The sequence below is a fragment of the Esox lucius genome, chromosome 22 (genome assembly GCF_011004845.1).
Source record: "Esox lucius isolate fEsoLuc1 chromosome 22, fEsoLuc1.pri, whole genome shotgun sequence".
NCBI classification, from domain to species: Eukaryota; Metazoa; Chordata; class Actinopteri; order Esociformes; family Esocidae; genus Esox; species Esox lucius.
The window spans coordinates 11,612,201-11,752,114 of NC_047590.1; the positions used below are offsets into that span (position 1 = coordinate 11,612,201).

Genomic DNA, 139,914 nt, shown 5'->3' on the forward strand with positions numbered 1-139,914 from the left:
GAGAGGGGAGGAGACAGAACAGGAAGACCATTGTGTTATTTTATTGAATCACTCCTCAAAAGAAGGCCACATCAAGTCCTTCAGACAGCCCTACCCAGAAACTCACACACCACACGGCTACTGGACAGACATCTCAGACAGCCCTAACCAGACACACACACATACACACGGCTACTGGACTGACTTCTCAGCATGCTGCTGGGGAGTGTGTGTGTAGAGGCCATATGGTGAGGGCCTTAAGGATAGTCAGCTAGGATCTGACTCAGCTCTCAAAGGGGGGATGGGAACAACTCTCTTCTCTCTGGCCTTTAATTTCTCTTTCTTTCCCTCCCCTCTCCTTTAACCCCTCACTTCCTTTTGTTTCTCTGCTCTCTCTCTCCTCTATTCCTTTAGCCCTCTCTTCTCCCCAAACTAACCCCTTTCCTTCTCTCTATATATAGGGCTATAGACTTTACAAGGAACTAACCAATAGCAGTATTCATTAAAGTTATCTGATACCAACACACATGTATTTGTGTGTGTATGTGTGTTTGTGTGTAAATCAATAAAGTATCTTTTACATGAACTGTATACTTCAACAACTAAAGACTTCTCAACCTAATGGCCTAATGAAAAACATGTAAATAAAATGTTTGCCAAAATTACATTTTCTTTTATTTATTAAAAACAGTAACTCCTGTCTTTATTCTTCTAACACGTCATGACTCTAGAATCAAGAACATGTAATTCAAATAGTTTAGAAATTAAGTTTAGAAATTGTATGTGCGTCAATGGTAATACATTTCAGTCATCAAGTTTCTTTTTTGCAGGTTTTTATCTGACAGCACCAGTATGCTTAGGTTCAGTGGGCTAATACAGTCATGGGGCGCATTAACCCCCTGGGTTTAACACCTGGTGAGTCAAACAAACATCCATGAATTTATAAAGGATCAATGTATCCTTGGTCAATGTGGAGTTTATAACTGTTACACAGGAACACCTTTAAACTATAAAAAAAAGACTGTAATTTAACACTAGTATTTACAATGGTCATTTAAAAAAACACTGTCAACTAAGGACATCTCTGGAAAATGCAGCATTTCTTTTTTTTTAAAGGTCAAAATGCAAGCTCATAGAAACACAAAGACAGACACAATATCTCTCACACATTCATACACACTTTTGCAGACCAACAGGCAGTTCTCAACCTTGATATTTTCAAAAGAGGTTACCCACTACATTTCAAACAGTAACTCCGCTACTAGGCAACCGAAGCACGCACACGCACAATCCACCCACAGACAGTGGCCTGTACAAGTCTACAGTATTTTTCTACCAACATTTATCTTAGTGTATTGTCAGTGGCCATTTCAGTAGTAAAAAAGAGAGCTTAAAAAACACGAGTATTATTTAAGTCATTTTAATGCAACTAGAGGTGATCGGTTGTACACTGAACAAAATTATAAACGCAACACTTTTGTTTTTGCCCCCATTCATCATGAGCTGAACTCAAAGATCTAAGACTTTCTCTATGTACACCAATGGCCTATTTCTCTCAAATATTGTTCACAAATCTGTCTAAATATGTGTTAGTGAGCACTCCCCTTTGCTGATATAATCCATCCACCTCACAGGTGTGGCATATCAAGATGCTGATTAGACAGCATGATTATTGCACAGGTGTGCCTTAGGCTGGCCACAATAAAAGACCACTCTAAAATATGCAGTTCCATCACACAGCACAATGCCACAGATGTCGCAAGTTTTGAGGGAGCGTACAATTGGCATGCTGACTGCAGGAATGTCCACCAGAGCTGTTGTCCGTGAATTGAATGGTCATTTCTCTACCATAAGCCGTCTCCAAAGGCGTCTCAGAGAATTTGGCAGTACATCCAACCGGCCTCACAACCGCAGACCATGTTTAACCACACCAGCCCAGGACCTCCACATACAGCATCTTCACCTCCAAGATCGTCTGAGACCAGCCACCCAGACAGCTGCTGCAACAACCGGTTTGCATAACCAAAGAATTTCTGCACAAACTGTCAGAAACCGTTTTAAGGAAGCTCATCTGCATGCTCGTCATCCTCATCGGGGCCTCGACCTGACTGCAGTTAGTCGTCATAAATGACTTGAGTGGGAAAATGCTCACATTCGATGGCGTCTGTCACTTTGAAGAGGTGTTCTCTTCACGGATGAATCCCGGTTTTCACTGTACAGGGCAGATGGTAGACAGCGTGTAAGGCGTTGTGTGGGTGAGGGGTTTACTGATGTCAACGTTGTGGATCAAGTGGCCCATGGTGGCGGTGGGGTTATGGTATGGGCAGGCGTGTGTTATGGACAACGAACACAGGTGCATTTTATTGATGGCATATTGAATGCACAGAGATACTGTGGCGAGATCCTGAGGCCTATTGTTGTGCCATTCATCCACGACAAACACTGAATGTTGCAGCATGATAATGCACAGCCCCATGTTGCAAGGATCTGTACACAATTCCTGGAAGCTGAGAACATCCCAGTTCTTGAACAGCCAGCATACTCACCGGACATGTCACCCAATGAGCATGTTTGGGATGCTCTGGATCGGCGTATACGACAGCGTGTTCCAGGTCCTGCCAATATCCAGCAACTTTGCACAGCCACTGAATAGGAGTGGACCAACATTCCACAGGCCACAATCAACAACCTGATCAACTCTATGCAAAGGAGATGTGTTGCACTGCGTGAGGCAAATGGTGGTCACACCAGATACTGACTGGTTTTCGGACCTCCCGGACCCCCCCACTACAGTAAAACTGCACATTTTAGAGTGGCCTTTTATTGTGGCCAGCCTAAGGCACACCTGTGCAAAAATCATGCTGTCTGATCAGCATCTTGATATGCCACACCTGTGAGGTGGATGGATTATCTTGGTAAAGGAGAAGTGCTCACTAACACAGATTTAGACAGATTTGTGAACAATATTTGAGAGAAATAGGCCTTTTGTGTACATAGGGAAAGTCTTAGATCTTTGAGTTCAGTTCATGATAAATGGGGGCAAAAACAAAAGTGTTGCGTTTATAGTTTTGTTCAGTGTGTGTGTGTATGTGTGTGTGTGTGTGTGTGTGTGTGTGTGTGGGTGTGTGTATGTCCATAATGTTAAGCCAATCATCCCCTCTGGTCTTTATCTCCATCTTTGTATAATGTAGTAATCCTTTCGCTGCTTCCTCTTGTCATCTCCACAGTACCCCCCCCCTCTCTTTACAACAGTCAGTAAGTGGAGAGGACACCAGAGAGAGGTCCTAAATACACAACAGCACCGTGGGTAGTAAATGAAGCTGGTAGTAGAGTTAACCCCAACGTTAGAGCTGCTAGTGTTCCCGCTATCTTTTTTGTCTATATTGATGCCGTCTCCACGCTCCTGAAGTCCTTATGATTTGACGCAGTCCACGTCTACTATTCGACTTTGAGTTTTTCTCCTTATAACCTCCATTGTTAGATTGTTAGACCATGACTTAAAGTAGCCTGTTCACCTCCCCTGTCTGCCACATCGCGTTGACCAGTCATTTGGTTTCTTCTGGATTCTCTGTTGGCCTTAGAATTATTTCTTATTGTAACTCCTATGTCGTTATAAGTGACAGTGACAGTTGAACAGGCTACATTATCAGTTAAAACCAACTCCAACCTATTTATATAGTCACTTGCCTCTCGCCACATTGAATAACTTCCTCTGCCTCTCTAGGTAATCTCTTGCTCTGTAAGGTATACTATGACCCCCTATAACCCTTCAATGTCCCTTCTAATTCTTCTCAGTCATCTTTATAGTGCTTAGTCTGCAGAGTTAAGCAGTGTTAGTCTTCTAGGTCGCGTTATAACCTCCTCTCTGTCTGCATGGTCTTGTAATAGACCTCTTGGTCGGCGTGGCTGTGGGCAGAGACCGTGGGCCGGCGGGGGAGCGTCATTGAGCGGTGCAGAGGGTGAGCATCCAACAGCAGATCTGGATGAGGAGGGGGAGGCAGGGGGGAGTAGGAGTGCTGAGGAGGGGGAGGGAGTGGGGCGGAGGAGGTGGGAGGAGGCGGAGGCAGGGGGGAGGACGAGAAGGGTGGAAGCGGGGGGAGTGGAGAGGAGATAGGGTGAGGAGGGGGAGGCAGGGGCCCAGAATCTGTCTCGCTGGGAGACGAGGAGCAAATGGAGTCCGATTTCACAGGGAGGGTGCGGTATTCCCGGTATTCCGACGCAGAGATTTTCTCCTGGCGCTGCAGTGACCCCCTCTGACCCTGCTCACCAACGCTCCCTAGGCTCCCGCTGATGGTGTTCCTCCACTCCCACGGGGCTCCGTTACTCCCGGGTCCGCCGCTGGATGTCACCCGGACCACAGGGTGGTGAGGAGCGTGAGCGTCGATGGTGACCACGCTGCCGCTAACACTCCCGGCGTGGCTGTCGCGATCGGACGGCATCCGGTAGTACGGAGAATCGGAGCTTGCCGTTGAAGACCCTCCCCCGCAGGAAGACGTGGAGTCCGAGCTCTTGACAGAGGACGCGATTGGTCCGTGCTGCTTCGACATGGCAATGACCTGTAGGAAGGACAGAACGGAGGCGGCTCCTTTAGTTTACCGGAGGAGGGAGCTGAACGGTCCACGTCAGCTAACTTGGAGGTGAACTCACCTGGGCCACTCGCGGTTGATTGGGCGGCAGGGTGGGCACGCGAGGGGTCGTCACAGGGATAGGCCCCTCCCGGTTAAGTGACATCAACTTGGCGCGGGTCACTGCACTCTTAGGGGAAACAGGGGGAGGCAGGGGGGAGACAGAGGGAGGCAGGGGGGAGACAGAGGGAGGCAGGGGGGAGGCAGAGGGGGGGAGGGGGGAGACAGAGGGAGGCAGCGGGGAGACAGAAGGGGGGTGTCGAGTCCCCTCCTCAGGGATATGCACCAGAGGAGCTGGCGCTGTGGTAGCCATGGCAATGGCTCTACTGGCTGCCTGTACAGTGGGATAGAGGGAGGGAGGATTCATCCCTGCCTCACCCCCTCTGCCTGCTCTTATCTCCCCTTCTCCAGATCTGTCCACCCCTCCCTCGTCTTCGCTCCGTCTCTCCACAGGGGGTTGCTGTCTCCACTCCAGCACCAGTGGAGGTCTGACCCTTACAGGAGACACAACAGGCTTGACAATAAATCGCAGAGTCGCACAGCACACACACACACACACACACACACAGTCTAGTTTCAAACGTACCTTTGCTGTGACCGGCAGGGGTCGAAAGGCAGGTGAAAGGTCATGTGACGTTGGCCGGAAGGGTCGTCTCCAGGAGGCGAGGTGCTGCTGTTGCCGTTGGCGACACGGGGTAAAGTATTGCTGAATGTTACCATGGTTTCCTTTCCCATGGGGCCGCGGGGAGCCAGGAGTTCCACGTCAGCACTGGCCCTCTTCAGGGACGCTACACTGGACTTCTCTCTCCGCACCTACACCAAAATAAAGCCTTACTTACGACAAACACTAATCACTACAACTAATGTCCTTGTTTGAATACCCTATGCTACAAGCAAGGCACCTTAAAACATAATGTCAATACCGTCCTCCTCATGACAATCAACACCATTACCAATCATCGTCATTGCCACTCCGTCTCTCGGCGTATGTTACCTTACAGCGACCAGTGCCCAGCTCCTCCCTGCTGTTCGACGTCCTGGGAGTCTTGGAGCGATACAGAGAGTCATGCTGCTGGGAGCTCTGTCTTCTCTGGGCCAGCCCCCGTGTCACCTCCCTCTGCTGTTGTGGTGGGGAGGCGGCCCGCCGGAGAGGCCGGGGGGGGCAGTCCTCCTCGGACAACCTGAAGTTGCCTACTACATACAGAGCCTAAAGAGAAGCGTGAAATTGGTTTAGAGAGGTTCTCTAAAAAAAGAACTGCGATATTCTCACTGAGATTGGTCTAACATCGTTTCTCTGTCCAGCCACACACACAGAGACCCACCAGGTAGACTCCAACGCCAGCTCCTAGGGCGTAACCCGCGTAGACATCTCTGGGATGACAGCGGTGTTGTGTAAGCTGAGTCAGTCCGGCTACACCTGCAGCCAGACAGTAGCTGAACACCAGCACTGGTTTCACCAGCTTAGTGCTACTGCTGATTACACTGTTAAAATACATCTACCCACACACACATAGACATCAGCAGAAACAAACAAACACATACGCACACACACACACACACAAACGCGCACACACACAAACACACACACACATAGACGACAGCAGAGACAAACAAACACATACACACACAGAACTATTGTTAATGTCAATGTTTATAATGTTTACTTGAAATACACTTAGACAGACAGACAGGCAGAGAGACAGGCAGACCGGCAGAAAGACAGATAGACAGACCAGTTAGTAGCTGTGACTGCTTACAGAGATGTAGACAGCAGCGAAGCCAGAGAGAGTTGCATGCTGGGATGGAAATGTTTTCCTGAAGAGAAAGAGAGGGGAACAGATTAAGAATTAGGGAGAGTGGGGAAGAAGTATCCCAAACCAAAGAAAGAGAGATTGGTGTTTATACTGAAGCAGGTGAGTATACGACTGTCATTGCAGGTGAGTATGCAATGCATGTGTGTGTGTGTGTGTCCTACCTAGCTGACAGAATGGCATACAGGTCTTTGCCAGAGCAGATGTCCTGTGTGATGTAGTTGTTCTGGTCACATGATATCCCAGGCAGCGTATAATTGGGCTGGCAGACCGTCAGGAAAAAAGGGGCAGGGTAACCGGTAGCCAATTGGATAATGTCTGTAACCAAGGCAGTTGCCAGGAGACCAAATACATGAACACCTAGGGGAAGAAGGAGGGGGGGGGTGTCTGAAATATTCTGAAGATGTGTTTCCTATTTCTTTCTCTGTCTCCCCAGCGCTCCACTTCCTCCCTTAACTTCATGAGGTGTACACACTTTAATTTCACTCGGGCCTCAAGAGGAAACAAAAGGGACCCACCGACAAAGCGGACCGTCCTCCGCAGAAAGGAGTTGAAGTTACAACCTCCAGCATTGATGGAGCCTTCAGCTTTCCTCTGTTTGACTCTGGACTGGTGACAGTACATCAGCCCTTCACCCAACATGATCTACAAACATACACACACAGGAATTTTAGTCTGGCAACCCAACGCTGATTGGCAGTTAATTCATCTGTGTCTACTGGTAACAGATTCTGAAAGCGCGTGTGTGCGCGTGCGTGCGTGTGTGTTTGTGTACCGAGGCAGCAGGCCCTGCGAAGGCCAGACTCAGTAACATCAGAAGAGGGATAAGTTCGTCTCCTGTCTCCAGGTAGGGCAACGACAGGTCGCGATCAAAGCAACGGAACTCAGGGGTTGCCGGGGACAACAGGTCGGTCAACTCCAGAAAGTAAAGAGACACAAGAGAGGAGAGGACGATAGGAAGCTGGAGAAAGGAAACTTGATTAGAATCCCTGTTAGCTGGTGCACCTGCTGGAGCTACTAGTCCTGGGTTCCACTTCAAACGCCTGACACAGTGCAGAATGGTTATAGATGACATCACAGTACATATTAAGGGTTATACATTAGCATAACAAATTAAGAAAAATATGAATGACATATTTTTTAATATGTATATACAATGTAGATGACATCACATGTACATATTCATATTCTTACAGTACTGCTAAATTAGAGCTTTAGGAAGAGCAGAGGTGCTGTGAGAGACCGAGAGAGAGAAAGCAAAGGAAGCAGATGTTCCAGCAGTTACAGCACATGACTAGTACCTAAAGGTATCTAAATCAAATCCCTGAACCCACAATATAAACAAAATCGGTCCTTTAGCAAGACCGTTAACCCTAACTGCTCCCTTTTAAGTAACTGCAGAAGAGTGTCTGATGAATGACTGATATTGGGACAGAGACACACACTTGCCTCCACAAAGTAAAAGCATGGTAAAAGTGTCATGCTGTCTTTGGGAGGTTTCTTCTTGGCTTTGGCTTTGGGTGACGTCATTATCCTGGTGTTGGTCCAATCAGAATCTAGGAACAGACAGAAGAGGAGGGGTGTTTGTCATAGCAACGATGGTGTTCAAGGTATGTTAAGAGGGCTGAAAGTCATAGTGAAAGAGTTTCTGCAATGATAAATATAACCAATTTTGTCATATGCAAATTATTTTTCCTTTGCAGTGATGTTGAAGTCTATAGTGAACTCATTCGCGTGGACTCTACAGTGTTGTGTAGACTTCCCACTCTAAATGAACCCGAAATGAATGAAAAAGACAAGCACAGAATAAAAGGAGCACACATACATACCATTGGTGTGTCAAAGTGTTCTCTTCTGTATCTCTCTCTCTCTCTCTCTCTCTCTCCCTATGTTCTTTTATAGATATATAATACCGGTATATATATATATATATGCATATATATATATATATATATATATATATATATATATATATATATATATATATATATTTGCATGTGTGTGGGTGCGCGTGTAAAGCTACTGTAGCAATAGGGGTGGCCGTTGTCTAGTTCGACAATCGGTGAGAGAACAAGAGAGAGAGAGAGAACATGAGAGAATGAGAAAAAGAGAAAAGACTGATTTATAACAATAGATTGTTCCTCTTCAGACACTTGTGTCAGGCTTGCATACGTCGTCTCCTCCAGACACATACACACTTACCACACACACGCGTGCACACATACACACAAAGTGACTAGTAAATCACCTCTGTCCCGCGGGTTGTGTGTGTTACCAGAGTCCCGTCTCGCCCTTCCCCCTCGCCGTGGTCTCGCGTGCTGCTCCAGTTTTCCGTTTAACGGTTAATCCATCTTCACGCGCTGCTCGTTGCTTTCGCACCCTGAGTCCAAAACACACATACATACACACTTCCTCTTTTGTAGGTTACTCCCTTTCCCCAAGGATGGATACAGTGAGAGACATACAGGGAAAATAATGGATGAAGGTTGTAGTAAAGGCAAAGTTAGGTTCTAATTTTTCCGTTATTTTGCCTGCGGTTCGCGTGCGTGTGAATTAAAAGAAACTCAGAGGTTTCTCGTGCGTCCTTCTGGTTCGTCCGGGTCTCTTACACCCTCAGCCACGTTGTATTCCAAAAGCACACTAACTACAGCGCTCAGAAACGAACCAATTTCTCACGTGAAGAACCGGGGCTCCCAGAGAGAGCCTCACGCACACAAAGGCATTCGGGGTGCGAGGGGCGGGGGAGACAAGGGGAGGAGACAGTCGCCTTCTTCACACACACATGCACACACGCACACACACGCACACCCACACACACACTCCCCTCCTCTCAACGCTCCAAATTCCTGATGGTAGGCTACCACCGTAAAGCTGGGCAAAACAAAGGAGGTGGCTTTTGGTGTGTTTGGGTATGCACGGGCATGAGTAAGTGCTTCTTGCTTCTTTAGAATATATTCCTCTTCAAATTGAACATTGAAAGCTAATTATTTAAGACAACAATATCAGAGGGAATATTCCTCTTCTGTGTCCATCTCTGTCTGTCTACCTATTTGTCTGCCTGCGTCTCTTCATTTCAGATTTTGGGCGGGGTTGGGCTGGGTCCTGACCACGTGCCTGTGGGTGCCGAGGACGCCCATGTGTGTTTGTGGCAAGATTCAACGCTCACGCTCGATTGCACCCACACACACACACACACTTTCTGCGTATCAACGTGTATTTGATCATGACATGTCCATACACAAAGCATTCTCCCACGGTTATAAATACTTAATAAACGAAAGCATTGACGCACAGACTCACATAAAGACGTACGAAGCCATTTTGCCAGAAATGGTCACATCTGTGCAACTGATGAACTAATCTCAAACACATTATAAAAACCCCAATCAACCCGCAGCACAGACAGTAGTAAACACATTATATCTGAATTCTCCGTGCAGGACAGGGAACCCTCTGAACATCTGTACATTTCCATGCTCTTCCTATAGTCTAAAACAGGGTGAACCTGTAATAGCCTGCATACAAATACATTAATTGTGTTTAAGACTGCATATGTCTGAGCGTGCGTCTTCATTATTGTGCATCCCAATTTCGCAGCTAAAGGATAGTGGGTTTCCTCTCCATCTTTTCACCGCTCTCCTTGTTTCTGTCTCTTCTCCACATTACATACGAACCACAGAACACAAACGCCCCCTTCTGGATAGTTTATACCACACAACATGATACATAAAAAGACTACCACCAGTAGATGGTGCACTTCACTAATTTAACAAATGTGTATATTTTGCTTTCCCCATTCAACAAGCAGTTTGAAGGCTTTTTGGTATGGAAAACGTTTGTTTATATTCCCAAATAAGTGGAATAAGCAGTGTACAATAAAAAAAATATAACAGAAATATAACAGATTACGAAAACTCATATATGTAACCTTTATACAGACCAAAGTATATTTAAGTATAAATGCATTTCCAATGTTACAATACTAAATAGGTACAGTGTTTTAATAAAGCGATTAATATGGTTTATTTTGACATTGTTGTTTGTGCTCCACTTTTTCTCATTTCAATGGGTCACAAATCTGGCTGCTCTGATTTGATATTTCGCCCCAATACAGCAGTGTACACACAAAGCCTTGGGAAGTAGGGGTGCTGGGATGCTACAGGCACCTTGTTGTAGAATCACTACCCCCTGACGAGATTCCGAAATTGTCTTCTACCGTTTGATTACTAAAGATGCACGTGGGCAATCCGGCTTGAAAATGGTCAGCATAGAGAAAATGTTAAAACATTTAAAATACTCAACATTATAGTATTTATATTTATCATTGTTTCTGCCAAACAAAATGTTAAACATAACAGTGTTGCTCTCATGGTCTCAAGGTTTCTCTTGCGTGTTACACGTTTATGCTTTTTTCAATCCTTTACAATTCATCCCAAGCACTGTTAAAACTAACCCAGACCACAGGGTATATTGTAAGACTTCAAACCTTGTATTTAAAACAACACTGCATTTGCAATTTGATTTACATAATAACTACACCAGTTTGTAAAGGACATATGTACGTTGGTTGTATCAAGTTTGGAACGCAATACCAAAAAACTATCTAAGAGAAACTAAGGAGAAAGTGAAAAGTGTTACAACCATCCCCAGTCTCCCCTAAAACCACCTCCTCCCTCTGACTCTTGAGACTCAGTAATGTAGTCTGCTGCAAAATGTTTGTACCAACCCAAGGGAAATAGTACAAAGACAACATATCAAATGTTTGACTGATTATGGAAAAATACATGCCCATTTTAAATTTGATGCCAGCAACACATTTAGAAAAAATTGGGATGGGGCATGTTTACCACCGTGTTGCATCACCTTGTCTTTTTACCACACTCTGTAAGCGCTTGGGAACTGAGACCAATTGTTGTAGCTTTGAAAGTGAAATGCTTTCCCACTCTTGCTTAGTATAGGATTTCAGCTGCTCAACAGTTTGGGGTATCCTTATTCATATATTTCATTTCATTACGGGCCAAATATTTTCAATGGGTGACAGGTCTGGACTGCAGACAGGCCAATTTAGCACCCACACTGTTTTACTATGGAGTCATGCTTTTGTAATATGTGCAGAATATGGTTTGACATTGTATTGCTGAAATAAGCAAGGCCTTCCCTGAAAAATACTTTCTCTAGATGGCAGCACATAATGCATTTATGGTGCCTTCACAGATGTGTAAGTCACCCATGCCATATGCACTAATGCACCCCCATACCATTACAGATGTGGCATCCATTATTCTCAAAAAGTATTTCAAATTTTGATATGTCAGACCACTAGGCAGTTTTCCACTTCGCCTCATCCATCCATCCATCCATCATCTTCCACTTAACCGGGGCCGGGTCGCGGGGGCAGCAGTCTAAGCAGGGATGCCCAGACTTCCCTCTCCCCAGACCCTTCCTCCAGCTCTTCCGGGGCTGGTTTTTCGGAAGTGTTCCTAAGCCCATGTATTGATGTCCACTACATAATCTTGTCTGTTTTTAATGCAGTGACGCCTGAGGGCCCAAAGATTACGGCCATCCAATGTTGATTTTCTCCCTTATCCCTTGTGTAAAGAGATTTTTTCCGGATTCCCTGAATCTTTTGATGATATTTTGTACCATAGGTGATGAGATCCGCAAATTCTTTGCAATTTTACACTGAAAAACATTCTGAAATTGTTGCACTATTTGCCTGCACTGTCTTTCACAGAGTGGTGAACCCCTCCCCATCTTTACTTCTGAAAGACCCATCCTCTCTGGGAGGCTCTTTTTATACCCAATCATGTTACTGACCTGTTGCCAATAAACCTACTTAGTTGTGAGATGTTCTACCAGGCTTTTTGTTGCATTACACATCTTTTTCAGTCTTTTGTTGCCTCTGTCCCAACTTTTTTGGAATGTGTTGCTGGCATCAAATATCAATGTGGGCATATATTTTTAAAGAAACCATACCACTTCTCATTTTCAACATGTGATATGTGCAATCAATGTATTCCATTTTTCTTTCCATTTTACACAGAGACCCAACTTTGTTTGAAACTGAGTTGTATATCTCTCTAAATTCAATTCAAAATGCCTTTATTGGCAAACATTTCTTTACATTGCCATGGCAATTCGAAAACCAGGACAGTACAATCAAAGTTATTGAAAAAAACTATTGGAAAAAACAACAACATTTAAGTAATTCATCTCATCCAGAGCAACCAAAAGCAGTGAGAGCACCCATTCTTTAATTTATTTGTATATATAATCCTGATATTCCAAGCTCCATCAACTGGACCAAGAATTAAAGATTACACATACACATTTTCTAAAAGGATAAAAACAATTCAAATGTTGTAAGCTGTGTTGTGTTATAACAATGGGCAAATATTGACTGTATGACAGGGGAATAATGGTTACAATGGGATTTGTGCATCATTGGTTGCCCTTTATAACAACCAAGATCTTTGTGCTGTGATAGCACTCTTTGCTGTTTTTCGCCTTTGGGATATGGGACTTGGTAAATGTTTGATTTGTTTCATATTATTTGTGGGTCAGTGTGATCTGTGTGAAATGCTGTGCCTTTAATGTGGCTATACATTTGGGAGATTAGGAAGTGCATCTTTCTTTCCTCCTCATTTTGTTGGGCAATGCAATCATGAGGCACATAAAACCAGAGTCTTCTGCGTATGTTGCCTTGTTATGTATGGGTCCTGGGCGGGAAGTCTACAGAACTGCTTGTATTTGAAACCCAGTTTACCGAATCATGGCTTTTAATGTTATTAATTGCAATAGAGCCTCCCAGGCAGCAGTCATCATTATGTCTACGTCAGACCCAGACCCTTTTTAGAACGGAGGCCCCAATATCAGTGAACACACACCTCGGGCCTCGTTATCTCGGAAGGGAGGAAGGCGTACCCTTTCTCTCCCCCTCTCTCTCACATCCTCTCTCACAATCCCTGTGTTTGGGCAACCGGTCAGAGAGCAATGCTCTCTGCAAAACTGGTCGCAAGTAGACGAGCAAAACCTAATTTGGAGGGAAACCGAAGAGTTATCAACTAGTAGGCTATGCCGGCGTCTGTCGCTCCGTAACCCGCAAACTAATCCAACTCCGTTATGCAGTGGCTTCCACATGAACACCAGCTCGTTCTCCCTCGGTTTTCGGATTAAGCCGCTATAGAGCTCTCGTGACACACGCACTCTGAGCACGGGCGTTCCCGCGGGTCCTCAGCGGCCAACGGAAGGGTGGCAGGAGAGTGGAGAAAAAGGAGGAGAAAGGGAGAGTGTAGAGAGGGGGGGGGGGAGAATAGCGACACTGCTTTAAAGGTTTTGTACGCCAGAAAACACTAGGCTTACAGTGAGTGAAAAGGAAAACATCGCTGTGTCATTTTGTTCCCGTTTTATTTTTGTGTGGAGAATAGACGGAAGAGAGAAGAGCGAGACGCCATCAGTGTCAACTGAAAGGACTCTGCAATTGGGTAAGTAGTGTGGTTAGTTGGTGTGTCTGCTCACGACGATAGCTTACTTGACCTGATTTCTGTACATTTGACATGTTGATTATAGCCGCAGCCCTCCACTGCCTCAGCCTCACGGAACAGCGATGGAGGGATGGAGTGGAAAACGGAGGCAGGGGAGTAATGAGAAAGGGTGTGAAGGGATGGAGGAGAGGGAAAGATTGAGAATAGAGAAAGCAAGATGAAGGGACAGTGTTTTGTTTCTAATGTAGGCACAATGATAGGTAACCAATCCCGCTCAGTGGCTTGCAGATGATGTAGCTGTTTAGTGAAAACGATGTTTCAGTCGCTATCTATTATTGTAGTAGGCTGTTTATGTTTTGTAGGCTAGACGGAGAAGCTGGATATCCTCCATGGAAATGCATGGCAATGTGGAAACAAATATCAGTATGATAAATTACTGAATACTGAAAACAAAAGGCATGCTTTGCTCATGTATGTCGAATATTCTGTATATTGTCAAATATGGTCTAGTCTAAGCTAATACAAAATAAATATGTATTGTTAAATGTTTAATCCTAAAAAATAGCATGGGACAGCAATAGGTGAACGATTATAACGTTTGGGTAATTATGTACTTCTTCACGTTTATAGATTTCTGTGACTCACCTATGCATGTACGCACGCAGCATGCGAGCACACACGCGCACACACACACAACACACTATAGATTAGTTGTGGGAGTGTTTGTATGATGGGGTGTCTGGCTTCTAGGCATGGCATTTTACTCTGGCGCCAGACAACCAGGCAGAGGTGAGTATGATAGACAGAGATAGGAAGAACGAGAGATAGAGGGGTTATAAACAGAAGGAAAAGAGATGATGGTGAGAAGGAGAGAGAGGATGGTGGGTGGGAGTGAGATGAGGTTGAGAGGGAGATTAGTGTTGTGGTGTGAAGGAGTTATTCCATTTCCAACATGGCTGACTCAATGAGCAGATAACACAACATCAGTCTATAACGACTACATACTGACCGGAACTCTTTGCTGTGTGTGTGAGAGAGAGAGAGAGAACACAGTAAGACCTGCGTTAACTCCTTCAGGTTTGTGGCATTAAGTTGGCATGTTATACATCTGCCCCTGTATTATCAAGACAATAACTCAGTGTTTGTGTGTGTGGGTGTGTTTCTGAATGTGTGTGTGTGTGCGTGCATGTGTGTGTGTACGTTCGTACTTACGCCTCTGTGTGTTAGGCAGCTGTATTTTAACAATGACTCCAGCAGTATTACGAAGCTGTTGAAGTCCCTGCAGGTGTTCAGCTTACAACTCATGTTAGTAATTCATGTTTACTGAGTGGGAGATGAACATCTAAAGGTGAGAACCCCATAAGGTTAGGGTTAGGGCTGTGTGTTAAGGTTAAGGGTTGTGGTTAGGTATTACAGTTAAGGCTAGGATAGGGGATCCCAAACCGTTTTAGTCTAGATGTTGGCACAAACAAACCCCGTAATGTTAAATAAAGGTCACATGATCAATATGCATACTATTTCTTTGTGTCTACATTGGTTAACCAGTTTTTCTCCCCTCGTAATTGCATGATGTCCACTTCATTTTCATTGCCCTATCTCATCACAGCATCTCCAGAGCAGTGTCCTCCAATGCACATCTTATCAAGTCATGTTGGTTCTTATCACATAGCTTGTTCAATCAGGATGTACACACACACTTTAAGAAGTGAGCATTCCCTCACTAACAAGCACTGTTGAGCTTACAATTGCACGACCTACCACAGGGAGGCGCTGAGACAATTTGTGCCCCACTGCAAGACCTCTGGGCACTGTTGTGTCACGACCAGGATTCAAACCTGCTACAATGATATAGTTATACTGCTAGGCAGTGACCTACTGCCTAAAGTATTTGGACAGTTGGATTTACACCTTTTTCTTATAAAGCATGTGATTGTTATTGCAACATTGGTACACTAAAATGACTGTAATATGTACAAAACATATTTTTAAATGATTTTCTTTATCAAAAAAAAAACTCAGACAGTCGGCACTTTATCCCTGTAGTCATGTAACATTTCAAATTCAAATGACTAGGATATAGAGACAAAAAATCATAATGTGTCAGCATCCAAATACTTTTGGAGTTGACTGTAGTTGTCTGCACCCCCCTGTGGCCCCAGGCAAGAGCTATAATGATAAACTGAAAATGTTCAACAAGACAATACTAAACACTTATAAAAGACATTTTGCTGATAGTTAATTGGGATAACTAGGTTATACTATATATATTTGTGTTTTAAAAATGATACTTTATAAATATTGTGTTTGTGAATGGGATAATTGATGGCCAGAACAATCAAACTCTTTGCAGTCTTTTAAAGGATAATAAATGCTTACAAACTGGCCTACACTGTTATAAACATATCGTTCCATTGATTGTTATCGTATCAATTCATGCATTCTTTCGCTGGCTACATTTCCCCGGCCTACTCTTTTTAATATTTTAGCCGTGATTGTCTGTCAAAAACAGAATTAATAAATATATACAAACAGATCAATCACAAGGATTGTTTGAATTGCATCAGAAAGGTAATAGGAAGCTCATAAAAACATCTAGGAAGATCATCAGGGAATAAATATGTGTGATCTTGTGTGTAAAATTGATTGTTACCCAGTCTGATTCACTGCCTGGTTCTGTCCACTATCCCCTTATTAGAAGCCTTGTTTACACCTTACATTAATATGTGGTTGTCGCCATTAGATACATTTGATCTGATTACTGTCTGACTGACATTTGTAGTGTCTGCACATAATATGTGTCTGTTATCTGCCCCCTTCATCAGCCTTTATTACCAGATTGCTTGGTCCCTGGCTGTATGCAAACTGTTTCAATCGTCCATTGACCTTCCCTTATGGCACAATGCTGTATGAATCAACAGAAAACCGCAAACTTTCATTGTCAATACTCTTCTACTCTCATCAATACGGCACACTTTTGTTATTCAACCATTTAAGGCTAAATATATAGTAATACTATCCTCATGCCCTACCTGTTCAAAGTGATACATATAGAGGTTCTGTCTTATCCTTAATAAATTCACCATATCAAAGAGTATGCTGCAAAGCACATCAAAACACATGTGGACAGGTTTGATTTTTGTGCATGGAAGTCCACTTAGGCCTACGTTGAAGATTGTAAATGTGTCAGTCTAAAAATAGAGTAATTATTATATGCTAAGACCGATGTATTGTTGCCTGCAATTACATTTTACATTGTAATTATTTAGCATAGAAAAATTCTGTAGTTATTTACTTGTTTAGAGACTTAAAGCTTGTGCACTGGAAATTAGTCTCAGTAGGGCAGACATTCCAAAGAAGTCCAAAGTTCTAGATGTGCCACTTGTGGGTATCTATTTGTTGAGATGATAAGTAAGCATTTTGATTGTACAGATTACTATGCATAGTTCTGTAATACTAACAAGCCAGCTTTGGAGTGTTTAAGTACATTTCTGTGCTTTTGAGTGTAGCTGTCTAGTATGTCCTCCTTGACAACCAGCAATTGTGCTAAGTTAATTATATGCTACACATAAAATGTCTTCAAACTGCACACAGAAACATAAATATTTTATCCATTTGTCTAACTCAAAATACCAAATTATCCCATTAAAACAAAAAGTAAACATGAAAGTGAAATGCTAAACTCAGAAGTGGAAGCACATGCACTATGAACACATAAAATGTGTCTCTGCGTGGACTCTAAATGACAAGGTTTGGTCTCATCCTTGACCCTAGTAGTCGGTATTGAAGTCTTATGTAGACATTTTCCCAAACTGGACACATGTCTGACATACACATGCATTTGGGGTGACTGACGTGGGTGCCACCAACCTGCTCTTCCAACCCATACTGTGTTTTTGTCGCTCTCCCTTTCTCCCGTGCTCTGGTGGCTGGGGAGGTGGGTATACTGGAATTCTGACCGACTTGTGAGAGAAAGAACCCATTGCAGTTATCTTAGACAGTCTAATACCCGACTGCTAGGGAATTATAACTGGGCTGGCTTGCTGACAACAGTTGCACTAGGTGTAACAAAATAAGTTTAACAAAATACAACAACAAGTTGTAGCTACTTAGACTTAAGCAATAGAACTAAACAGTAATAGCTGGTCGAGCTAATACATTAACTAGTCAAGGTCTTACTGGCGCAGTAACTTCCATTCTGTTTCCTATACATGAGTGGGGTTATTACAGGGTAAAAGATAAAACATGAAATAGATCTGGAGTGATGGGCTTTTTTAGTGGAATGTAAGTGGAATGGATTTAGGATGTGGCTTGCCGGGCATTGAAATGAGAGCAGGAGGAAAACCAGAACAAACAATTTCACCTGTATATCAACAAGAATGTAGTCACTATCATGCAGTTTAACAGGTGTGGTAATGGGAGAGCTACAGCAGATATAATTATCTGCATTCTCTACATGTTCAGTTTTACGATATGTATACATGAATACATCATAGAAGGGTGTAGGCAAAATCTCATGCCTTTCTCCCACTCTACCATTTCTTCTACCAAAGCAAAGACAGGATTTGTTATTTTCTCTGTTGTTTTCTGATTAACAGTGTCATTTTTAGCCTGAGCCATTTTAATCTGTATTTCTCTCTCTTTGTCTCAGTCTCTCTCAGACACACACACACACATTAATACTTTAAATACGTTGGATCCAAAAATCTATTTTGCATTAAAAAAGATCCATAAATCCCAAAGGTTTTTATATGCCTGGACATTTAAAGACTCAAAAAGGTAGTATTTAAGATGCTTGCTGACCAAGTCAGACTCCATGTAGCAGCCCAAACCGTTCGATATCTGGTCAATACGCCCACCGCCCACTCATCCATCTTTAGAATCACCAGAGAAAAATAAATAGGAAGAAGATTCTCCAGTCTGTTCAAACTAAATCAAACTGTTAAGCCTGAATGCCAAGCGCTACGTCTAGAGAAAATAAGGCACCGCCATGCTTCACCATCCCTACGGTGAAGCATGGTGATGGGAGCATCATGCTATGGGGATGCTTCTCAGGGACTTGGAGACTGGTAAAGATTGAGGGAAGGATGAAGGGAATGATGAAGGGAGCAAAATAGATAGAAGTCCTTAAAGAAAAAAAATATCCGGAGTGCTCAGAACCTCAGACTGTGGCAAAGACTCATCTTTCAACACAACAACTACATGAAGCACGCAGCCAAGACAAAGCTGGAGTGGGTTCGGGACAAGTCTGTGAATGGCCCAGCCAATGCCCAGACTCGAACCTCATTGAACATCTGTAGAGAGACCTGAAGATCGCAGTCCACCAAAATTCCCCATCTAATCTGACAGAGATTGAGAGAATCTACAAGGAAGAATGGGTGAAACTGCCCAAATCCAGGTCTGTAAAGCTAGTAGAGGCATAACCTAGAAGACTCAAAGCTGTAATCAGGTGCTTTTACAAAGTACTGAATAAAGGGTCTGAATACCTGTGTACATGAGATTAAATGAGATTTAATCAACAGACAAACATTTCTAAAAACGTGGTTTCGCTTGGTTATTATGGGGTGTGTAGATATCTTTCATCAATTATAAATTCAGTCTATAACACAAGAAAATGTGGAGAAGGTAGAAGAGATACATTCCCAAGGCACCTATTACAAAAAGAACAACAACCAGTCACAACCCAGCAGCTGACTCTGTAACATCTGACTCATGTACAACACAACACAGGTCATGGTATGCAGGGTACAGTGTGCTAGACTGTATTTTGTTGATAGAAACTGTGACCTCTCTGTGAACCTACACACACACACACACACACACACATATATCCCGGTAGACACACTCACTCACCCACTCATAATTATCAGCAGTCCTGCAGCAGATAACTCAAATCAAAAGCACTATTAATAAAAGAACAGAGGGGACCAGTGTGATGTATTTTTTGTAACCTGGTCTTCCTCTTTATTTCTTTCTTTCTCAGGCTACAAAATATAACACACACACACATACTAAAAACACATACCAACACAAACCTTGTATCAGTTGACTGAACATACCAAACAAACTGCTGAATCAACTAGAATTATGACTGACCCTTTCCATTACCTTGATGGATTGACCGGTTTCCTCCTGGGTTGGATTAATGTTAGACACGTACCATCCGTATTACATTACCTTCAGGTATGTTATGGTAATGTATTTGTCACTAAATGTAGTCTGAGATTATAATGTCAGGTTAAAACGGATTACCTCCTCGCGCACACATGCAGATCATACAGTTTTGTCTCCACATCAACCACATGGTGATGTCTGACAGGATCTGGGATTGATTACTAATGACTCTTGATAGTGGGCTGGGCCCTCACATTGGGAGAAGGTTCTTTCTAATGAGGCGTAGCGGTATTCCCTGCCAGAGCTCTGGGATCTATTAAAGCAGGAATGTTGACATCACACAGTTATGTATTTATTCTCACTAACATAATCTCTCTCACACAGGATGGCGGAGATTTCGCAGCAGGAGCGAATTCAGGCCATTGCTGTAAGTGAAATGCATGCACACACACGCAAACACACACGCAACAACACCCATGTACACACCTAACTGTTTTAGAGCTATCAGCTCTTCCAGACTCCTTTTAGCCCATATCCCCAAAGAGCCTGTAGACTTGTGTCTGAAGATGACCACTCAGAAACATTAGGCTAATGCTACAAGCAGTAATGGACTCATATCCGCCATGAACATGCAGACGCAGCACACATCACGTTAGTTAATATATTTAACAAGGCCACTTATTGTGTGTTTGTGTGTGTGTGTGTGTGTGTGTGTTTGTGTGTGTGTGCGTTCACAGGAGAAGCGGAAGAGGCAAACAGAGATCGAGAACAAGAGGAGACAGCTGGAAGATGACAGAAGACAGCTTCAACACCTCAAGGTATATACACGTACACAATCACTACCCAGCTTTGCTTTTATCTGACATGTCCAAACCTGAAATAGCCCTGTGATAACCCTTCACAGACACTGTAAACGCTGAAGGAGTGTTTGCGTATGTGCGTGTGTGTTTTCATTTGAGGACCAAACCAATGACCTTGCATGTTCCGGTGTTTTCTGTGCGTGTCTACAGTGGGGTATGGTTTGTTGGGAGTTTCCTACTTAAGGGGGAGTGGGACACCAATCTGTTTACGTTGACCAGCCTTTTGTGGATTGTCTCTGGACACTCAGGCACTCACGGATACACGCGCACACACACACACACACACACACACACACATATGCAAACACACACAGCAACTTTCGCAGAGGCTGTTTCCAATTAGACGTCATGTGTGATGAGGTAATGCAGCCTGGAGATGTAGTGGTTTAACCATGGAGACGTGCGTGTGGACGGGACAGGAGTGATTGTTTGAGAGTAGAGTTAGGTGGGTGCGTCGTCTGTAGTTCCTCCCATTGTCACTTGTTAGTCGTCCTTACCACCAAACAATGAACAGCGTGCTGAGCAGGGGAGCGGTCTGCTATTTTCTGACTGCCGGGGGGGGGGAGTTTACGGGGGTGGATATCGATAGATGTCATATTTTTGGGGGTGAAAGGAAGGGGGAGAGATGGGGAGGAAGAGGGACGGGGACAGAGGAGGAAGATTGGACAGGAAGGGAGGAGTAGGGAAGTTGGTGGTTACAGTTGTAGGGTTTTATGGGAAATGTACGTACAGTAGATATCTGCTAAATCAGTAGATGAATGCCTTAAATGGGCATTTCACCACAGCACATCGACGTGATGTATCCATTACTGATGTTAAACCTAATTTACTGATTTGAAACACCAGCGTTGGTCATGCCCACGTGGTGTTCTGTGCCCGTCTCTAGTAATTATAAAGCTGTTTCTTGCTCTTTCACATCTAGTTTGCTTGGTGCTACTGCCAGTAATGCACCCATAAGTAACTACAACAGATCTCACTGTTAAAAAACATGTTTGTGTTTTCCCTCGCTTACAAAACGTACCAAGAAAAAGACTGAAAAAGGCCATGCACATCAAAACTGTGTAGGGAAGTGGACGTTTGTTTGGCAGTGCCAGTTCCATATCAGCAACGGTGGGTTTAACTTCGTAGTCTGTTATCTGTCTGATGCGTTTCCAGACAGAGCAGGGGTCATAGCTGGTGAATTGCTTTTCCATTCTGGCAGACATCATTCCTTGATTTAGAGCTTGGCTTTCCTATAGAGGGTCTGGACCTGTTCTTGGGCTCCTCTGTGCCAGAGTTCAGAGTCATATGGCATTCTCGTTATCACCACTGAGGTTTCTAAGCCCACCAGTGGGCAATGGCCTGGCATTGCTGTACGATACAAACCTTTGCCATGGTACGCAGATTCACTCACATACAGTACATTGTTGTATGATGTGGTACTATCAGTGTAGTTGTGTATGTTGGCATTGTTTTGTTGAATATGTGGAGAAGTGGAGAAAGACATATGAAGGAAGGAGAGAGGTTAAGGAAAGTGAGAAAATAGGGGAGTTTGGTTTTTAAATTCTCCATCATATGGTTGGAATGCACATAAAGCTGAGAGAAGAATGCTGAAAAGACAAGGCCTACTCCTTTTTCTTGGAGCCGGTCGAGCTGATAGTGTCCCTGCCTGTGCATAACCCACATACATTCCTCTGAGAGCACACTGTAAAAATGCCAACTTGCGTAATGTTGGAACGATAGGTTTTAACCGGACAAAGAAATTTGAAGAAGTTGAGTACAAGAGTTAAAACTGGTTGTCCCTTTTCATTTCCGCAGATATTTTGGATAGTTTTTTTGATTGTAATAAAAAAAAATACATGCATCGTATTTTAGGATATCTATGCATGATATACACTAAACATTTTTCAACTTAAGATACGAATGTCATCTCGGCATGCATGTCAAATCCTACCTTTGTTATCCTTTATCTACCCCTTCATCGGTGCTGGTTCCAGTCTAACTGTGTGTATTTTGGTATGTGTGTGTAGTCTAAGGCTCTGAGAGAGCGTTGGCTGTTGGATGGGGCTCCAGAGGAGGATGAGACTCTAAGACGACTTCAGGAGGATGAAGAGAGGACTAAGGCATTAGAGAGCAGCATCCTCTGGTTAGTGTATACATGCTACTGCCAGTGAATGTTGGCCTAGATAATTGCTTCATGTTACAGCAGTGTCTAGTTCATCTGGTTAATTATAGAATGAAAAAGCCAAACCTCACACAATATCTCGCAACTCATATCCAGCATGTCGACCCTGTCGGTCTTTGACGTGTGCACGTTTGATGATGATCACTCAGTTTATCATAACGACAACCGAGTCTTGTGGGCTGACATACTTTGAACACTCCCCAAAACCTTATCAAAACTGCATAGTAGGCTAGGACTATCTGGAAGAAGTACAGTGTATCGTAAGTACCTCACTTGGATCTATTATTCGTATGACATGACAGTAGCACTAGGCTAAATTAATTACTGACATTCCACTTCTCTCTTTTTAACTGTCATATATTGTAGCGTGAAATGTCTCTAAGAGGGTTTGAATCATGTCTAAAGATAGCTAGGTGGATCTGTATTGTGGTAAATTACTAAAGTATTAATGTAAATGTGATCAGACGGCACAAACTCTTTACATTGGTTAAAGCAAAGTAACAATTTAATTGTGTGTATGTGTGTCAGTCTGGAGCAGGAGATTGAGGAGCTGGAGAATCCTGTTGTGACCAGAGAAAGCAGAGGTCAGTTCTGTTGTTTTTAAAAGTCTGACCACTCTGTTCATGTAACACCTGTCTTGCAGTTTTCCCATTGCCTTTTTGAAACTCATTTAGTTTTCTATGAAAATCATTTAGTTTTCTATGATTCCTGATATGTTTGTTCACATAAAACCATTTCGATTGAAAGCTGTCGAAAGGCTTTATACATTTTGGTTAATCCTTTACCATCTCCCTATTTCTGTCTCTCCATGTTTCTTTGCCCTCCCTCTTGTCTTCTCCCTCTCCCCAGGAATTAATGGAGTAGCACAGAATCAGAGTCCTCGGAGAGAGCTCACTGGAGTAGAAGCCAAGCTGTTGGGTCCCAGTCCAGACAAGGCCAGCGCCGACAATCCAGTCACTCTGGTCTTCATGGGCTATAAGGCCCTGGAGGGTGAGGCCGGGAGAGAGGCCGATGAGGCAGGGGGCACAGAGGAGGGAGGAGGCTCGGTCAAGGCAGAGTTTGTGGTGCTGCCGGACGGAGAAGGGAAGGGGGTAGGAGACGGGGGGACGGAGACTCAGGCGGCGGCCAATGGGAGTACAGGTGAGAAGGGGGACGTAGGGGAGACAAATGGTGGAGGAGGGGAGGAGGGAGAGAAAGAGAAAGAGAAGAAACAGAGTTGCAAGTGCTGCACAGTCATGTGAGTGTCATAGACAGGAAGACGTGCGTGCGTGTGTGTGTGTGTGTGTGTGTGTACGCATGCGTATGTTAGTCCGTCAGAGTGAGAAACCTGAGCGTGTATGCGTGTCTGTGTGTGATCACACACTTATCAGGACTACAACAAAAACCAACAGTCTGACTCCTGCCAAGCAGCAAGAATTCCAGCCAACACATCAGAGACTCTGTACTACTACAGTACTACTGTGTACTGCTGTAGTAGTACTACAAAAACCTACAAACAAGGACAACTGACACTACTACTGTATGTTCTAGTACTACAATAACAGTGGAACCCAATTCCCTGTAATACCTTTTTGGCCAACATCCAACCACATGGGGCCAGTTGCAGGGGGGAGGGGGACATTTCAGATGCAGCTAGTACCTAGAGACAGATCAAACTAAAGCATCACTGCTATGTGCTTCTACAGTGCTACTATTCACTAGGATGTATTTCTTCTGATATGGATTATTCTTTTTAATTTGATTGATATTTTTATATTTTCTAGTCTTGACATTTATAACGTATTCTGTGTGTGTGTGTGTGTGTGTATCTTTATTCAGTTAATATGATCTATATTGTTAAACTGGATGTGCCGTCGTGTTATGGTTACAAAGAAAATGTAGCAGGTCTTTGCATTGTAATGTTTCTGCTATCGGACCATCTGGAAAGTCGTTGTATTTTAGTCCAGAATATGAAGAAATCATACATTTTGTATATTTATCTGTGTAAGTATTTATCGGTCAGTTTCATATTACTATATTGTCTCTGTAAGATCATTTTACAGTGTGAACAGTATTCAAATATATTGATATCAAGTTTTATACAATTTATTTATTTGTTTTGGTTGTTGCCAAAGAGCCACACTGCATGCTATCTCGTATCATCATCAACAATAGATACATCAATAAATCAGTTCATTCATGAACCAACCAACCAATCAACAAACCACATCCTGTCAGCTGGTGCATTTCAGATATTTCTGTTTTTAAGCCAGCATGTCATGTTCTAATCTCTATTTTTAACTCACGTCACATATTCTCACCTTTAGTCAACTATGTATCTGTGCTCATCTCATCAGACTCACTATGACACTGTGCAAACTCATAGCCATATTTCACTGTTTTCATTTTCTAAAAAAGGATGGTTTGGTTCACTGTGACTTAACCCAGACAATGTTTTAATGCTTGCTGATGCTTATTCATTTTGTTCAGTCTGTGAAAAGTCAATGTTGAGTCGTCTGATGTAGCATCAACGCTAACTCTGATTAGTGTTCCTATTAATCGTAATACAGATCAGGTCTGATCAGTATCATTGAATTATTATATCGATCATCAAGACATGCTAAACATGAATGTAATAATGGGTTCTAATGGGATTGTAAGGAAGGTGAAAGCTGCCATCAACAGAATAAACTTTCCATTCCCAGTGTCCCTCAGGTGTCTGTGTGTTCCATTACCTTGCTCTACAGAGGAAGAGAGAGTAGATTGGAAGTGGGAAAATAGAGAGAGGATATATGAGTAAGAGGGAAGAGTCAGGGAGAGTGATTACAGATCTCTTGCTATGACCCAGTAAGTCTGATGGTCTGAGGTTAGCTTAGATTGTTTATGGGACATTCTCAAACAGCTTATCTAATTTTAGTGAAAATATTGAGAACTTTTTAAAACTTAAGAAACATGTGCATGAAGTAATTAATGTGTTTTGTCGATTTAAGTCACTCAGCATAGAGTTTGTACCTGGACAATTTATGTGGTGTTTTATTTAAAGCAGATACTTTTCAGGACCATTTTAGCCTGTGTCAGTGCTACTCCACATTTAATGTTGTCTTCTGTTTCAAACTATATTAAATCATTAAAAGCATGATACATTTATAGTTTTGGAATGCCAAATACTGAAATCGCCATATGATGCAACAATCGGGTTTGAATTTGAACAGATGATTACTTAACTACATTGTAAATATCTTACTTTGTAACACATTTACTAGAGTATGTGATTATATAAAATATTGTCAAAATAATTAATCTGGAAGGAATTATTTTCTTATCACACATAATATCATACTTTGCATCATTTTTAACATTTACATTTCAGTCAATTAGCAGATGGTCTTATCCAGAGTGACTTATAATTAATGCATCCATTCTTAAGATAAACAAAAAAGCAGCAATTATGTAGGCTAATAACAAAGCTGATTGTCAGATATCATTAGCGACAACATAACTTGCAATGATGTAATTATGAGAGGTAGTTTAGGAGAATTATGAGAATGCATTTTACTGTGAATAGAATAACTAGTCTTTAGCAAGCAAGATAATTATGATAATGTATATTAACTAAAGCTTGCTAAGCAATCTTGTGTTTTAGCTTTAGAGTATTAAAGTGTATTATTTTAGAACCATTATGCAGTTTGAAAACTAAATAATATTAATATAGCATTTAAGTATTGTTTTAAAAGAGATAAGTATACTTCATTCTGTTAAAATAGACAACTTGTTTCCTGCTTTAGTGTACTTAATGCATGATTGGAAATAGTTTTTTAGTACACCTGAATTATACTCAGAATCGATTTCAAATATTTCATATATTTAAAATACATTAGTAATATACTTCTGTGTATACATTAGTTGTATACCTTCAGAAGATATTCAAGATTTTTCATCACTCTTGACACCGTTATTTGGCAATCATCCATTAGAAAAACTATTCCATTGGTTTGCAATGTATCCAGGTTGCCAATCTGTCATAGGGAACACTGCCATTTGACCAGCAGGTCTGGTTCAGAGACCAAAAACGCAACTAGACTAAAACTACATAATTGGACATGTCGTTCAAAGCAAAATATATTAGTTTTTTGGTCTTAAAATAAAGTAAGTATAAAGTTAGCACTCATACCTGGTCCGCCTCACTAATTTGGCACTAGAATAGACATATTATGCCATCTATTGGCCAGTAAATGAATTAGATATCACAGTTTAATATAGGCCTAGTACATTTCCTGAGCTACATAGAACGTGAAACAGGAAGAAACTGTCACGGTTCATGACCAAATATTTGTCATTAAGTTATCCAACTCCTATCTATCACAGATGGAATCAGTGTATATTCGTCAAAACTATTCTTTGTCATTTTGTCTGGCAGACAATGGCAAAGCAAATGCATGGTTTAAAAGTTGTTCAAGTTTTGGTTAAAAACTTTCAGAGAACTTCAGCCAACACCTTTTCCAGAATTTGTCCAATTACATATGGATGTTATTCGCCAGTGCCCGCCCTTTTTGTGCCTCTATGTACCTGGACCAATCGTCGCACGCCTCCGTGTTTTCAGCCATTTTGTATGAAAATCAAGGAAATCTGCCGCCGCCTCCAGAAACCTGTAGATTGTATCGAACGATGGAGGGGTGAGTAAAAGATATGTAGCAAGCTAGCTAGTTTTATATCGAAAAAAAGTGACATAATCTGACCTGAGTTTGACTATTTTACTTTTCATTTCTATATTTCTGCAACTGTTCACCTTATTTGTGCGTTTCCCACTAATTTAATGTGAAATTTGAGGTGAGATTACGCTTGAGACTTTCAACAGAGGCTACATTAGTTAGCTAGTTAGCTACAGTAGCTTGCCTTGTCTGCGCGTGACTCGTGAGCATGTCTGGATAAGAATCTAGTTGAAGTTTGAAAAGTTCCCTTTAACTTATTGAAACAAATAACAAACAACGTAAAGATAGTTGTACTTTTTAAATTTACACACTTGTAAACGCCGCAAAAGTATTGTGAAGTTCGATGGTTAAAAACAGGAATCGAATCAACGTGTCTACTGTCGTTTCCGCATTCAGTATGTGCGCGCATATGTTTGTTTTACAGAAACGAGTCCTGTAAGGTTCGGATTTAGGTTGCATTCTTAACATTGTTAGGTTCAGTACATTTCCATTCAAGGCAGTGAACTCAACTTTGCAATAAAAAAAACCCACATGACGTTAACTAGTAGTTATCAACAAAGTTAACTGAACGTACTCTTTGTTTCCCTCTCCCATTTCCTCTTTTCCCTTCACTCCCTTTTCCGTCTCAGCAGACTAAAGTTAGATGCTGATCTGTATCCTATGGGACCTGGCTACGTCACAGACATAGAGTAAGTCCCGATTCATTTCAAATGTACAATATAGATACAATGTAATGTAAAATGTTGATTCGGTGATGATCATTTCGGATGGTACTGTACGTCCTCTTCTTTGGATTAACTCGTTAAGTGACCCTCCCTTTCTCTCTCTCCTCAGTGTCTCAGTGGGTACAAAGGTAGGCATTTTTTAATAATTATATTTATAGTTCATTTACCTTACTCCATGCACGTTGAGTAATCACTGAAAATAACTAAAAAGATGTAAAGTCGAAAACCTTTACAATAAAACACACATTTTGAAAAAAAGGGCATAAACTGAGGTGACTTCCTTTACATGCACGTAGAGTATTACAGGGCTGTTTGTGGCTCGTGTGACCTGGTCACCTTATAGCGTGCATGCCTTTTCTTTTATAACTATATTCCTTTAACATTGCTCTCTGTGTCTGAGAGCTGCTAGCAAGGATGTCTTCTCATTGTCTCTTTCAGACAGCCGTATGATTGTAGGCCTGTGTCTGTGTTCCAGCCAGTTTGCCAGCCGGGCTCTAACAGACGCTGTATTGTAGAGAGATGGGGAAGAGGCTGCTGTGCCCCTTGAGACATGAGCGTCCATTGACTAACTTTCACACAGCCACTTTATTAAGTGTCGTCTGACCAAGGGGGCTGGAGACTGCCAAGGCTTCTGGTTAAACATGTAGCCCTAGCAAAGATAACCCGGGCTTCTGGTGAAATGTCTAGCCCTAGCACAGAACCCGGGCTTCTGGTGAAATGTGTAGCCCTAGCACAGATAACCCGGGCTTCTGGTGAAATGTCTAGCCCTAGCACAGATAACCCGGGCTTCTGGTGAAATGTCTAGCCCTAGCACAGGTAACCCGGGCTTCTGGTGAAATGTCTAGCCCTAGCACAGGTAACCCGGGCTTCTGGTGAAATGTCTAGCCCTAGCACAGATAACCCGGGCTTCTGGTGAAATGTCTAGCCCTAGCACAGGTAACCCGGGCTTCTGGTGAAATGTCTAGCCCTAGCACAGGTAACCCGGGCTTCTGGTGAAATGTCTAGCCCTAGCACAGATAAACATGTTTCAGTGCTGGTTTGTGTTTGTTCCACTTTGACCTTAGTGGATACTAGTCCGCTGTCTCAAATCTAACCCGTGACCTGCCATGCCTATTTCCCTTTCTCTCTGTTTATGGGGGATGTGGTTTCTGATTTGGAGATGTTCCTTTCTCTTCCAGAGGGGATCTGATGAACTGTTCTCTTCTTGCCTCTCCAACGGACCCTACATCATGACCTCCGGTTCGTGTGGTAACACGTTAAAATGTCCTCCCAGAATGTTGTTTTATTAAAACTCATTGACTGTAATTACAGTAAGAAGTGTCATGAACTGTGTGTGTGTGTTTTTTATTATTTTTTTAGCCAACGGGAACGATTGTAAGAAGTTCAAAGGAGAGATGCGGAGCCCAAATGCTCCGTCGCGTGTCATCCACCTGCGCCAGCTGCCCGGTGACATCCAGGAGTCTGAGGTCATCAGCATGGGAATGCCCTTTGGAAAGGTCACCAACCTCCTGATGATGAAGGGGAAGAACCAGGTGCGCGCTCACACCCCCACAGACACTTAAGACATGTGTGCACACTTTGACTTAGCTAAAGGGGTTAAGTGTGTGTGTGTGTAGGCGTTTCTGGAGATGAACAGTGTGGACCAGGCCCAGACCATGGTGAACTACTACTCTACAGTTACTCCTCTCATCAGGCAGCAGCCTGTTTTCATGCAGTACAGCAACCATAAGGAACTGAAGACGGACAACTCTCCTAACCAAGTGGTAAGATTATTCACTGCTGCGAGACTCACTCGCTTGTAAGTCTGTTTAAAATGAGTAGACGTTTTTATGGGTTCTGTTCGTGTTTTGTGTGGCTCTTCAAAGTGAGCAGAACTGTATGATGTTGTAATAAGTCCACCACCCCCACCAGAGAGTTCAGGCGGCCCTGCAGGCTGTGAATGCTGTCCAGGGTGGAACCATGTTGGCCTCTACCATGTCCGGTATCGGGGGCGGTATGGGCGCTACCATGTCGTTGGGAGGGGTGGAGATGGGTGGTGCAGGAATGGCCACCCAGAGCCCCGTGCTGAGAGTCATTGTTGAGAACCTCTTCTACCCCGTCACGCTGGACGTCCTCCACCAGGTACTGCGCCGCCTCCGCCTGACGCCAAAACGTCCTCCGTTTCACTTACTCCTGGTTGTTATTCAGGATTGTAATGCGTTTTCTGTCTTCCAGATCTTCTCCAAGTACGGGTCGGTTCTGAAGATCATTACCTTCACTAAGAACAACCAGTTCCAGGCTTTGGTCCAGTACGCCGACGCAATGACGGCTCAGCACACTAAACTGGTACACATCCATCATCTGCAGTTGCCACAAGATAATCAACATTGGATGCCGTGAATAAAAAAGGGGACTCCTGTGGCAAACCTTCTGGTCTTTTGTCTCCAGTCCCTAGATGGTCAGAACATATATAACGGCTGCTGTACCCTGAGAGTGAGTTTCTCCAAGCTGACCAGTCTCAACGTGAAATTCAACAACGACAAAAGCCGGGACTACACCAGACCCGACCTCTCTACCGGCGAACCCCACAACCCTCAGCCCGGACTGGACCAGCACGCCATGGCCGCCGTCTTCGGTAAGACGCGCTGAGCTCCGCCGCCTGTTTTGGTAACACGAGTCAGAACGTTGGTAGCTATGGGCTGGCTCTGAAACTGGCCTCACGTCGCTCACATTTTCCCTCCCTGCCTGTCTTTTTCCAGGGTCTCCCGGCCTGATCTCCGCTTCCCCTTATGGACATGGCTTCCCCCAGGCCTTCACTCTACAGCAGGCAGCGGGTAACTGACAGTTAGCTTGCTAACTCCAAACATGTGCAGTAGGAATGGATACGTTGTCCACGCGGTCTAGAGTGTAGCATTTCCGCGTCACTGACGTGAGCTGGCCCGTGTGTGTTTCCAGGTCTGTCGATGCCTGGCGCGTTAGCGTCGTTGGGCGTGAGTCACGGCGCCATGGCCGCCAGCCGCCTGGGGCTACAGGTCCTGGGGGGCGGAGGGCAAGCAGGCGTCCTGTTGGTTAGCAACCTGAACCCAGAGGTAACTCCTGCTTCCGCTGCCTACTTGGTCTCACGCAGTCTCTCTCACACACACACACACCGTAGTAGTTTGCTTTTGACTTCTTGAAATTAGTTTCTCTACCGTTTGACTGACTTGTGTTTTGTCTCCATTTCACTGCTTGATTTTTGTCTATTCTGAAGTTGCTGGAGAGACAGTGGTGGTTTTCTTGACACAGCTCGTCTTATTACTGTATTATGGGGCCCACACTGTTCCATTGTTAATCTGTCTCTTTCTTTTCTCCTCCTAGTGTTACCATAGTGACAGTTTTTCATTTAGACACTTCTCTGTGTTTACTGACCTTGTGTTTCTTGTTTTTTTTTATTTGCTCTTTCTCTCTTCCCCCTCCTACTCTCTGCCATCTGACTTTCTTCTCATCATTCTTTCCCCATTTCTCATTACCCTTCATCTAACTCTTTTCCTTCTCTCTCTCTTTCTTTCTCTCTCTCTCTCTCTCTCTCTCTCTCTCACCTCTCACTCTCTCTCTCTGTTTCCCCCCCACTCTCTCTCCTCCATGTGACCCTCCCGTGGACCTCTTGGCTGCTGACTGCTGGACTCATCCCTCCATCCCTGACTCCCCTTTCCCCCTGTCCCCTCCCTCTTTCTCTCTCCCCCCTCCCTGATACTCTGACCCCCTCCTGCTGTTTATAAAGAGAGTTACACCAAACTGCCTCTTTATTCTCTTCGGTATGTTATCACCCTTTCATTTCCCTTTATGCCTGTATATTTTATATTTACCTACTGTTACCAGTAATATTATATCATCACTATGCCTTTTACTGTACCTACCTCATTCAATTGGATCTTTATTTGCCCAAATATTGACCTAAATATTGACCTTTGTTATTTATGTCATCATCCTTTCATCAATGTTTTATGTTTCACTTTATATATTTTATTACCAACTTGAACTAAGTCACTACGGTTGGTTTTATGGCCTGCTCAGATCTGCCGCCTGGGCTGGTTTTATGTTGTCCACCTGTCCTGTCTGTCTCTGTCTGTCTCAGTCTTGTCTGGCGATCAGATTTACCGTTCTATGCGTGTTGCCAATCAAACCAGTCCAAAATCAATCCCGTATTTGGGAATGTTGTATGCGGGAGTAGAGTAGTATTGCAGGATCTGTAGTGTAAGCTGATGTTGATCAAGATCATGGCATTCAGTCTTTTGATGGAACTCCTATTACTGCTGGCTTATTTGATTTGCCGTGTGTGTGGTGTGTGTTCTCCAGGTGTGTACGGCGACGTGATGAGAGTGAAAATTCTGTTCAATAAGAAGGACAATGCGCTAGTCCAGATGTCAGATGGGACCCAGGCTCAGCTAGGTGTGTGTTGGATCTGTCTTCCAGTCTTGTCTGTGTGTTCTGGTTTATGACTGTGTTGTCTCCTCAGCTAGGTGTGTGTTGGATCTGTCTTCCAGTCTTGTCTGTGTGTTCTGGTTTATGACTGTGTTGTCTCCTCAGCTAGGTGTGTGTTGGATCTGTCTTCCAGTCTTGTCTGTGTGTTCTGGTTTATGACTGTGTTTTCTCCTCAGCTAGGTGTGTGTTGGATCTGTCTTCCAGTCTTGTCTGTGTGTTCTGGTTTATGACTGTGTTGTCTCCTCAGCTAGGTGTGTGTTGGATCTGTCTTCCAGTCTTGTCTGTGTGTTCTGGTTTATGACTGTGTTTTCTCCTCAGCTAGGTGTGTGTTGGATCTGTCTTCCAGTCTTGTCTGTGTGTTCTGGTTTATGACTGTGTTTTCTCCTCAGCTAGGTGTGTGTTGGATCTGTCTTCCCGTCTTGTCTGTGTGTTCTGGTTTATGACTGTGTTTTCTCCTCAGCTAGGTGTGTGTTGGATCTGTCTTCCAGTCTTGTCTGTGTGTTCTGGTTTATGACTGTGTTTTCTCCTCAGCTAGGTGTGTGTTGGATCTGTCTTCCAGTCTTGTCTGTGTGTTCTGGTTTATGACTGTGTTTTCTCCTCAGCTAGGTGTGTGTTGGATCTGTCTTCCAGTCTTGTCTGTGTGTTCTGGTTTATGACTGTGTTTTCTCCTCAGCTAGGTGTGTGTTGGATCTGTCTTCCCGTCTTGTCTGTGTGTTCTGGTTTATGACTGTGTTTTCTCCTCAGCGATGAGCCACTTGAACGGGGTCCGCCTTCATGGCCGGTCTCTGCGTGTTTCCCTGTCTAAACACACCACGGTACAGCTGCCCAGAGAAGGTATTAAACCCACACACACACCTGTCCAGTGAGTGGAAACACAACGCACCGTAACCATTAATACACGCACCGTAACCATTAATACACGCACCGTAACCATTAATACACGCACCGTAACCATTAATACACGCACCGTAACCATTAATACACGCACCGTAACCATTAATACACGCACCGTAACCATTAATACACGCACCGTAACCATTCATACACGCACCGTAACCATTCATACACGCACCGTAACCATTCATACACGCACCGTAACCATTTGAAGTAAAAGGCCTTAAACGTCTTCCGTGGATATAGGTTTAAAATGTACACATCTGTATGAAATGGACATGAATTGTATAATAATATTACTATTATTAAGTTTGAATCCCAATATTATACTCATGTGTTGTTGTTTTTTTGTGCCCTTGGGTGAGATTTCCGATTTGGTAGATCAACATTTCCATCCTGTGATTCCCAAACATTGTCAACATGGAGCAGTTATCTTCCACCACTCTACCTTAAGACATAAAAACACACAGCCCCCTAGGGAACCTGTGGGACGTTTTTCTGAATATATTTTAATGACACACAGCTATCAAGAGAAGGTATTGGCTATCTACCAGCCCACTTTTGTCTCCAGTGTTTAGTAAAGTCTTCTGTCCTGTTCCAGGCCACGAGGACCAGGGGTTGACCAAGGACTACGCCACCTCTCCCCTCCACCGCTTTAAGAAGCCTGGGTCCAAAAACTACAACAACATCTACCCTCCGTCTGCCACGCTGCACCTCTCCAACATTCCGTAAGCACTGGTCCCTGTCCATTAGGAGAGCCGTGTCCGCCGTGTGTCTTAGTAATGCTGGCTCTTCTTTTGTTCTGTAGACCGGCGGTTACCGAGGAGGATCTGAAGGAACTGTTAATCAGTTCAGGAGCTACGGTCACTGCCTTCAAGTTCTTCCAGTAAGTCTCACCGTCCAGTTACATTGCCGACGTCACCGCCCAACGGTTTTTTAGTCTATGGCGTCATCGGCCGACGGTGTTTTAGTCTATGGCGTCATCGGCCGACGGTGTTTTAGTCTATGGCGTCATCGGCCGACGGTGTTTTAGTCTATGGCGTCATCGGCCGACGGTGTTTTAGTCTATGGCGTCATCGGCCGACGGTGTTTTAGTCTATGGCGTCATCGGACAACGGTGTTTTAGTCTATGACGTCATCGGACGACGGTGTTTTAGTCTATGGCGTCATCGGACGACGGTGTTTTAGTCTATGACGTCATCACCCGACGGTGTTCTAGTCAATGACATCACTATTCTCTGCTTCTCTCCTTGTTTGTGTAGGAAAGACCGTAAAATGGCTCTTGTCCAGATGAGCTCTGTGGAAGAAGCTGTTGAGACTCTCATAGAGTTCCACAACCATGACCTGGGAGACCACCACCACCTCAGAGTGTCTTTCTCCAAATCTACCATCTAACACACGCGCACGCGCGCGCGCACACACCCCCCTGGAACATCAAAGTATAGACCAAACCTGATTATCAGAATGCCTTCCAGATTGTCTGTATGGCCATTGTTATTCCACACAAGACACTTAATCATTCCTTAGTTATCATTTTATGTTTTATCATTTTTAGGCTTGTTACCTATACTATGGATGTAGTCTGTTTTTATTTTATTCCAGCAATATTTAGACTGAGACAGAGGGAAACTCCAGGTTGCACATTACTCTATTTCTATACTCAGAATGCACATCTTGTTTTTCTGTTTCTATTCTCTCCTAAATGCACATTTAGTCTTTGTTTCTATATTACATTAATACATTTCCCAATTTGATATAATGTAAACCAAAAATATTCCATAGATTTGCTTCTGATATTCAATATTTTTTCAATTTTGTTTTAATTTTGTTATACATCTGTATGTACTTTCTGTCCGTGGGATTCTACACCACTAGTGGTATTGATCTAACAACATGCCATTCCACAGCAGTCTAGTGCCTTACTGAGACCAGCCTTGCCACACGCTATCCAGCTTGATTTAATACAATTGGACTCTCTACAAAGCCTTTTGTTTTGAATCACTTTTGATTTGAAATATATGGCTGTGGTTTTCTGTTTTCACTTCTAGATGTACACTATGCATTCCATTGTAAACTTCTATAGTCATTTTTTAAATACTTTGTACGGTTTGATATTTACCAGTCACTGTGCCTCAAGTCTTAATTTCCCCTCTGAGGTAACACTTAATACCATGCAGCCTTTAGTTTTTAGTGCCTGTTGCACCACTATATAATACTGTTTACACGCAAACATGCACACGTGTGTGCTAAGCTCCAGTTGATATCATACCGCCTTAGACATTTTAGTGCCTACAACACATGTATAGCCTTTTCTGACCGGTAACATTTTTTATGGCTTTTGCTATAGATTCTTATTTAGATAAAACGGTTTAATGTAGCTATTGGTGGTTAATGTAATTGAGGACCAAAGTACCGACTGTCCCTGCTACTTAAAGTGTAGAAAACACTTGAGTATTCGGTTTTCTCACCTTGATCTACTTTGATGATCCAAATTGAAAGACAATTTGATGCAAATTCGGTGATTGGAATTCTTTCTTACCTAATCAGTCAAGTTCTACATTTAGTTTGTGATATTTGGTTTTGTGTCCAAATCATTTTTTGTATAATTCCATTGAAATTTCTTCATGTTGGTAGAATATGTATCCATGAATATTATGTATGTTGAACTAGTTGAGGTCACAGTGGATAGCTCTGTGGTAGTGCTGGGTGCTTGCAGCTTCCGGGGATTAATTGGGGTCAACCGAATGGGATTTCAGGAACCAGGGGCAGGGTTTTTGTCTGTATATATTTAGTGTTTTTGTACCACAGTGATTTGGATTAAAGATCCGATTTCATTACAAACATGTATATTTTGATATAATGGTAATAAAAGTTGATTCCAACGTGTATGATTTGTTGAAAAAATTATTCCTTTCAGATGATTATTTGCTCAGAAAGAAATGTAACAACAGAACATAGCCATACATCTGTTAATGGTGTTTGCTGACTTTCAAATGAGTTTCTAGTCCCTCCTGTGGCAGGACTTCAACTACCTAAACGCCACACTATCAGATCTGAGAGTACATTTTCTATGTAGAGCAAACATGCTTTCTGAGATGTGGAGTTGGTGAACACCTGTGCTGTATTGGAGTTTCTGTCTGCGGTGTAATATGTGGCTCAGGGTTAAGCGGGCCTCGCCATTTGGTGGTGTTACCTTTCCCATATTCATAAGCCAACTATCCAGTTAAATCAGAGGCATGAAGAGTGGGGTCTTAGTATCTCAAAAATGTTACATGTGGAAGTTTTCATACGTTTTTACATCACCAATTGTAATTTTTTGTTTCTGCCGCCTGGTGGCATTATTGGCATGAAGGGGGGGGGCATGCCTTTCTCCATGGCTATTCCCCGTGTGGCCACCTAGTGGAGCCAATGCCTTGCAGAAGCTGTGAATCTCCGACCAGAGATTTTTACACCCCTTCCTGATTATCTCTCCTTACCAGCCATTATGACTTGTTGCTGACAAAACTACCATGACAGGCAAATGTAATCCTTCTGTCGTTTTCGTAAATTGTGTTTATGTCACAAGTCTCAAAATCCGACATAAGCAAACGCATTTGTCATAATTTAGCATGCTTTTTGTGTGTACTTTCACAGCCTAAAAAACCGCGGTGCCATGTGATTCCACTGAAGATTGCATCTTTGCACACCAGCTGGAGGAGGCCACTGGAGGGTAAAATTAATAGCCCCGCACCCTAGACGATTTTCGCTCCTTCAGCTTTAGAACACTTATGCAAATTACGGATGCGTCTGAGAACTCTGTCAATCCACAACGTCTTTCTGTGTTTGCAAACGTTGCCACCCGAGGGCGATGTGCGACCATGTTGATGGTAGCAGAACGGCAGTTTTCTGAGTGAACGAGGGGGGAAATCCTCTATTGACATGTTCAGAATTGAAAACCTATTTAGGCTAGCATGAATTTCCTGCCTAGCATTGTGTGTCATGTTGAATTAACTGCTTGCGTTATACTAAATCCAACGTCAACTTCCACCAGTGACATAACACTTGGGCTAAGTCAATGACTGCATTCAAACTTTGTGGCATCCAAAATGTTTCCAAGATGACAAACGAATATATACTAAGCAATTTTCTAAAGCGCATAGTTAGCTTCTAAAGACCCCAAAGGTGATTTTTAAGATAATTTCATAAATGTGGGTAGATATTGCTTGCTATTTAAGTCCCCAAATACTCGTGGGGTCTGTACTTGTAGTTCTGTTGTTTTTCTTTGTTTATAAATATGGAAACATTGTTAACATTTACATTTGAGTAATTTAGCTGACATTTATCCAGGCACACTTACAGTTAATTTTTACAACCCCTCTTGAGAAAACAATCTATATACTCAGTGTGAATTAGGCGGGCCAATAACTGGATGGTTGGCTGTCAGGCAGAGACATTGCTTCTCAGTATCTGTCTCATTATGGTGTCATCTGCAATGCCACTGAAGCATCTCCCTTTTTAAGTGGTACTCTAATTCACTGGTTGATCAGTCGCTATGAACTGTTGATGTCCCACCCGTTTGACTATCGGAAAAAGCTGGAAGCCCTCAATGATAATGTCCATGCGAAAACACATTAAGTCCTCCTCTCATGCCAGTTTTCCACCTCTCTCAAGCCAGTTCATGGCAAATCTCATCGGGAATATCTAGTGGGAGTGAGAAGGCAGACGGACGGTTGCTGGCTGTGGCATTAATATCCCATGTCGTACATACTGACGTTGTGCTTATACTCAAATAGCTTCCAGGTTGTGTAAACGTCATCTAGGGTACAAGTCAATCAAACCAGCACTGCAGTAGTTGAAACTGCAGTTTCCAACTGTCATTTTAACTCTCAGACTGGTCTTGGGTACTGTTCCTACTCCTCAGCATTTTTTGTGTCTAAATACTGTCAGTGAAGACACTGCGCAAACATTGCTATGGTTGGTTCAGTTAATACAAGCCCTTATTCCTTGTGGCGTCTTTCTGCATGTTTACTGAAACAATGTTTCTGGTCTAAATAGGGTGTTTTGATTAGACCAGCTGCAGTTTGGGTGTGTTTTTTTTGTTGCCACTGATTATTTACATAAATCAGAATGTGGCAGGTGGCAGCGTCATTCACATTTCAAAAGAGGTGGGACATTTGGGCCGTAACCCTCACAGAGAGTGGGCTGAACTGTTGAAAACGCTGTTCAACTGGACTATTCCTCTGTCGTATGTGCTAAATTCCAACTTCCCACATAGATACGAACGCGTCATTGAGGCATCCAGAGCGTAATCAAGCCTCTGACCAGCTACACAATACCTCAGTTCTGGATTCTGAAAGCAACTTCATCTCCTACTGTTCAAACATTCCCACTCCAGACCGATGGAAAGAGACAGGGGAGAGGCAGGATGAGAGGTGTGTGTTTAAACATGCGTGCTCCAGACAGCCACTCTATGCATAATTCATTGAAACAGTCAGACAACATACAGCTGGATCTAGGTTGTTTGGGTTGTGGATGTTTTTTTAAAATTATTATTATTGTTATTAATTTATTTGGGTTATGATGTTTAGAATATATTATTACACATCCCAGCTGCGGTATGCCAGTGGATGTATATTGATGCAGCTGTAATTACGGTTTTGGTTCTGATGGTTTACATCGCTCTTCATCTCAGGCGCAATTATATGTTCTTACAATAACACTTGGATGAAATACATATTTGCAGGACAGATTCACTAAAATGTTAACTAAATGATTGTGGAACATTTTAAATGTAGTGATTCCTATGCTGTACAGTGTACAAAAGGTGTTGGGATAACCTGATTACACATTCTGTGGTAACAGGATTGGCAGTGATATTGTGACAACAATGTCCGTGTAATCCTGCATCCATGGCCGTGTACAGTATGTGAGGATACAGTTTGATACAGCTGAACTAAGCGGCTTCAGAGCCGCGAGAGCAGTGAGTCAGACATGTCCCCCGAGGTAAGAGACTGAGAGACTCTGCCAGCTCAGAGCGAGTGAGGGAGGGGAGAAAGAGGGAGGTGGGGGGGGGGGAGAGAAGGAGGTGTAAACGAACAGTCAGTGTCAGCGAGGAGATTCTGGCAGCCGCAGACGGACCGGGAGCAGATAATCAGATTCACCACGAGGAGCGTTGTCACCGTGAGAGACTGTTGGAAGGATTGCCACTTTATTCACTCCATCGGTCTGTCTCTCTGCCAGTCTCTCTGTGTGTGGGTGTGTGTGTGTCTCTGTGTGTGTTGATCCGTGTGGAGCACAGTGGAGTGTGGACCATGAAGCCAGATCGGATTTGCCTCCAAATCGGCGGAAACAGACAGAAGAGGAACTTGGGACGGGAGAGTGTGAGTGCTGGTGATCTCTGATGAAAACGAGCAGCAATAACAGGACCCAACCAACCTCTCTGTCTGAGGAAACGATTAACCTGTCGTGCTTTATTGATCTGAACGAACATTTGAAGAATATTAAAAGGACACCCACCCCCCCACCCCCCCCCCCACCCCCCCCAGTGAAGAAGTGTTTCACGCCGAGATAGAATCTCTTACAGAGGAAACTGGTCCGCACTGAGACATCTTACAGAGGAAACTGGTCCGCACTGAGACATCTTACAGAGGAAACGTCAGCACAAAAACTGAATATTTTACTAAATATTGGAACATGTCTCTGTGGAGAAGTAAACCATTTCCCTGAGGAAACTGTGATGAACCAACACATCTCTCACCGAAGACAGAGTTTAGTCCCAGTGAGCTCGGAAGTGTCAGGTTGTCTGGTCCCAAGACGACATGAAACCTAGTTTGGATTTGGCTTTGTGGATTGGAGGAATGGAGAACTGTAAAGGCATCGAGGGAAGAGGTTTCTAGTGGAGGACAACGTGAACCGGCTGATAATTCATCAACACCAGTCTACAGAGAAACAATGTCTAATAACCAGGTTTCTCATTGCCATAATCAGTCATCAGTGAAAAGACAGTGGACTGAAGATAAAAGCGTGGATTCGGGAGAGTGAAAATCTGTAGTTTTGGACAGGAATGAAAGTCACCTGTTTAGATATTATATTGTAAAAGTTGCTACTTTGCATGTCAGATTCAGGAGAATGGAAGTCACTAGTTTGGACTTGGCATTCAGGATCCAGGGTTGCTAGTTTGGATTTCATGTTCATAGAGTAAAAGTTGTACAATGGGAGGAAAGGCTTCACACTCTTCAAGGACATAAATACGTCTTTCATTCTTCATGTATTGATTTACATTTAGCAACATGCAAGCGTGACGTGAGGTTCAAGCCTGCAAGCAAGTGTTTAGGGTAAGGTGTTAAGGTAATGTTAAGACATGCTAGTGAGTGGGTAAGGTAAGGTTAGCTATAGGGTTTATAGCAGGGGGTCAAGGTGAGGTATAGGTTAAGGTTCACTACAAAACAACAAGAAAAAGTCCTGGATTCAAAGTCCTGTTTATTACGCCACCCCCCCCATCCCGTTTCCACTAACAGGCTGGAACATCAGAACGCTTTGAGATGTTTGAATGCACAGATACAGCTGGGCATTGAGAGCTCCTGAGACCTCCCAAGCACTGGGTTTACCGACTCAACCATCAGTTAACCAGACCAGTTAACCAGACCAGTTAACCTGACTAGTTAACCTGACTAGTTAACCTGACTAGTTAACCTGACCAGCAAACATCGGAGGAAGAGCGAGCGGTCAGGCTTCAAGGGGACGATATGATGTGGTGTGGGTTCGTTAAGAGGAGTGTGAGGTGGACCGCTCGGCCTAGACAGAGGAGAGGGAGTATGTTTGTGACGCAGGTGGTTCTGATGTGTCTGACCATCCTGTCCTCCTGTCTGCCCATCTGGGCTGAAGACCAGGTCGTCTTCGACCGCCATGCTGTCTACTGGAACAGTACGAACCCCAGGTAGGACGGCGACACAGTCCGCGTGTGTGTGTGTGTGTGTGTGTTATAATTGAGCTGAAAGCTTCTTTTGTCTCCGTCAGTGAACGGGGGCATCTTTGTTCTGCCTCCCTCTCTCTTAACTGAGTATAGCGGATGTACACTCACGCACGCTTGCACGCACGCACACACACACACGCTGCTGTGGTTAGCTGGGTCTCATTGACATGGTGCAGAGCAGCCTCGCTCTGTCAATCTAATGAATTCTGACAGACTGGCCGGCCTCCCTCCCCCTCCCTCCCCCTCCCTCCCCCCTCTCCCTCTCAGGTACATATATAAACAGTGAAAGTGCTCCCTCTCCATCACGGTTGAATTACCACTAACAGGCTAACAGCCTTAGCACACACACACACACACACACACACACACACATTGATGCTTCTGAGTTAGTCCAGCTAACAGCTCTGTCTTTCTCCACAAGCTTTCAAATATTTAACAGGCAAGGAGGAAGACTCTTTCCTTCCATCCCTGACTCTCTGTCTCTTTCTTATTTTTCTTTCTCACACTGCTCTCCCCCCACCCCCTGCACATCCAACAACATGCTTTGTTTGTGGAACGCTATCACTTTTAAGCACAATGTATTTTATATTAAACAGTGTTTTTTATACACCTGGAAAAGTGTCTGTCAGTCCTAATCACTGATTTTTAATGCAAGAAGAAACTAGGTCTGGGTTTACAAGTGTTTCTACACACTTTATTGCTGAACTTAGATGTTATGTTAGATTGATGGAATGGTTTGTTTTTACAGGGACAAGCAGTGCTTAACTTGGGCCTGAGATGTCCAGAGTGACATATTCTTTTACTGTTCATTATCAAAGAACAGTGTACCTGTTTTAGTGCTTGACTTGAGCAGCAGCCATTCAGATCGCCTTGCCAGCACTACATTTCTTTTCAGGGAATGTATGTTGGCTTCACTAAAGTAGCCCATCCCCGTCCCAGATTCACACACGGCAGCGAAGGTTTCTTCAAAAAAGGTTCTTCAGAAAAAGGTTCCTCAAAGCGGAATGAAGGCGGGATCTGCAGTGAATAGCAATGGATAGTGGCATTCATGTAGTCTTAGTGGTTCCAACGTATTTTCCGGTGGTCTGTGGGGCTTTCCTAGAACCATTTCTTTGCCTCCTCCTTCTCGTCCTCTCCCCTCTCTGTCCTCTCTGGCCTTTTGAAACAGTTCAGAAGTAGCCTAATTGAGCATGATCGCGCAGGGAAATGTCTTTCACGACGGTCCCTCCCTCTACACCTGTGTATCATCAAAGGACATTTGCAGGGAGGGTCAAAATAAACATATGAAGTGATAAAAGACAAATTAAGGCATTTTATCGAAAACAGCAAGTAGCACATTTTTTAAACGCATGCAGGATTTTGTTTTCTACAAAGCAAAAGCAGTTTAAAAGGGATGTGGCAGACCGCAAAGATTTTCCGCAGTGGAATACATGATTATCCTGATGAACGCAATCTGGGAGAAGATGCTATTCCACTTCTAACGAACTGACATCTCACATTGTGCTTGGAGACTAAAAAGAAAATGCGCTGTTTCACCTTTTGGGAATGTTTTTTATTGAATAGTCTACTCCTCACATCCTCTCTCTATTCGTCCCCTCAAAACCCCTTTCAGTGAGGAAGCCAGATGTATGTCCCATCTGAACTTCTCATTCAACGTGTTTAAAATGGTAACCTTCACCTGTGGGTGTTCAACACCAGCGTGTGACGGTGCGAGTGGACCATTGCCTGGGGAGAAGACATGGGTTCAAAGGATCAAACCAGAAGGCATCATGGGTAAATTGACTACCAGACTGTCTGAACTACAAATAATAGCATCTGTGTTTGAGGGGATGAAAAGCTAAATGTATCATTGCTAAATTGAGACTCACTGACTGGTCCAAAAAGAATACTAATTATATGTGATGCAAGGTGATTTGTTGATCAATCGGCTGGCGGACCTGCCATTGTTTTGGTCCTTGTATAGCCTATATAATATTAACATACTAAAGAAATCTGATGATAGACAAGACAGTAGATGGCCAATTCATAGACCTAGCTTGTAGCATTGCTAGTAGCTGTCTTGCTAATTCATTATTAATTGAATAAGAATGAATGTCATTGTCTGTTGCCTTTCTGCCGGAAATGTCCTGAAATGCATCTGACAATTGGTAAAATGCAATTTACGTGGAAACTATTTGAACAATAGCCAAGTAGCCGTGTAACTGCCAGAACGCAGAACATATTTTAATAGCCAAAATGTGCGTGTACAGTATATCTCCCAAAATGTTATCTATTCTGCAGTGAAATAGCCTGCCTTATAGGTTTAAGTGCCTTGATCAAGGGCACAACAGCAGGAGATGGTGGGCCTGTGGATTCAGAGACCCGCAGCCTTTCACTTTTTCATGTCCTACCAAGGCACCAATTTTATCATGGGTGAAAAACAGTTCCTATCAAGCACTGGGGTCAAGTTACAGAAGATTGAAACATCAAGTCAAAAGTACCCCCCCCCCCCACACACACACACACACACGTGGAAGAAACTCACATGCCTACTGTCTTATCTGAGTTAATAGGCTCTGAACAGAGACATACCCAGACACACATACCCCCACACACACATACCCCCACACACACAGACCCACACACATACAGACCCACACACATACAGACCCACACACACACAGACCCCCACACACACAGACCCACACACATACAGACCCACACACACACAGACCCACACACATACAGACCCACACACATACAGACCCACACACACACAGACCCACACACACACAGACCCGCACACACATAGAGACCCACACACAAACAGACCCACACACATACAGACCCACACACACACAGACCCACACACACACACACAGACCCACACACATACAGACCCACACAGACCCACACACACACAGACCCACACACACACAGACCCACACACACACAGACCCACACACATACAGACCCACACACACACAGACCCACACACATACAGACCCACACAGACCCACACACACACACAGACCCACACACACACAGACCCACACACACACAGACCCACACACATACAGACCCACACACATACAGACCCACACAAACACAGACCCAAATACCCAAATACACAGACCCGCACACATGCAAACACAGCCTCCTTTCTCTATAGCCATGGAGAATAGCCAAATCTAATCTGTGGGTTTATCCTTCAAAATAATAATTTTCTTCATGTCCTTTTATCTCCTCATGTCCTCTTTTCCCCTCTCTTCTGGAAGGCTTTGAGATTCTCCCTGTCCTCCTCCAGGTCCGTGGAGATGGTTGCACAAGGTTACATGACATGGGATGGATCTCCTAAAAATGTGTGTCTGTGTGTGTGTGTGTCTGGTGTCTGTGTGCAATTAGGCGAACAGGCCTGCTACTCCGTCAGACTCTCAGACTTAGCCAAGTGCATTCTCTACTGTCCCCTGCGGCGCAGACATCCATGTATCTGTCCGTTCCTTTTCTCCCAAAGACTGTGATCTCAGTCTCTCTCCCTCTCTCCTCCTCCTTTCAGCCACTCCATCTTATCTCTGTCTCATCTCTCTTACACAGACATCTGTCCGTTTGTTCCCGACACACAGGTACAACTCTTTGTGTCTCTCTATGTGTGTTTGTGTGTACTTTGGTGCATATGTGTACACCTTTTTGAAGGAGAGAGAGAATGGAGAGATTAATGGTGTAAGGAGAGGGGAAGAGTTGTGAAGTGAGAGATGGACGGGATCAACTGTGTGGGAGACAGACCGACAGAGCATTTGTGGTTGTAAATGCTTTGTTTTCCTCTTCGTTGGTGATGTTAAATGTCGATAAAATGTTTAGGTCCACCCAGCAAACAAGGCGTGGTGTGTTATTTCTTAGTCTTTAGTTTGAGATGTGTTGAGAAAGGATGGATGACAGGTGGAGTTTGAGATGTGTTGAGAAAGGATGGATGACAGGTGGAGTTTGAGATGTGTTGAGATAGGAGGGATGACAGGATGAGTATGAGATGTGTTGAGATGGCAGGGATGACAGGATGAGTATGAGATGTGTTGAGATGGGAGAGATGACAGGAGGAGTTTGAGATGTGTTGAGAGAGGAGGGATGACTGGAGGAGTATGAGATGTGTTGAGATGGGAGGGATGACAGGAGGAGTTTGAGATGTTTTGAGAAAGGATGGATGACAGGCATAGGCGCCGATTTATGTTTTCCTCAGTGGGTGCTCATAGGCGCACGCCATTTATATATATATATTTTCGTGGGTGCTCGCTATTTTCCGTGGGTGCTCGAGCCCCGGAGCACCCACGGTATCGGCGCCTATGATGACAGGTGGAGTTTGAGATGTGTTGACATAGGAGGGATGACAGGAGGAGTATGAAATGTGTTTAGAGAGTAGGGATGACAGGAGGAGTATGAGATGTGTTGAGAGAGTAGGGATGACAGGAGGAGTATGAAATGTGTTGAAATAGGAGGGATGACAGGAGGAGTATGAGATGTGTTGAGATGGCAGGGATGACAGGAGGAGTATGAGATGTGTTGAGAGAGGAGGGATGACAGGATGATTATGAAATGTGTTGGGATGGGAGGGATGACAGGAGGAGTATGAGATGTGTTGAGATAGGAGGGATGACAGGAGGAGTATGAAATGTGTTGAGATAGGAGGGATGACAGGAGGAGTATGAGATGTGTTGAGATGGCAGGGATGACAGGAGGAGTATGAAATGTGTTGAGATGGGAGGGATGACAGGAGGAGTATGAGATGTGTTGAGATAGGAGGGATGACAGGATGATTATGAAATGTGTTGGGATGGGAGGGATGACAGGAGGAGTATGAGATGTGTTGAGATAGGAGGGATGACAGGAGGAGTATGAAATGTGTTGAGATAGGAGGGATGACAGGAGGAGTATGAGATGTGTTGAGATGGCAGGGATGACAGGAGGAGTATGAGATATTTTGAGATAGGAAGGGATGTCTGGAGGGATGACAGGAAGAGTATAAGATTTGACATATGGTTGTGGTGCTGCATACTCTCTGTTTGATCTAACACACCTCAAACACACATTTTCAGATCTCAGAATTGTGTGTGTTAAAGATGCTGTGCGTGTTCGAGATGCAGTGCTGTTCTAAAGTGGGTCATTCCTAAAAACGAAACTGCACAGAAAGTAATTTTACTTCTAAAACCTAAACTAGTCTTTTTACAGGGAATATTCACCCTTACCTTTAAAGCAGTTACTGGACACATTGAAATCCATGCTTTTGGGGGTTAACTTATTGCAACTATCTTATAATTTAAGCATGTGTGTGTGTGTGTACTCAAATTGCTGTAAGAGAGGACCAGTTTTCCGCAATTTAAGTTAGGATGTTTTGGAAAATATATATTTTTTTAGACTTGGGTTAAAGTTTTGGGTTAGAAGTAGGGTTAGCATTAGCCATAGAATAAGGGTTAAGTCTTAGGTATAGGGGTTAGGGATAGGTTAAGGTTAGGGTTAGATCAAGTCTTACTTTCAGGATTACGGGGTAGTAGTTCGTGAAAATATTTTCTTAATGGTGCAGCATTTCCAGTCCTCACTTTGATAGCAAATCAATTATAATTAGTGTGTGTGTTAGTGCGTCATAGCTCGAGAGAAATTGCCCCCAGCAACATCTCCTCATTGGTTCATAGTTCAAAGTATTTTCTCTCTGGTTTGGGGCAGAGAGAATTAAACCCACACACACACACACACCCACACTGCAGTCTTTATTAGTCTTTAGGAGGTGATGAGGCAGACCAAAATGGCCCAATTCCTTGTTTCTGTGTGCCTCTCGCTCTTTCTCATTCTCTCACTGTCTTTCTCATTCTCTCACTCTAATTCAGAGAGACTGCCTGGATGTAGAATTAATGTTATTTTCATTCTGGTTTGTGTGCCAGAGGTCCCCCAATTTTCTTTTATTGGGAAAGAGTTCGAGGTTTCAGGTCCCCACAAGGATAGAAAGACAAAGGTGTGTTTGACTATTTAATCTAATACTCAGCTTTTACATTCTGTTAATTGTATGTCTGTAGTGTTTTCATGTTCATGCATGTTTAAAGTCTATGAAGTTTTGTTTGTCTGTAATATGATCTTGTTGTGCTAGGATAACTAGCTGTTGCCATGGAAACAAAGAAATAAACAAGTTTATGCTGTAAATAAAATCCCCTGTAATGCTTCACTGTTCTCTAAGCCCCACTTCTCTAAGCCCCCTCCCTTTAAGGAATCATCTAGTACATGATCCATTTACACAAGTGTCAAATAACTTAAAATTTCAGAAGTGATACAAAGAAGTTAAGATGTTAATTATCCTTGAGGGGATATACAGACGCTTGAGAGACATAAGAAATCATTTGCACGCACAAGAGGACATTTATGCACAGATTAGGGTATCCAATTAAAAACACATCTTTAAACTAGTGCCTAATTGAGGAGAGTCTGTCAAGAATGTTTAAAATGTAATCCAGACCCTGTACCTTGATCATTAATAGCGTTTAAATGTTTTACACCTTGAAGTGACTATGTTTCCCCAGTGGATATGAAATATTAGAACTACTAATGTTGAAGGGATCTTTTAGTTTTTGAGCACATTTGACCTCATTATCCACTTTATTTTAGTGTTGACACATCATCCAGGCAGTGGGTTTGATCAAAGCTTCATTTCAGAGATTTATTGGTCTGTCTGGTTGCGTACACAAGCCGTATGTATTCTGAACAGTATCCAAATCATACCCTAAAGGCTGTTTTCGTGGGGCCTTTTTGAAACATCACCAGTTCTGCATTTGAAGAAAAGTGACTAGCTACTTTAGCTGTTGTGTTCGGAGTTATTTCCTTGACTGAAAGAATTAAGTAGGCATGTCATCTCTTGTTTGTCTCCACACGCTGCGCTGCTACACATACTGAAATAAACTAAATGTATATTTGGCTGCAGAGACAGGAGTCCGTGTTTAAATATATAGATGGTATAGAGACAAAAGACGGTGTTTAGATGTATAGATATTATAGAGACAGGAGAAAGTGCTTAAATATATACAACTCCAAAAAAATGAAGAGACCACTGCACCTTTTTCTTTCCTTTCCAAAGTTCCAAGTTGAAAAGGAAAGTTTTGAGTGAGGAACAGAGCTGTAGATGCTATAGAGACAGGAGACAGTGTTTAAATATATACATGTTATAGAGACAAGAGACAGTGTTTAAATGTGTAAATGGTTATAGAAACAGGAGACAGTGTTTAAATGTTTAGATGGTTATAAAGACTGGAGGCAGTGTTTCAAGATATTGATGGTATAGAGACAGGAGACCGTGTTTAAGTGTATAGATGGTTATAGAGACAGGAGACAGTGTTTTTATGTATAGATGGTTATAGAGAGTGTTTAAATGTATAGATGGTTATAGAGAGTATTTAAATGTATAGATGTTATAGAGACAGTGTTTAAATGTATAGCTGTTATAGAGACAGTGTTTAAATGTATAGATGTTATAGAGATAGTGTTTAAATGTATAGATGGTTATGGAGAGTGTTTAAATGTATAGATTCTGTAGAGACAGGAGACAGTGTTTGCATGTGTGTGTGTGTGTGTGTGGGTATGTCCACTAAGGTGTGTGAGATCTGCTCTGTGTGTTTTAACTTCTCACAGTGAACAAAGCCCCAAAACCAATGGGCTTTGAAATACAGGCCCAGATAGGAAGGAGGAGTGTGAGAGTGTTGTGTGTGTGTGTGTATGGTTTTGATGTTTTTAGTGTTATAAAAAGGAATCATTACTGTATTAGCCTTGAGAATCGGTCTCGTTGGGGTTTTGGAGGTGTACATGGCTTTGTGAGTTTAGCGGTGCACGGATATAGAACGGTAAAGCCGGAAGTAAAGGCAGTTTGAGAGGTTTGCTGTGCTTGATGAATGCACACTACTTGTAAGTCAAATAAGTCTCAGAAATGGAATGTTGACCTAAACCACTATATGGGTGATGCTTCAACACTAAAAGTGAGTGGACAGTAAGGTCTAACTTGTTAAAAATGTATATATATATATATATCCCTTTCACTCTTCTAAGCAACCCATCCGCTTTGCTGGCCGGCCACCAGCTCTGACAAACTATATACCCGACAGTCTCACTTTCCCACTGAAGTCATCTTTCTTATCAAATCTGGAGGACATGAAACATAAGCTAGATATTGATTTTGAGACGTAATGTAATGTTTTCATATTTATTTATAGTGTAATCCTAACCTTTTTTATTTTCAAAACTATTTAAGTTAAATTCAGTTAGTCATGTTGATGTTCCTATTTTGATCTGCAAAAAATAGAAACTTAGAAGACAACAACCACAAAATGAAAAATTCGAATATTGCTTCTTAATGTCCATTGGGATGAAATGAGTTGGGGGAGTATGGACTGACCTCCTATAGACCTGTCTCCTATAGATCGACCTCCTATAGATCTGTCTCCTATAGATCTGTCTCCTATGGATCTGTCTCCTATGGATCTGTCTCCTATAGATCTGTCTCCTATAGATCTGTCTCCTATAGATCTGTCTCCTATAGATCTGTCTCCTATGGATCTGTCTCCCATAGATCTGTCTCCTATAGATCTGTCTCCTATGGATCTGTCTCCCATAGATCTGTCTCCTATGGATCTGTCTCCTATAGATCTGTCTCCCATAGATCTGTCTCCCATAAATCTGTCTCCTATGGATCTGTCTCCCATAGATCTGTCTCCTATAAATCTGTCTCCCATAGATCTGTCTCCTATAGATCTGTCTCCTATGGATCTGTCTCCCATAGATCTGTCTCCTATGGATCTGTCTCCTATAGATCTGTCTCCTATGGATCTGTCTCCTCTCTATGGATGACTTCTACTTTCTTATACACCACTGAACTGACATTGATTAAGTTTTGGTGAGTGTTGCCAAATACACTTATTGACCAGATGGGGGCACTAAAATTAAGTAATAAGTCACAAGGTGGTTAGGGTGTATGGCCAAATATAGCATAGCTAAGACATGTTTTTAGGCATAACAAGGACTGCCTGAATACACAGTATTCAGTAAGGCTCACCATGATGGACTTTCAACCATTGTGTCCTTAATGATTTGTAATAAACTTGATTTTCCACATACAAACACACAAACACAACATTAATACGGTTATACTCAATGTAAAAAAAGCGGTACCCAAAACATTTCTGCCATGATTTGGAACAATCCTATAGCACCTTTTAAATCCTGAAAGAGACGTCTGGTACCGTCTGACAGGATTGATCCCTATGAAAATCCTGTAACAAAAGATGGAAAAGAATCCTGGTAGAGGATTGGTTGCTATGAAAATGTTCTCAGAAGAAATCAGACATGGAATCTGAAAACTCAAATTAGAATAGTATAGGACAGTTCCAAATCATAGCAGCAGTTTTTTAACAACAGAAAGGCATGTTTCTGGACTAGGGGCACGTTGCAAACACTGTCACGATTCAACATATGCAGGAACACTCACGTGGATGACACGGCTGCTCTAGCAGGATCATAAGGATCTCATTCAGCAGACACACTCAGGGAAAGGAGTCTCCATAGCCCACACAAAATCTCAGGCATCATTTTGGATTTTGATTTGGCTGAGTGATGCTTTTTATAAAGATCTGGCATTTCCAGAACTACCACGATTGGCCCATTGTGTTCATCTTCTGTGGGGGACCACGTGTTTTTTTATGTAAGAGGTTTATAGAATTCTATTGATATATCAGAGAAAGATCCCACTGAACGGTTCAGAAGATGCAGAATCATGTATCTTTGAAAAATTTATTTTATGGCAAAATATCCTTAAAGTATATTTTCACCCAGTCTGGGCCGAGCGGCGTGGCTGGCAAATGGAAACATGAGTTAGAACAGGGGTTCCCAAACCTTTCCCCCAGGGCCACCTTTTTTCAATTTGAGAAATGTCACGCTTATAAAGAAAAAGATTAGATAAATTGATAACAACAGTCACGCATTCCATGAAATTACTTCCCAAGAAAAGTGTAATATATTTGACTCCTCGACTTAAGAAGGTCGTAGCTCAGTTTCGGAATGAAATGAAGACAAACCAAATATATTAATCTTCTATATGTGGTGGTTGATTAGTAAGGCAATGTTATACAGGTGGTGGTGGACTGATAGGAAAATACTCTATTGATGGTGGTTGACTGGCAAGAGAACGTTCTGTAGATGGTGGTTGACTGGCAAGAGAATGTTCTGTAGATGGTGGTTGACTGGCAAGAGAATTCTCTGTCAGTGGTGGTTCACTGATAAGAGAATTCTCTATCTGTGCTGGTTGACTAGTAAGAGAAATCTCTATCTGTGGTGGTTGACTAGTAAGTGAATTCTCTATCTGTGGTGGTTGACTAGTAAACTAATTCTCTATCGGTGGTGGTTGACTAGTAAGTGAATTCTCTATCTGTGGTGGTTGACTAGTAAACTAATTCTCTATCGGTGGTGGTTGACTAGTAAGTGAATTCTCTATCTGTGGTGGTTGACTAGTAAACTAATTCTCTATCGGTGGTGGTTGACTGGTAAGATAATCCTCTATTAATAGTAGTGGACTGATAACAGAAATGTCTGTAGCTGGTGGTTGACTGGTAAGTGAGTGCTCTATTGGTGGTCATTGGGGGCAGAAGGATGTTATGGTTGTTTATTTTCTGTTATGGTGGTAGAATGGTTATGGTTGTTTGTTTTCTGGTAAAGTGCTCATGGTGCATGTCAGTGTTTGGAGTTATTAATAAAACAGACATTTCATTATTGATCTGAGATGTGGCCCAACTGCCTGCAGTCACAACCTTATTTTGATATGGATTTAGTGACACCGGGAAGTGTGTGTGTGTGTGTGTGTGTGTGTGAGGGATATGGATTAAGTGAAGAGCCTCTAAGTGTTTTCTAGCTTTGAGTGATTAAGGCTGCCTTCAGCCGACACAGTAGGGTGGGGCGTGGAGAGAAAGAGAGGGATGGGAACAAGAGAAGGGTGTTCCTGGCTCTAGCTGGTAGCAGACTGTTTCAGCAGGATGCAGAAAACAGCAGCACGTCTGAAGTAGCCCCTTGAAGAGCTGCTGGACTTAACCACAATAGTGTTGTCTTCTTCTGGTCTCCTGAGGCTTGGGAAATGAAAAATAGCAGATAAAAGACACTGTCAGGTAGCGATTAAATTAGCCCCTAAATGGATATAAACTAATGAAAATGCCTTCATTACAGAAATAACTTCTGTAAACCTGTAATGAGGATGTGCCGCTGTCCCCTGAGGGATTATAAGAATTCATTATTGTAGGTTACCCGACCGTGATAACATTTAATTTAGAAAGCAATGTCTGTGCCTCACGAGGAATGCGTCCCCTGGTAAATAATTCAGGTGGGTGGAAGCAGAGCAGATTGTTACTTTAACCACCTGGAACCGGGTGGGCGGTGGGGTTTGAACACAAAGACACAGGCGGTGTAGCACCTGGGCAGCCGCCCGTGGTCTGGGTAGCCACGCGAATGAGATGGAGCCATCTAAGACCAGGAGAGATGAGATGGAGGACCACGGGGCATCTCCAGGGCGGAGGTGGGGGAGGTGACCTGGGTCAGTGGAGACAGGCAGAGACAATAACTTTGGACTCTCCTGCAATAGAGGTGCAATAGAGGTGCAGAATAAAGCTTCTCTCTCTGTGATTGGATGTCAGATAAATCCTTTCTGATTGTCCACTCAACCAGATCTACTGGTCGTAATTATCCACTGATGAGGTTTTACATTGAATAAGCCAGAGGGAGGCCGAGAAACAGTTGATGGAGTCGGATTGCTGACAAACAGACAGACAGAATGAAAGGCATCAGCCTGTTTTAGGTGTTCCTCAGGAAACCTATCCAGTCACGTTAAAGATTTGTGTCCATGCCTTCATTAATACTTAAAAAATGTATATCCAAAGCAAACTATGAACATGTCAGTGGGAGGATAAATGCTGGTACTTATTATATATGTTAGTTTAATAAATGCGAAGTAACTATGGTGACGTTAACTGCTTCATTTTGATAAGAGCATTTTGGTAGGTTTTATTCAATAAACTTCCCCAAACCATTCATAGCCAGTACCAAAGAGAAGAGTGAGCGATATGAGAGAAATAAGAGAGAAGTGGTGGATGAGCAAAGGATGTGAGAGAGGAGTGAAGTGGCGGATGAGAGTGGAATGAGAGAGAATAGACTCAGTGGATGAGACAAGAATGAGAGAGGAAAGTTTAGAAAGTAGCTGAAGGTCATCCATGAGCCTCAGGGTATGACCAATCAAAATACAGATCTGTCAGCCAATCAAAGCCCAGTCCTGTATCATCTTCTTCAATCAACCTACTCTCTCTCACACACACACACACATACACACGCAAACACACACACAAGGGAAACAAATGAAAAGCAAGCAAGTTAACTCTTTCAAACCCAGAAAACTAACCTTTATCTATCTGCTTTATTTAAAAGTTTAACCTACACAGCAATTAATATGCCATTGTAACACTGGGAGAGGAGCAAATAAGGGCTTTGATATGGTAATAGAGTTCACACAGCACACAAACAGCAGACACACAGCACACACACAGCCTGAGTGCTGTTTACATAAGGGCCTGCCCTGGGATGAGCGAGAGCTGTCATCCTGCCAGAGAGAGAGAGAGAGAGAGATCAGCCTGTCTGATCTTTTCATTGAGGGATAGAGGGACGGAGGCAGAGATGGTGAGAAGAAACTTGTAGCAAGGAAGGAGACAAAAACCAACCATGGGGGAGAAAGGAAGCAAGAAAGGAAGGGAAATAGAAAGAGAGGGAGATGGAAGGAAAGAGAGTGTCATGGAGGGAGAAACAGGGTACGGCAAGACCAGGGGGACAAGGCAGGAATGGAGAGAAAACGGGGGAGGAGAGAATAAGGGAAGAGGGGATGAGGAGGGAGGAGAGTCCCCTGTTCCCCTCAGTTCAATGGATCCTATTTCAGGCTCTTAATCTACATGAACACACACAAACACACACAAACACACACGCTGCCTTCATGTCTGCACCCAGTTCTGGAAATAAAGTTTGTTTATATAGTGTGCCTTTGTGAGCTTGTCACCCTATGCGTATGTGTGTGTGTGTGCGTGTGCGTGTGTGTGTGTATGAGGGGGTTGTACCCAAGGTCAGAACCACTTCTGTGTCTGTCTTTCTTATGTAACTCTCCCTCCCCCTCCAGTCCAAATATTCCCCCCTCTCTCTCAGTGTCTGAGCTGCATACTAAAGTGGACACACACACACACACACACAGACACACACCCAAACGCACTCTCTTAAAAAGCGAGAGGGTGTGTATCGATTTAGCATGGTGTGCAGATTCCCACCACTACCCCTATACAAGGATTAAGGAGAGCTGAGAAACACACACACACACACACACTGCTGCTAAACGACACAACCGCAACCTCCCCTCTCCTAGCTACTCCTCCATCAATTGGTGGATGAATCTTTTTCTTCCATGCACACTTAATCTCTCTTTACCTCCTTTTATCTCCAATTATCTCACTTTACCTCCTTTCCCCTCCTGTAATCTCCCTTTACCTCCGTTTAGCATCCTTTATTTCCCTTTACCTCCTCCCTTTATCTCATTTGACTCACCTCCCTTTTTCTCCCTTCACCTCCCTTTATCTCCATTTGCCTCCCTTTATCTCTCTTTACCTTCACCTCTCTATCATAATCTTCATTCACCTCTGTTTCTCTCCCTTCTACTGTATCCACCTCCCCCATCTCCATTCACCTGCACCACTCTTCATCTCAATTTAAATTCACCTTGTTTATTTCCTTCTACCTTCATCTCCATTTACCTCCATTTATCTCGCTCTACCTCTTTTTACTCTCTTTACCTTCACCTCCCTTTATCTGCTTTTACCACATTTAATCAACATCCCACATGGTGCAAACCCCACCAATGAGAAACCTAGCAACATTCAAAGCTACGTTGATTGGTCAGAGGTCGGACTTTCCCTGTGCATTTGCTTGAGGAAGATAAAAGGACCTCCCATCTCCCTCTTCTTCCTCTCTCCTGTCTCCATGTTCTTCCTCTTTCTTCACTCCCATTTTTTCCATTAGGCCCCCAGGCTAAGGAGGTGTGTGTTGTTTGTTGTGGGTGTGTGTGTATATATACATGTATGTGTGTTTAAAGGAAGAGAAATAGCAGAGCTAGCAGTAGCGTTAGTTAATTAATACACTTCAAAAGGACATTTTAAATATGAAACAGTAGCATAGCATAGCCAACAGCTGCAACAGTTTGGCTGACCTAAATAATTTATACTAGAGCTTACCGTGTGTGTGTGTGTTTAATGTGAATTATTCAGAATATAGCTTACTCTGCTGCCTATTACACTCTATTAACAAGAAACATCTTTATTTTTACTCTGACCTCTTTTAGTGTTTTTATAGCACTATCTCTCTTGAATCTGGTCACTATCTTTATAAATCCTGATCACTAGTCCTCTAATTTCCTTCAATCATTCATTTCTGGACTCCCAATATTTTTTTATTTTATTTTACGACAGCCAAGTCACATGTTTGATTCAAGTCAACAATTTTCTATTTCAGTTGGCCGTGTTATGTCTCAGTAAACCCTATTAGGCTACTCTCTCTAATTCACCATTAGTGTTAAGTAGCTAAAATACACACTGATTCAAATGACATTAACATCTCCACAATAGGGGCTTAAAGGTAAAATAAGAGTCAGCAGTGTTAAATTAATAGAAATCCACATGAGGAAAAATATAATGACACAAATTTTTATTCTCAAGGTTGAAAGTGGAGAACATTAGAAAAAGAGCTGCTGCACTAGAGATGTTGCTAGGTGTTCCCACTTGTGTGGGTGCCTATTTCTAGACCAGCTAGGGTCAAGGTTTGGCCACCAGAGGAGAAAAACTGCCTTTCTGTGGTAGAAAAACACTCCTCACAAACTAAACCTCTCCACACACATTTTCAGCAGAAGGTAGGGTTGTGCACATAAGTGTCAGCGGGGCGTGCGCGCCTGTGTGTGCGCGCTTGTGTGTGTGTGGGTATGTGTGTGTGTTTGCCTGTGTGTGTTTGGTCACGGTGGTTGAACACTCTGATTAATGCTTACAGAGAGACAACAGATGAGGAGGGAAGTGGAGACAGGTGAGAGGGGGGTGAGGGGGGTGGGGGGCGTGAACGGGGGACAGCAGAGGAAATAGATGATGGAGGACAGGGAGTTTGAGAGAGATAAGAAGAGAGAGAGGGAGAAAAGAGATGGAGAGAGAGAGAACAATGTTCATTCACCCAAAACCAGCGGTTGTGTTGTGGTAGTGTTGTGGTAGCGTCGCTGCTGTGTTGTAGTAATGCTTTAACTATGCGGTTTGCCTTGCGGTCTAGGTTCCACCATGACTACAGGGTTGCGGTCAGCATTAATGACTACCTGGACATCTACTGTCCGTTCTACACCAACGGCCCCCCGGCTCATGGACGAATGGAGCGTTACATCCTGTTCATGGTCAACCACGAGGGGTACACTTCCTGCCAACACAGGATGAGGGGGTTCAAGCGCTGGGAGTGCAACCGCCCCGCTGGCAATGACGGGCCGCTGCGCTTCTCCGAAAAGTTCCAGCTGTTCACGCCGTTCTCCCTGGGCTTTGAGTTCAGGCCAGGGCATGAATATTACTATATATGTGAGTAATATCTCATGTTAATATCTTGCATACTACAGTGGAGGTTACAGGTCAGGCACGTGTTACATGTTCTGTTGTATGTTATGCTTCTACAGTACTGCTGGTGTCAGTGTATTTTTGCCCACTTGCCAAATTGTATTGGGATGCAAAACAATGTCAGTGGACCACTCGGAAGCAGAAACGGATGTGGCACCAGGCTCCACCTGCACTGTATGTCAAGCACTACTGCAGTACAGCATCTATATATGGGAATAACCCTTACATCCTACTATTACAATAGGTACTGTTACAACAACGATGAAGACTGGGGGATGCAGGGAAGTAGAGGGAAGGAGGGCAGAGGAAGGGCAGATTTATTACCTCTGAGTGGCAGATTTGGATCATATCCGCCTTGGCTCTTCTTCGTTGCTCCCTTTCAATCTAATGGACAGCAGCTGTAGTGGAGTCAGTCAGATCCCACTGGGCTAACCAGCTAATAGCAAACAACCAACCGTCTCCTCCTTGTCTTCCTCCCTCCCAGCGTCTCCTCATCCCAATCACGTAGGGAGGCCGTGTCTGAGGTTGAAAGTGTATGTCAGACCCCCGGGTGAGTCACACTCGAACCTCACGCCCACCCAAACGCACGGACACCTGCGCCCATACGCACACACACACACACACACACACACCGGCATGTGCACAATCAAACAGACACGTGCAAAGACACATGAACACACACGCGTAGGAACACAACACAAGCACACACACGGAAGATGGAGAAGAGAGAAAGAAATCCTCTACTTTAAGTTTCTAATAGAGACATGACTACTCTACTCTGTAATTACCACCTCTTTGTGACTGTGACACAGAAACCCCATCTTCCTTTTAATACTTGCCGCTGCTAGCTCAGTGATAGTGGCTCTGTGTGTGTAAATGTAATTAAGTTGATTAAAACCTCTACTGTGGTCTTGGCAACATTCTTCTCTCTTTTCTTCCTTTTTCTCACTGTGTCTCTAACTGTTTTTCCATGCTGTTGCTGTGATTTTCTATTTTAATGTTTTATCCATTGTTCTCTCTTCCCTCAATGATTTTGTTGTTTGGTTTTCTACAATTCAAAATTCTTCTGCCTTCTGTATGCTTTGAGATTGTCCTGTCCTCTTTCCCTATAAATGCTTTCTATTCTTTCTGTTGAGTCGTTCTCTCTCTCTTGCTGTTCAGACATTCATGTTATCCTTTTCTCTCTCTGCACCAGGCGGGTCAGGGTTTGACTCTCCAGAGCCTTTTCTGACTGATGGTGCACCAGCCTGGAGGTCAGAGTTCCTGCTAAAGCTGCTCCTTCTACCCAGCCTGGCCTCACTGCTGCTGGGCTTGTTTTCATCGCTGTGACCCCGCCACCAGTGGCGTAGACCTAGACAGTCTTATCTGGTGGACTGCCTTGCTGGTTGTCTCTCAAACCCCCCACACTCTCAGGGAGGAACTCTCAGTACTGGACTTAAAAACACTGTGGGTCCCCAGGACAAGCATTTACAGCCCCCAGGCTGATTCATTGATGAAGAGCCCCTGGTCTAAACTTAAACCTAATCTCTCTGGGGGGGTCTGAATGAACATTGGTGGGGGGTAGTTGGCTGTACACAGGTGCATAACCAGTGTGAATGTGGACTGACTGAACCGATTCTGTTTTTGTCTAGTTTATTTAACTGAACATGGGTCCATGGATACGCTATCATGGTTATGTTTTGTCATTGTGGATAAATTAATAGTTAGTATTCCAAAGTGCAAAGTCTGATATTACACTAAAGCATTTGATGGACTGAGAAATGACTGAACAGTTCACTGTTGAAACCACTTCGACCTACAGAGAGAAGATGAGGATGAGAGAAACTGTGCGATGGAAAAACAAAACAAAGATAGGAGAATCTGGAGAGTATCTGGGGACTGAGATTTCTTCAATGTTGGGACTTGAACATGTTGAGAAATCACTGTGATTACACACACATGCACACACACACATGCCAAACATGCACATACACACCTACACACATGAACAAACAAGAACACTGACACGTTTCTATACTGTTTCATCTTATTTTTGTTCTGTTTAAAAGCATAATCATACGTGACAGCCAAGACGGTTCTTAGCCGGAGAACGAGTGGCAGTTGATAATGATTGCATTTTTCTGTTCCTCTGACGCTGTCTTAGTGTGTATTATCTGCCTGTAGTTGTTTCTATCATGTGCAGCATTTACGGTAAGGCGATCTCTGCCCTGGTTTAATGTACAAACGTTTTTTCTTCACTTCTTTAATCTCATCAGTTTGTCTCCTGTTTTGTTGGTTTTGTCAAGATGATGAGAGACAGGAGAAAATCACACCAATAAAGACTCCTTTGTCTACTAAGTGACTAACAATTGTATTTTCTATACCTGGAGTTCACAAACAAAAATGGGCCACCAATGTTTCATGGAGTGGCCAGGTCCTTCCTTGAATAGAAAGGTCCTGCTCACCCCATAAACAGAAGTATTCAGACCTGTTGCCATGACGCTCCAAATTGGGGTCACCAAGTCTCCAAAACAACAATTACACGTCACCTCCATGGCAACAAGCGTCTTGGATGTTTTGCCAGAACAAAGATTTTAGTCTCAGTCATCTGACCATAGAACCCCGTTAAGAACTCATGTCTCAATGAGATGTCCATAAAACCTACATGATGTGCCATATCATTTATCGTGAAACTAATTGCTAGTGGAATAACATTTAGGGAAATTATTATGATATAGTTTTGTTAAACTATGTGGAGTGTAAAGAAATGAACTTAAAAAGAAAATTATCTTAGCCCTTAAAAGTAAAAAAAAAATTCATCAAGGAGGTTGCGACAAAATAAAGATTTTGAACGTATTACAGCTTTTAACCATTTCTAAGACACATTTCTTGAAAGCTTCACCCATTTTCTCAAAACTTAAAACCCAGATCCAAATCTTCAAACTAAATTCACAAAACCCCTCTTCTGTCAAAATCAAACACTCGCCTCAAAACCAATTAATCTGTTCTCAAAATCAAACAACGCATTCAGATCATACACACAGCCAGTCAACATAAAAACACTACAGAGCATTAGAGACTACATAAATTTTTTTAGAACACAGCGTCCAGGGAATGTAGTTACTGATTTTTTAAGGAATATAAATAGTAAACACATTTTGCAATTAAAAAGTATAATAATCACAAGTTCAGTGAATATATTGAATACTGTAAGTATTGCAAGAAATACAGTATTGAATGTCTGAATATTCATTATTCGTCAGCATCATGTCTTTTGCTTGGCTCTTCCTCTTCGTCTACCACCTTTGACACGTACTCTTCCTCCTCATCCACCACCTCTTACATGTACTCTTCTCTGCCTCAGACCTGTGCCACCTGTTCACTCTAAACTGTGTTACATTCTGTACAATTGCTTTGATCACATTATTAGAAACAAGTGTGAACTATTTTGAGTCACTGTGTGTTAACGATGACAACTGTGTTGTAGTTGTGTTTAACTTTTGCCGCCCGTGTTTACCATTTTGCAAGACAAGTGCATTACAGTGTGAAATGTGATTTACTGAGTGAGTTAACAGTTTTGCAAACAGAGTGAATGCAATTTGCAAATGGTGTCTACCTTCCTGGATTTGTTTAAGGTTTTGCCAAAAGAGTGACTGATTTGACAAATGGACTTAGGCCACTGAGAACTTGGTTCAGAGAATGGGATTTAGTGTTTTCGCAATTCAGAAAAACTGTAATGGGTGTTTTTATTTGATTGACACCACTGACCTCTGCTGGCTAAATGTATGGAAACAAATTATTTAGAATAGAGGGAAAGTGAGCATCAGAAAAAAATATTGAATCATCTTTAATTGAAAACTGAACACAATCTAAAAAATAAATAAAAGTAAAACCTCTATGAAAAGGCAAACCATATTGATTCCATGTTAGGCAGAAGTCATAACATTAGTACATACTACAATAAAACTACAGTTTAATGAGGCAGAATGTTTACTTATGGCTCCTCGAGACATTTCCTGAGGCCCTGGATCTCTCTCTCCATGTGGCAGATATCATCAGACAGCTGTCTGTGGCTGGATTGGGCTTTCTTCAGCTGGCAGTGGAGACGCCTCACAATGGCCTCGTACCGTTTGTTCTGGATCTGAGAAACACCATTCCGGTTATCTTTTTGTGTGTACAGTACATGACCTCAAACGGTTAGTAGATTTTTGTACCTCGATATCCTTCTTGATCAGTGTGTGACTCTCAAACTCCTTCAGGATGAGTGCTCTTTTCTCAGTCACCATTTTGGTCTTGGCTGAGATCTGTCCCCTCATGTCATCCATCTCTTTCTGTCAACAGATTACAGTTTGATTATTGATTCACAACAATCTGTAGAACAGTTGAAGTGGCAGAGTTTTCTCCGCCTGTATCTCAGACGCCTGTAATCTGGCAACATCTTGCAGGGCCTATCAGCTGCTCTTACCTGTTCCTGCTTTACAGCAATCCCCTCAGGGTTATCCAGATCAGCCCTAAGCAGCTCTCTCTTCTCTGTGAGCTCTCTGAACAGAACCCTCTTCTCTGCCAACTGCCGATGTGCCCTTGTCTGACTCTCCGCCTGTGAAATGGCAGTTCGGTGACCGTCCATCTTGTCACGGTAGGTGTTGTAACCAGCCAGAGCACAGTGGTAGTTGTCTTCCTCTTCCACAATCAGACGTTGGAGCTGTGCATTCTCATTGTAGACAGTGATGGATCGGGACACTAAGTCTTGCGTGTGTTGCTGAATGTGCTCCATCTCACCCTGCAGGATAAGAATCTCTCTCACAGTGGATTTCAACTTCATTTCAGTTTCCTCTACTTTTTCATCCATTTCTGATAATGTGGCCTGGAAGTGTAAAGTACAAAAATGTACATTTCATAAGAGGATTGATGAACATGTTATTAGCAAACAGGGCAGTTAATACCGTGTGAACATTTGACTGGTATTCATGTTAATAGGGGGAGACTCATTCACCTGGAGAGATATCAACAATTGTTGTTTCTGCTGGAGGGCCATACACTGCGCATATCCTTGTTGAGAAACATCTTCTAGTGCTTGAGTTAGCGAGATTTCGGATATTTCTTGCGTTTCTTTATCAATATCTGCGGGGGTTATCATGGCAAAGAAAAAATACAACAGTCAACAGGTGTATTTGCTAGCTACCTAGCTAGCGTAGCAATGTTGTAGACTAGTAGGCAGCTATTAGGAACCTCGAAGAGCTCTTTGGAAGCTCGACCACCATCAGAACCACTTTCCCTGCTGTTCAACTATGATTCCCATGCAAATGGTAGGTTAAAACGTAAAATAAACTTTGCTTGTTTTCTCACCAACGTCCGACTCCTTCGGGCCAACAAGTTTAGCCATTTTGACGGACTTGTTGATGCGCGCGAAACGATGATTTTGGCGTTGCGATAGTTCACCGTGTTTTAACGTCTTCAGTCTCTGTGAGTTTCCCGTCTTGATTCTGCTTATTTGCACCATAATAATTTCATGCTATTGACTTCAGCTCTCAAACATCTACTGATGTAAACAATTAAACAATGACAAAACCACCAGTTTGGACACGACACACCCAGATAATGTTATTGGGTGGTGTGGCTCCTGTTATTTATGATCCTGTCATTTGTACCAGACAAACGTTAACTTGGCCCTTAGCAGGCCTACAGTATACAGACATTCCATTTAAATGAATCGTGAAGGTCGTAAAGGAAAAATATGATTTCATTTATTTTACAATGAAGGGGTTGCAATTCTGTATAGACATATATTTATTTGGCACAAATTTCTGCAGCTATGTACAATGAATATTGAGGTGTTATGGGAAAGTACAATTAAGTGAGCCAGTCAGAACTGAAGGCCAGTCATCAGGGTCTGTAGACAGGGTCTGTAGACAGGGAATCATCCTCAGCAGCAGGATTTGGTGGGAATGCTGCTACAGGCATTTCTAATGGAGAGCATATGGGCATTAGTTTACACACGCTATTCACAGAATTTATAGTGGTGGAACATTCCACATACACACCCAGTAATAAATACATACATAAATAAATGTGTTGCACAGTTAAATCTAAATGTCATTATGCACAATTTATCAAACTTTCAACTTTCAGGATAGAAACATATGAACCATACAACATCCTTAGCTAGACAACAGAGAAGACGTAATATATCACAAAAGATACAAAATATCAGCATAATACAGACACCTTTTAAGTTAGCCTACGGCATTGGAAATTCCCCTTACTGAGCCCAGGACCTAGCCAATACAATCACAGAAAACCTTTATGATGTCACCTCAATGAAAGTTAACCAAGTCAGTAATGCGCTGGTTAGGTTGTAATCGTTTTGCTGCAGGCTACACACATTATCATGATGAAACTGTGTGAAATGATATCCAATATTATGTAAGCTAGTTGGACAGAAAACGGAAAATTGTCACCCTATGTATAATACCATAGCAAGTAAAATAGATTAACAAACATGCAGTGGATATAAAAAGTATACACACCCCTGTGAAAATGCTAGATTTTTGTGATGTAAAAGAATGAAACAAAGATAAATCATGTCAGAACTTTTTCCACTTTTAATGTGACCTATTATGTGAACAATTCAACAGAAAGAAAAAACGGAAATCTTCGAGGGGGAAAAGTGTAAAATAAAAACCTTACTATAACCTGGTTGCATAAGTGTGCACACCCTCTAATAACTGGGGATGTGGCTGTGCTCAGAATTAACCAATCACATTCAAACTCATGTTAAATAGAAGTCATTACACACTTTCCATCATTTAAAGTGACTCTGATTAATCACAAATAACTTTCAGCTGTTCTAGTAGGATTTTCCATTTTCTTAGTTGCATCTCAGAGCAAAAGGCCATGGTTTGCAGAGAGCTTCCAAAGCATTCATTGTTGAAAGATATCAGTCAGGAGAAGGGTACAAAATAATTTCGAAAGCCTTAGATATACCATGGAACACAGTGAAGACAGTCATCATCAAGTAGAGAAAATATGGCACAACAGAGACATTACCAAGAACTGGACGTCCCTCCAAACTTTATGAAAAGACAAGAAGAAAACTGGTCAGGGAGGCTTCCAAGAGGCCTACAGCAACATTAAAGGAACTGCAGGGATTTCTGGCAAGTACTGGCTGTGTGCTACATGTGACAACCATCTCCCGTATTCTTCATATGAATGGGCTATGGGGTTGGATGACAAGTCATCGAATCGGTTGGCATTCTCTCTCTACCTCCTTCTCTAGTCCATTCAAATGAAAAAAAACGGTATTTCACTCAGACATTAGCTTATAATTCCTAAATATATACCTTTTAATGACAATGATGTGATCTGACAGTTGTGGAGCATAAAAATTGCCAATTGTTTTAATGGGATAACTGTTTTCCAAGGTGTGGTTGCATGCTTATGTATATTGGGAAATATTTGTTTGTTTTATATAATATATCTCCAGATGCTTAAGTTCTGTAATTAGCTGTTCATGGTCATGTGGCTTTATTGACAGACATTTCCAGGTTACACAACAGGTGTCTGCCAGTTTCCCGCAGACACTTATAAAAACAACATTGTGGTGAAGCAGAATTCGTATGATTTATTTCACCGGGACAATGTGGAAAGATATCGATTTTTTTTTCCCCTGAAAGGGCAGTGGGCGTGATTTTAACCCACGCTGCAGCAAAACATGTGCATGGGAGGCAGCGGTCTAGACCACTGTGCGTCACGCTTTGTAATCAAACATTTTCTGTGTTTGATTACATCGAGCCCTTTTTTTGTCTCAGTCCCATAGACACAGCAGGATGAGCTGTATGCATGACTCAACAGGGTGCTCCCTCTCTCCGCCTCTCCCTCTGTGACTCAATACAACCACAACTATTTCCTGTCTTAATCCCTGACATTGTCTCTTTAACCCTGTGCTTTGTCAGCATTACAGTTTGGGCAAAATAATCTTTTTTTGACCAGGTGTTTTGTTTTTTACCCTAGATTCCAGAACCCTTGTTTCCATAGCATAAAAACAAATGGACTACACTTCGGATGCCAAATCTTAATTTGATCTTTCTGTTGTTGCCTGCACAGCAGGGAACGCAAACTTTTGGTCTATTCTAGGTGGAAACATGCGCCTACAGTTTGTGATTTATATTTTAAAATGTCATACTTGATTTGACCAAACTAAGAATGTATTGACCCCTACAAGAATGGTGCAATAATTATAATACATGTTACCTCACCTATCCTGTTCCTCCAGGGTCATTTTTCTGTAAAGCAAATTGGCTGAAATTAACTTATGATATCTGTACAACAGGACAATATATATTTGCCATTCTTATTTTGCCCGCCATCCTTTCTGAAAATAGGAGGAGAGACAATGAAAGGGGGAAGGATGGAGGTTTATTTTGAATGTCATACAATGTTGTTGGCTGAATACCATAAATGGTACAGTAGGCCTTGAACAGGGGTCAAAGTCTGGGTGAACTGCAGTACACGAAAACCCTGCTATTCATCTCATAAAACCCAGTGTTATTAGGCTGCCTGTGTTTTGAGGTGGGCCTAATGCTGAATACCGAGGCTTGAAAATGGGATTTAAAGTATAGTCATTTGAGTGCTTGCATCAGCAGTTTTGCTATTGAGACCTTTTTGAAATAAGGAGCTGATTCATGTACTATTGTTGCCCATTTTCTGAAAGGTTGTAGAATGGTGCCAACTATGCTATTCTGAAAACAAATAAAACGGTATTTATTTCAGTGGGCTATTTTAATGATCTCCTAACAGTGCAATTGTAGAACTCGGTTAGTGTAGTTGAGTGGCAGTTTGAATATTGTGGAACAGAAACAACACAGGAGTGAGTGTTGAATTGTGTTTTAATCTAAAATGGAGGGATTGATGTCTCCCTTTGCAAATTGATTTTCATTTGAATACGGCAAACACAGCCATAAACATTTAATTAGAGGTCAACAAGGGAATCTCATTTCATTTTGTACCAAATTAAAAACTTTAGACAGGCTGGAGGTCAGGCGGAGTCAGTGAAATCAGGCAATAAGTAGATCAGGGAGCCTCTCAATATGCATGAAATCATGGAATGAGTAAGGACCGTAGGGGGCCTCTGAATGTGCATGACACAGCAGTCCCGCACGCAACACTAATCTCAGTGGAGTTGTTCACTCCTAACCACAATAACCATATAATTTGCGGCGCCCTGTGCTTGCCTGCTTGAGAGTGTCAAGGTTACAGAGATATGCAGAGGTATACAGTCTGAGTGAAAACCAATGGTGTACCTGCTTTCTTATTAAATGGTAATAATGGTGTTAATACCATGATATTAATGCATAATAGTGTATATGACTTTGTTGTAATGTTCTATCAACACAATAGAAGAGATGTATAAGTAAAATGTAATATGAAAGACATAAAAAATTATATAAATATGAAACTTAATGAACAGTCGCTGAGGCTTGATCACAAAACATAGCCAAATGCTGTAAACATTGAATACTTCAGAGAACTAAATTGAGGCAAATCCAGCTTGGTTTTAAGGATATAAACACAATAAAAAAAATTCTAAAAGAAAAAATATGTACTGTAGATAGTCCAGCTACCTAACAACCACAAACAGTCCCGCAAAAGACATGAATTCCAAGTCATGTACAGCCTTGACCTGGAAGTGTAATTAATGAGAAGTCAGTTAACAATCTATTATGTTAGTGCCCTGGATCTCTTTCTCATCTGCTGATTCTGAAGGCCCCGAAGTAGGTTCCCTCAGCCTCTGGGTCCAGCAGCCAGGAATTGGACACAGAGACATAGAGACCATCCCCAGGCCCCAGGGGGAAGGCCCCTCCCTGCTGTTGGCAACACATGTGGTAGTGGCCCCTCTGCCAGTACCTGGTGCTGCCGCTCTTCATCAGCACCGCTTGCCTGAGGGGACTGCTGGGACTGTACCGCTCACGGAACACATACTGTATGAGCAGGGCCCCATCTCTATCTCCTCTGTGAATACCAGGCACTGTAGAGGTCCCGTCTCTCCTTGGAGACTCAGACTGCAACAGCGACTCCTCCACCTGGTCTGAGTACCTGAAGCAGGTCTTGGCGTAGATGTAGTACAGGCCTCCCTCCTGGACCAGGATTCTGCCGTCGTGGTACCCAATCTTGGACAGGTGTCCTCGGGCATGATCCCAGTGAATCATGGTGGCCTGGATGTCCCTCTGAACACGTCCGCTCGGAGGCTGAACGGACAAGTGGGCTGATGGTGTGACCTCCCGGTGTTTTTTGGTGCACCTCTGTGGTTCCTTAGTCTGTAGCTCATCCGAAGTCTCAACTCTGCCTGGTCTGGCCTCTGTGACCTGTAGCTGCCCACAGAGACAGTGGTAAGAGAGGTGATGGTTTTGCAATAGAATTTCATAATTTCAAACTATTAGCGTTGTCTTAACATTATAAGCACAGCAATGTGCACATGGCAGTACGTCTCCAATGTTGTCATAGCACCCTGCATGTGCCAGGGATTACAACATCTGTTAAAAATTCGGCAAAGAGGGCTGATTTACAGACGCAAAACAACAAGCATGGGTGGTAATGTGACTAAGATTGAGTCTTAGTTTGCTGGGCAAGGAAAGAAAATGTAAGTGAATAGAACATAAGTGAAAATATTGTTGGTTAAGTGTCTGTAGCCAGAGCTGCTCGTCACGTAATGAGACAAGAAAGTGAGCTTGTCCATGCTGGTTGGCAAGCCCTCAACATTCTGGCCCATAGCCGGAGTTGCATCGACTGTGCCAAAAAGAACATGTTGAAATGGTAAAGTCAATATCCACTTTAGAAATAGTGTTATTATTTACGGTCTTATTATTGTTTGTTGACTCTCGAAAAAGTCGCTCAGATCCTTAAGCTTGGACATTTTTTCGTGCTTCTAACACATACATTTTGAGGACAGAATGTTCACTAGCAGCCTAATATATCCCACCCACTGACAGGTGCCATGATAACGAGATTATCAGTGTTATTGACTTCACCTTTCGTTAGTCATTATGTTATGGCTGATCGGTGTATATATTTATATAGATTATCAGTGTTATTGACTTCACCTGTTGGTGGTCATAATGTTATGGCTGATCGGTGTATATATTTATATAGATTATCAGTGTTATTGACTTCACCTGTTGGTGGTCATAATGTTATGGCTGATCGGTGTATTAGCTCCCACCTAATGAGGCGACAGTGCTTGTCAGAGGAAAAACCATGCCATGAGGTCGAAGGAATTGTCCATAAAGCTCAGAGACAAGATTGTGTCAAGGCACAGAGACACCATGGCCTCCATCAGTATTAAATGGGATACGTTTGGAACCACAAACACTCTTCGAACAGCTGACAGGCCCACAAAACTGAGCAATCGGGGGAGAATGGCCATGGTCAGGGAGGTGACCAAGAACCAGACGGTCACTCTGACAGAGCTCCAGAGTTCCTGTGTGGAGATGGGAAAACCATCCAGAAGGGCAACAATCTCTGAAGCACTACACCAATCAGGGACCTGAAGGACTCACTATGAGAAATAAAATTCCCTGGTCTGATGAAATAGACTGAATTATTTGGCCTGAATGCCAAGCATCACCTCTCGAGACTGTAATGGCTGCCAAAGGTGCTTCAACAAAGTACTGAGTAAAGGAGTCTGAATCCCTATGTAAATAAATTATTGCTGGTTTTTTTTATACATTTCCAACATTTCTAAAATCTTGTTTTTGCTTTATTGTTACAGGGTGTTGTGTGTAGATTAATGAGGAAAAAAATCTATTTAATCAATTTTAGAATGGGCAGTAATGAAACAAAATGTGGATCTTAACACTTTCCCGAATGCACTGAATAATGTATACATATTTGTTATGGCATTTATGGCATTTTTAGGTATCAACCACTACAGAAAGAAAGTAAGCCCAGTCTAGTGCAAGATAAATAAAAACTAGTGCCATTGACTATTGTTTGAAAAATGAGTTATTGAACAAATCGCAGATGTAGCCTAACTGAATAATTAAAAACATAGTGGGTGTGTTCAAATGAAAATACAAAACGGACGAGATACTGACTTGCAACATATTCTTTAAAACACATTGTTGCGTTGATACAAAACATTACGTTTAGATCGCTATTTTGGATTTGTATTCGCTTACTCAGCTTACCTGTTGAAGATGGCCTGTCAAGTGAAGCACAACCGCAACGCTTGATGCCACTTGAAGTATTCCCATGACAACGAGGGTACCAATAAGAGTTCGGTTTGAAGTTGGTTCTGTTCTCCTGAGCTGCTGAAACCTTGGCAAACTGCTTTCCATTTCATACAGATCCTTATCAAAGGTTGAATGTCCACTGTGTTTCATAAAAAACAGACCGTTATAAGACCACAAGGGTAAGCTAATTCCCCAATATGTGCATTTCAGCGTTGGCTGCTCCAATTATCAATATACGTTTTAGTAGGTGTTTCCCCGATAGTAGTACCCCCACTTTGAGGGCCAATCAGATTATAGATTATACCGCAGTATCGTCGAATCGCCTACTTGCTGATTGGCTTGAATTAGTTTGATAACGCATTAAATCCACATTTCGGACTGTTTGACGTTTTCGGGACAAATGCAGTACACCTAAAGACGCAAAAGGCCACAAAAGCAATAAACGCAAGCGGAGTATAAACACATTATTGCTACTAGTAAATGCTTACTTACTTGTTGTTGATGTTTGTTCTTTTTAAGTCTAAAAATCGATACAGCCGGCTGGTATATTCCACTGACAGTCATATCCTACATTTCACGTGGGACAATATGATCGATGAAAATGCTGAAAAAGAACAAAACACATGAGGTTATTAGTATACATTATGTTTGTTTTACATGTTTTAAAAGTAATTATGTTTTTTCGTGTTTCATGGTTGCAGACGCAACCCATCGTTTATTTCTACTTCTATTACAAATTTTAGGCTATATTGTAAACCATTAGTTTTTAACCATAAAACTAATCGAACGATTGGGTCACGTCTGTAGCAACCAAAACTTGAAAAAGCGACATTCATTAGTAAAATATGTAAATATTTATGGAAACCAGTATTTTGTAACTAGTACATTTTGTTTTTGTATGTATACTGTAGTGGCCTATTCGCGGGATAAACACATTTGTTGTGTACATCTCTGCGTCGTCCATTATTTGCAAATCCTACATATTGTTAACAAAGGTACAGATTCAGAACTTTGGTGTTGATCCGATCCATACAAACAATTTACATCACCAGAGGGGCGCTGTAGAAAATAAACGTGGCTAAAACCACTATTTAACACTACATATCCCACAATTCAATATCACTCTTTGACCTTGCCGGGAAGCATGGTTATCTTATGTTTAACGACATTACAAAAAAAATATTAGATCAAATTATGCGGACCTTATCTAATAATCTTACACTTTTGCATTATTGAAGCAAGATGCTTATGCAGAAATGTATTCAACTGTGCGTCTCATGCGCTTCACTCGTCTCGGCACAGCACATTCACATTAGAAGATGGAAAGACCTAGCAAGAGGCTCTGTCTTATCATCAATACGTTACTGTCACAACAATTTTGGAGATTTATATCGAAATGAGTCTGTACAAAGATATCTTCGGCAACTCGTGGACGAGTACAGGGTTGTCACCAAGACATTACAACATGGGTTTCTCAGCGACACTGAAAGAAAAAGGTTGAACAAGAGACAAGTAGAACTTTCACCAGTTGCTAATGCGTTTCAGAGCGCAGAACATGCATTAAAAGACATTGAGGAGGTCCAGTCTCTGCTTCAGGGTAAGGATAATCATTTGTTGTATTTTAAGTGACGAACTTAATGAGTTTTCTTTGTCATGTTTTCATTTGCGTCTGAAAGTCTGTTCTGCCGCAAGTAACCACAATGTGTCGCTCTTTCTTCAATAACAATATGCTAGTTGTCAAAGGTTTGTTGTGATGCCATTAGAAAACATTATGTTAAGCCATATATCCATATCTTGATATTCTCTTTGTACTGATAACAGTTGGTTCCAAAGAAGAAGACCGAGAAATGGTCAAGTTACTCAAAGAGGAACATGCAAAGATCGCCCAAAGAATCGAGTCACTGAGAAAAGATGTAAGAACAAAAGTTATAACAAAAGTCTTAAGTCTTAAATTACTTGCCTTTTGTCAATCTGGAAATGTATATTTTCACAGTTGATCAAAACACTGGTACCAAGTGACCCAGATGACATCAGTAATGCCTTCTTGGAAGTGGTAGCTGGACGGACAACCGGTGGTGAGTCAGTGAGCATGTTTAGTGTGCTTAACTGCATAGGCCGTGGAAACGTCTGACTGTTACACTCAAGGGTTTCGTTCTGTCTCTGGTGCTCGTGTTTTGATCCAGGTGACATCTGCCAACAGTTCACCAGAGAGATGTTTGACATGTACCAAGGCCTTGCAACCTACAAGTGCTGGGACTTTGAGGTGTTCAACTACACGCCTGCTGAATACGGTTGTGCATCTCTCAGGAGCCTGTCTGTTGTACTGTGTGTTTCAGGCATTTAAATGGATTTGGGTCTACTTGCGATTCTCACTGATTATTATTGACTGACAGGCTTGCACCATGCAGCGGTGAGGATAGTGGGGGAGGGTGCGTACCGCAGGCTGAAGCACGAGGGAGGGACGCACAGGGTTCAGAGGATCCCAGAGGTGGGCCTGTCCTCCAGGATGCAACGCATTCACACGGGAACCATGACCGTCATAGTCCTGCCAGAACCCACCAAGGTTTGTCACCGTGTGCACCACCACCACCACCACTGTCGGGGTCCAATACGTTGCCAGGACAATTTGTCTCTCTTCCTTGTTTTGTAGCTGGACATAAACATTGACCCAAAGGACCTGCGGGTGGACACGTTCAGGTCGAGAGGTGCAGGGGGGCAAAGTGTCAACACGACTGACAGTGCTGTCAGAATAGTACATCTGCCAACTGGTAAGAGCTAACAGTTGAGGAGCCGGAAAGTGAAACTTGGTATGTTTTTTAATCTTTATTAAAAACCAATGGTACTTTTCCATTATTGATTTGGGGGAATTGCGGTAAACCTTGTATTGACTGAAGTGAAATGACTGACCCCTGCGCGTTGACGCCAGGCACAGTGGCGGAATGTCAGACGTCCCGCTCTCAGCTGCAGAATAGAGACACGGCCTTGCGCGTCCTGAAGGCCAGACTCCACCAGAGCATGATGGGTCGGGAGACAGAGCAGAGACACACGGCGCGCAAACAGCAGGTGATCCCTGGGAACGCAGTCCAGTCCTAACTCTCCTTCCCCCCTCAGACCTCGGTCACATTCACGCCTGTCCTTCCCCAGGTGGGCACCCGCTCCCAGTCGGAGAGGATTCGGACCTACAACTTCAACCAAGACCGTGTGACAGACCACCGGACTGGCTATGTGACCAGAGACATCAAGGTGGGTGTATTGAGACCCACGTGTAATGGTAGTGTTCACATCATGTCTGATACTGGCCTTCACGTGCCCTGTTGCATCGCTTTCCTCTGAGCAGGAGTTCATGAGAGGCGGGGAGCCTCTGGATGAACTTATCTCTGAGCTGGTGGAACACGGGGAGAAGGAGGCGCTTCTGGAGCTGGTGGAGACCTGCGGTCAGAGCTCCTCTGAGCCTGGTAGGGCACAGGAGTAGAGCCGGGAAACTCAAGTTGCCAGTGCAAATCCTAAGTATTAGGTTTAAAAACTAGCTAATGTGACCCAGCTCTGTCTCACTGACAGGAGAACTGTCAGTCACATTGGGGCTGTCAGAGCCAATATGGAAGCTGAGACTTGAACATTGATCCTGGAACACTTTTAGAGGAATGGTGAGTGGGGATCAGAGAGTATGGCTGTAGAAAATGTCGTCCTACCATTATAATGAAGACATGCAAAATTAGTGAAAACAGTCTTTGCTCCGAGTGGGTGTGTTAGAGCTTTATATCATCCCCACACACTCTGTAATCTCTAACCCCCAGGGTTTGTGGCAGCTAGCCAGCCAACCACACCATCAATATCTCTAAACTGCATAGCAATGAGTGTGCATTGGCACAAATTAATGGTTAATTTACCTTCAAGGCTTTTGCTACCCCTGTGAAGTATTTGAGTTGCTGTCAGAAGTCTGTGAAATAAATGTTGATATAAAAATAGTGACTCTTTATTACTAATGGTAGATGGAGTAAAGAAAGAAGTCTAGAGAAAATGTCCACACCAGCAGAATATTTATTTGACAGTGCATGAAAAAGTAAAGCATTTCAACAATATTTGATCAATCATACTGTAGAAAAAGCTGCATTATCCTCATACTTCCACCATACTAAATAGTGGTTCAGTTCATTCCCTTGAGGTGATGTGAGAAATTACAACAATCACCACACTAGAAACAACACAGAGATACTTTACAAGATATCCATAAATTATCCAGTCAAAAATACCTCAGACGAATAAGAAACATCACTGGAAATGATATTGTCCATGTCGGCCACTGCTGTACGCTATTCAACAAAAAATTTAAAAAAGCAAGGGGGCTTCAGGCATTGAAAACAAAATTGTAGAGGGTACAACAAAAATGCTTACATTAGGGCTGCCAAGGGAGCAGGTATTGAGCTTAATTCAGACGCCTGCTTGTCCAAATCTGCTGATATGCTGACATTTCGGTGGTTGTAGAGGTCAAATTCAACCTGACCAATTTTTAAATGATGGCCTCTAGGTGAGTAACTAACTACATCCAATCAGGTTCTCAGTAGCGCCCACATGAGCCTGAGCTGGGTTTTCAGGGCGTTGATTGAATTGTCCCTCATAAAATAACAACATGGTATTTGAAAGACCCCAAGTCTCTAGACACATTTGGGTTTGAAAGAACACAAGTCCATGTAAGGTTCTAGTCCTCTTTTCCCCTTTGCCTCAGACTTCTGGATGATTTCCCGTTCTCTGCCTTCCTCTTCCTGAACGTTGACATCTCCCCTGACTCAGGTTCCCTGTTGTCCCCTAGTGAGGTGATGGTACGCTCTCTAAACTTGGGTTTGGGCTCAGGGGGCATCTCTGTGGGGTTCGGGGTGCTTTCTGTAATTTCCACCTGGGGAAGCTGCAGGTCCACTTTCTCACTGGGGGGGGGGGACAGGTGAGTTACTAGACTATTCAGAAAGGCACACACCAATACGTTCTCTTAATCAGACTAGCATCTGGGTCCAGTTCAAGGCTTACACCGTAGCAAAATGATTTGCATCAAACAAGGCTCTCTCTCCAGTCCAGTTAAAACCACATGACAGAGTATTCAGAGACACTTACTAAGGGTCTTCCACTTCCTGGATCTGCTCCCAGGCTCCATAAGGGGTGGTCCTCCTCGGCTTCTTCGCGGAAGGCTTCTCTTCCACAGGCACGGCTACTGGGGCCTCTATCTCAATTTTGTCTCCCTTCCCCCCGTTGTCATCAACAGCTTTGTCCTCTCCCTCCTTTTCCGAAGGGGGAGTCGTTTTTTCCTGAAGCGAGAAAAGGATTATTGAAACGACTGTTACTGTCGGCATATAGCCAAAACAAAGCTCTATTGATGAGAGGCCTTCCACGTAAGGCTCAGTTTTTTCTAAGGACTCAGTCTCACTCTGAACTGAATCTTGATAACATTACCTCCACCTCCTGGGCTTCTTTGGCACTGTTGGAGCTGTCATCCCCTGATGGAAGTTCTGGCTTGGGGGCACATGGGTCATCTACCCCTGGGGGGCCCACCGTCTCTCCACTGGGCTTAGAACCAGACCCGCCCTCAGCGGGGAAATCTGCAGGTCTTTCCCAACTAGAATCTGGGAGAGATTGGAAACAACCAAAACATCATCATTCTAATCCTGATCGATTAAACTAACCCACTGTCCCTTAAACCTGTGCTGTTAGTAGCAGGGAGGCAGGCAGCGTGTGCTAAATGACACTAACATGTATAACATGTCCCTCAACATACAAGACGCAGACCTGACCTCCAGTCTCTGTGTTGTAGTAGTAGGTATATCCATCTGGACTGAGGGCTTCCATCCAGGCACTACCTAATGAGATCTACAGAAAACAAAAAAAAAAAGTGTGTTCAAACCAGGAGTTGAAGACTGTGCTTCAGTTCACTGTACTGGCTCCAAACATATCAAAAGGGTAGTAATGACATTCAGAAGACTCCCAGGTGAAAAGATAGATATTGGGAGAAAATAATCCTGTGTGTACCTCCATCTGAGCAGGCTGTAGAGATGGCATGCTCTTTTCCTGGAACCCATTTGGTTTGTCCCACTGAGATTCTGAAAAGACATGGAAGCACGGCTTCAGGAGAAGTGTACACTCCAAATAGGTCTGAAGTCACAGAGAGTGAATTTTAACCCACCACCTGTTTGATATCTAGTGTGCTGAAATGTTGTAGTCTTCATCCTACCTCCTGTTCTAATGTTGTAGTAGTATGTGAGTCCTTCGTCTGTCTTTCCCTCCACCCAGTTTTTGGATTCGTCTCTGGGCAGCTTTCCCTTTCCAGGCTTTCGTTTCTTTTCTTGATTTCGAGAGTGAGACGGAGATTCCGACGGAGACTTTGACGGAACTGGGCTTGGAGTTTGAGGTTGGATTTGAGATGGGGAACCTAACACACAATCTCATTAATATATTTGCCATTTGAGCAGGGACAACAATCTTAATAATAGGTATTTACAATCACTCACTGAAGTGTATTAAAAAGGTACAAATAAAGACTTGCCAGTTATTCTGTTAGTAATTAAATAAAAATTCACCTGATGGTTCTATCCCCAACCTCTTCATATCCTCTTCATAGGCCTTCAGTGCAGCCGCCTCCATGGCAGCAAACTCTTTAGACTGACGATCCTCTTTCTTTGCCTTGTCAATGCTCTTCTTTTGCATCTGTACAGAGGAGGGGCCCAGAATATCAGTCACCAATGCAAAGACAGCCTGGGATGAGCTTTCTGGACCTTATCTTCACTAAATTTGCCACTACACATGCCAGGAGGGCTACGCACGCCAAGTTGTTTACAACACATCAATACTTTTTCTCACAACAGTGACCCCTGTTGATAACCCTGTGGCATGTGTTATGGGATAGGAATAAATACATGGAATTAATAGAACTGGAAAATAATGTATTGGAATGAGGACTTCTGTTCTATTTATTCTTTTTATATGCATTTAATCCTGATAGATCACATGAAAAAAAACGGAGCCCTTAATACATACAGCCTAGAAAACAGTCTTTGGTGTTTGACACATTTGTATTGCATTTATGCGACATGTATGCAGTAGATTTATCTTCCACCCTGACAGTGTCACAAGTCTGTCTTTCTATGGTTCACAGCTGACAACAAAACACAGTAACAACTTACCTCAGCAATTTTAGCAGCAACATTTTCTTTGTGATTCTTCCCTCTTTCGTGGAACTCAACACTCTGCATGATTTTTTTAAACAGTGTTTAATACAAGTTCAAATTAACTTGATTTGTCGTGCTGATTTGGGTCAAAGAGACTACTATTCTCTTTGACACACATCAGCACGAATCATCAAGAACAAGTGGGCATTCATTTAACATGAAAAACATGACAAAGTTTTAATAAGAGACATAATACCAAGCATGATAATCACATGATAAATATAGTAACTTTCACATTCCGATGGTAAAAATGTCGATGCAATTTACTAAACACTCACAGGCTTGTTGTCGGCTATCCAACACTTGCAGTACTGACAGAATTTCTTCGGCTGGGACTTCCAATATTCAGACCTGGCGTAGTAATAAAAGATAACTTCAAAAACGTGTTTAAACTAGCCAGCTAATACATTATGTTAATTATATGCAACAGTAGTCACAAAAACTCAATTTGCTTAGTAAAAACTTTATTACAATAGGTAACATGGATATAAATACTCACATTGTGTCTTCTAATACGATCTTATAGTTAAGAGAAAGTTAAACTACGGACTAAAGCAGAACATGTTACACACTGGACGACCAACAACAACCAACAATACGGCGTCCGTTTCTGATGACGTAGGTACGGGAATTGTTAAGGTACAAACCAAAAATAGTAGGCTATCAAGATAACACTTGGACATGCTGGGACAACACAGATTGCGCATGTGCAGATTGTTAAAAGCGCATCCAAATGAATAGATGTTTCTACTTGTAATGTAAAAACTGCGTGGTTGTAATTATGAGAGTTTCAGCTACGTATGACATTCATTTGAATATAGCTCTTGCCTTTAAATAAAAAAATAAATAAAATCGAATCTGCATTGCAAGCATATCCGGAAGTATTAAGAGGTTGTGCTTCTGGGTTTGAAATCGAGATTTTCACAAATTACTAATTTGAGCTGTAAAAAAAATAAATAAACCAGTCACAATAGTCTCGTTTATTTGCTATAATAAAACGTACAAATGCTACTCTTGACTAAAATATGTACAATATCTGATGAAATTACTTCCGTCGTATGTGAATCATCAAATAGCTTTTTGGTGAGCATGTCATAAGAGATCTCCCATATGGTCTAGCGGTTAGGATTCCTGGTTTTCACCCAGGCGGCCCGGGTTCGACTCCCGGTATGGGAACTCACATTTTGTTAGTGTATGGAAGTGCAAACTTTGTCAAGGGGACTTTAACAGGATTTATTTTAATTAAATGGAGAGCCATATTTATATAATTCATAAATTGTGGCAGGCCAGAAAAGGACAGGAATTTAAACATGCATTATAATGCCTAAATAATCTCTAGATTCAGATGTAAATGGGCTTGAGACAATAAAAAATGTTGAATACCTACCGCAGGCCAGGTGGAATTGCCTCGTCTAACAGAATTTATCAATAGGGCTGGCAGGCTCATGGTCTAAACACATACATTTAATATGTTCTCCATAACATAAGTTTAAGAAGTCTTCCCAAAAATAGAGTTAGCAATAATGGAATGAGTGTCTATTACAACAACACACCCTTAAAACGTCCATATGTAATCTCTCAGGGACAAGTAGAAAATCCACATGACAGCATACGGTCTTCACATAAAAAGTAATCATTTAAAATCTTTTATTTAATTTAAAACAAATACACTAATTCAATGAAATACAGTAAGAAAATGTTTTAGTGATAATTAATGAAGAAAGGAAGAAGTTTCAAACAGACGAACAGTGTAACAGAACAAGAGTGCTACATAAGTGATGTTCAAAAAGTGATCCTTCAACCCATGTGCTCTTCATATAACAATTATTAAAACCATTCATTATTAAACCATGAAAGTGCAATTTCACAAAAAGAACAGAAACATTTTAAATTTCAACTTAGATACTTTACAATCATTGCAACAATTACAAATATTTCTTATATCAGTGAATCTGAAGTTTAAAAATCATCCAAAACAACTTGAAGTAATTTTTGTCCCAGTGAGACATTTTGTAAACCGATGCAGACATACGCTTTAATTTGGTTAATATGCTTCACATTAAAAATTCAAGAATATTGCATCAATACGATGAGCATCCCAAAAATGCACGCAAAGTAACCTTTAGTCTGTACACTAACCAGAAGATAAAGACTACATATAAATATTTGAATATACCATAACATTCAAAATTAGACCAAATACTCTGCCAAAACAGAGAGTGATTTTGAGCATTTTAGCAGCATCTTTGGTGAGCTCTGGTAATAAAACACCCCTTCTTATTTATCAGAGTTCCAAAGTTAAAAAGTCTGTCTCAGTTAGCATAAAGTGGCAACGCTCTCCTTAGTACATTAAGTAACTATAGAGCCTGTGGTTAAACCTTGTTAGTGCATAATAATAGCAATGGGGAAGTCCCCTTGGCACAGACTAGATTGGACAGATGGGGAATGCATGTTTACTTTGCGCGCTGAGCACACCTCACATACCCAATCATGAGGGTAATCTACACTTGAGGTCATTTCCTATAGTTTGTGGACATACCCTCCCAGTTCCCCCAAGAAGACTGTGTGGCAGCGAGTAACCCCAACCAGCAGGGTCTCTCCACTAACAGAATCTCCTAGCCATCATCCTCCCCTTTCATCCATCCATCATCCACCTCTTAATAGCAGCCATCTTTCCAGCTCCCATCTCGTAGGGCACTCAGGGTGGACAAGCTCTTTGGAGGGGTCAACAAACTGTGGAAAATAATTAATCCAAAATTATAAAAATTAAAAAAAATTAAAACATGAACCCAGACGGAGATCCCCAGTCACACTTTTCAGCCTACCTGCGGGTGGGCTGGGCTATCTTGCTGCGCGGGGTGGAACTGGTTCCGATGAAGGAGGCGGGGCGAGGCAAGCTGCTCCGAGGGGGGGTGGGGGTGCCCCCGACTCCCCCGGCAGATTTACTGGGGTGGGGGATTCCACTGACACCGTTTAGGGACTGCAGACTGTTAGAGGTCGGCATGGTAACCGGTCCTTTCATAGTAGGACTGACGTAGGCTGTGGCTTTGAGGGGTTGCCTTGACAAAGACTGGAAGTTCCCCACACTCTGGACTCGGTTCTGTAGCTGGCCTGGGGAGGGGACTAGTGGGGAAATAAATTAATGGATTCATATAATATTAATGTCTTCCCAATACACCGCCCCCCCATTGTATAATAAATATTGGCTAGAATAGGAATTTTCAAAATTATGAATTCTTCAAACAAGTAATGTTTGTGTATAAAGTCAGTAGTCAGAGCTAAAAGTTTAAATGTAAAAAGAGACGATATCTCACTTGAGGACTGTAGCCTGCTGGCCAGCCCATTGGAGGAGTCAAAGCTCAGACTGTTCCGAAGAGTGGATGTGGAACTGATTTGACTAGCAGGGCTCAGTGGACTGGGCACGCTAGGCATGCTGGGAGCCCTGAATAAGTTGGGCATGCTCCTCCGCAACTTATCTAAAAAATAAATAAAATAAAAAAAATTAAAGGCCACAGAATCTGCATAGTTTTTCCTAAGGCTCTACTCTTAAGAACAGAAGTCTTAAGCCGCCAAAGACAAACATGGCTCCTGAAATCGTCTCACTTTCTATTCTGTCCCTCTTGTTCAGCCCCCACAACGGAAACAGAACAGCCTCCAAGAGCTTAGGGAACAGTCAGTGCTACAAGAGGCTTATTGTTAATTACTGTATCCGTGGTAGTCAGCCAAAACAGTCAGACGAGGCTAGCGATTAATGAGCAGGTGTCCTCAAATCTCCTTCATTTACAGTACCTTGAAAATGACCAGTTAAACAAAACTCTAGATCATTTTTTATTTAGAGGACCAAGTAGTGTCATGACAGTGCTCTGTTTCTAGCCCTAGTAATGATGTTCTGTTTCTGTGTACAAACATACCACCAAGACTAAACACTTACTGTCATATTCATCTGGATTCCAAATGTGATCCCCGAAATTACATAGGGAACATACATACAAACATATGTAAATACAAACATACATAAACACACAGACAGACATCATTAGAGGGAAGTCTTGTGCAGCATTCCTCCCACATAAGAACGTGTGAGTTGCACACAATTAGGCCAAAGGCAAGGGTTGCATTCAAAGGAAACCTAACAAGTGCCGAACTACTGTTCATGACCATTAGTCTGGCAGTCCCTGAATTGGCCACAAATAATGCTTTCAAGGTCAAACAATTTCACCCAATTACCTCAAACTACAGGGCCTGGTAAGGGCCAGGCTTGCTCTTCTTTACCTGATCCAGGCCTGAAGGCCTGCTGGTCGGGCGTGTAGGTGCTGAGGGTGGGGCTGGCCTGGGCCAGGGGTGGTGCCGGGGGCTGGTAAGACAACCCTCCAGAGAGGTACTGAGGGCTAGAAGGGCTAGCCAGGCTCACGGTGCTCCTCCTCCAGTCCCGCATGCTAGAGAAGGTGTGGGAATGAGAGAGGCCTCGCTGCAGGGTAGCTCCCACGCGAGTCAGACGAGGTTGGGGAGGAGGCAGCTGCCCATACTCCTCCTCCTCCTCTTCTTCCTCAAGGTCGGCCTCGCCGCCGCGCTGGAGGGAGAGGAAGGAGAAGCTGGCGCTGCGTCGGTTGACAGAGGTGGGGGTGGCGGCATAGTCCTGACGGAGGCCTGGAGGAAGGGGAAATACGGACAAGCGCACACAGACACACGCACACACACACGATCTGTCATCACCGTCTGAGGTTAAGGTTAATGAAGCCAGGATGAAGTCTCAGGTCTAGTCTCATGTTAGTGTTAGAAGGGAGAAAAGCACAGAGGAAAATGAGACATTCCACCCTTATCCCCTTTCAAATGCCATTTTAACCTGTTAATTTTGCTAAAGACTTGTTCCATTGTAACATTGTCCTTTGCAATATGGTGTGTAACCTCCAAAAACCAAAATGTAATTCCTAGTCTTGTCACCTGTTAAACAGATGTAATAATTACAATACCATAAAACTCACCACTACTACAGGACACCACCATTTTTATAAAGAAGTGGAACTCACTCTCTTCCTGCAGACGAGCCATGACTTGGACATCAACAAGGTCCTGCAGCTTGTATCCCTGGGTAATGGAGTCATCCTCCAGCTCTGAGGCAGTGAGCTCACTGTCCACAGAAGACTGGGGGCTGAGAAGAGAGCGTCGGAGGCTGCGGTCTTCAGGACACAACACAGGACAGAGATTAGATCCAGTTTCACTCTGAGACCGCACAACATAATGAACAGAATGCCAGAACAGGACAAAAAGCTTTTTTAGTGCAGAAAAACAGACAGGCAGCAAACACCAAAACTGGCTGCCGTCTAGCTCCCACAAGCTGTGGGACGTGGCGCTCCACTGAATTACATCACATGGTGATCACAAACTTGAAACAACAAGACCCGAACGCACAATAGAACACTCCTCTTGCCTTGACAAATGATCTTGGGGGCATCTCAATAGTCTATAATGGCTTCCACTCATCGCAGTCTAAGTACTAAATACATGCAATCAATTAAGTTTGCAAGTTGCTCTAGTTAAGTGTCGGCCAAATGAGAACTCTGCGCTTTTCCCCCATCCATTCATCAGCAGGAACGGAGGAGGGAAGTAATGGAAGCTGTTCCCTGTCGACTATTGAGATGCGGCCCCTTCATTATTGTCACGGTGACAGACACCAAGACAACGAGGGCAGCGAGCGAGGCTTACTGCGATTGGCTGAGTGATTGGCCGGGAGGAATGTGGGAATTCTCTCGACCTTCTCAACAGGAGTCAGGGACAGGTGGAGGGGTGAGGAGGATGATGCTGACAGGCAGGGAGGGGGGAGAGAGAAGGAGAGAGTCATGGAGAGTTGTCCCAATGGGAAATGCCATGTTGGAAAAGTGAAAATGCACAGGATATTCACCATGTCAAAGAACTAGATATTTCTGCCAGCCTGGTGACCTGACGCAAAGCCAGGAGAAACTAGCCTCTAGACTAAGAAACCTGTAGGCATTGTATGGGTGCCCAGACACTGAAGGCAGCAGCCCCCCCCCTACCAGCATTCTGACTTCCATATCCAAGACACTGTTCCCCACACCAAATAAACCTACAGCCTTGGGGGGGGGGGGGGGGGGCTACAAAATTCTCAGGGCACCAGAGACCTTTTCACCCAGAGCGCACTGTAAGGTGATATGGGATGCCTTTGCTAAAACTAATGAAACAACTGGCAAAGCTTTCAGAACTGGAGAAGTGCATCCGGTGACCAGAAAGGTTTCTGGGATATTGCTGCACCGGAGCGCTGCTTATTTTTTCCTTGGGAATAAGGGAAGGGATCGACCCCTTCCTACAGGTCCCCCAGGCCAAGAGGCTACAGAAACATCTAACAGGTTAACATGTGGTAGTTTAGCCAGTGTCATCTGTGGGTTTTACCAGGTTGGTCAGCCAGCTGAGGGTTGGAGCAGGACCTGGGGGACGAGGTACTGAGGGGGGACACTCCAGCTACACGTCTCAGGGTGAGGGCAGGGGATGAGGGTCTGGACAACACCCCGGGCCACCTGTGGACTGCCAGCAGAAGAGAGGTTGGGGAAAAAGGCAAAGTTATGCTGACACAAACACCCCCCCTCCACCCCCCCACCACCCCCCCAGCTTTCCGGGTCCCTGACAAGGCCCAGCAGTGAGGCGGTTGTTTACTTGAAACCCAGCGCGTCACGTCGCTGTGACAGTCACAAAACCACCATTCAGCAGCAGCCAGGGAACACATCTGCTGTCCAAAACCCAGGAGACAAAGCAGCATTCAACACACACACACACCCAAGTTTAATCCAGCCCATTCAGTACAGGTCTGAACCAGGGACGGAGCAGTGGACATACACCCACGCCAGCGCCAACCCACACAACATACTGCAAAACACATTCATGGAGAGCTACGGGAATGAACACACACCAAGCAATCTAGTTACATGTGACATGGAGGATCAAAGTACAGCGAGAGGAGAATCAGTAAGAAATGTTGGAGGTGAGGAGGCAAATCATTGTGCTGCTCAGTGGAGTACTGCAAATATATCCCATACACTACAGCTCAAAGGTTTGGGGTCACTTAAATGTCCTTGCTTTCAATGAAAACAAATTAAAGTAGTTTGAGTAGAAAATAGCCTCATTAACAAGGTTGGACATTAGTTTAAACTGAAACAACTGTCCTTCGAACTTAGCTTCCGTCAAAGAATCTTCCATTTGTAGCTATTGCAGCCTGGCAGACCAGTAACAATTTGACAGCTAGAATGTCAAAGATTTCACCCCAGGCTTCCTGAAGCACCTCCCACAAGTCGGATTGCCTTGATGGGCACTTACAACAGCTCAATAGGGTTGAGATCTGGTGACTGTGCTGGCCACGCCATTCTAGACAGAATACCAGCTGGCTGCTTCTTCCCTAAATAGTTCTGGGATAGTTTGGAGCGGTGCGTTGGGTCATTGTCTTGTTGTAGGCTCCAATCAAGCGCCACCCACAGGGTATGGTATTGCAAAATGAAGAGATAGCCTTCCGTCTTCAAGATCCCTTTTACCCTGTACAAATCTCCCACTTCAACACCAAAGCACCCCCAGATCCTCACATTGCCTCCACCATGCTTGACAGAGGGCATCATGCACTCCTCCAGCATCTTACATTTGGTCTGCGCCTGACAAATGTCCTCCTTTGTGATTCGAACACCACAAACATAGATTAATCTGTCCATAACTCTTTTCCAATCGACCTGTGTCCATTCTTTCGCCCATCTTAGTCTTTTTTACAGGCCAGATGAGATATGGCTTTTTCTTTGCGACTCAACCTAGTAGGCCACCATCCCGAAGTCGCCTCTTTACTGACGTTGAGACTGGCGTTTTGCAGGTACCAATTAATGAAGCTGCCAGTTGAGGACCTGCACAGGTTTCTCAAACTAGACACTAATGTCCTCTTGCTCACCGGGGCCTCCCACTCCTCTTGCCATTCTGGTTAGAGCCAGTCTGAGCTGTTCTGTGAACGGAGTAGTACAAAGCGTTGTGCAAGCCCTCCAGTTTCTTGGCAATTTCTCACATGGAACAGCCTTCATTGCTCAGAACAAGAAAAGACTGACTAGTTCCAGAAGTTCTTCGTTTGTCCATTTTGAGCCTGCAATCAAACCCATAATTTCTGACGCTCCAGATACTCAATTAGACTAAAGAAAGCAAGATTTATTGCTTCTTTAATCAGCACTAAAGTTTGCAGCTGTTTCAGCTAACAATTGCAAAAGGGTTTTCTAATGATCAATTAGCATTTTAAAATGAACTTGGTTTAGCAAACACAGGACTGATGGTTGCTGATAATGAGCCTCTGTATGCCTACGGAGGAATGCCATTAAAAAAAATCTGCCGTTTCCAACATTAAAAATGCTTACACTATTTCCTGCATTTAACAATTTAATGTTATTTTAATCTATAATGGCTTTTCTTTCAAAAACAAGGGACATTTCCAAGCGACCCCAAACTTTTGAACGGTTGTGTATGCTGTTGGGTCATGCTATAAATGTACATTACATGCTCATACCGTGCCTAGTCAGAGAATACAAGCCATTTAGCGTTGAGGCCAGACGCCTTTCATGTAAACACGGTAACCATGGTTACCCCTCCGGTTGCAGAGGCCTTCTTAACATAACAACAGGCAGATAGCAGGCCGAGTGTAAAACCAGCGGGAGGGTTTTCCTGCAATTGCGGTTAGCATGGAGTGGAGGTCCCTAATGCAACATGCAGGACTGTAACAAACCGGTTGACTGATGCAACTGAAGCTTCTGATGCAACGATAGGCTAATATGCATGGATGAGAAAAAAAATAAAAATAAAACTCAAGACGTTAATTGTTTTCTAATATATGAATAGTAGCAACATAATTAGCTGACCCACAAACAGGCCTGCACGGACACTCCATGCATGCAACACGACAGCCACTTTCACCTCTCATTATGAGCTTAAGCGTGTACTTATGCATTACAACCGTCAGTTAAAACCATGAGACCCGTTCACACTTCCACAGTCCTCCTCCTCTTCGTCCAGACCTGTTTACACGACAGCGTCTTAAATGAGGGCCTCACTTTTTCCCGCTTACGCCACAGAACAACTCATTAGCCCTGGATGCAATTAGCCATGGTGTCAAGGAAACATTCCCCAGGTCGGCCACCCATTCTTCCGCTTCACAGCCACCTGTTTATTCCCACTGGCCCAATCACCTCTCTGTATCAACCTTAAGTAGTTGCTGTGGATCACCAAGTGAATACACTCACTGTATTCATAACTAAGAGTGTGGAGGTCAGAACCGAGCAGTATTTGAATCAGTCACCTATGGGAACTCACCTATGGGAAATAGGGGAGTTCCCAACTCACCTATGGGAAATTCGGCTCCAAGTAACAAGTAGAGGACTCAACATTTGAACTAATGACTGAATAGCTTCCAACCAGCACTGCATTTATTAATGTCAAATTGATTCTATACCGCGAACAAAAGCAATGGGCCCAATTAGCTTGCATGCCCCAATTCTCTTGGCCACATCAGCGGTGAATACTCAGTCCTATCCACAGCAGTAGTCTCCTAACAGTTGTTTTTAAATGGCTGAATGACTGAGTTCACACACAGGCCACCTGCTCAACATACCTTGGTCCAGTCTGAGGCACAGTGAGCGTCTGGCAGCCTCCAACTCTGCTCTGGGGCTGTCCAGGACATGTCGAGCCCACTGGAGGGGTGTAACAGGGCTCTCTCCCCTGAGCCGGGCCTTGGCTGACACGTAGAGCCTGTAGGGAGGACACGGACAAGGGGGAGAGGATTTTATCGCAAATCCATTTATGTTAAGGGGTATTTTGAATAGTGAATCCTGCATCAAGACGAAACTAATTAGCACATGAGAATAGCGTCATATTGTTTGTAGCCAACAAGTGCAAACTGTGGCTCGGGAAGGGGAAGAAAAGGGAGCAGTGTAGAGCAGGCAAATGTTTTAGTCCAATACTTTATCAAATAAAGAAATACGTTATCAAATAAAGAATGAGGCAAATCTACAGTACATTGGTTTTCATTTCAAGGATTATTGTTATGCATACATTGTACCAGTAAAACAAAAGAACTTGTGTCCCGCCCAAGTCAATATTCGTAAGACTGTTGCAGTAGCTTTTATTTCAACAGATGCATTGTCACAGAGACTGGCTGCCTGCTCAATCATAATACTTGAAGATATTGGACGCAACAAATCGACGTTTTGTATTTGCAAGAGACAAATCTAATGGCATTGTAACAAGTGTCCAAATCACGTCGAAGGTGTGTCTTTGTTGTCGTATAGTATCCCACCACAATGTGGGTCTGATTGGCAGGTGCATAATTATGTTCAATAGGCCTACTTCTAACAATAAGTCAGCAATCCTACAAAAATAGATACTACCTAATCAAACACAAATTTCAGGTTTTAAAGAAATCAGTGGGTTGATCTGACACCTAACAACAACATTAGGCTACGCATTAGAAACAATGAGACATCGGGAAATGCTTACCAAGTATCTTCAGATCCCTCTTTAAATAGAGAATCTACGTCCAGAATGTTGACCTCGTCTAGAACCGTTGGTTCCGTGTAATTAGCCTCCGCCTCTAGAGTAGCATCAACAGCAGCAGAATGCGGATGGAAATATTCGAACGGTTCGTCCAAAGAGGAAAATGACCCCAACGAAGACTGGCACAGGAGTGTCGGTAACGGACTAGGTATGCAGTAGCTCCCGGCTATGTAGGCCGGTGATGGAGGTAGAATGTGGGGGCTGCCAGTGCAGCCGTTCGCCCGCGTCCTCAATTCTTCATTTTGCCGTTCTAATTTCCGAACCAGTTCTTGGAGCTTTTTCACCTCCAATTCGGCGTTCACTGCATTGCTGTTGCCGTTAACATCCGTCATTAGCTGCGGGTTCAACACCGCTGCATCCATTGGATGAGAACGAACTCGATATATTTTAAATTAAATGGTGGACTGTTTAAGCTGCACTCTTAGCCCACAGGATTTGATTTAGGTATCGGTTGTATACCGCTTGCCCGAGAGTAAATCAGTAGCAGAGCATTCAGATGGCGCCCATGCCACCCAATGAGGGATGGTGGCGTGCTACAAATTGTCTCCACCCCCATCGAATTGAATACACACCGCGGGAAAGTTTGATTGATTTTAAGACAGGTGCGCGTATATTCCCATGAAATGTTTATTTAATTGTATTGGTTTAAACAAAATACCGAACGTCATAACATATATGCAGTATGGTTACTAACGTTCACTACGAGCCGTTCGTTCCGTGCTGAGCGAATGATCCTTCATTAGTGCTCAGCATGCAGTTAGATAATTGCGATTCAATTTAATAGCTATTCATGTGTATCAATATCAAGTCAATAGTATATGCTGGTACATTACAAAGAAAATGTATATTATGTTAAGTCCTCGCGTAAATGATTATGCATTGGTTAAAGGAGCCGTTCATTTCATGGTCTAAAATTATGTCAACATTTTCGCCTTTACATTGGATATTTTATTTGTGAACATTTTTAACGAAGAGCCGTTCGGGAGTCATGTGAGCCGGCTCTTTCACCGGAAAGACTCGGAATCCCCATCACTACCGAGCTGCCTGGTGATGCCAGTGCATTTTATGTGAATTTACCGCCATCCTGTGGTGTGAATTGGGATGGCACCTGGTGTAACTGGTGAATGCCACCGGAGTGAACGTTCTGATTGTATCACAGCAAAGAAAAACAAGGAACCGCAGACCATGGACAGCGACACTCCGGGACGCTAAGCTTTTTTTTTATGTCGTAAGCTGCTAGGTTGTTGACATTTGGACGGCCCTGACAATCTATTTTTATAAAGAATTGTAAAAACATAGCAATATATATGAAAAACATTTAATTATTAATATACAGATAATGACAGAAAAGAGAAGTGTGTTGACAGAGAATGCCCTCTTGTGGCTGAAGAAACCCATTACCGAGTATTAGAGTTAGGAATTCTGCCCTCACATGGACAAAACCTCTTTGAATGTGTATGTTTATTTACATCTCTCAACCAGATAGCTATTTCCCAAACCTACAACACCTTTAGAGGACATGTGAAACTCGATTAGTTAAACTGTTTGTCCCAAAAAGACAATTACTATTCATAGAAAGCTACTGATAAAGCTGCTGCTGTTATTTCTGTTTCATCTGTCAGTCTTATAGCAGATCCTAAAAAGAGTCTTCAAAAAGGTCTGGGCAATTCTATCAGTTTCTCTGTCTCCTCTTCAGCGTTTCTTCCAGGTGAACTTCCTCCTTGCCCCCTCCTGGCCTGGCTTCTTCCTCTCTTTTACTCTAGGGTCAGGGGTCAGCAGCCCAGCTGAGGGGGAGAGCAGGGACATTTGTCAAAGAAAAAATAGTAATATGCATCAATGTAACAGCAAAATAGCAGCAAATGTTATTCATTTTTATGTACATTAATTGGATATGACAGATGGCTGAAGGTGTGTTTGACAACACATATTTCTGAGTGCAAGTGTGAATGTATGTGTGACAAAACAGTTTTCGGGGAAAGTGTGTAAATGTGTGTGCGAGTGCGTGGACGCACGTAGCGCCACTACGAACCTTGTCTCATGCTCTCCACCTGACCCTCGGACAGGAAGCTGAGCATGGCACGGGAGATGGCCAGACGCAGCGCCCCTGCCTGGCTGGACCGACCCCCGCCACCTACAGTGCATTGCCCGTCAAACCTCCCCAGCATATCCAGGAAGTGGAAGGGAAACATCAACTGCTCCCTGTTGGGGGAGGGTTGGTTATAAGAGAGAAAGAAGATTGGTTATGGAGGGGAGGAGAGAGAGCGGATGAAGGGTTGATAAGGGCGAGGGTGAGGATGAAGGGTTGATGATGGTATCGGGAGGATGAAGGGTTGTCATGAGAGGATGAAGGGTCGTTGTGAGAGGATGAAGGGTCGTTGTGAGAGGATGAAGGGTCGTTGTGAGAGGATGAAGGGTCGTTGTGAGAGGATGAAGGTTTTATAAGGGCGAGGGTGAGGATGAAGGGTGGATGATGGTATCGGGAGGATGAAGGGTTGTCATGAGAGGATGAAGGGTTGTCATGAGAGGATGAAGGGTTGATGATGGTATCGGGAGGATGAAGGGTTGTTATGAGAGGATGAAGGGTTGATGATGGTATCGGGAGGATGAAGGGTTGTCATGAGAGGATGAAGGGTTGTTGTGAGAGGATGAAGGGTTGTCATGAGAGGATGAAGGGTTTATAAGGGCGAGGGTGAGGATGAAGGGTGGATGATGGTATCGGGAGGATGAAGGGTTGTCATGAGAGGATGAAGGGTTGTTGTGAGAGGATGAAGGGTTGTCATGAGAGGATGAAGGGTCGTTGTGAGAGGATGAAGGGTTTATAAGGGCGAGGGTGAGGATGAAGGGTGGATGATGGTATCGGGAGGATGAAGGGTTGTCATGAGAGGATGAAGGGTTGTTATGAGAGGATGAAGGGTTGATGATGGTTTCGGGAGGATGAAGGGTTGTCATGAGAGGATGAAGAGATGTCATGAGAGGATGAAGGGTTGATGATGGTATCGGGAGGATGAAGGGTTGTTATGAGAGGATGAAGGGTTGTTATGAGAGGATGAAGGGTTGATGATGGTATCGGGAGGATGAAGGGTTGTCATGAGGATGAAGGGTCGTTGTGAGAGGATGAAGGGTTGATGATGGTATCGGGAGGATGAAGGGTTGTCATGAGAGGATGAAGGGTTGTTATGAGAGGATGATGGGTCGTTTTGAGAGAATGAAGGGTCGTTATGAAAGAGGCAATGACATGGAGGACAACAGAAAGCGTAGGTTAGCAGTGTGGACACGGAGACAGCTGTGGTTGACAGCACTGGCCCATTGTGCTGGGTGAAGGGCGGTGTTGTGTGTGTACAGTCATGTAAGCCCCTGATAGAACCACGCGGCCATTTTCCCACAGCTTAGCAGTCACTCTTCTGACTCAGCAGGAAGAGCTGCCGTGTTTTTGTGTGTGTTTTCTGGCCCACGTCCCAGCAGGCTAAATGACTGCTGACACAGTCAAACCACCGTTTCTTCTTCTCCATTAGTCCCGTCTCAGTCTGTCTTCAGCCCGGGAGATAACAGCCCAAAACACACACACGCGCACGCACACACACGCTCGCTCGCTCGCTCTCTCTCTTCTCTCTCTCTGACCCAGTCAACTGTGTAATTAACTCTGCTATGTCCCAAATAAATAAAAAAGAGGCTATAACGCCGTGAAGTGCAACAGAAAGCTGCTTTTCAACAGTTTTTTGTTTGAGCAAGTGCAGGGAGCTAGGCCTGCATCTTAAGAAGAAGGTGAGGAGGAGAAGAACGGGTGAGAAGAAAAGCCTCATTTATGAATGGCTCAGGAGAAGAACGTCGTTTCGAAAGAAGCAGGTGGACAAAATGCTAACAGGGGCTTCTAGATAACTGTCTTCATCTGTATCAGGCTCAAACTATGGGCTATAAGTGTTGGTGGACATGTGATGTTTTATTATTAGAGGGGAAGTCAGAGGAGACGGCGTGGATCCTCTGGGAAGACAGTCTACCAACCGGTCCTGCAGAACAGGGAAGTAGTGTAGGTAGTCTCTTCCATTGATGCTGATGGAACCTGAGCCGCAGTCTCTCAGCAGAACAGTACATGTAGCCGTCTTCCTCCTTCCTGGATAAAACACACACATTGGTTTTTACTAACAAGGCGAGTGGGTGGGGAGTTCTATCTCACTATGAAGCCCTGGCTGACTAATCCCCCGTGGTTTGCCGTCTCAATTCAACTGAAACTACAGTGAAGCTGACTTGTGTTGCAGTCAACTACTCGAGAGACTAATCCCACTAAATTCTCGAAAAAGTCTTATTGATTGCTCGTTCACCATCTGCGGTGCTGTAGGCCACTCCGTTCTCGTCGTACTGCAGCGGCGCCACCTGCTGCTTGGAGGACTGTATCTCCAGCTGTTTGCGGTAGCGCTGGACAAAGTCCTTCTCTGACAAACAGTTCGGCAGCGACAGGAGCCTCTCCATCAGCTGGATGAACCGTGCATACTGGTAGGGGAAGACATTTCACATTCACATCTGCACCACTGAACAGAAGCACTTATGGAAGGTGTATACATCGTAACATAGCACAGCATCAGCATCTCAGTAGCAGACTTGCTAGAATTAGTTCATGAACGCCGCAGTTTCGGGGGAGTGAGAGGACTGTGGAATTCATTTTAAATGAAAGGTTTTGGAAAGTCTATGAAAATGGGCTGTGACTCGGCTGTCCTAGATTCAAAGGGAAACTGGTTCCACCATTGGGGTGTAAAGACAGAGACAAAGAGCCCGGGTTGGGGTGCTGGTTTTGAGGTGGGAGGGGGTGGTGCCCTTGCTGCTGTGTAGGCGCGATGGTGTTGTAATGGATGGGAGCTTCAACTGGAAGTCAGCGGAGTGAGTGGAGGGGTTACATGGGAGAAGTTGGGAAGGTCGTAAAGCCTCGTGACCAATTTAGGGTCAGAATAGCGGTTTCTATATTAATGGTGTCTCTCTCCGTTTAGTGTTGAAACAGCGACCTCCTGTGGTGGCTAGGTGAACTGCATCGTATCAGTCATACTGTATTACAGTGGTATTCAAATCTGGCCCTCGAAGCCAGTTCCACTCCATTTTTCCAGTGCAACCCCCTAATCGGGGACTTAGCCTTCTGTTCTACCTCATTATTAATTGTACCCACCTGGTGTCCCTGGTCTAAATAAGCCCTTCATTAGGGGGTTCGAATCTGTCTTCAAGGGCCAGATTTGAATACCACTGACCTAGGATGTCCAGCGATTGGAGGCAAGCCCCGGGTGCGAACCCCAGGCATGTTAGTGCAGGTTTGATGACATTAAAGGTGTTCTTACATCGTGGTCTGAAATGGTCTCCACCAACAACTCCTCCAACTCCTCTTTCAGTAACCAACGGCTCCCCACCAGAGAGCTGGGGAGAAACACATGCCATTATAAGCCTTCACCGGTGAACCGGTTGAATGCCCGGTGAAAGAGGCACACTCACATCGGCTTGGTGTCCTGCGGGACGGGACCCTCGGAAAGCAGAAGGACCTGCTGCTTCTCTGCTGCCAGGACTTTAGCCACCGTGTCCTGGACGAGACAGGAGACAGGCAGAATAACGCACCCGTGAGATTCATCAAGACGCGATGTAAGACCCGGCGGCTCATGAGGCTTTTAATCGCCACAGTCGCATCGATGCATATTAGCGTTGCGTCAACAAAACGAAGTGACAGAACAGAGTGCGCCGTGTGTACTGACAAGCAGGCATGAGAGGGAGAGGGGGAGGTAGGGAGAGGGGGAGGTAGGGAGAGAGGGGGAGGTAGGGAGAGAGGACTCACCATTATAAAACCAGATTCCATCTTTCCCCTCATCCCTGGCTGAATTTAATTGGCTGAGGAAATTGAATTGGTGAGCACTTGGGCTATGTCCCCCCCCCCGCCCCTCCCACACCTCACACCCCGCTTCCCTCTGAGGAGGTGCCACGCGGGGAGAGAGAGAGAGAGAGAGAGCTTGCTAGCCCCCGTCCGCGGGCACGCTTGTCTAAATTGGCATCGCACCCACAAGCTTGGCGTTAGACTGTCAAGCGTGGTGTGATAGGGTGGGGCTTCTGGAGGCCGAGCCGGGCAGGGCAGGCAGGATGGCATTCTGGTCACGTCCCCAAGGCAGACCCCCCCCCACACACACACACTACCCCCCCTACCCACAACCCCCCTCTCCGCAGCCTGGGTGAGAACTCATTTCCCTGTCCATTATTCAGCAGATGTTTGTTTAATTCCTTCTTGATAGAGTGGAGTCTAATCCGCTAACACTCCGCCACAGAGAGGGAGAGCGGTGGAGGGGGAAAAGCAAACATCAACCCAAAACCAATTTTTGTCACAAAAAAAAAAAAAAAAAAACAAGTAATAGAAAATCTGTAGGAAAACAAATTCTAAAGAGAGAGGGTTAGGGGTTAGAGGAGAAGGGCTTTGAGTTACACATTTGTGAACACTGGGCCCCTACAATGGCGGACAATGATTTACGTTCAGAGGCCTGGATGATATAGAAGAGGGTAGAAGAAGAGCGAGTGCAATGATCTAGTCTATTTCAGAGACGGCCTGTCAGAGAGAGAAATACAGTGACTGACAAATGAATGCCTCAGACCGGATAATTTTATACTAAACACTTTCCCCGACTCACTCACAGTTCTACAGATTCAATAAGCAGTATAAAGCATCCTGTTCAGCATGGTGATGGGATGGCTTCACTAGCCCTTATACAGCAATGCTCTGAGGAATCTGACAGTCAACTCCTCTGGTTGAACAGACCACAGTCCTGCTGTACTTGACAGGGGGCTAAACCCACCAGAGAACTGAACCAGGAAGCCCCATCCCTATGTGTGTGTGTGTGTGTGTGTGTGTGTGTGTGTGTGTGTGTGTGTGTGTCTAGTAGATAAATACTGTACGGTACATGTAAGAGGATGCTGATTAGTTAATTAGTTAACACTGCAACATAAGACTGTTATCGTTTCCGTCAACCAAAATGCAGTGCAGTGAGAGTGCACCCCCCTCCCCAGGAAACAGAAAGAGCATCTCATTCCATGCCCTTTAAAAGGAATAACCCCTCTTGGAGAAGGACAGACAGAGAAAGAGAGAAACGAGACAAAGAGATAGAGACGAACAGAGACAACCAGGGAGACACAAAGAAACAGAGAGAGGGACAAAATAAAGAGACAGAATATCTTCCCATCCACATGACAGACAGCCCTCCCTCTCAGACAGTCTGACATCCTATTTAAACCAACAGCAGGGGGCCAGGGCTGCTGCAGGGCATTTTGGGGGAGGGGGCGGTCGACCAGAGGACAAAACACTGCCAGGTTACACACACCCACACATACACACGCACACACACCCACACACAGACACACACATACAAACACAGACAGACAGACAGACACACATACAAACACCTCTTATGTAATGGAGAAACATATCTCTCATCCAAGGTCAAATCATGAGAATAGAGGAGGGAAAAGATCCAGAGTGAAATAGAGATGATGATTAAGCCACGTGGGTAGAGGTGGCAGGCTGCTGGCTGGTTTCTCCAGGGACCCTCTACCTCTCTGGGTAGAACCCCAGGGTAGAGCAGCTCTTATCCAGGCACAAAGCCTGACTAGCAGCCGTGGAAAGTCATCTGGCCAGGCCTGAAACATGATTTAGGACGGGGGACAGAGGAGCCAGTCACAGACACAGTCACGGCTCCTGTCGGTCCGCACCTTCCTCAACCCACACCCTCCTCCCCACAGCAAGGCCCCTCTCGCCCCAGAAAACACAGCTCTACTCTACCGTACACAGGCCTTTACATCGCAATTGGTCATTGGTGGCACCATGTGAACAATTTAGAAAGACAGGTGGAGCATGAGAGAGAGACGGACTGTTAGGAACAATGCAGGGAGAGAGGTAGAAATACTGGACAGAGAGGTAGAAATACTGGACAGAGAGGTAGAAATACTGGACAGAGAGGTAGAAATACTGGACAGAGAGGTAGAAATAGAGGGGTAGAGACAGAGAGACATAACAAGGAAGTGAGAGACCTGATGACAGGGAGGGATGAAAGGGAGGGATGACAGGGAGGGATGACAGGGAGGGGGATTTGGTAACAACTTGTGTCTTAGAGAGCAAATCATTTTAGCAAAATTATATGGAAAATGGTTGAATATTTGAAGTAGCCATGTGTTCTTTTACATGCTTATACATACATACATAGAAACAACACGTGTGACATCACAGCACCCCCCCCCCCAAACAAGACCAGTACTCACATGCATCAGAGAGTAGTAGGACTGCTTTCCTGTGTAGAACAGGAAGTGGAAAGGCCGTCCGTCTGCACCCCATTGGACCGCTAGAGGATGAGAGAGAGATGTTTAGACAATAGAGTGTTAAATGAATCACTGCCAGGATGTGCCCCTGCTGGTGACGGGGTGAAAGTGCAGCTCACAGAGGAAAATGACAGCAAGAGTAAAACAGTCAGACTTCACAACAATCTGCTAGGAATATATTTAGAAGGGCATACCTTGCTGTTTTGGAAAGATTTCATCTGGATGCTGAAAGAAAACAGGTGAAGAGATTAAATCACTTGAGTATTTCATTACATGTCAACAATAGACAGACCAGGAAATGGAACCCCTCATATTTACCGAAAACGACGGAAGGCGGCGGAATAAACAGCCTCAGATCATCTCTAAAAGTCCAGAAGGATTTGTATATGCACGCTTTACCTCAGATAACATCCAAAGCTTCTATTGGTTTCTGCAACGGCCTGCCTGTTTGTGTTCTACGTTATTAGGCCTACTGGATTGGACACCAAGTATTCAGCTCCCTCCTAAGCATTATTGGAATTACATTTTAACTGTCCGGGTAGAAACTCTGGTCTTACCTTCATCAGTGGTCTGGCTCTCTTGTCAAAAAGCCCAGAGGGAAACAGGTATGCAATGCTTCTCTGGAACAGAAAGAATATGTGAAATATCATTATCACTACTACAGAGATCCACAGTGAGAAACCTTTAGTTGAAACCTGGTCCACGTTCTGTATGCTCAGAACGGGCAGACATGGTGTGAGCAGCCAGGCTACCCAACAGGCAAGACTTTTGGGAGAGTTCAGATCTGAGCTAAAGGAAACTTCTAGAGAACAACAGTGAAAGTTAGTGGGGCGAACAAACAGAATGCCAGCTGACAGGAACCAGAGGACAGACTGGAGTCACCGGTTCACCCTGGGTTCACCCACACACACCCACACATCTCCTTGTGAAGTCAGCAGAGTGGAGCCAGGTCATTAGCACTGCTACAGATGGCCCTCCTGTCGACAGGGAAGTGTGTGTGTGCGTGCGTGCATGTGTGTGTGTGTGTGTGGTGGGGGGGGGCAGGTAGTGTCCATCCTGCCACTCTCCTCCAGCCAGTCTGTTCATCCCTCATCCCTCTTTAACTTGTTTTCCTCCTTCACTCTGTCTGCTCAATTAAAACACAGAACAGGTGCTAGAAGGAGGGAGCAGGAAGACTGTCAAGACCAGAGGATCAGAGAGACACACAGACAGAGAAAGGAGACAGAGTGGGGGAGAGGGAGAGAGCGGGAGGAGAGAGAGAGAGAGAGAGAGAGCGGGAGGAGAGAGAGAGAGAGCGGGAGGAGAGAGAGAGAGAGAGAGCGGGAGGAGAGAGAGCGGGAGGAGAGAGAGCGGGAGGAGAGAGAGCGGGAGGAGAGAGAGCGGGAGGAGAGAGAGAGAGAGCGGGAGGAGAGAGAGCGGGAGGAGAGAGAGAGAGAGAGAGAGAGAGAGAGCGGGAGGAGAGAGAGAGAGAGAGCGGGAGGAGAGAGAGAGAGAGAGCGGGAGGAGAGAGAGAGAGAGAGAGAGAGAGCGGGAGGAGAGAGAGAGAGAGAGAGAGCGGGAGGAGAGAGAGAGCGGGAGGAGAGAGAGAGCGGGAGGAGAGAGAGAGCGGGAGGAGAGAGAGAGAGAGAGAGCGGGAGGAGAGAGAGAGCGGGAGGAGAGAGAGAGCGGGAGGAGAGAGAGAGCGGGAGGAGAGAGAGAGCGGGAGGAGAGAGAGCGAGAGAGCGGGAGGAGAGAGAGAGAGAGAGCGGGAGGAGAGAGAGAGCAGAGCTGGGGACAGCCAGGTGAGGAAGAAGGTAAAATCAGAAGACAGGGGGAGGAGAAAGGAACGCTGTGCCAGATGAAGGCAACACCTGTTCCTGTTCCGTTTCATACTCTGGACTGCAATATGGCATAGCCCCCAGGGAGAGACAGACATAGAGAGAGGCCTTCTCCCTGCCACGTATTTGTCCGTGTTGTTCACAGCACTGACTCTAGATTCTCCACTCTGTCTAAACTTCATCAATGTCAAAGACAGAGAAAGAGAGACCGAAAGAGAAAGACGGAGAGAGACCAAGAGAGAGGGGAAAGATACGTTTTTTTGCACACAGATTTTTCAGGGATCTAGTCCAGACTAAAAATGTGACCAGAAAAGTTCATCCAAAGTACAGCAACATGTAGCCTCCCGGTTCCAGTGTGTAGACTGTTCATGCTAACTTTAATTATGTTAGTCTCAGATAACATGACCTCTTCAGATTTTAATTACATAAGAAATGACAATATAAGTCTCATGGTACATTTTGATCACAAGACATTTACCTAAACCTGTGATTGTAACATTCTTAAGTCAACTTTATCTTAGACTAATGTATTTTACCCAATAAGAATGCTAAGAACAGTCTTATTCACAGCAACAACCTGGAAGCAATAGGGGCTAATGGTCTTGCTGAGGGAGATTCCAATTGCAGCGGTTAATAGTGGAAATGGTTTCACATCATTATCATTGCCTGTGTGCACTACTGTTATTCTACACATACTTCCACAATGTAAGTAACTTCAATCGCCATGTTTAGTCTATTGAATTGGCAGAACGACAGGGCTTTTCACTCTGTCTGCTCCGGGGATTGAACCAGCAACCTTTATGTCACGGACCAACCGCCCCATATGGAGACATCTAGTGAAATGCTGCAGTGCCCTTGCACAGCCTTCACATCACGCCACCTTGAAAATAAATGGAGAACACATTGGATTTCTCACTTATGAACACACCCTACTCCATGTGTTTTAAAACATCTTTCTCCCTCCCAGTGCTATTACTCTTTTCAGGCACTTCTGGCAACCGTGGAAGCTGTGAATCATTTCAAAGAAGACTCTACCAACTTTGCAGAACACTTAGGGCAACATTTATCTTATTTTTTGTTAAAACCGTTCAAGCTAAGTACATTTGGTTGGGAGTCATTGATGGGGACTCTGTATTTCAAGCCATGAGACTGTAGAAGTGTGTGCTTTGTGATCAATAACGATCATAGAGAAATAAAAATGAGAGAGTTGAGACCTTCCCCTCTTTAACATGGACAACTTGTCACTTCCAAAGTGTCGTTTTCCTCTGTAATAAGTGCATCACGAAGGTCACAGAAAGGGGAGACTGAGAGGACGGATCCAGCACAGGCCCAGGTGAGGCACTTGTATTACGAAACGGTTTAATCCACTAAACCTGTACGGTTTAATCCACTAAACCTGTACGGTTTAATCCACTAAACCTGTACGGTTTAATCCACTAAACCTGTACGGTTTAATCCACTAAACCTGTACGGTTTAATCCACTAAACCTGTACGGTTTAATCCACTAAACCTGTACGGTTTAATCCACTAAACCTGTACGGTTTAATCCACTAAACCTGTACGGTTTAATCCACTAAACCTGTACGGTTTAATCCACTAAACCTGTACGGTTTAATCCACTAAACCTGTACGGTTTAATCCACTAAACCTGTACGGTTTAATCCACTAAACCTGTACGGTTTAATCCACTAAACCAGTGGATTTTTAGGGGCTCCCTGGTGATGAGGGGGTCACAAACAGTCTAGGCTTGGGTCTGGACAATGCCGCTAGCTGACAAGTGGACTGTGAGCGAAAAGCTTATCTCAGTCCTCAACTCTGAATGCATACATTTTTCTCTACAGTTTCATCTCAAATTGCGAACACTTCCATCATTTGGACAGGAGGGATTCACACCAAACGGGCAAAAGCCACAACTGCCCGTTTCTTTTCCTGCTCTCCACCTCGTGCGCTCTTCATCGGAAACCTTCACGTCACTTCCTTTTGCACAGCACACCGCTAACAGCTCTGTCCGTTAGACAGGAAGAGGGTTAGAGGCCGCCGGGAAGTGAAGAATCATGGGAAATCAAACTAAGTGAGCTTACCGGCTCTAATGCGCTCCCTCTTTGTAATGAATAAAACATGGGAAATGTGTGCGAGCGTGTGTTTGGATATTAGGCGTTGCTAATACAGTAGACACATCACATTACACAGTTCCGTTAGCTACTTCTAGTCAGTCTGTCTAATCAGCTCCACCAGATGCTACTCTCCTCTCCCACACGTGTGGAGTGAGATCAGAGGGTTCTCAACTCCTGGAAGGGGAACCAGGCTAAAATGGCGATATAAATACCATAAACTCACAGAACTATGTAAAAGAAAACAACGTGTCTACTCTAAAGAAGTTGGCGTCTATCTATCTATCTAAACACAGCCGAGGCCAAATACATCAGATTTGAGTTTGTCTCATTTGAATTAGTCTCAACCTGATAGGACGCAGAGGGTCTGCTTTAATGGACGCCACTCTAACGACCTGCGTGTTCATTCTTGACCTGCGTGTTCATTCTTCTCCAGTTTTTCCAACAACCTTCTATTGACCTTGAAGGACAAAATCAGCATTCACACAAGGTCAAATCATTGAGCTTCCACACAAGGCGGGTGGTGTGCAAAATCAGTGGACTTTCTTACGTCAATGTCCTGCTGGGTGAAGGTCTCTGGGTCCTCTCCCATAATGTTGGCTAGATGTCTCTTCCCAATGTTGTACTCCTCCACCTGCTTCTTGATGAACTCCTCTGAGAACTTCTCTGGGCCTGCTGCAGCCAGGTTCTTCCTGTGGAGCGCAGAGCTCACACACAGCTGCCTGGACAGCACCTTGGGGGGAGCGGGTATCAACCAATTAGATTTAATACTGTCTTGGGGAACGATCAGCGAAGATGTCCATTCCATAAGACTGTTTAACAACTTGAAAAATGAAAAACATCAGCGCGTACCTGTTTATATATGCTTTGGTGAAGTAGAACTATCTACCATTTGTTTGTTTGTTTCTTGGCTCAAAGACGTGGGCCATTTAAATCAGGGGTGCGTTAAATATTGTCTGGTTGTCACAAGTTGTCCATTCAGATATAAGAATTGGTTTCACATTAGAACTTCTGCATGGAATCTGGTTCAGGACATCAGTTAAGCTATAAGGGTATTTACAGACAGTTTGGGAAGAACATTATCCACATGCATTGACCACATCTTCACTAAAGCTGCAGAAAAAAAAACTGTTCAAAAGCAAAATCACAACCATCACGCCCAAAGAATGTAGGAGTAATCGCAATTTAGCAGCAGAAAGGTATGCCATCAGACAAAACATTCTGCGTGAAAACTGTGTGAAGGTTTGTTGTATGTAATGAGGGATAATCAAATGGCTTCATCCAGTTATGGATAAGCATTCCTCAATTAAAAACAAAGTCGGTTAGTGCTGTCAAATCCCCCTAAATACAGGTGGAAGTAAAGAAAATGGCAGACAGGGATGACTCACAGGAAAAAGCAATTACGTCTGGCTGTACAGAAAACTGTCAAAAGTAGTACAAATTGAGAAATCATGCATTAGAAAAAAAAATGATATGCTGTATTAGTCAAAGATTAAAATTTCAAAGAAAATTCACTGGATTACATTTTTACATTTGCAGACGTTTAAACTGAGATAGATACTTAATTGAGGCAAATAGCTCATTAATAGCAAAACACCTTTGACACTGCCAAATTCTTAAAATACTTTTGGTTGGCAAACTTAGACATGCTAACAATAAATACTGAGCATGCTTAACGGGCAAAATAACAAAAGACCAACACTGTTGTTTATACATTTGCGAAGTAAGTGTGGAAGAGGTGAAAACATTATTGCTGTGGATCAGAAAAGACAAACCACTTGGTATCCGCAACCTGGATGGTAAAACACTGTGGCTGAAAGAAGACCACATTGCCAAGCCTTCATCTTTAATCTAAGCCTAGAGCAATGTGTCTTCCCCACAACATAAAAGGAAGCCAAAGTCATTCTGCTATTCCAAAAACAGCAAACCACACTCAAATGTGGTTTTGGATAGCCGACCAATGCCTGTCACGCTTAGTACATTGTAGCAAAAAGTACAACAAACAGTTTCCAAATGCCTACACTGAGGACTGCCCACTGAAGGGCATTGAAGGCTCCGCCCTGACACAGAGGACTGAAGACTGCCCACTGAAGGGCATTGAAGGCTCCGCCCTGGCACAGAGGACTGAAGACTGCCCACTGAAGGGCATTGAAGGCTCCGCCCTGACACAGAGGACTGAAGTCTGCCCACTGAAGGGCATTGAAGGCTCCGCCCTGACACAGAGGACTGAAGACTGCCCACTGAAGGGCATTGAAGGCTCCGCCCTGGCACAGAGGACTGAAGACTGCCCACTGAAGGGCATTGAAGGCTCCGCCCTGACACAGAGGACTGAAGTCTGCCCACTGAAGGGCATTGAAGGCTCCGCCCTGAAACAGAGGACTGAAGACTGCCCACTGAAGGGCATTGAAGGCTCCGCCCTGACACAGAGGACTGAAGACTGCCCACTGAAGGGCAATGAAGGCTCCGCCCTGACACAGAGGACTGAAGACTGCCCACTGAAGGGCATTGAAGGCTCCGCCCTGACACAGAGGACTGAAGACTGCCCACTGAAGGGCAATGAAGGCTCCGCCCTGACACAGAGGACTGAAGACTGCCCACTGAAGGGCAATGAAGGCTCCGCCCTGACAATGAGGACTGCCCACTGAAGGGCATTGAAGGCTCCACCCTGACACAGAGGACTGAAGACTGCAGAAGGAGAGTGGAAAGAACAAGATTGAGGTAATTGCATTCTTAGAATTCAATACAGGACTTTAATAAAAATTCATTGCCAATATGATATCTGAAAATAGATTACTGAACTTCACTGACTGTACAGTAAAATATATGACTCAAACTCTTAACAGCTCCAGTTAGTTCTAGATTAAGGAACTACAAAATCACTGAAGTGACTGTATTAAAACAAAGAATTTCAGCAAACAAAGAATTGCACACATAACACATGGAAAAAATATGTACAAAGGCAGTGGTGACATTTTTCCCTTCATTTTGCAAGTACACATGTGAAAACAGGTATACTTGAGATATTGGTCTAGTACAGTTCAATACAGAATTCTACCCCAGTAGTCTCGATGAGCAGTTCTTATGCTAAGGTAAAATATAAAGACCGTTAGGTGAGGAGATAATGACAAGAAAACCTCACATTACGGCGTCAATGTTTTCTGACTTGGCTTCAATTCAAGTACGAAAACGTCTAGCAAGCTGGGTAACTTATGTATAAACTGGCTGACAACTCTAAAGGCACTGACAGTACACTGGAGCTAGTTGACAGGTAATGCAGTTAACAAGCCAGCTAACTCAAGGACAACACAATCCCTTCTGCTATGCAGCTCGTTCAACCTCGTTGTAATCAACTCGTGAAATAACTAGAACATGTTAAATTACAATATTGGCTTTACCTGGCGCGTAAAATTATACGACGTTTTGTTTAAACTGCCGCAGCGAGTTCCGCATTTCAAAAGAATAGAACCCACGGTTCTTCCCGTGGAGGCTGCCATGTTGGATTACCGACGCTCTAGCGGAAACCGGAAGTACGTCGAAAGAAGACGCTAAAAAGATTCCTGCACAAATCAACGCATTAACAATGCGTCCTTTAATGCAATTTAATACAAAATATATATATCTTGCTATATTTGGATACAAAGTATTTCATTGTAAAACAATAGACAAACGATGAATTGAAGTGTTATTTATTGATATGGTAAAACGATTCTGGTCAGTGTTTCCCCGTAGGTAGAAAACAGCTAATTTACAACTGTTCAAATGGGCCCCAACATACTGAAATAATGGTAAAGAGCAATTACTCTGAGCTACTGTAGCTAATTAAAAGCCAAACTATTTATGAAGTAAGGGACAAAACAAAGCAGCTATACTCCTGTAAAACTATATGACTATTAGACAAAGTAAACGTGCGCTTGCAGTGTCTATGATATTTTATGAGACAACAGAGCAAAATGTCATCTTCAACATCTCGGAGCAAAGTGAAGTTTTACACATTTACTGATACATTTAGCTGCTTCTTGTTCATGATCAGTAAATGCTGGTGAGCTCTGGATATGGATTTGTGCATTTCAGTTCTGAATTCAAACATACTCCCCATCAACATCCCCTCAGTTTGAACTGTTTTAAGCTTAGAGTGGTGATACACTGTTTATGCCATTGGTTCCTACAGGGACGAGGTGGATCAGTGAATCACTTTTTACCTTGACTCACACTAATAGTCTGCAATGTTCGGCCCAGTAAAAATATTTATTCCACTTTTAAGAATGCAGCATGGTTATCATGGCTGATATGACTTATGTATCTAAAATGTATTACAGATCATTTACTTGTATTATCCTCTGTGGTCCAAAATGGCTCCTGCTTCTGGTGCTATTGCTGGCCACTCTGGAGGTCCAGCTTTGAAGCAGATATTTTCGGTGGAGGGGAGAACAAGTCAAAAAACAATGTTCTGCTTTGTCCACCTGTGCACCCAAAGAATCTTGCTGCTGTTTATGTGTTTCTCATATTAATATAATGAAACCCCAAGGGCTTCTGGCTATGTGTAAATATACTTAGCACATAGAAGTACTCAGATTTTACTTCTGGAATGGTCCAGATCAAAGAGTCCAGATCAGAATCACATCCAAGACCAATCGACATATTTAGACAGCAGTTGCCGACGAGCATTAAGTTAATTCTTTTGAATATCACCGGGAAAAATATATGTCCCCTGTCTTAAAGGAAATGGGCACAGTTTTCCTTTTCCCAAAATGAATGCTACCTTGGTACCAGACAGGCTCTCCTTCACGGACTCTACACTTGTACAACAAGTATGCCATTATGAAATATGTTGTTATGTGTACGGAGAACAGAATCACCGGGTCTCACAATGTCAGCTGTCACTGTAAATCCAAGTTTTATTATTGTATCCCTGACTGGACAGAAACATTTTGGTGTTGATTTATGATAACCTGCGAAACGATTGTCAGTCATATATATATTGAGGGACAACAGTTATATTATCTTCCATTTTAAATATCTTTCCATCTGAAAGGTCCCATCTTGCTGATGATTAATTGGTTTAGAAGGCAAAATAAGTGAAAACGAAAAGCTGCAAACGTGAACCTCATTTTGATATGGGTTGGTGCAGACATTGGCGTGAGACAGTGTGAGATCTATTTTAAAACATGTTTGAGAGCACTTTTTGAGAGCAGTTGTTTTTGTGGGGACTCTGCACTGTGAATGGATCATGTTTGTGTAAACCTGTTTAGATCCTATTTGTAATGGATCCCTGCACTTCTGGTGCGTCGATCCTGACAGAGCAACAGTGTGGGTTCCCAAGTCACCAGTACCATTACATGTAAAGTAAATTATTTGAAAACTGCACTCTCTTACCTTACACCTTTCTCCCCACTAGCTAAATACAGTATTTTACATTCAGCAAGAAATAGCAAAGTTCTGTCGGCTCTGAAATAGCCTGACAGTAAAAAAAATAATGATGATGGATATGAGTGAACAACAATTTGAATCCTATTTTTTTTTAGACACACGCAAAGAAATAGCTGAAATGACTCGGTAGAGACACAGATGTCAGTTTGATGGTCATTTATAGCCATTTATAAGCAAAAGTGGCGGTTTGGGAGGAACGGGTGCAGGCAGTTGATGCAGGCGGCCAGTGTCTCTGGACACCCACATCTCAGTCCTTAGATGTTCGTTGGAATTGTTTTGTGCCGCGGGGCTAGTGTCAGTTTGTCCTGTATCAATCCCAGTTGCTCACCTTGCATGAGTTAATGTGATTGGGGACTAGGGTCAGTCTGAATGATATGCTGAGGTATCCCTTTGGATCCAAGGAATGCTCTCTTTAGTTCTTCTGGTGTCCTGCTGGATCAAGCCTCAGGGCTACCTGGTCTCGTCAGGGACTCCTAAATGTCCCTGTCCAATGTACTCTTGGTTGCGTTGCAGATGTAGCTACTGCCTGATGATTCTTGGTGTCACTGCCCGCAGGCCACCTGGTTGTCCCTGTCCTTGTCCACCTGGTTGTGCAGCTGATCTTGATTCTGCATAAAGACTCTGGACACAGCCCATCTGCGTTTATTGACCTGTATGTCGTCTGAACGTGCAAAGCCATTGATGTGGCCCTCAATCTTTGCCCAGCTCAGCCAGTAGAGGACAGGCCACCTCTCAGAGTCTGGCTCCTCTCTAGGTTTCTTCCAAGATTCTGACCCTACTAGGGGGTTTTTCTTAGCCACTATGCATCGATTCTTGTTGTTGCTTGCTCAATGGTGTTGGGTATCTGTAAGACCTTAGTGACAACTGGTGACGCAAAAAGGGCTGTATATACTAGATTTGGTACATTTATTGGTCTTGTGTCCTTTCCCTGTTGCCCGCCCTGTTACAGTATAATATATACATATGGAATATTACAGCACGACAGGCTTGTATAGTAATGACTCCCAGTATAAAGGAATCAGCAGGAGAGGAAAGAGTCCTGGCAGTTGGCTTGGAGCCAATGACAAACCCCCGGAATCTGGACAGCCTTTTATGACAGTTAAGTACTGACATACCTCACCACCTACTCCTGGTCCAACAGAGGAGTGGTGTATCTGCACTGGCCAGCTGGCGCCTAGTCCTTGTCCAGCCCCTCCTCTGGCAGGCTGGCCCACTTGCACACATTCCACGCTCCATTCATTGAGCTGCTACACCCTGGGCATATTTAAGGGGTGACAAAAGGGACAGGTAGAATAGCCTCCAATGTCCTGGACGGACACCCCCGGTAAGGCTTCAGGGAACTCCCTCCTGCTCAGTCACAACTGGCTGACTTGATGAGATGTGTTTTACTGTAGCTGTGACGTGAATAATAACCGTAATTATGAACTGGGTGCTCTGAATTCTGACAGCCGGTGAGACCACATGGTGCATGAAAGACATTTTATCACTTTTTGATCTTCTGATTGCGAAGGTTGCCGGTTTAAAATAACAATAATGCACTGGACCTGTAAAACAATAGGTCAAAGCCTTGGTTCATTTTCACTTTCTTAAATGTGTAACACATGTTAGATACAGAAAAGACATTGTATACTACAATAACACAATGCTGCATATCTATTTACAGTTTTTAATAAAAATTCTATTTTCTTCTATTACTTTACTTCTAGATACTGTAATCAAAATGATTTGGGTACCTTTCAAAATGTGAATTAAGTGTGGTAACTATTTACATGTAAACTTAGCACAGACACTGATTTAGCTATGGTAATGTCTTTAACCAGTATATGAACAGCATCTCCGCTGTCATCCCGACTGTGGATTTTTCAATTCAAATTTTTCTTGATTAAACTTTGACTTTGGATTTTCAGGACAGGTTTTGTAGGAATGAATTTCCCTGCAGAGGCTACACCTGTTGTTCCACACACGTGACGAATATAATTTTATTTTGACATGAAGCAACAATGTGTTTGTGAATGGGCTAAGGTGCTTGCATTACAACATGTGAATGGGCATGAGTGGCCCTCATGTATGTGGTCCGAAGTGCTGCATCTAAATGAAGAGGTACAAGGCCCACTGCAGGTTTGGATTTACACTCTGTGTGTGTGTGCGCAAGCGTGCACGCGCTTGTGAGTGCACGTGCGTGTGCATGGTGTTTACAGATCAATGCCGTGTCTTCACTCAGCTGCTTTGATAGAGTTGGAATGGGAATTCTGGGAGATTAATCAAAGTGAAGGGGCACAGACTCCCGGCCCGTGCCAGTCGATATGGTCCCGTGGTTAATTCGCCTAAGGAACGCTGTCGTCAAGCCGATGATAAACGGTGTTTGCCTGGTTTTTAGCCATGAGCATGCTCTTGCTCATAGAGAAAAATAGTTTCGACCCGTGGTCACTAATTCACAGTGGGGGGTGAGGGACACTACATAAATCATACCTCTGCCCAAGTCCCAGTCTGACAGGGGAGCCTCAGAACATTGGAATGGTGAGATTCCACTCTCTCTCTCTTTCTCCCTTCTCTTTCTCAAATTCTCTATTTTTCTCTCTTTTTCTTGCTCTCTCTCTTCTCTTTCTCTGATTCTCAATATTTCTCTCTCTTTCTCTTGTTCTTTTTTCACTCTTTCTGTTTTTCTTAATCCCTCTCTTTTTCTCTGTCTCTCTGTGTGTGCGTGCTGGTATGTATGTGCATGCTAGCTGACTAGAGTAACTTCTTCTTGCGTAAACTTTAACACTGGTTTGTAACTACTTTTTATCTTCAATTTTTGTTATTCACTCTATATAAATCAGGATTTCTTTGCTTAGTAAAAAAAAAAAGTGACTGATTTACAATGGGCTTGTATTGGATGCCTGGCTGCTAGTTGGCATTAACTGTGTGGCACATCCATGATAGGCTATACCTTGCTCCCAGTCATTAGGGAATTGGCTTCCATCCAATCCAGTCAGTGTTCCATATGGACTAGTGAGGCATTCCAGCAAACATGCATCCTGAGAGACATCACCGCAAACAGACAACAATGACCTCCAGTCTCCATGATGGCACATTGACTGACACTTATTAATTGTAGGCTACGGCCCGAAAATGAATGACACAACAAATAATGGGGATATACACACAATGTGGCTGGGTGCCAACTCTTCCTCTCCACCGCGTGCGTTTTCCAGGCTGGTGTGGCTGGCGAGGGAGGGAGGGACGGGACTTACCAGACGAGGCCAGTCTTTATTCTCGTTGTCGTCTCCTCTGCGCTTTACGCTGATTCCCTAATATCCTTAGCGCCTTGTGCCGTGGATAAGCCCATCCCGTTTTAACATGGCTGTCATGCCTATAAGCAATTCATCGCTTTAAGAATCCATTATGGTCTATCCACAAACATGGACTCAGAGGGCCAGTCTGCACAAGCTCATTTCCCCCTGGTATTTACCACACTAATACGTAACAGAGAAGACTCCAATACATCACAATGGCTTACAGGGGTTGATGGCTGGTCAATGATCAACGGATTCCCTTGGAGTATGGCTACTAGTAACTATGTTATTACCGGGATTGCTTTGTGCATTGGTACAGTATGTTTATGGGTTCACACATTACGTATGTTTTTTTGTATGTGCGTATATGTGTGTATTGAATATGTGAAGTATGGGTTTGTATGTGTGCAAAAGGTGACATGAGAATTTGACCTTAAATTAGAAGTGGCAATAGAAAATATGGCTACTCTTCTGATAAGACCCATCTCTTCTATTCAACCAATAATAAAGGAGTTTCAGTCACCTAAAGCTATGATAAACCTGCCCGGAAGAGGACCAATTTTGCACCTGACATTGAATGTCTTGATGAGAGTAAAGACTTTCTTCTAGCAAGACATCCAGTTAGCTTGTTGGCATGAAGGTGGAATTATTTTGTAGTTGGAAGTGGTGACCAAGATGCAAACCTCCAACTGTGGTCCTTACTCTCCAACTGTATTTTATTTTCTTACCTCGCATACCCTTGGGTCCTTTTCTAGGCAGGTTCGTAACCGGTTCAGTTAATTGAAACATCTTAATTAAGGGACACTGATATCATGTTCATGTACATTTTAATGTATGAGTGTATACAATATGTTTATATATGTGAGCATATGTGTTCAAAGGGGAAGGCCGGTTGAACAGAGTGTAACAATCTGCCCACTTACTATTGTCTACAATTGTACTAAGTCACTCTGGATAGGAACATCTGTAAAATGACCTGAATGTACTTAATTGTGTGTACAAGTGTGTTTACGCCTGGGTGTGAATTTATTTGTTTCTTAATGTTTGTATTTGTGTTAACATTTGTGTATGTGCATGTATACAGTGTGTGTACTATGTGTTTACACATTTCATCAGCTTAGGTCGAAATGGTACTAAAAGGTGTGGGAATGAGAGCATGCCCTGTTCAGACACCTCCAGCCTGTACAGTAACTGAAGTCCTAGACAATAAGATGGGTGATGCCCTTCGTCATTCCTCCGGCACCATGCAGCATCCATCCATCAGCAATGGGACTTGATCTTGCCCTGTACATGTGTAAACGACCCCCCCCCTAATCACGCACACTAGTTCTTAACGGTGTGGCCTCCCGACTCTATTACTCCTTAGTCTGAAATAAGCTTGGAACCGACCGAACATCAATTCAAGAACCCGAGCTTCCCCCCGTCAGGAGATACCACGACTCATCTTTGTCACGGGGAACGCTGCGTGGCATACCGGCGAACGGCTCCTGCCTCCTCTTTGTTTGGATGTGTGCACGTACGTGTTTGTTTCTCCATAACTGGTGAATGGGTAATCTCGGAGGGAGGTGGAGAGGAGAGGGAGGTGTGAGGTGAGTAAAGAGAGCTGCTCTCCCTCTCCTTCTGTGGACACGGGTGTACGCTTTTGTCACGACTGCCAACGCACCGTACATATCCCGGGGCCTTCTTCTTCAACCACCCCCCCCCGCCCGCCCCCTTCTCTCTCATTCAGGAGCGAGCGTGTGTACCCAAGCTAACACTGATTGGCTTCTTATCTGCTGGGAGCGGAGGGGGGTGGCGGTGATTGGAAATGGCAGCCGGGGGCCATATGAGGGGCCACATGGTGTCCTGGCTCCACACAGCGGCAGAGCACGGCACAGAGGGGCCAGAGGCGCTGTAACCCGCAAGAAGGCAGCCCAGCGAGCAGGCCAGAAAACACACACATACACATTCAGAGCACATACACACATAGTACGCACATGTTCACCACAAAGGAGCTATTACTATGTTAGCGGCAACAACACCTGGGTGAAATACTGGGAAAGACCGGCTGATCTGTGGACAGTGGTGGAGAGGGATTGGGATAGCTAGAGACGCGATGCTAGCTAAGGACGGATGGCTGGAGAGAGAGGTTTACATTTAGGGACAAGATCAATGGGAAATGGAAATCCATAAAAAATGTGTACACATGTAGGAATATACACTTAGAAATGCTGTGCGTAGGATTATTTTTGTTATTTGCACTGATGAGCATTTTGTCCAGTAATCATATTTTCCAGGCCATGAACAGAATTTCAGACCAAGGGGTTTTGGGATATGCAGAATCCAATGTGCCCAATTTACATACTCTCACCTAAAGGATTATTAGGAACACCTGTTCAATTTCTCATTCATGCAATTATCTAATCAACCGATCACATGGCAGTTGCTTCAATGCATTTAGGGGTGTGGTCCTGGTCAAGACAATCTCCTGAACTCCAAACTGAATGTCAGAATGGGAAAGAAAGGTGATTTAAGCCATTTTGAGCGTGGCATGGTTGTTGGTGCCAGACGGGCTGGTCTGAGTATTTCACAATCTGCTCAGTTACTGGGATTTTCACGCACAACCATTTCTAGGGTTTACAAAGAATGGTGTGAAAAGGGAAAAACATCCAGTATGTGGCAGTCCTGTGGGCGAAAATGCCTTGTTGATGCTAGAGGTCAGAGGAGAATGGGCCGACTGATTCAAGCTGATAGAAATAACAATTTTCATAGACTGAAATAACCACTCGTTACAACAGAGGTATGCAGCAAAGCATTTGTGAAGCCAAAACACGCACAACCTTGAGGCGGATGGACTACAACAGCAGAAGACCCCACCGGGTACCACTCATCTCCACTACAAATAGGAAAAAGAGGCTACAACGAGCTCACCAAAATTGGACAGTTAAAGACTGAAAGAATGTTGCCTGGTCTGATGAGTCTTGATTTCTGTTGAGACATTCAGATGGTAGAGTCAGAATTTGGCGTAAACAGAAACAGGAAAACGGATCCATCATGCCTTGTTACCACTGTGCAGGCTGCTGGTGGTGGTGTAATGGTGTGGGGGAGGATTTCTTGGCACACTTTAGGCCCCTTAGTGCCAATTGGGCATCGTTTAAATGCCACGGCCTACCTGAGCATTGTTTCTGACCATGTCCATCCCTTTATGACCACCATGTACCCATCCTCTGATGGCTACTTCCAGCAGGATAATGCACCATGTCACAAAGCTTGAATCATTTCAAATTGGTTTCTTGAACATGATAATGAGTTCACTGTACTGAAATGGCCCCCACAGTCACCAGATCTCAACCCAATAGAGCATCTTTGGGATGTGGTGGAACGGGAGCTTCGTGCCCTGGATGTGCATCCCACAAATCTCCATCAACTGCAAGATCCTATCCTATCAATATGGGCCAACATTTCTAAAGAATGCTTTCAGCACCTTGTTGAATCAATGCCACGTAGAATTAAGGCAGTTCTGAAGGCAAAAGGGGGTCAAACACAATATTAGTATGGTGTTCCTAATAATCCTTTAGGTGAGTGTATACGTATAATACATACTGGTCCTTAAAATAGAATGCACACATCAATTTGTATTTATAGGGTGTATCACAATATGTTATGTTATAGAAGGGAAAACCCCATTACACCTTCACAGAGAGCACCCATCCAGGATCCCTCCCCAGCCAACCCCATCCATCCCGGCCCTCCCCATCCAATCTCCATCCAACCCCATCCATCCCCGGGCTGCCCCATCCATCCTTATCCATCCCCGGCCCTCCCCATCCATCCCCATCCCCGCCCTCCCCATCCATCTCCCTTCGCCCTCCCCATCCATCCTTGGTCCTCCCCATCCATGCCTCCGCCCTCCCCATCCATGCCTCCGCCCTCCCCATCCATCCCTCCGCCCTCCCCATCCATCCCCATCCATCCTCAGCTGGCCCAAGACACCCCCAGCCATCCTTGACCATCCCCGGCCATCTCCAGCCATCCACGGCCACCCCCGGCCACCCCGGGCCATCCCCATTCATCCTCCACACTGAGGGGCTTAATTAGCAGCTGGGGTGCAAGACAGTTTAAGCTCTGACCTAATGTATCACTAATGCAGCCAGGCGCTAATGTGCTAACTCAGCCTGGGGCCAGTCACACGGCAGACAGGTTGTCTTGACCAAAACCTGGGAAATAGACGAGCTGAAGTAATTGTTGTCGTTTTATAGTGCCGTGGGCTGGTAAGTCTATTTTGCCCACAATCACCTACCCAACACCACACCTCAGGGCGCAGGCAGCCACTCCAAAACGAGGGTGGTGTTGGAGGAGGTAGCGGTGGCTACAGGGAGTTTATGTTATAATAATGGATGGCTCTTCCACTCCTAAATCAAACATTTCAGCTTTGTCTACATATTCATGCTCTATTACGGGAAATGCTATTCCATCAACGCTGTATTTGACATTATTACGTTTAATTGGTCATCTGGGCTACACATTTTGGCTCCTGAACAATGCACGCGGTTAAATGAGTAGCTCCATTTTAAAACAAAAGAAATTCTACACGAATAATTGACAAATACAGTGGAAAATACAAAAGAACAGTATACTGTATATTTAAATGAAAAGTGACTAGTATTCAGTGTGTACATAGGATCCAGACATCTTACTTCTCTGGATATAATGAATAACATGAGACCTCCCATAAACAGTAATATCACTAGCACCATGCCTGTGGTCTTTTACTAATAGAATGAACCAACCACCATTGATGGCTGGTTCCCACGGTGACAGTACTTTGAGATCAGATATACCTGATCTCTTTCCTCCCCATCTCCTGAGCCAGTCACGGTCCTCATCCATTGTCACTGTTAAGTTAAGATACCCCCCAAAAACACATACACACAAACACACAGACACACACAGAGATGATCAAAGAGCAAAAGCATGAAGTGGAAATTAATTCCCACACGTGAAACCTCTTAATGAATAGAGACATTCTGTGTAGACACTGAAGCTGAACTGCCAGCGATTACCTGCTGGAATCAGCCTTCATCAATATCAGGCTAATTACAAAACACTCCTGGCAGGCCGTGAAACAGATCGACTACTGCAACAGATTGGGCTGAAGCCATAGATGTCCGCAGATATTAGCTATTTTAGCAGAGCCCCATAGAGATATCAGAAGCTTGTCTGACCTGCGGTGAAGAGCTGGCAGCGAGAGCTGAGCCAGCTATCCTCAGACTGCAACCAGTCAGGATTCACACAACACTGTGTTACTGTTGCAATGTCTTTGTGACAGTTTTCAAGTATAGTTCAGCATGGTAATATGATGTAATGTAATGCAATAAGCTGCTTTAACAATAACATTGTCTGTATGAATATGGGCGGGACAATAAGGTGCCTGTATCTATGCCTAGGTGAAACGATGAGGTGTCTGTTTAGATGAGACCAGCAGGTCTGGGTGAGACCAGCAGGTGTCTGTGTTTAAATGGGTCTTGGTGAGACCAGCAGGTGTCTGTTTAGATGAGTCTGGGTGAAATCAGCAGGTGTCTGTGTTTAGATGGGTCTGGGTGAGACCAGCAGGTGTCTGTTTAGATGGGTCTGGGTGAGACCAACAGGTGTCTGTGTTTAGATGGGTCTGGGTGAGACCAGCAGGTGTCTGTTTAGATGGGTCTGGGTGAGACCAACAGGTGTCTGTGTTTAGATGGGTCTGGGTGAGACCAACAGGTGTCTGTGTTTAGATGGGTCTGGGTGAGACCAGCAGGTGTCTGTGTTTAGATGGGTTTGGGTGAGACCAGTGGGTGTCTGTGTTTAGATGGGTCTGGGTGAGACCAGCAGGTGTCTGTTTTGATGTTTCTGGGTGAGACCAGCAGGTGTCTGTGTTTAGATGTGTCTGGGTGAGACCAGCAGGTGTCTGTGTTTAGATGGGTCTGGGTGAGACCAGCAGGTGTCTGTTTTGATGTTTCTGGGTGAGACCAGCAGGTGTCTGTGTTTAGATGTGTCTGGGTGAGACCAGCAGGTGTCTGTGTTTAGATGGGTCTGGGTGAGACCGGCAGGTGTCCGTGCCCCTCCAGTAGACCAGTGTGGCCCAGTGGCTCCCAGAATAAGCCTAACTTACGTCTATCACATGGAACCACTTTGTAAGTCTCCCCCCCCCCAACCTCCATATTGAGTTTCCGCCATAAAACCCACTGAAGGGGATACTCCAGTTCTCGCCCAAGATGAAAAAAGGACTAGACTCTTTTCACTGCTCCCTCGTCCACTGGACACTTTTCCCTTTCAGGTGAGTTCTGAGGCGGAGGTAGAGAATCCCTGCAGCGGAGAGAGAGGGAAAAGCAGGAAGGAAATCATTACATGGTTGTTGTGAGAGGGGTGCCAGGGGCCCCGGGAACCAGCTGGCGGCGGTTTAAGAGGAAGAGAGGCTCTGGGTAGGGAACCACAGATGGGACAGGAGAAACCGGAGACCCTGGAAATAGCTGAGAACGACCCAAGGAAAACTTCCGCTCCGTCCGCCTCATCTCATTAGCATTTCCCATAATGGTCTCAGCTTGCAAATATGAGGAAAGGGTAGGCTCCCCATGGAGTTTTCTAGAACTTGATGCCAAAGACAGAGAGAGAGAGAGAGAGAACGATTTAAAGTGTCTTTTGGTATTTTGCTTGTAGAACACTTGATAAGTTCCCAAAGTGTTCTGTATGTCATGTCATCTTTTCAAAACATGGAAATAGGCATATTATACAGAACGCATGAATTTCTTCAAAATGCATTACAGTGGCAGATTTCCCATATATTTAAAGTTGTACATTTTGAAAGAATAATTTCTGACATAGCAGTATCAACAGTGGCCTAATCAAACAATTAACCAACTGTAGTTTTAAGGTGAATATTTATTTTAAGTACATATATCAACTAATATAATTAATATAATTCTCAAATATGAAAGCAAGTTGTTTTTACAGTGAGTATGTCCTACTTATGTTGGTCTTATTGTAACACCTGCAGAATATTTTTTTTTATTAGAAACAGGTCTAGTTCATGGCTATGGTTAGTCAGATGAATAACATTCTGAATGATGACACCTGGACAAATAAATATTCAGATCCATGTACATCAGGCAAATTCCAGTCTGTGTGGCTCTGTAAGCGTTTTGCCACTATATAGTATTCAGCCTGATGTCATTTTGTACATACGTTCTGAGAGAAATCTAGGAACAACAAGCAAATCAATCAGTATATTACAAATAAAGATTTGTCTGAGAAGAATTATTTAATCCATAACAATGAAATACATTTGAAAGTGTTCAGTTTCACCCCATATGATCCTCCTGTGATCCTTAAAAGCATAGAATATTTCAGGAATGACAGTCATGTCAGAGTTTATTATTTTCTTCAGTCTCAGGATGCTTTGGCACCATTCAACCAGGTAGCTAAACAGTGGTTACCACTCTTTCACCACAACATATTTACATTCTGGGAGATTTTATCATCAGTAAAAAAATGGGAACATGGTTGCAATCAAAACAATATGGACTGTTTCGCAACGGACAAATGGATGGATTGATTGACGGATTGGCTTGACCAACTGTGCTTTCATTGACAAGTTGATCGACAATCTTTCCTCTTTGCCCAAAACACCTCCCCCCTTTTCACCCCCATAATTACATTGATTGCACTGATTCAAAATGATATGCCATGCTTACTACCTCAAATCACAGCTGGGGTGGGCCGGGGGTGCCAGGGGGCCGGGGGCACTGAAATTGTTTGGGGGAAAATCACTGTAAAAAAAATCAGCCGTCTGACTGAAAGGCCACAGTAGGCAAATTCAGACAATAATAAAGGGTCCAATCTGGGAGACATTTTCCCTGCTGATCAGAGGGACCTGGGAACCACTGCTGGGCTCCATAGACATCTGCTCTGGCAATTTCACTGCGCCGTAGCCTGCAAAGGTTAAACCACTAAAATCTAATATTTGCCTAGAGGGGGTCAAGGGAGTGCAATTACAAGGTACAATCGGCAGGGCTAATCAGCTACTACAGCATACAGGGGGCTGGGCTGGGCAAATAAGCTCTGATCAGACGCACTGTTCGCCTTCTCTCCCCTGTCTCTGTTTACTTATTAAACCCTGTTCTCATGTTCAAGGGTCTAAGTTGCACCCCTGGCCTGCTGAACCGCCCCTCCTCCAGCCCGTTCCTCCAGCCCGCTCCTCCAGTGCGCTCCTCCAGCCCAGGAGGTACATTTAGCTCCTGACACTTTTAAATAGGACCACACTTCACCCGAAAGTCCTGTTAATCAGTATCGGTGCCCTTTGTGGCAGAACAGGGGTCTTAAATTACCCTCTTCCAATCTGGCTGGCATTAACACCTATGGTGGAGGATTGGCATTGAGCCTCGGGCCTAGAAGGAACTAGAAAACAAAGGCATGCCGATCAGGAGCAGAGACCCATATAAAAATGTTAGACGGTGGGCTAATAATGTTTCATTGATGTTTTCATGTCTCCTCTTTGACACCCGTGTTGCAAGGACAATCGGCACCAGGATTAGGATATAATACAGTACTACTGCCTGGCGTTCAACACTTTTCAACTAGGCTCAGGGAACAATTACTGGTAATTAAATATGTGCCAGTTACTGAAAAAGATAATTATGTCCTTGGTGTATAACACCAATTAATTACTTTTATTTCCAGCGAGCAGCAAAAAGCTCTTTAAACGACGAAGCGTGCTGATTCAAATTGAGCATGTACTTAAAAATTGCCAACTTTTGTTTGTTTGTTTTGTATCTGACTAATTCCGATATCCTCACAATGGAGAAGAGTGAAGCAGAAGCGAGTCTTTACGTTTATTTATTACATTTGTCTCTTTGTATTCAGTCTTCTGTGTGTAATTTATTTCTCAATATTTACACTAGGTTGATTTTCATGTCTTTCCCAACTAGCATTAACTTTACTTTGTGGACCAAAGTACTTACTACCAGTGATATGGTGTTGTCTTCTTGGCTATCTTAAGATAGAGGCACTAACTCTGAGTGGCTCCAGAAAAGATCATAACTGCTAACTGACTGAAATGCCAACATAAAATGTATTTGGATTTATCAAAAGGGTTTCTCTAAATACCAAGAGAATTATTCAATTGCTCAAGGCTTTGGTAAATCTATGTAATGTCACATAAATACATCTCCTGCTGGAAGCCAGTGCCTTACAGTCTTGCCTATCTGTCCTTTATTTACCAGCTTCGGTGTTCTCCAGGTGAACTGGCAGGTGTACTGTAGTAGACTGCTGAGGCACACACTGCCTGCCATCTGAAGTCAACGTAGCCATTCACTCCTTCCTCTCTACACAAATGACACATTCTCCTCTGCAGACGGCCATCCTCTGGTGCTGCCAAGCTGGCTGGGAGACAGTGTTAACACTGGTCCTATTCACACTCCCCCTCCCTCCCTCCCTGCCTCCCTCTCCTTCCCTTTCTCTCTCCTTTCCTCTCTTCCACTTCCTTTCCTCCCAAGCTCCTGCTGTAACCAGGAGTTACATTGTCGCTCTATCAAAAAGAATGAGCGGGGCCTACCTCTTGTCTTTCAGATGCCTGAGTTTAAATCTAAGGCATATATGAAACCTGCTTAGAAACACTAGGTGGTGGAAACGTGTTCTCTGTAGGGTAGAGTTGAACTCATACAGCGTCACTAGCATTCTTTGAAAATTGTACTTGTAGTTCTGAAAAAAGAACTGAAGAAAGGATATAACGTCGGTATTAATTAACCACGATCTATCTTTGGGCCTGAGGCCTTTAGAATACCTAACTTGAAAATACCTGAGCCGATCCATTAGTAATCTATTCAATCCACAACCTGGAAATGTTACACTGCATCAACCACTGTGAGTCAAAAACCACCAGATTCTCTCTCTGCTTTCAATCCCACTCTGGTTAATGAGATACAGGGTGAGACAGCCCAACCGTGCCCGCTCTCTCCTTGTCTCCCTGTTCCTCCCTTTCAAAGACTGAACTCACTCTCCCATTCACTTTCTCTCCCCTCTCTGCTTTTTACATTTTCTCTCTTTCTCTCTCTCACTGTGTTTCCTTTGGGCCTCAGAGCGTGTAGTAATTCTATCTGCCGGTTCTCTCTGGCCTCCTACACCCAGGGCTTAATCCATGCATGTATGCAAACACACATGTCTTCTCAAACAATCAGCCCGTCACTAGAGCATGTGTGACAGGCAGCCTACGTGCTTGTAGAGGGTGTGTGTGTGTGTGTGTGTGTGTGTGTGTATACTGTATGTCAATGTGTGTGTCTATGCATATAGTGCGTGCATGTTTTGGCATGTTTGTATGTGTTTTGGTGTGTGTGCATGTGTGTGTGTGTTTGAATACTTGCACACGTCTGTGTCTGTATGTGGTGTCTGTGTGTGTGTTGTCTGTGTGTTATGTCAGTGTGTGTTGTGAATGGTCAGCTCTCCTTTGGGCCGGTCTCTGGTGTGTCACACGAGGCCTCGCTCCTCACAGCCTAAGTATTATCGACAAATGAATCAGGCTGCGATGCGTCGTCCCCCGGCTCACCCCCGCGGGATTCTGGAACCCACGTTGACATGCTGTCACCTTGGTAACTGCTGCCCCGGTGAAACGGCCTGCTGGGATAGCTGACCTCTGCTGGCGGGACGCCGCGAGGCTGCAGGGAGCGGCCACGTGGCAAGGAGATGTCACCTCCACTGGAGGCCCCCCCGAGGACGGGCCCCTTCAGCGGCCCCGGCCATCGATCCATCAGCCCCGTCGCCTCTCTGTCCTGCGTCCTCGTCAACGACCGGAGCGGACCAGCCCCTCGTCGCTCAGGGAGGAGAAGTTCCAGACAAACATGATGAAGGGCTGATGGATCATTTCAAGGCCAGAGGTGTGGACAGAGACACCAGAAGGCTAGTAGATTTAAATGATTATTTTATTGGTTATGAATGGAAATGGGTTGCTTAAAACTATGATCTTTTAACATTTCGATGATGAAGCACACAGGGGCGATCAGATACCCTTTATCAGTTGATGTACTGCAGAAACCCGGTTTATGTTTTTGGAGTACAGTATATTTTCTCCACCGTGCAGTCACCACCAAGAGGCAGCAGTGGTTCGGTAAAAACAGCAAAAAACGCTGTTTTTTTATATGTGACCTTATGTTTGTGCCTCAGTTCACATGCTGGTCTGGTTGGAAAGAGAGAAACTAGTGAGACTAACAATGCGGTCAGACATCATCTCACCTCCTTAGATCTTTGCCAACCCCTGAGCTGTGATGTCATCTAGATGACTAAGGCTTTTTGCACTCCACTGCCCTCTGCTTCCTTGGAGTAGAGGCCTGGGAATGATAGTAGTGAGGACAGCAGAGGAAAATCACTGGTCAACAGCTTCATGACAGAAGTCAGAGAATAGGAAGAAAGGGGTCTATTACCCCTTTTATGGAACTGACGCTCGCTTGAACCTTATTGGAAAAACACGAGGGCGATGCGGGTGTTTGACACACTTATAGCCACTCAGACAAAGCTGCTGTTAATGGTGTGGTGGAGAAAATGTGTAGATCAGTTAAACATCTAAACTAAGCAAAATGTATTTTTGAGCGATAGTCACCATGAAACAACAACAAACAACATCATATAATTTTCAGTCAAGAGAGGCCTCGGTATATATTCTCATAACTTGCCTTCAATATTTTTGCAACGAACTTAACATACACATTAATTTGATAAAACGTACGGTTTTAGTAGGGCACTACATTTCATGAGAAATGCTTCCAACATACAAACGAACTGAAAGTAATATAGCCGAACTTTTTAGGCCAAACCTTGAAAATGGATCGGTGCTGGAAGTTCTCTGAATTTATTGAAGGTCAATACACAAAAGGTTTTCAATGTCGAATGTTGTTTATTGTAACATATCAGGGTTGTTTTATCTGACAATTTAGAGCAACAGTTCAATAAACTTGCACGCAAAGCTCTAACTTTTCCCGTTCTATGCGATAGAATACAAGTCAAAGAGGTTATTACATAAGAATTTACACAAACATAGTATCATAAACGTAGTATGATAAATATATTTTATTTATCATACTACGTTTATGATATTAATTCAAATACCATATATAAAAACAAATTAAAATGATCAGCCCACTATGAAAGCCCTTAAAGGACAGTTAAAGACCAATACATTCAGATTAATTTTGTAATTCATTTTAAAATTATGGTTCCATATCTAGCTTTCATTATCCTTCCGTTATTATCGTTATGATCTGTAAGTCGGCAAAACAGTATTTTCTGTCGTTTTGACCAAAAAAAAAAAGCCGTAATATTGATTCGGTAATTAATGCCAGCAGATGGCGCTGTAATGTCATGGAAGCTTGGAGTTCGACATTGACCCCACATATATTTCATACATCAGACAGAAGAACAATAAGACAACACATATTTTTATAAATACATTTTGTACGACAGACATTTGACATTAACCAAAACAACCCATCGTAATGACATGCGTTGTAGTAGTTTCCTGGTTGTATTTTAAGCGCAAATAAGGGAAAGTGATTGGTGCGTTGGCAGTGTAATTGTTTGAGAAAACACGTGAAACACGGCTTAAACGAATAAAGTTTGATTCGGGTGAATATTTAAAGCATTCATCTTTTTCGCTTTTTTCTTATTTTCTTTATAGTCTATAAAAAATATTAGTGATCATAATAATAGTAATAATAATAATCTATAAATAGTAATGACCATAATGTAAAGATAACAATAATATCGTTTCGATTATTATGATTAATTGTAATTCATTCTTACTATTAATAGGTAACGTATATTCTTTTTTAAAAAAAGAAAGAATATTGAAGGCAAATCAGATTTAAAATGCCCTTACTATTCCTCAACTTAATATATATTTTAATTTAAACAAATATATGTATCCAAAGTATAATGCTAAATATAAATAGTCAAAAACACAAACAAACGACAAAATCTAGGGATGCGCCTCTAAGCAGGTTCTCGTCTCGGTGTAAATGACGTCCTGACCGCCCTAAAACGGAGGTATAGATTGGCCACTTTGGTGAATGATGCCATGCCTCTTCATGTGCGGAAAGTTGTCTGCCCTAAATCCACGCGGTTCAACTTGTGTAAGAGACCTTGCAGAGCAGACCAAAAAATATGTCATCCTTGGTCATTTCACAAATGTCAAGTAAATTCATATGACTGTGTGCTGAACTTAGTGATCAACATGCAGTCTTCTATATGGTGCGGGAAGACGTGAACTATTCGGCCAGTTACAGCTAACCATATTTTCAGGTGGTTGGGTGTCAACCCGTGTATCAATTGTGTCTTGAAACAGAACAAGTGCATTTCTTGCTGTTCTTATTGTAGTAACTGTGTTGGAACACCTTTCTTATATGCCTTTATAACGGTATAAAACTATTATCTGTCTTCGGTCTTTGTCTCTTTATTGGTGTTCATTTTTGAGGATCTCACATCAGTTGCATTTAGGCTTATAATTAGGCCTATACCTTTTGATTAAATGAAACAAGGAAAAACAAAACATTAATGATGTTCCATTTTTTGTATTGTTCAGACAGTAAAACAGGTTAGCTAAGAGTAGCATACTTAAATAGACTCTATTCTTCATATCTATCCTCTGCGACCACGAAACCATGACCTGTACAATTTATAGAAAGGAAACCCCAAGAGTCGCGTCACGCCATACATATTTTAAAGCATCCTCCTCCATTCTTGCGCGTGAGAACATCGGGTCCACGAGGCAAGAGGGAGACAGAATTAGGAGATGTTACCCCCCCCTTGCAGCACACATGATGCAAATCCGTGGAATCCAATCTGTGCTTTGTATGGTCGAATCTCCGAAGCCATCGCTGTCAGAACGCCGAGTGATAAATTATACAGTAGGCCTATATTCTCCGCTTATTACATGATATTACAAGTCACCTTTTACACTACAACATGTCACCCTTTACATGTCACACTTTGCGCTTTAACTGGGCGCTTTAACTGTGCCTGACTTCTATGTGAAGGCCAGTAACATATACATTAAAGGCTGAGATGAGACTAGAGGGAAGTCCCAACTTTTGAAGAGATCAGGCGCTTTGTACATCTATCGATTATTCACACATCTTCAAGCAGTTTGAATCTTGAACCAGACATATATTTATAATTATTAAAATAATTATTACTATAGAAATAATAATAATAAAATAATAATGTGCTACTGTAGGCTTGTTTGGTTATTGTATTGTAGATATTCAACGTTTTGACTGTGCTTAAGTTACTGATCATAACAAAATACATCACACAAAATCAACCAACATAATGTAGGTTTTCCATCGATAAGTTATAATATCCTTGGTTAAGCCAGTTCGAGTTTATTAAAGGTTTTAAAATTAACTCTATAGAACAAGGTAGTTACCTGCGGGCAATGCAGTGTATGAAGAATATCAAAAGCAAACGGTTTTTGAGTGAGACTGCAGTCAGTGGCCCACAAAGGGAAACTAAGGAAGTTTTTGGCGTCAAGGGCCATCTCCAGTGAAAAAGAGCTTAACGCAGAAGTTCTGACATAACAGATAACATAACATTAGTAAATTGCCATATTACCATACCCATTACATTTGGCCTATGAAAAGAGCGGCACTAAGTGATTTTTTTTTAATAAACGAGAAAGGAGAGTAAGAAGATGAAGAAGTTCGGTTTGGAATAGATGCTTGTCATTTCTCAATGACTCATGAGAGATTAGAGAACTACCAAATACATATAGAATACATTCGATGTTATCATCATATCAATCAATGGAAGAACATGAGAGGGCTTGGATTTGTTTGTGTGTGGAATCTATCACCGGTAGAAGAGTATCGCAACAGGATATTAACTACAATAGGCCATCGAGGAAGCCTCCCCACGGAGAACAACGCCAGTTTAATTCATATTCATGTGGACGGCACGTGGGATAAATAGAATATTAGGAAAACAATTGTGCGGTTCATATTTTGACTGGGATATTCAGGAAGTGTAAAACAGCCTACGTTGCATGATATAACCTATGTGAAAAATCACTAAAGATACGATTACCCAAACCATAGCTGGGCCAATAATTACGGGAAATATTCATTTAATTTGACCAATAAAAACGTTCAGATGTGTTACATGTGCACACAAGCCAACAAATCTATAAACGATTAAGTCTTACTTTGCTATAGACTGTTATTATTTTTTACTTCTGAAGCATATCATAGGCTACTATAATATGGGCTCACGTAGATGTGCTCGCTGATACCAAACCACATCAACGTTGATTAACATTTCTTCAAACAACCACTGCCATGGTTTGGTGTGGTGGCAAAACATAAAATATTTTATATATGAAAACATCGTTATGTTGGACTCCATACTGTTGAGAGAATGTCTAAACCGGGGTGATGGCTGTGCTTCCCACCTTACCCAGGACACAATTGGTTACGATTTAAGAGAAAGTTGTACAGATTACAAAAGGAGAAATATCATTGTGCGCTAGGGACAGGTCAGGTTTATAAGACCAATGAAATGCTGAAAATAGGCCGGCTGGGCGAGAGATTGTGCGTAAATCGAATCTAGAACTTTCATACACTTTTGGACTTCTTAACGTGTCACCCTGCGAAAGATACATTTTTAGAATCCTATAAATGTGGAATCCTTCAACAAAACATACACAACTGGCTGCACAAGTAACTTGCCCAGTATGAACCGTACATGCACAATGCATACATATCACATAACTAATGGCTATAACGAAAATACTATAAAGCAATATATATTACAATCGTTTTACGTTAGCACAACAATGTTTTTATTATGATAAAAACTAATCTTACGCTGATGAACAACTATCACGTAAATTTCAAACCGAAGTAGTAGGATACGCCCCATGTGGCAAAATGTGAAGAATATGGTAGAAAGCATAGACTTCATTGACACCATGTGCCACCTATTTATTTTATCGGAATTTTTCACAGCAAAATACAATCAATTGGTTATCCCACTAAGCAATTAGTGAACAAATTAGATTATATTAGGAGCGTTGGTGCGTGAATAAAGTTGTTAAGGCCTGTATGGTCGCGTGTGTGCTTACTATTACACTGGGCAATTAGAAATATCCAAATTAAATATATTCTTACTTTTTACATGTGCATGCTTATTTTACTTAATTAGTCTACATTTCTTGATTGGTGTGCATAAAAATTGCCTATTGCATGTTGCATTTCAGTTCGACCCAGACAGCATGAGTCTGAACGTTGGCTGTAACTACCCATCTCTTTGGGATTCCACGGATTTGAATTATACCTAATCTACCCGCGCGTCTTGACGGGCACTTTTATTAATGGGGACAAAGGAAAGTGATGCATAGTTCTTCTATAACGTAGAATTCCGTTGCTAAGCAACTAGTGTAGCCTATGTGAAATCATCCGCGAAATTTAAATCTTCTAGCGTGGATTTTGCGTTCTGCTGAATAGGCTACTCAACTCCAGGGAAAAGTTGGAGGGCCAAGTGTATTTTCAAGATTTAGGCTTTGTCTTAATTTCAGTCTCAAAAACTAAATCGTTTACCTAATAAACGTGATAGCCTAACTTATGCTGTGACATGCACCATACGGTATTTGCAGATATAGATTGCCATTGAGTGGCCTACAATATACCACACCCGCTTACTATATCCCATTGGCTATTAGGCTAGTAAACAGGACCACGGTGCCTCTGTATCTATATAAGCATTATTTATTTTTTTGCTTCATATATATATATATGTGAAACCTAATGAATATGTTAACAAAAAAACATACAACACAACAAAACATTTTTTTCCTATAAGAAAGCTCTAGGCTCAAGTCTAGAATTTGACAGGCCTAATATTAATTGTTTGAAAGCACACTACCCCGGAGCCTGTCAACCAATGAGAAATCACAAATGTTCTTTTAATATTAGGGTTATTTTAAACTATGACATATATATCTATGCAAATACAATTATTGGTGACATAATAAATAAATACACGCTAAGTATTCGTCCCCATGACCTTTGTGTTGTTAGTATAGGCATTAGATTTATTTAGAATTTAAATAATCTATGAAATATGTTTACGATAATGAGAGTCCGGAAGTGTTACACTCAAGTCACTGGAATATTAGAAGATAGAATGGTCCCTGCACTATCTCATGGAAGAGCACACACCACAACGAAAGCCTAAACAGTGTAGGCCTGCATTTATAATTTTACTAAACTAAAAGGTAGAAAATTCAGTGTTACCACTTTAATAACATAATGACAACGATGGACATAGCAGTTCTAGTTTGTTTGGGTGTGCACATGTATGAGTGTGTTGGATGGAAAAACAGAATAACTTTGATTTATGCGCACATTTCCCAAAATAACAAATACTGTTTTTCAAAACATGCGGCCCAAGAGAATAAACTTCCACTCTGAATATAGCCTAGATACTGTATATAAGACTACACTGACGCATCGAAACAAAAACACTCCAAAACCTTTAGACTTGGCATATTGATTTAAATAAAAAGGTCCGACTGCTATACCGACTGAGGTATGATTACATATTTTATGAACAACATCAGTAGTAGATACATCTCCCTTTATTTTTGTAAAATCTGACGCAAAACTCCCGCTGGTATGCATCATTAACCTGAGCCCTGGAATACGATACGCTGGATCCTCAATACTGGGCCATGAGTGAAAGACTCACGCGCAGTCGATGTAAACAATGCATATACGGATAAGCTACATTGAAATGACAAGTGTTAAAACAGGATGATAATATATGCCCAGAACCTACAAATTCTACATAATCAATAACGTTATCGGATGCCTCTGCCCTGATAAAGGTGAGGACGCGACTTAGATGATGGTTAACATAATTTTTGAATAATAATTATTCAAATATTACCCTGTCAACTTGTCAAATATAATTCACTTTGGGGCCCCAATAACGTTGATCAGAGGTTCACAGTTCCAAACTAGGCTACATTCTTTCATGAATATATATATTTTTTATGTATGGGCTATGTTATGCAAGTCTGAGATAAAAGTATTTGGAACGAGAAAATGCAACTATTTATTTTCCGATACCGTAAAATAATATCTCTAATGCATGCCTCCTTAAATAAAATAGTCAAATATGCATTTAAAATATAAATCTCAAAACACACAATGACGTAATTTCATTCTAACAAATTTATTGGTCTCAATTAGCTCGTACGGAATCACTACTGAAATTAAATTACAATCAAATTATCACATCAAAACATACCCTTATTACCTAACAACTGTCAATGTCAGCTTATGTTGATTTGTGCTCCTTTTAGAAACGATAATACAAAATAAAATAAAACAAAACAAATAAAGTCAACAACGAAAACAGGAAAGCAAAACATCTTACACAAAGTTCTGGGGGAAAAATAAATTACCGTTTGGAATAATTTATATGTATTCCGAATAAAATAATAAAACAAGTCATTTTGATGAAAAATATAAAGTAAATAACTCAGATCAGCATTTGATCTAATGAATCTATATTGCCGGCTTTACAGAGTCTGTTGTTTATTAAAACCTACCAAAGAATACTGCTTAGAAATGGCAGCATTATAGTTACAGCCACAGCACCCATTCAGTCACACTTGGCAACGGAGGAGAGAAGAATTTCAAATAAGTGCAGCTGAAGATAGTCTTTTCAAATGTCTCTTTCTATTTCTTCAAAAAAATCCATTCGCGGTGTTCAAGTCCCGTAATAAAAAACCCATTTCAAAAAAGAGGCGATCTTTTAGATCAGATGGCGGGGACAGTCCTGGTGGGTTTATATTTTACCATTAGGCGTGGAGGGCCTCAAAATCCCAATTCCTCTTTGTGAAACATTAAACCGTGCAGTCCTCCCCGCAAAAAATACGTTGGAAGCTTCGTGGATGCCACTGTTCTTCGTATTGATGCTGTTGCAGTTTTTGTTCCTTTGTTAAAGTAGGGGTTTAAAACGTCCCATTTTTAAATATACAAATGCCTGCTTCTTTTGTCTTTCGCAAATCAGATACAGGGTAAAGGGGGATATCTTTTTTAAATGCTAATACTTGCTTTGAAATTTCCAGTTGGTGTTGTTAATGCGCCAAAATTACCTGATGGAACGAACTGGTAGTCACCCTCTGGTCGCTCGGTTCACTCGGCCCAGTTAAACTTGCATCTTTTAAGTAATCTACTAAAAAATGTCCCTGAAAGAAAGAGCAAAAGGAACCTTTTAGGTTAAGACATTTCAGGGTCTGGAAGAAGGTTAACGATGCGTTTTTGGGGTTTGGGTGGAAGAGGGAGGGGGTTGTTCTGGTGAAAAATATATAACACATTTGCAGTCGTATTCATATTTCCTCACAATCACAGTATCAAAAATGTGTTGCTATCTTGACGATAGTCTGTGTTTTATCAGTTTTAATTTTATATAAAATATTTTTTAGTCTTGTGTTCTGCTCTATGTCTCACTGAACATTCGTTTGCAGTCCATGGAGGGGGGCGGTGTATCTGCACTCACATTGCCGACCTGCGAGTACACATCCTCCGGCGTCTGTGGCACTCCTGGGGGCGTCATCCTTTTTTCCTTCTGTCTCCTATTGCAAAACCACACTCTAACCACTTCTTTCTCCAGCTGTAAGTTGTCCGCTAGAGATGTTATCTCTTGGGCCGAGGGTTTGGGACATTTTAGAAAGTGGCTCTCCAAAGCTCCCTTTACACTCACTTCGATGGAGGTGCGCTTCTTTCGCTTCCTACCTTGTGCGGCGATCTTGTCAATGCTGGTCGGGCTTCCAGTGGTCGAATCCGCCTCCTCCAGCCATTTGTTTAGCAATGGCTTCAGCTTGCACATATTTTTGAAGCTGAGCTGGAGGGCCTCGAACCTACAAATGGTGGTCTGAGAAAAGACGTTCCCGTAGAGGGTGCCTAGGGCCAAGCCCACGTCCGCTTGCGTAAAGCCCAGTTTGATCCGGCGCTGTTTGAACTGCTTGGCGAACTGCTCCAAGTCGTCCGAGGTCGGCGTGTCCTCATCCGAGTGCGGGTCGTGGCTGTTCACGCCTCCGTGATGCTGCTGCTGATGATGTGGATGCTGGTGGTGGTGGTGGTGGTGATGGCTGCCGTGGTCCAGTTCTGGGGTGTCCCCTCTTACCAGACCCGGATGCACCATTCCGTTGACTGTGAAGCCCCCAGGGTTGGAGTAGATCAGCGACTGTTGCTGCTGCTGTCCCCCGGATATCGAGTTGATGTGAGCCGCGGTTGTGCTCCCCCAAGCCCCCGCATGAGTCTGATGGGGACCTAAGTGTGAGGGCCTGTGGTGCAACGCGGTTCCCGTGTGTAGATCGTCTCTTCCAGAGTTGTTCTTCACGTCCTGCTGCTGTGGGCTGCCTGTCATACCAACGGGACTCGACGACCAAGGCGACCCGGCTTCGGCTGCTGCTACAGCGGCTGCAGCGGCCGCAGCCGCGGCATGCGGCAGGGATGTCACCCACTGATGGGCATGGCTCAACATATGTCCTCCGTTGCTTGCTGCCATAGCCCCCTGCATGAAGTCACTCTGTACCATCTTTACTGTGGGATCTCCCCTGTACCCACCAGACACCGAAGTAACCGCAGCACTGCCCGGCTGCATACCACCACCTCCAGAGTCAGAATGCACGATTGAGCCCGACGAGAGGATACTATTGCTGGACAAATAGGGATTGGAAGCCGCGGTGGCCATTCCGTTAACCCTTAGGAATATGTTTGTTGATTACTCCCTCCCTTTTTCAGTTACTTTTTTCGAGCAGGCAAATTGTATCTCATGAATTATTCAAACTTTAAAAGTCTGGGTTGTATTTTGGCTAATAACATCGACTTGTTCTGTTGCTAAACGATAATGGAATGAAAAGGATAGCAAAAAGGAATAAAATCCGTATTTGTTGTGCTTACAGCATTCATGTAGGACAAATAGAAATAGATAAAATATCGATGCATAAAAATCCAGGTTTTCAAAAGCCCTTTGAAACCATGTGCAGTCCGTCGAGAACGTTTAATCGTCTTCAGAATGTCTCAGAATTAAAATTAAAATACAAAGAAAAAAACTTTGCCCCAACAAACTTCTAGTGGTCAAAGAAATTTCGCAATTTCTCCACCAAATACGAAGTCCAAGTGTATGTTCCTATTGCAAGAGAGAAAAACACTAGCACTGGCTCCTTGGTTCTTTTGAAATTTAGCCGCTGAGATTTCCCCCTTGTTGCTTTATTCTTTTCTTTCGCTGTTCCTTTTATAGAACTGTAGAGACTATCTCTTTGTTCTGTTTTTATGTGTATAAACCTGCCAAACCGCTAACTCCCGCTGAAGTACAATCCAGTATTACAGTGCACGGCGATGGTTGCAAGTCTCTTCTCTCATTCGCTTGTTCACTCTCTCTCACTCTCTCTCCCTCTCTTTCTCTTTCTGACAGTTCGCTCAGTCCCTCCCTCAAAGCTCGAGGACACACGAATGTTTACCCTGTGCCAAGCCTGCGCACATCGTTCACGTCTCCCCCAGCCCCCCAAATACTAGGAAGTCGAGTGCAAGACTTCCATTGATTGGATACCCGGGGAGTGATTGACAGGTCTCGCCAGCCTAGCTCGAGGCGCGTAAACCTTCTTCCGGCCGTTCCAATTGGTTGGCTTTTAATTCAATCTAAATAAATAAATAAATAAACAGCTTAAGCAAATTAATACAAAAGGAAGGAATTAAATGAACAAAAAATTATAAGTGTGTAAATGAATAAAATATAGGCTACCTTTATATCTACCCTTATTAGCAGGTGGGACATATACATATTTTATGCCATAACATAAAACATGCCACCTTGTTAAGAAGGTGTTTAAAACCGTTATTGGTGTTCATTTACATAATTATATATTGGATATTTGCATAACATATGTTTATATTAGCCTAATATGAATAACAAAAATCTAACAAAATGATTGTAAAATGCTTGGTGGGGATGGCGACCTTTCATGTTGGATGCAGGTGTAGGCCTATCGTCACACATCATTATCAAAATGCTCTAATGCTGTATTCATAAAGTTGCAAAACCAAAAGTCTAACTTCAAATAAACAGTCAATTTATTGCTGAATAATATGACTAGTGATGCCATTTTCTGGGTGCCATTTACCCCTAAAACACCATCAAATTCAATATCCCCCACGCCTTCCTTGATGGCTGGGCTTTGATTCCTCAATAGTTAACGTACAAAGGTTGTGGGGATGCTTCCAGGCGGAAACAGAGCGCATAGGCAACCTCACTGAACCACAGTGAAAGAGAAAGTGGCAACCAAAACAAGGGCCAATTGAGCAGTCCTTGGGGATTTTAAGGGGGAAAAGTCTGCCTTTAAATCTGAATACCATAACAACTAGTCTACAGATAGGCCCTATAAAATGTATTTCCTTTTTATATCACTCCATAACACAGAAATGAATGAGCTTTTGTTAGTAAGTGGACCCCCTAAGCATATGGATTCACCCAGCATCGTTAACGAATGTCACATATATATTACATTCACTGGCTGAGACGCAGTCGATTTTACGTGCAGCAGAAGCAAGGACGCACAGGATTTCAGAACAGCGTAAGCTACTGTAGTTATATTCAATTCTTACAGTTTAGGATAAACCATAACCTTGCACCTCGACCTTATGTTCCAGATGGGTCACGGAAAAGTAGCCTAATACTACTATCCCAGCCACATCATGTTGTTTTCTAATAAATCCCACCTTGCCAAGAGATTGTATTGCATATGAGCAAAGAGAGTACACTGGCGCAGTTTAGCACATATAGTGGATGCCAGTGTTCTTCTATTCCCAGTAGATTCAATTTGGAACCAGCTCAAAATCGAGGGAGCCTCGTGGAGTTGTTTACATTGACTAGGCAGGATAGGGCCGGTGCCATGGGGCCGTCGTTTCATTAATATACAGTGAGGATTTCTGTCTAAATTACTGCTATGTATTTCACATTGCACGCTTTCAAAGGGCGTCTCGTGCGGCCGTGAGAAACGTGACACCGGGAAGAAAAGACGTTCACTTTGATAAGACAAACCAAAATTAGTAAAAAGCTATTTCTTAAAAAAAAATCATGTCCGGGAGTTCAACGCTTGCCGCTAAATTCAGTCTCTGTGAAATATGTTGTGTTTATTATTTATTTGTTTATTTTATAAGGTCCCCAAGTTCCCTGCTGGGGAGTTCATTTGTTTTGTATGCAAAAAAGAAAGGGGAAAAAATCCCCAAGTATAACAAGAGACGAACAGTTAGTGCTGATTTTCATTTGCATAAATTTTCATATATTTTAGTGAAAATAATAGCGGAGCCGAGGAGTGCTCTGCTCAGTTGAGTCAGAGGAAAGAAAATCTTAGGGAGCACCGACTCGTAGGAAAGGAGATGGCCATTAATAGATTATAAATGTTAATCCTTTTTTCTACTATTCTTGGATACAAGGTAAGTCAACAATTATTTCAATTTCCTATACCATGTACTATATCCACCCTGGTCGAGAATACAATGTGGCTCACATGGTACAGGCTATACCATGTCAAACGTATAGCTTTGTGAATTTCTAAACGTACAGTAGCCTATGTTGCATTTCATTCGATGACATTTTAGCCCATTATGTTATGTCACACTGCGGACATCAACATTTCCCACCTCTAACTCTTAAAAAAATGTTGTTTTTTTCCCTTTTAGAAACCAAAAATCAATATATGCTTTGTGTTGCCTTTCGCTCCCAGCCTCGCTTTTATAAATAGTGAGCAGACGGTTAAGCTGTGCTGTTTTGTAGTGAATGTCCACTGGAGAAAGTGCAATCAATCAAATTTAAGCAGGAGACCCCTTGGTTGAGTTCTCTGGAGGAGTTGCGTAGGCACTAGTGAATATCAAATCGTTTACATAAATCGATCCCATGCTGTTGTGGCAAAGTTTGTTTAAAGTTTAGCAACAATAGTAACGTAACCAACGACTTAAGTTTAATCAACAAACTAATATATGTGTTACACAGCGGATCGAATGAGAGTTTGCAGCCTATATTTTCTATAGTCTAGTAAAATAATCTTTAATATATTTTCTGGTATATTGCGAAATCATTAAATGATGTTACAAGCAAATGTACAAGGAATCCATAACATATCTACAATTTAAACATTAGCTACAGAAGAAATATCCAGCAATATTCAAATATACACAAATCCGCATGGAACTCAAACAAGTTTGCCCTAAAACACGGTCATTTTAAAACAAATATCACTTGTATAACATGCACTATTTTTCTGACTTGATACCTTTGTGGGTAGCGTCGAATTTATTTATTTTCTCTCGTTTTTCTCACGGGTTAACTTTGTGTGCCCTCGCTCTCGCGCTGCCCTGCTAAGACCGTTTGTTTCATTGATGGGGAGGCATTTCTCAACTCAGCCTTTCGGTTGTCATGGTGAGCCGAATAAAAGAGGGAACACTAGTCGCATTAAGCTATATGTTTGTGCACTGGACTCGAGATGAAAGAGACTAGCTTTTGAAGCCAAGACCATCTAGCATAGCCTACCAGTCGTGCCAAACCATCAACTCCAACTCACCTTCTTTTAGGATCTACGGTTCTAGAATTAGCTCAGTCTTTGCACTGCCAACACTTCAGAATGTGACATTCGCTCACCTCACCTATATGCTATTGTTGCCTTAGATGGGGAAAATGAAATTGAGTTCATTGTTGACTTTAGGTAAGATAAATATTATCTACCAGCAGGTGTCGCGCTTATTCATGACGGAAGGCCAGCTTTGGTGAGTAGACTAACAGAAGCATTATTGTTTTGTTGACTGCAACGCATTTCAAAAATGACGAACCTGACCAGATAGAATAGCGAAGTTCAATGGCAAACTATTTTAGCAAAATAAAAATAAAACAATAATAGTGGAGCGTAAGAAAGCATCGGTCAAACTGAGCAACCGGACTCTATACACTAAAACATGTTATTACCTTTTTAATAATTAGTCTATATAATTAGGCGTACAATATGATATGGGAAGATCTCATTGATATGAAAGGTTTGATATGAATGTGAATATTTGAAAAATATTGATAACGACACTATTCTGAAAATGGAGCCAAATGAATAGCAATCACACAGAAACAAAACAAAACCCACATGGCAGGCTAGTAATTCCTCACGCGCTTTTTAGTGCATCGCCAGAACTTTAGACCAAGATTATAATTAAGAACCCAGGACCACCATTTATCGTTTATAGTTTTGCAAAGAGTGTCATGTCACATAAAGGCTATGGCTTGAATAAACACCATGATTTTTTACATAATTGCTCAAATAGTCAATAACACATTTTGAAAATGGTTAGACTAGCTTTAATAATCGCAAACATTATTTGAAGTCAAATAAATTACATGCATACACTATATTGCATTTATGATAAAGGCATGTACGGATAATGACATTCATGACTGAAATTGCTTTTATTGACAGAAAGTATAAGATCTAGTAAAACACATTTTATTATTGTATGCCTACAATCACGAGTATTTGGCAGGCAAATAATAATAATAATGTCAATATTAACAGAATTAAACGGTATTCTATATTTCTAATTTCTAAAGTTTTAATTCTTCTGGCTATAATCTCATAGTTTAATAGCAAACTGGAATTAAGTATTTCAGTGCACCTCGTCACTAATGGCAGAAATATCATGTAATTGTTGCTGTAGCCTTCTCAGTTAGAAACCATAACAAATGAGAACAAGAACCTAGAGAACCTGCCTGGGGAATTAAGCTCCTGTAGTTTCCATGCATGCTTGACCAGCCATTCAACTACATCAACCTCATCAACCCTATTGTCATCATCACCATACTCTATAGAAAGAAAACCAGGAGGCAGTATTGATTAGACCAACATAATATACGTATTATTGAATAATATAGCCTACTGCACATTAATACTAATCAAATGAATTATGATACAGTTATTAATTAGGATCACTAATAAGTCTATACAAATTCTTATGTGCACTGCGCCTATATTGGCATTTATTTGACCAATGCTTTCAAAGAGGACAGCATTCGGTATTCTATCAATTTCCGTTGGCTCATCTAATCATCTGAGAGGACACTTTTACCTTTGGATTAATTACTTTCAAGGAAATAAGTCACGGCCTTCCTTTTACCGTAATATGATTTCTGTCCAATCCATACCTTTATTATCCTCACTAAAAGCACATTGGCCGTTTATGAAAAAAAAAAAAAACGAACTACAACTGACAATAACATCATAAGCGTATATTATAATGTTTAAATCAAATTGGTTGAAACGGTCATTTAAATGAAAGGCCTACTGTATAAGTAATTTATTTGGTCCATACACTTAATAACCCGAAAATCCGTAAACTACTGACGTCTGTTTTTTCAGTTCTAAGTCTGACGTTGGTTAAAAACTAAATCCAACTTGAAGTAGCCTACCGTAGACCAAGAACGCAAAAAATTATGTAACTTTTTAATTGAACTGCGCGCAAATTCAATAACATACGCAGCAAGCCAGACACATATTACACATTTCGCGAATAACAGCAGAAAGCTTTATATATATATATATATATATACACATCTCGCGACAGAGCTTTTATTCTATTATATTAAAACCATTTGAATCCTCCCGGTATTCTACACAGGAAATCTATTTAAAGTAATATGTATTAGAGTTTATATTCCTGTAGTCTGAGTGGATACGGTTCCCTGTGCATCCCTGACCTGAACAGTGAGCCACTCGTCTCCGTCTAGTTTTAAGGGAAGGATTAACTTGGCAAGACTTCCTCCATAGATCTGTGATGTTCTCTCTCTCTACCTTCCCGAGTATAAGACACTATTATTCAAGGATGGTTTTAACCCTGAATGCTGACTGGCTGAACACAGTGGTATATATTATACCACTGGTAAGGAAAAAAGTTTTACTGTTCTAATATTTTGTTAACCGGTTCATAATATCAATGACGTTTCTCAGGGGTCTGTGGCCAATATAGATTACTATTGCTAAGGGTTGTTTTGAGGAACTTTGTTGCTCCATGACTGCAACTGTTTTGTTCCATATATAACAGCTCCATATATGTATATAGGGGGCTTAGAATCCTGAATGATGATTGGCTGATAGCTATGGTATATGAGACAAGGGTGTGACTTCACATCACTCACTTTTTACTGTTGTAATTGCATTGGTAAACACTAGTGCATCTTGGGGGTTTGTGGTGTATTGCCAATATACCACAGCTAAGCACTGTGTCGAGGTACTCCGCAATGCATCAGGCCTAAGAACGGCTCTTAGCCATGGTATAATGGCCATATACCACACCCACTTGTGCCTTATTGCTTAAATATATCTGCAAGCCCTAACTGATCTTGCCCCATGGATTGTAAATTAATGCAAATGTCATAATTTGCTTTAAATGGATGTCCAGGTGAGTCATTCCCTTTGAGAATAGAATATAGACATAATACACTTGCCATCTGATGGCTGGCTTCTAGTCTGTGAGGATTTATTCAATGGGAGAGTTTTGTTTGAATCATCCTGTAATGGCCGCAATTTTGTTTCTACTCTGGAATTGAACAGTGTGATTCCGGCATTGGTCACTGATAGCCGCAGAATTTGAAGATCACTGAATCAGTGTGCAGTTTGTATGAGTTACTGGCCATGACATGTTAGTACTGAACAGAAATCCTCCTGTACATGTGATCATTTCAGGGGCAGTTGCGTGTGGACATTATCTGGCACTGATGGTGAACAGTTGGACACAGTTTGGCCTGTTGGTTTTGAATGTATACTATGGCGTGGGACTGTGGAGAGAGAGACCTTCTTGATCAGCTTTGGTCCGGGCTCTAAAGCAGGTGTGGGGTTAGCACAAAGCCCCCCAAACCGGAGTGACACAGGGGTATATCGGAGAAAGTGTTACTCTCAGAAGACGGGAAAAAGGGGTGTTTGGGATGCAAAGGAAAGCAAGCAGTCAAACACACACACAGGATGGAGAAGAGAAAGGGGTGTGTGTGTGTGTTGTGTAGGATGGTCTTTGTCTCCCACAAACTCACCCACAATGCCTTGGGACGGAAAGGGAGAGCTCTGTCAGCACTGCCCTGAAGCCTCATCTCCACGCCTGCAGCGTTGGCTGATCTCTCTGACAGCACTAACACACACACACACACACACACACACACTACCTGGTCTCACCGAGAGTAGTTGAATGTCAAGACAGAAAGCGCAGTGAGACTTCCAGACCTTCACACGCCCACCGGTGTTGAAGATCTGCTGCTTACCACAAGTTAATATTAGCCCAAAATATGTCCCGGGAATATCCTGCACTGCCTATGTAATAAGTACACAGATCTTCTGTTGTTTGGGTTCTATTAGGCCACATTATACATACTAATCAAGGCTGATATCATATTATTAACTTCAGTAATTAATAAACAAACCAACTAATTCCGCATGAAGTCAAATCCCTATAAAGTGAAGGGAAAGTCAGTGCGAGAGAGCGGGAGAAAGAGAGAGAGATAGAGAGAGAGAGAGAAAGGGATGGGGAGGGATCCGGAGAGAGAGTCCCAGTTGTCTCCAGCGAACTGTTACCATGTGAGTGCACATTCAGATTTGCCATAGTGGCTGCTTTGTTTTTGTTTGTCAAACAGGAGCATTCCCTCCGGAGTGGGGTTGTGGCACCTCCCTTCCCAGGATTACATTCATCAAACTCTTTATTTCCCTGGGGGATCCCGCCACAAATCACTCCTAAATCCTAATCAAATTGGATAACGGAGGACCTGAGAACTATAAGTAAACCCTCTGCCTTTTTACTCATTATGCCAACTTAATGGAGTTAGTTCCATCTAACTTTGTGGAACTGTGTGGATGAGGTTCTGCGAAGTTACAGAGGAAAGAAGTGGCTTTGAAAAGCCCCAAACTACATAACTGGATTGAAGCCAGTTCCCTGGATCAGATAGAGACATGAACATGAAACTATCAGTGCACATTGTACGGTTCACTTAGGATAGAGCTGTAAAGAAACACTGCAAAAATCCCATATCTGTTTGGCCCCAGTTCAACTGGAATTGAGACAACCGCACAGCACACATGTAGTCTGAAGTTCAGACAAGACTAACACCATGCTCAGAAGACACAGGCTCTTGATGGTTGTCGAGTCAACACCACGCTCAGAAGACACAGGCTCTTGATGGTTGTCGAGTCAGCACTATGCTCAGAAGACACAGGCTCCTGATGGTTGTCGAGTCAACACCACGCTCAGAAGACACAGGCCCCTGATGGTTGTCGAGTCAACACCACGCTCAGAAGACCCAGGCTCCCGATGGTTGTCGAGTCCACACTAAGCCAACACTGCAGTGGGCTAAAAAGAAACAAATCATCTTGCAATCTTCACAATAATTCCAACTAGCCAACTAGCTAATTTCTCAGAAAGGTTTTACAGGAAAGCCCGGCCTTGCCACAGCAACACACACCCCCGTCAGTAGCCAGCCTATTACAGGGAGCTAATGCAAATAAAATAATGGAGCTGCAATGTTTCTTCTGTGTTGTTGCGGTGTGGCACGGCACCGGTTCCCTGTTAGATATTCATGAGAGGAACGGGGAGGAAGTGTGGCCTCTCTTTATTGCGCGACGGCATTGTAACACAAATTCAGCACTCCTGCCTTCTTTCCAATCAGGGATAAATGATGGCCTCATTGCCGCGTCGCCAGAATGCAATCCTGCCACCACTGTACCCACACACACACACACACACACACATACACACACACACAAAAGGAAACACACGCTTTCTCGCTAACCCAGACGCACACAAATACACATGTGCACAGCCACACATAAAAACACACACACACACACACACAACCAGGATGTGTTCATGGAGGGCAGTGCAGGCCTCACAGCTTGCAGCGAAACACCAGATTCACAAGATTTACTAACGCAATACATAAAAACATATACTAACGCAATACATTAAAACACATTGTTTACATAAAAACATAGCTGGAGAGGGCTATTAAATACGGTATACGTGATTGGTGGTTTGTTATGGCATACGGTACACCTCAGAATGCTCCCCACATGTACACCACTGTCTGTTGGATGTTGTTGAGTGTGTGTGAAGCAGTATGCGCTGTTCACATGAACGTGTGTGGTTCCCGTTGTTGTGGGAAGTCGTGATTCATGTGAACATTACGTGTGTTGGGCTCTTATGGCCTTTTCCCCCGTTCACACTCAGTCAGGCCCATTTGTTTTTAAATGGGTTTACATACATCTTCTGCGCCCGTTGTAGCCTCCCTTTCCCCCATCCAGCCTCATAACACACACGCACTCATTCACCCATAGGCACCCACAACACACACACACACACACGCGCGCGCACGGACGGACACAAACTTGCTCGCCCACAGCCACCCACACTCCTACACCCGTACACACACTGATGTGCGTGCATGCACGCACAGACACACACGCACTCAGTCGCCCTCCCCCCTGTCCCTCCCTCCCTGTCCAGGCATGTGCGTTCACCAGCAGCATCACAAAAGCGTCTTTGAGAGTGGTGCATGCAGGGCTGTGACCCTCTGAGCTCATGCCCACCATACATTACCAACCCCTCCTGCACTTCAGGGGAGGAGAGCTGCCTCTTCCTTATTGCTAGGCTGGACAGCCTCTCAGCTGCTTTGACTGATCAAACTAGTATTACATGGTTGAATTCCTTTTAGACTCCTGTGGCTCATATACTAACACTATATACCACTCAAGGACTATTTCATGTTTTCTTAAGATTGAAAGTATATGCTGTGGGGCGAAAGGCTATGGTTTAGTAATATGAATGGGTTTAATGCAAAGGAATGGGGATTCCCGGCTCAGGAGGTAATGTCCTCACCTTTATTTGTACAACAGAAAATGCACTTGTGAATAACTACCTCGAAATAACATAGGCTCCAACCTCCTGACCAGGGGTAAAGAATGGTAAAAAAAAAAAACGAGTGATATTGTGGCCTTACAAACACGACGTGCCACTGAAAAACACCAACGCTCGAAATCACATTCAAAACACTTTCCATTAGTCCTTGCAAACCCAACTGGGTGTATAACATGCAGTTAGTGGGAACTGTTGCATAATGTTGAATGCATCTTCTCTCTCTCTGTCTCCTAAAAGTGTCTAATGAATAGTATATATGACATTATATCCTATTTTTAGGCCACACCATATTTCTGGGCTGGGAAATGCATTCTGAAAGCAAAAATGTCCCATGGTTTATTTCTGTGGAAGTGTTGTTGTAAATGCATTGTTGACTTCGGCTGTGGTTACTGTTTAACCAAGCACTGCTCTATTGCTTTTCCTGGACTGGACCAAACTTGCTCACACACACAGACAAATTAACTAGTTATTGTTGTTTATGAAATACCAGCTAGCCGAACTCAGTTGTCCTGAGAGTTTCTATTCCATAATGTATGCAACGTTACATGACAAATCAGTCCAGACAGCCACT

General features: G+C 43.2%; 11 protein-coding genes and 1 non-coding gene across 23 annotated transcripts; 5 read left to right on the forward strand and 7 right to left on the reverse strand.

The window, feature by feature from the left end:
• Positions 1–3,040: 3,040 nt before the first annotated feature.
• Positions 3,041–9,428, reverse strand: LOC105019854 (phospholipid phosphatase-related protein type 3). Its single transcript, XM_029116532.2, has 11 exons — positions 8,664–9,428; positions 7,865–7,971; positions 7,191–7,376; positions 6,934–7,060; positions 6,580–6,775; positions 6,362–6,419; positions 5,927–6,100; positions 5,599–5,811; positions 5,191–5,417; positions 4,627–5,098; positions 3,041–4,535 (listed from the first exon to the last, which is right to left on the reverse strand). Exons 2-11 carry the CDS (start codon positions 7,943–7,945, stop codon positions 3,831–3,833), a joined length of 2,439 nt encoding a protein of 812 aa, XP_028972365.2. The 5' UTR covers positions 7,946–7,971; positions 8,664–9,428; the 3' UTR covers positions 3,041–3,830.
• Positions 9,429–13,315: 3,887 nt separating this feature from the next.
• Positions 13,316–25,722, forward strand: palm1b (paralemmin 1b). 2 transcript variants are annotated; one of them, XM_020042571.2, is made up of 7 exons: positions 13,316–13,899; positions 13,985–14,976; positions 20,395–20,437; positions 20,748–20,828; positions 22,880–22,995; positions 23,563–23,618; positions 23,884–25,722. In XM_020042571.2, the coding sequence occupies exons 3-7, from the start codon at positions 20,396–20,398 to the stop codon at positions 24,273–24,275; spliced, it is 687 nt and encodes a 228-aa protein (XP_019898130.1). In that variant the 5' UTR covers positions 13,316–13,899; positions 13,985–14,976; position 20,395; the 3' UTR covers positions 24,276–25,722. The 2 variants fall into 2 exon arrangements, with proteins under 2 accessions (XP_019898130.1, XP_010884562.1); XM_010886260.4 differs by lacking the exon at positions 13,985–14,976.
• A 1,921-nt stretch (positions 25,723–27,643) lies between these two features.
• LOC105019814 (polypyrimidine tract-binding protein 1) lies at positions 27,644–36,667 on the forward strand. Of its 2 annotated transcripts, none has more exons than XM_029116681.2 (17): positions 27,644–27,686; positions 28,355–28,411; positions 28,557–28,575; positions 29,626–29,686; positions 29,807–29,979; positions 30,064–30,210; positions 30,359–30,568; positions 30,662–30,772; positions 30,875–31,061; positions 31,186–31,260; positions 31,382–31,515; positions 32,187–32,220; positions 32,762–32,854; positions 33,632–33,721; positions 34,383–34,509; positions 34,590–34,667; positions 35,044–35,176. In XM_029116681.2, the coding sequence occupies exons 1-17, from the start codon at positions 27,679–27,681 to the stop codon at positions 35,174–35,176; spliced, it is 1,737 nt and encodes a 578-aa protein (XP_028972514.1). In that variant the 5' UTR covers positions 27,644–27,678. The 2 variants fall into 2 exon arrangements, with proteins under 2 accessions (XP_028972514.1, XP_012995378.3); XM_013139924.4 differs by having other exon boundaries at positions 27,659–27,686; positions 28,352–28,411; positions 35,044–36,667.
• A 3,625-nt stretch (positions 36,668–40,292) lies between these two features.
• On the forward strand, positions 40,293–59,738 carry LOC105019815 (ephrin-A2-like). 4 transcript variants are annotated; one of them, XM_010886262.4, is made up of 4 exons: positions 40,293–41,696; positions 57,096–57,388; positions 57,909–57,974; positions 58,620–59,738. In XM_010886262.4, exons 1-4 carry the CDS (start codon positions 41,506–41,508, stop codon positions 58,751–58,753), a joined length of 684 nt encoding a protein of 227 aa, XP_010884564.2. In that variant the 5' UTR covers positions 40,293–41,505; the 3' UTR covers positions 58,754–59,738. The 4 variants fall into 4 exon arrangements, with proteins under 4 accessions (XP_010884564.2, XP_034145420.1, XP_019897682.2 ...); XM_034289529.1 differs by lacking the exon at positions 58,620–59,738 and having other exon boundaries at positions 57,909–58,597; XM_020042123.3 differs by lacking the exons at positions 57,909–57,974; positions 58,620–59,738 and adding an exon at positions 57,484–57,902.
• Positions 59,739–61,273: 1,535 nt separating this feature from the next.
• On the reverse strand, positions 61,274–62,826 carry LOC105019855 (coiled-coil domain-containing protein 122). The gene is made up of 5 exons (XM_010886352.3): positions 62,750–62,826; positions 62,397–62,524; positions 61,869–62,267; positions 61,618–61,734; positions 61,274–61,544 (listed from the first exon to the last, which is right to left on the reverse strand). Exons 1-5 carry the CDS (start codon positions 62,784–62,786, stop codon positions 61,398–61,400), a joined length of 828 nt encoding a protein of 275 aa, XP_010884654.2. The 5' UTR covers positions 62,787–62,826; the 3' UTR covers positions 61,274–61,397.
• Positions 61,954–73,587, forward strand: mtrf1 (mitochondrial translational release factor 1). 3 transcript variants are annotated; one of them, XM_034289930.1, is made up of 9 exons: positions 61,954–62,039; positions 71,452–71,543; positions 71,624–71,705; positions 71,814–71,921; positions 72,024–72,193; positions 72,281–72,398; positions 72,557–72,693; positions 72,775–72,873; positions 72,968–73,587. In XM_034289930.1, exons 2-9 carry the CDS (start codon positions 71,478–71,480, stop codon positions 73,100–73,102), a joined length of 915 nt encoding a protein of 304 aa, XP_034145821.1. In that variant the 5' UTR covers positions 61,954–62,039; positions 71,452–71,477; the 3' UTR covers positions 73,103–73,587. The 3 variants fall into 3 exon arrangements, with proteins under 3 accessions (XP_034145821.1, XP_034145820.1, XP_010884566.1); XM_010886264.3 differs by lacking the exon at positions 61,954–62,039 and adding an exon at positions 70,572–71,227; XM_034289929.1 differs by lacking the exons at positions 61,954–62,039; positions 72,775–72,873; positions 72,968–73,587 and adding an exon at positions 70,561–71,227 and having other exon boundaries at positions 72,281–72,437; positions 72,557–72,642.
• Positions 67,015–70,213, reverse strand: LOC105019817 (tumor necrosis factor ligand superfamily member 11-like). The gene is made up of 3 exons (XM_010886265.3): positions 70,123–70,213; positions 69,586–69,769; positions 67,015–67,764 (listed from the first exon to the last, which is right to left on the reverse strand). The coding sequence occupies exons 2-3, from the start codon at positions 69,733–69,735 to the stop codon at positions 67,147–67,149; spliced, it is 768 nt and encodes a 255-aa protein (XP_010884567.2). The 5' UTR covers positions 69,736–69,769; positions 70,123–70,213; the 3' UTR covers positions 67,015–67,146.
• Positions 73,588–73,643: 56 nt separating the features above from the next.
• On the reverse strand, positions 73,644–78,376 carry wbp4 (WW domain binding protein 4). The gene is made up of 10 exons (XM_010886267.4): positions 77,338–78,376; positions 77,117–77,189; positions 76,794–76,856; positions 76,191–76,317; positions 75,845–76,042; positions 75,643–75,713; positions 75,408–75,483; positions 75,070–75,239; positions 74,734–74,924; positions 73,644–74,549 (listed from the first exon to the last, which is right to left on the reverse strand). Coding segments are annotated over exons 1-10 (1,194 nt in total). The 5' UTR covers positions 77,340–78,376; the 3' UTR covers positions 73,644–74,326.
• Positions 77,943–78,014, forward strand: trnae-uuc. Its single transcript has one exon. It is a non-coding gene; the product is annotated as a tRNA-Glu (tRNA).
• Positions 78,377–78,470: 94 nt separating the features above from the next.
• On the reverse strand, positions 78,471–87,930 carry LOC105019819 (SLAIN motif-containing protein 1). 3 transcript variants are annotated; one of them, XM_010886268.4, is made up of 10 exons: positions 87,354–87,929; positions 86,470–86,606; positions 83,244–83,375; positions 82,542–82,637; positions 81,866–82,015; positions 81,111–81,485; positions 80,770–80,781; positions 80,153–80,314; positions 79,664–79,961; positions 78,471–79,571 (listed from the first exon to the last, which is right to left on the reverse strand). In XM_010886268.4, exons 1-10 carry the CDS (start codon positions 87,770–87,772, stop codon positions 79,496–79,498), a joined length of 1,857 nt encoding a protein of 618 aa, XP_010884570.2. In that variant the 5' UTR covers positions 87,773–87,929; the 3' UTR covers positions 78,471–79,495. The 3 variants fall into 3 exon arrangements, with proteins under 3 accessions (XP_010884570.2, XP_019898099.2, XP_010884571.2); XM_020042540.2 differs by lacking the exon at positions 82,542–82,637 and having other exon boundaries at positions 87,354–87,930; XM_010886269.4 differs by lacking the exon at positions 80,770–80,781 and having other exon boundaries at positions 87,354–87,928.
• Positions 87,931–88,712: 782 nt separating this feature from the next.
• mrps9 (mitochondrial ribosomal protein S9) lies at positions 88,713–103,181 on the reverse strand. 2 transcript variants are annotated; one of them, XM_010886271.3, is made up of 12 exons: positions 103,051–103,145; positions 100,508–100,699; positions 100,206–100,388; positions 96,284–96,346; positions 95,921–95,951; positions 95,670–95,749; positions 92,877–92,962; positions 92,726–92,801; positions 91,727–91,895; positions 91,410–91,518; positions 89,440–89,609; positions 88,713–89,194 (listed from the first exon to the last, which is right to left on the reverse strand). In XM_010886271.3, the coding sequence occupies exons 3-12, from the start codon at positions 100,245–100,247 to the stop codon at positions 89,103–89,105; spliced, it is 918 nt and encodes a 305-aa protein (XP_010884573.1). In that variant the 5' UTR covers positions 100,248–100,388; positions 100,508–100,699; positions 103,051–103,145; the 3' UTR covers positions 88,713–89,102. The 2 variants fall into 2 exon arrangements, with proteins under 2 accessions (XP_010884573.1, XP_010884572.1); XM_010886270.4 differs by lacking the exon at positions 100,508–100,699 and having other exon boundaries at positions 103,051–103,181.
• Positions 103,182–119,632: 16,451 nt separating this feature from the next.
• pou3f3b (POU class 3 homeobox 3b) lies at positions 119,633–130,022 on the reverse strand. 2 transcript variants are annotated; one of them, XM_020042090.2, is made up of 3 exons: positions 127,918–130,022; positions 127,514–127,606; positions 119,633–119,687 (listed from the first exon to the last, which is right to left on the reverse strand). In XM_020042090.2, the coding sequence occupies exons 1-3, from the start codon at positions 129,112–129,114 to the stop codon at positions 119,640–119,642; spliced, it is 1,338 nt and encodes a 445-aa protein (XP_019897649.1). In that variant the 5' UTR covers positions 129,115–130,022; the 3' UTR covers positions 119,633–119,639. The 2 variants fall into 2 exon arrangements, with proteins under 2 accessions (XP_019897649.1, XP_010884575.1); XM_010886273.3 differs by lacking the exon at positions 119,633–119,687 and adding an exon at positions 126,567–127,351 and having other exon boundaries at positions 127,918–130,021.
• Positions 130,023–139,914: the final 9,892 nt, after the last annotated feature.

What these genes read in the sequence shown, in the direction of transcription:
- LOC105019854 (XM_029116532.2), bottom strand. Translation starts at nt 7,945, where the DNA reads ATGACGTCACCCAAAGCCAAAGCCAAGAAGAAACCTCCCAAAGACAGC. An exon ending in TCGCAGGGCCTGCTGCCTCG is followed by an intron (nt 7,061 to 7,190) that starts GTACACAAACAC and finishes GTATGTTTGTAG; the next exon opens with ATCATGTTGGGTGAAGGGCT. An exon ending in GAGGACGGTCCGCTTTGTCG is followed by an intron (nt 6,776 to 6,933) that starts GTGGGTCCCTTT and finishes TTCTTCCCCTAG; the next exon opens with GTGTTCATGTATTTGGTCTC.
- palm1b (XM_020042571.2), top strand. Translation starts at nt 20,396, where the DNA reads ATGGCGGAGATTTCGCAGCAGGAGCGAATTCAGGCCATTGCT. An exon ending in AGCGAATTCAGGCCATTGCT is followed by an intron (nt 20,438 to 20,747) that starts GTAAGTGAAATG and finishes GTGCGTTCACAG; the next exon opens with GAGAAGCGGAAGAGGCAAAC. An exon ending in GACAGCTTCAACACCTCAAG is followed by an intron (nt 20,829 to 22,879) that starts GTATATACACGT and finishes ATGTGTGTGTAG; the next exon opens with TCTAAGGCTCTGAGAGAGCG.
- LOC105019814 (XM_013139924.4), top strand. An exon ending in CGCCATGGCCGCCGTCTTCG is followed by an intron (nt 31,062 to 31,185) that starts GTAAGACGCGCT and finishes GTCTTTTTCCAG; the next exon opens with GGTCTCCCGGCCTGATCTCC. An exon ending in CTGCCTCTTTATTCTCTTCG is followed by an intron (nt 32,221 to 32,761) that starts GTATGTTATCAC and finishes TGTGTTCTCCAG; the next exon opens with GTGTGTACGGCGACGTGATG.
- LOC105019815 (XM_034289529.1), top strand. Translation starts at nt 41,506, where the DNA reads ATGATGTGGTGTGGGTTCGTTAAGAGGAGTGTGAGGTGGACCGCTCGG. An exon ending in TGGAACAGTACGAACCCCAG is followed by an intron (nt 41,697 to 57,095) that starts GTAGGACGGCGA and finishes CTTGCGGTCTAG; the next exon opens with GTTCCACCATGACTACAGGG. An exon ending in GCATGAATATTACTATATAT is followed by an intron (nt 57,389 to 57,908) that starts GTGAGTAATATC and finishes CCTCCCTCCCAG; the next exon opens with CGTCTCCTCATCCCAATCAC.
- LOC105019855 (XM_010886352.3), bottom strand. Translation starts at nt 62,786, where the DNA reads ATGGCTAAACTTGTTGGCCCGAAGGAGTCGGACGTTG. An exon ending in CCCGAAGGAGTCGGACGTTG is followed by an intron (nt 62,525 to 62,749) that starts GTGAGAAAACAA and finishes TAACCCCCGCAG; the next exon opens with ATATTGATAAAGAAACGCAA. An exon ending in TGATCAAGAAGGATATCGAG is followed by an intron (nt 61,545 to 61,617) that starts GTACAAAAATCT and finishes GGTGTTTCTCAG; the next exon opens with ATCCAGAACAAACGGTACGA.
- LOC105019817 (XM_010886265.3), bottom strand. Translation starts at nt 69,735, where the DNA reads ATGGAAAGCAGTTTGCCAAGGTTTCAGCAGCTCAGGAGAACAGAACCA. An exon ending in TGACAGGCCATCTTCAACAG is followed by an intron (nt 67,765 to 69,585) that starts GTAAGCTGAGTA and finishes GGGCAGCTACAG; the next exon opens with GTCACAGAGGCCAGACCAGG.
- mtrf1 (XM_010886264.3), top strand. Translation starts at nt 70,873, where the DNA reads ATGCTTATGCAGAAATGTATTCAACTGTGCGTCTCATGCGCTTCACTC. An exon ending in GGTCCAGTCTCTGCTTCAGG is followed by an intron (nt 71,228 to 71,451) that starts GTAAGGATAATC and finishes TACTGATAACAG; the next exon opens with TTGGTTCCAAAGAAGAAGAC. An exon ending in ACACGGCGCGCAAACAGCAG is followed by an intron (nt 72,694 to 72,774) that starts GTGATCCCTGGG and finishes GTCCTTCCCCAG; the next exon opens with GTGGGCACCCGCTCCCAGTC.
- wbp4 (XM_010886267.4), bottom strand. An exon ending in TTGCTGCTAAAATTGCTGAG is followed by an intron (nt 76,318 to 76,793) that starts GTAAGTTGTTAC and finishes TCCTCTGTACAG; the next exon opens with ATGCAAAAGAAGAGCATTGA. An exon ending in GTTGGGGATAGAACCATCAG is followed by an intron (nt 76,043 to 76,190) that starts GTGAATTTTTAT and finishes ATTGTGTGTTAG; the next exon opens with GTTCCCCATCTCAAATCCAA.
- LOC105019819 (XM_010886268.4), bottom strand. Translation starts at nt 87,772, where the DNA reads ATGGATGCAGCGGTGTTGAACCCGCAGCTAATGACGGATGTTAACGGC. An exon ending in TCAGCTGGCTGACCAACCTG is followed by an intron (nt 82,638 to 83,243) that starts GTAAAACCCACA and finishes CCTGCCTGTCAG; the next exon opens with CATCATCCTCCTCACCCCTC. An exon ending in CAATCACTCAGCCAATCGCA is followed by an intron (nt 82,016 to 82,541) that starts GTAAGCCTCGCT and finishes TGTGTCCTGAAG; the next exon opens with ACCGCAGCCTCCGACGCTCT.
- mrps9 (XM_010886270.4), bottom strand. Translation starts at nt 103,149, where the DNA reads ATGGCAGCCTCCACGGGAAGAACCGTGGGTTCTATTCTTTTGAAATGC. An exon ending in CCTACTACTCTCTGATGCAT is followed by an intron (nt 92,963 to 95,669) that starts GTGAGTACTGGT and finishes TGTCTCGTCCAG; the next exon opens with GACACGGTGGCTAAAGTCCT. An exon ending in GGTGGAGAGCATGAGACAAG is followed by an intron (nt 89,195 to 89,439) that starts GTTCGTAGTGGC and finishes TCTCCCCCTCAG; the next exon opens with CTGGGCTGCTGACCCCTGAC.
- pou3f3b (XM_010886273.3), bottom strand. Translation starts at nt 129,114, where the DNA reads ATGGCCACCGCGGCTTCCAATCCCTATTTGTCCAGCAATAGTATCCTC. An exon ending in TGTACTCGCAGGTCGGCAAT is followed by an intron (nt 127,607 to 127,917) that starts GTGAGTGCAGAT and finishes TCTTTCTTTCAG; the next exon opens with GGACATTTTTTAGTAGATTA. An exon ending in CTACCAGTTCGTTCCATCAG is followed by an intron (nt 127,352 to 127,513) that starts GTAATTTTGGCG and finishes ACTTTAACAAAG; the next exon opens with GAACAAAAACTGCAACAGCA.